The sequence below is a fragment of the Phacochoerus africanus genome, chromosome 8 (assembly GCF_016906955.1).
Source record: "Phacochoerus africanus isolate WHEZ1 chromosome 8, ROS_Pafr_v1, whole genome shotgun sequence".
Classification (NCBI taxonomy): Eukaryota; Metazoa; Chordata; class Mammalia; order Artiodactyla; family Suidae; genus Phacochoerus; species Phacochoerus africanus.
Window position 1 is genome coordinate 144,725,330 of NC_062551.1, and position 121,896 is coordinate 144,847,225.

At 42.0% G+C, this 121,896-nt stretch overlaps 2 protein-coding genes across 8 annotated transcripts; one reads left to right on the plus strand and one right to left on the minus strand.

Moving 5' to 3' along the window:
- Positions 1-14,625: 14,625 nt before the first annotated feature.
- SERBP1 (SERPINE1 mRNA binding protein 1) lies at positions 14,626-29,683 on the plus strand. 4 transcript variants are annotated; one of them, XM_047788713.1, is made up of 8 exons: positions 14,626-15,068; positions 18,562-18,712; positions 19,306-19,446; positions 19,577-19,648; positions 20,285-20,359; positions 23,173-23,350; positions 25,934-26,107; positions 27,471-29,683. In XM_047788713.1, the coding sequence occupies exons 1-8, from the start codon at positions 14,756-14,758 to the stop codon at positions 27,525-27,527; spliced, it is 1,161 nt and encodes a 386-aa protein (XP_047644669.1). In that variant the 5' UTR covers positions 14,626-14,755; the 3' UTR covers positions 27,528-29,683. The 4 variants fall into 4 exon arrangements, with proteins under 4 accessions (XP_047644669.1, XP_047644666.1, XP_047644668.1 ...); XM_047788710.1 differs by having other exon boundaries at positions 14,634-15,068; positions 19,559-19,648; positions 20,240-20,359; XM_047788712.1 differs by having other exon boundaries at positions 14,634-15,068; positions 19,559-19,648.
- Positions 29,684-41,094: 11,411 nt separating this feature from the next.
- Positions 41,095-119,462, minus strand: IL12RB2 (interleukin 12 receptor subunit beta 2). Of its 4 annotated transcripts, none has more exons than XM_047788715.1 (16): positions 119,001-119,462; positions 108,116-108,229; positions 106,016-106,303; positions 101,243-101,357; positions 99,963-100,147; positions 98,361-98,503; positions 96,573-96,723; positions 85,086-85,165; positions 73,009-73,228; positions 63,734-63,934; positions 57,104-57,202; positions 56,855-57,013; positions 51,746-51,883; positions 48,229-48,319; positions 46,621-46,720; positions 41,095-42,076 (listed from the first exon to the last, which is right to left on the minus strand). In XM_047788715.1, exons 2-16 carry the CDS (start codon positions 108,189-108,191, stop codon positions 41,537-41,539), a joined length of 2,586 nt encoding a protein of 861 aa, XP_047644671.1. In that variant the 5' UTR covers positions 108,192-108,229; positions 119,001-119,462; the 3' UTR covers positions 41,095-41,536. The 4 variants fall into 4 exon arrangements, with proteins under 4 accessions (XP_047644671.1, XP_047644672.1, XP_047644673.1 ...); XM_047788716.1 differs by lacking the exon at positions 119,001-119,462 and adding an exon at positions 109,929-111,915; XM_047788717.1 differs by lacking the exon at positions 108,116-108,229 and having other exon boundaries at positions 119,001-119,345.
- Positions 119,463-121,896: the final 2,434 nt, after the last annotated feature.

Here is a 121,896-nt window from a genome sequence, read left to right on the forward strand (position 1 = left end):
ATCCAAAGGTTTTGGAGGAGGAATTGAGGACCACCTTTCTTGGTATTAATAACTCACAACACTTTTACGTAAGGGAAGATGTTGAACATAATGATCTCTAAGATATTTTCCTTCATTAAGTACAACTTTTTCCCCATTTTAAAGGGTGAAAACTAGTGTCCATGGAGCAAGAGTCTCCAAACACACAAACAATAACTCATGAAGCACAGGCCAGCAGCACTAAGAATTATCTCTGATTCTGGAGAAATTCAGCCAGAGAGTGGCAGCTACGCTGTCCTGGCCTGAATTATCTACTTTTATTTTCATGATTTTGGCTTTTGTCTACCTTCTCTAGGAGGCTGAGAGAAGCCTAGGCCATGTATGGTTTTGGGGGGCTTTTTTAAAAATAAACTATTTTGGCTTTTCTCTTTATTTATTTATTTTTAGGGCCGCATCCACAGCATATGGAGGTTCCCAGGCTAGGGGTGGAACTGGATCTGTAGCTGCTGGCCTACACATAGTCACAGCAACATCAGATCCAAGCTGTGTCTGCGACCTTCACCACAGCTCACGGCAACACTGGATCCTTAACCCACTGAGTAAGGCCAGGGATCGAACCTGTATCCTCATGGATGCTAGTCAGATTCATTTCCGCTGAGCCACAACTGGAACTCCAGGCCATGTATGGTTTTTAAGAATCTAGGTATTTTTTTTTTTAATACTAAAACTGAGTTATAAAAATCGTCATATTTACATTAGGTGGTTTTTAGTGACAGTACTGTTTTTAGTGACAGCTCTTTTTAGTGACAGTTTTACATGATAAAAGCTATGCACGAAATAATTATAGGACTGTCATTAAATTTAACAATATTATTAAAAATATTAATTGATCACACATTATCAGTGGTGTGGTTGCAATGAAACACAAGCTTCAATTGCATAATGAACATGACCCTCTTTCAATTCTGTAAATATACCTCCAGCACAATAAAATATATATATATATATAAAATATATAACGTCAAAAGTCTACACTGCAGGGCTTTCAACATGAAGCCCAGGACCTGTGTCAGGCCTCCCAGTCTGTCCCTGGATGGTTTGCTCTTCTGTTTTAATGCTGGCCTGCCAAATGCAAGAACTCCCAGTCTCTGAAACTGCCAAAGTTGGGTTTTTCAAACATGGGATTTCCTTGCACTGTGTATTTCTGTTGCTGAATTTATACTATTCTTATATTTTATTTCTGTACCTAGTAGTTACAGAAGAGACCCACACATATTAGGAGCCAGGAATCGCCATAGAGTCAAAAACCCCTCTGAAGACTATAGAATGCCAGTAACTCTTCTCATACTTGTGGTGGAATGACAGGCTGTGTCTAAAGTCTGTTGAAAAGAAGGCTGTCATCTGAGCCAAGTATTGCCCGGAAGACCCTTCTTACTCAAAAACCTTTTCCTCTTGGGTTGTTTCCTGCCTCTCACTGTAATTGTCTCCCTGACAGAGGAACCACCTGCCCTGGTTCTCCAAGGGCCAAAGGACCTGGGGTTTTCTGTTTAACTACTTCATGCCCATCCCACGTAGGGTTTTATTCTCTCTCTACAGTCAAGGAGACTGAAGTAGAGGAAAGTTATGGAACTTGCCCAAGGTCTTCCAACTAGCAAATGGTAGAACAATGACGTCAAAATCCATGTTTTCTTCCGCTACGCTGGTTAGGCCAGGTGGTCTATTTCTTCTGACTTTTACAAAGCATATGTAACTGATCCTTGGATCAGTTACAAACCACCTGACTCCATTATCCTGTGGCCCCCATTTCTCTTGCCCTCAAGAAATTCATGAAATGCTTTGCTAAATGTCTTGAATTCCCTATGAAATGTGTGTTAACTCCATCAAAAAAAAAAGGGGGGGGAATAAAATCACTTCATAGAGGAAGTATTTTCTGATGACTGGCTGTGTGCCAAAGTCCTGTGTCTACCATGTTTTATTCCTAATGATTCAGTGTGGGATTCTAGTGATCTCTTTCACTAATTCACAAACTATTCCTTGAACACACTATTTCAGAATCTAGCCTAGGATAATCATTGAAGTAACTAATCTGTAGTTTGGAGAATCCAACCTTTTTACTTTCCTTAGAAAATCAAACTGTTTATGCATCTCCAAGAAAATTTTCATCTCCCTGAGATAACCAAAATGGTTTGGCATCCTCAATTTTAACATCTTTCCATTGCTGCAGTAAATCTAATTGCAGAGTACACTTTATTCATATTTTATTTGACTTTTATTTTTAATAGCAGTGCCATTAAATCCTTTTAGGTGTTTCTGAGGCAGCTCTACTGCCTGCCTTCTTCTCCCAGAGTCTGCCCCCAAAGAGAAAAATCTCTCTGACTCCAGGAAAGCCTTACTTCTGGATCTGGGATTTATGTGTTTTATTGTATAGAATCAACATTCTGAGTGTATTTGAGCAAAGGGTCCTTTCACAGACTTGCTGCCTTTTGCATTTTTTGGTCAGGGCTATTTGCAGTTGTTTTGTGGGAATGTTCTCAGGATCTAGTGCTGTTTGTTATAACAAACCACCCCAAGACTTAGTGAATTGAGATAACAATGTGTTTTTGTTCCTTGGGCTGACTGGACTCAGCTGGGAAGCTCTCACTTGGCTGTCTCTCAACTGGCTGCAGCCAGTGTCTACTAGGGCCGGGGTGGGCTTCATGGCTGTGACCTGTGCAGTCACACAGGGCACCATGTTTAGAAGGACCTCATTTTTGGTTCAATGTCCTGCTGTTGCTATCTTGATTCTCTTAATATTTTTTTGAACAGGGAACCCAGGATTTTCATTTTGCGCTGGGACTTATAAGTTATAGAGCTGGTCTTGGCTGATGCTACAGTCATCTGAAGATTTGACTGCACTGGAATTCCAAGATGCCTCACTCAGAAGGCTGCTAGCTGATGCTACCTGTTGACTGGGAGCTCCACTGAGGCTGTCACCTAAAATCCTCACTCATGACTTCTCTGTGTGACCTCAACTTCTCCGAGAGAGTATCTCAAGAGTGTGTGGTCCAAGAGGTCCAGAAAGAAGCTGAAATTCTGGTTACGCCTCAGCTTTGGAAAACCAGAACACTACTTGCAACACATTCTGTTGGTCAAGCAAGTCATGAAGACCAGCTCAGACTCAAGGGCAAGTGCATTGGACTCCACTTTTTGATGGAGTTGCACGATCACATTGCAGGAGTGTACGTGGGATGAGATGTTGTTTTGTTCATCTTTGGAAAATGCACTCTGCCACGGGGATATGTGGGGCACACAACTACTTTGCTTTGAGTGCTCTGCCTCTCTCACGCTTTCCTGCAAGCTCTACCCTGTTGGTAGGTATTCATGACCAAGTGTGGATAAACAAGACAACATCAGGGTATCAGCCCTGCCTTTTGGTGTCTGTCTAGTATGACTAAAATGATATTTGCTCAAAATCTCCTTAAGCCATGTATGCGCTTGGGGGATGAGAGGTGTACATAAGGGGGATTCTAATCTTGAGGTGAGTCGGGGCTGTTAGGAGGAACTACTTTTTGAGTTTTTGCCACAGCTCATGTTGAGTAAAAATGTTGAGCTTTTCTAGATTACTTTGCTAAATCTTGCAGCTTTCAAGTCCAAGACCTTATAGCAGTGATGAAAGAGGTTTAGTGTTTGATTATCCTGGGACAAATCCCAATCCTACTACTCACTAGGTAGGGAAAACTGAGAGTTTCAGTTTCTTCATTTATAAAGTAGGACTAATGATACTCTGTTAGGAGTTACCATGATGATTAGGTGAGATATTGGATATAGCTCTAATAGTTACTGTTATTAATAAGTATATTATTTGTCTTCGATTTAGGTTACTACTTTTTAGGTCCCCTTTGCCAAACTCATGGTTGAGTTATTAGACCTACCTAGATCCTCTGGGGTGACGTACTGGTGTAGACATAATAAGAATATTCTAAGAATAGCATGGTCCTGCAGCCTCTGTACTAGAAGCTGCTGGTTTCCACCTATCAGTGTTGAGGCCTGTCAAAACTAGTAGTATTGGTAACTAACATTTTCTGAGCAGGGTACTTAGATATGTTAGGGCTTTTGATTTAATTCTTACTACAACCCTCTGAGATGGGTACTGTTTTCTTTCTGATATTAAAATGGAATAAATCATAGTTTGTTGAGAATAAACCATTTGTGTAAAATCATCAAGGTGGTAAAATAGTGGGCCAAGATCCAGAGGTCTCTCTGGCCCCAGGGCCTGTGTTTCTCCATTGTGTTATTCTGGCCTTCCAGATAGATTAAAGCATTCACATAGTTGAATCCTTTGCATGTGATCTGAGATCCTAGGCTCTTGCCTAGGGACTTATTTGGGAGATTCAGGCCCTAATATGTTACTATCAAGTCCAGTTGTAAGATCTTGTTGGGGAAGAGTTCCTAAAACTATCCAACTTTTCGGCCATTGGTATACATTTCCCTGGAGGATTATCTTGCAGTGGGCCAATCCCTCGTGTTTGTGGTTGGGTAGCTTTCAGCACGGCCTCTGATCTGACATTTGGCATTTTTTCCTGGCAGGCAGCCAAGGGGATTGAGTATTTCTCCGTGTTTTTTTACTTTCATTCTTAACCATTTCCTCTCAAAAAAAAAAAAAAATCAGGATTTTACTAGTGGAAATGCATCTTCAAAAAGGAAGGGAAATTTTGTGGCTACAGGGGGAAGGGGGAACAAGGTGACTGAGGGAAAGGAGGAATAGAGCCCTTAAAATTATCAATAGAGTTCAGAATTCCTTGAGCTAGAAAGGTTCTAATTTTTAAAAGTTGTTTAAATTCAGAGTTCCCATTGTGACTCAGCAGAAAGGAATCCAACTAGAAACCGTGAGGTTGTGGGTTCCATCCCTGACCTAGCTCAGGGGGTTAAGGGTGTGGCATTGCTGTGAACTGTAGTGTAGGTCACAGGCGTGGCTTGGATCCTTGTTGCTGTGGCTGTGGTGCAGACTGGCAGCTGTAGCTCTGATTAGACCCCTAACCTGGGAACCTCCATATGCCGGGGGGTGCGTCCCTAAAAAGCAAAAAAAATTAAAAAATTTTAAAAATTGTTTAAGTTCTTCAAAGGAGAAGTATTCTGTAAGTATAAATATATGGTCAGGCACCTCTTCATGAGCTGTGGAGAATCCCTAAGGTGATTATTTGTACTATTTCCCTGTAGTAAATGTTTACAACTGCCTTCTCTTTCCTAACATTTAATTCCCAAACTTGATTTTAAAAGTAGCAGAGCTGGCTTAAGTTTTTATGCTTTCTCTTCCCTCTTCCACCCATTTAGAAAGGTGCTGGCAGCTATTCACAAACCACAGAAATGATTATTTGGCTTTAGTGACCTTCCGCAAGAAAAAACTTTCCCCCCCTACTTTTTCTTTCTTTCTTTTTCTATGTTTTGAGCACTTAACTATATGCCCTGCTTCAAATGTTTTAAATGTGTTAACTCACTGAACACTCACATTGAATCCTAAGAGATCTCCAACAATCATAACCCTATTTAACAGATAAGAAACCTGAGGGTTAAGAACCAGGCCCCAGGTCACATGGTTAATAAGTGGGGTTGATGGTTTGATGGGAGAGCCTTTTTCCCATAAAAACTAGTAGAGTCAAGTTCACAAAGTCCCAGGATCAAGACCAGGCTCTGCCACTTCCCACATAATTGGCCAACTCGTAATTGCTTATACTGCTTCTAATATGCCTGAAGTTCTCACAGTATTTCAACCAATTCCAATAAAGCTGGACATTATTCCCATGAAAAATTAAGTGCATTCCAGTTCCTAATGGACTTTCAACCCTCCCTCCTTAAATAAGCTCAGGGCTCTTGGGCTTTTGCTCCTATAGAGGTTGAAAGGAATTCTATTTATTCATTCCCTCACTTGACAGACACACACATGGGCAATATGCATAGTGACAGAGTGCAGACACTGGACCCAGACTACTTTTTTTGAATTGTGGCTTTGCCATTTACTTGCTCAAGGCCACATAGCTTCTTATTGAATCTGTGCCTCAGGTCCCTTACACAAATGAGTTAATGACAACACTGATGTCACATAATTATTATGAGTTTTAAATGAGTTAACCTATATTAAATACTTAGAACCATGCGTGAGACATAGCAAATGCTCAATAAGCATGAAGTATCATTGAACTGATATTAAGGAAATAGAAGTATACTGAGCACTGGAAATAAAAGGACTTCGAATCTAGTGGGAACTACAGGGCACATTCCTTCAATAGATCCATTCATGTGCTAAGCACCAGGCACTGGGGGTGTAACTTTGGCTGTGGTGTAAGCCTGCAGTTATACCTTCAATTCAACCCCTAGCCCGGGAACTTCCATATGCCCTGGGTGCCACACTAAAAAGACAAAAAAAAAACAAACCCAAAACTTCAATTAACCCATTTAAAATTTACAATTTAAAACTTTCTATTCACAGAGTTTTACAATCATTACCAAAATCTAATTTTAGAACACTTTAATCACCCCTAAAAGAAACTCCATTCCCATCAGCAGTCACTGCCTACTCTTCCCCACAGCCCCTCCACAGGTATAGGCAGCCACTAATCTACTTTCTGTTTCTGTAAATTTGCTCTTAAATTCTTCAGAAGATCTGATAAAAGTAACTTCAACCCTGGGAATATGCAAAATATTGCATGCAATTTCTAGTAAAGCAGAAGCCCCAGTTTAAATTTAACCTTTTAAAATTATTATTATTATTTGCTTTTTATAGCTGCATCTGCAGCAGCATATGGAAGTTCCCAGACTAGGGGTCAAATGGCAGCTGCAGCTGTAGGCCTACACCACAGCCACAGCAATGTTGGCTCTGAGCCACGTCTGAGACCTATGCCACAGCTCATAGTAATGCCAGATCCTTAACCCACTGAGCAGGGCCAGGGATCGAACCCACACCCTCATGGATACTAGTCAGATTCTTAACCCGTTAAGCCACAATGGGAACTCCCTCAGTTTAAATTTAAAAGGAATCCTCTTAATAAACCCAAAGTCAATCTCTACAAAGTTGGCACTAGAGATAGAAACTCCCAGTGGTGACGATGGGCAGCAAGACCTCGTTGCTCTCACTCCTGTGTCTCTGCCTGACCTGAGAGCTCTGCATACACACAATTTGCTCCAAAGTTTCTACACATAATCTTCACATATGAATGTCAGCCACGGGGCTCCATCTCCTTCACCCTCGCCATTTGTTTCTTCTGGGAGCAGCAGAAACCTAAAAGATACTAGTCAGCAGTCAAGAGTAGTGTTTCTGAAGATTGGTTCAAGCTACTGTGATAATGGCTCCCTTTTACTCAGGGCTTATTATGTCCGAGCCTTGTGCTTGTAATTATCTCTTCTGATTTTTCAGTTTTAGGGATACTACCTTGATAAGTACTATTGCAACTTTTTTTGGTAGTGCCTGTTAAATAATGTGATACCATCATAAAGAAAGCTTCTGCCAACAATCTTTGGTGCTGTTGCCTCTAATTCATTTCACAGAAGCCAAGAATAGCTGGAGTACAGAGGGGGAACTTTTAGATAGTAAAAAAGAGCAATGTTTGAGCTCCTATTAGATCACTAAGAGGAGTTCCTGTCGTGGTGCAGTGGTTAACGAATCCGACTAGGAACCATGAGGTTGCGGGTTCAGTCCCTGCCCTTGCTCAGTGGGTTAACGATCTGGCGTTGCCGTGAGCTGTGGTGTAGGTTGCAGACGCAGCTCGGATCCTGTGTTGCTGTGGCTCTGGCGTAGGCCAGTGGCTACAGCTCCGATTGGACCCCTAGCCTGGGAACCTCCATATGCCGCGGGAGCGGCCCAAAGAAATAGCAAAAAGACAAAACAAAACAAACAAAAAAAACAATAATAAAAAAAAATAGATCACTAAGAATGCCTTTGCCCTCTGCATACCTAAAGCGTCAGGTTAAAGCTTCAAGAATGTGTTGATCTCATCTCTTTTAGAATAACAAATTAGAACTTTGATTATGGAATATTTAAAATTTTAAGCTTTATTACCATGTTAGCTGGGGGGGGGGGCAGTTCTTCTTGGTAGAGAAAACAGGAAGCAACTTGAAAGCACATATGGACTTTACCTCTGTATTCAGTGTAGGATCTGTCTTGCAATTCACCACTCCAACATCATTTTCATTTGGCTACAGACACTCAGAGATTTCTGTTTTCGCTTTTGCTTTTTTCTGGGAATCTACAAGTTCCTTCCTACTTCATGTTCTCGCGACTGCTGTTTCTTCAGCCTTTAAATCTTTGCAAGCCTGGTTTCTTCTCATTTTAAGGCCTCAGCTCAGAAGGCTTTCTGACCATACAATCCCAGACAGTTGCCCCTCCTCACATTATCCTCTCATAGTACATGTCCCTCTCTGAAAATGATGTCGGTGACACATTTATTTACTTGTTTATTCTCTGCTTCTTTCCACCAGCGTGCAAACTCTGTGAAAACCAGAGCCTTGCTTGTTTTGTTCACCACAGAATTCTTAGGGCTCAGAACAGTGCTTGACACACTGTATGTTCAATAAATAGCTGTTGAATTAAATGCTTATATCAGAATGATTAGATAAATGGTATTACATGTAAATATATTTTCTCTTTTGAAAGGGGTTTACACTTATGCATTTGGAATCTAATGGATGTATTTAAATCTAAAAACTTGCTATTTATTGTAATGTCCAAAATTAAAATGTTTTTAAAAGAGTAAGATGAAAATAACAGTGTCTTTTTTTTTCTTCTGAAGTTTTTCTTTTGGTTTGACATATTCAAAATTAATACAAATTAAAAGGAAGGGAAATACAGCAAGCAAAAAATTAATTTTCAGTGATAGAGGATCAAATGTAAGAGCTAATAATAGAAAAAAATTATGAAACTTCTAGGAGAAAACATAGGAGTAAATCTGTGATTTGAGGTTAGGTTGATATGACAACAAAAGCACAAGTGACCAAAAAAAAGGATAAATTGGACTTCATCACAGAAGACCATATCAGATTAAAAGCTTTTATGCTACAAAGAATACCACCAAGAAAGTAAAAAAAGTCAGACCACAGAATTGGGATAAAATATTCAAATCATATAACTGATAAAGCACTTGAATCCAGAATATATGAAGAATCCTTAAAACTCAATAATAATAACTATATCAGTTAGAAAACAGCTAAGATCTAAACATTCGGCAAATAAGATATAAAAATGGCCTTTATGCATCTTAAAGATGCTCAACATCATTAGCTATTAGAATAATACAAATCAAAACTACAATAAGGTTCCACTTCATACCCACTAGAATGGCTATAATCAAAAGGCAGACACACAGGACATGGAGAATTTGGAATTCTGATCATTATTAGTGGGACTGTAAACTGGTGCAGCCTCTTCGGAAAACAAGTTTGGCTCCTCAAAATTACTAGGTCCTAGCTCCCATAGGACCTAGTAATTCCATTCCTAGATATAGACCCAAAAGAAATAAAAGCGCATGTCCATACAAATCCTGTAAACAAATATTCATAACAGCATTATTTATAATAGCCAAAAAGAAGAAATAACCCATGTGTCCATCAAATGGTGAATGCATAAATAAAATGTTGTCTATCCATATAATGGAATATTACTCATTTGTAAAAAGGAATTAAGTACTGATACATGCTACAACATGGATGAACCTAGAAAACATTATGCTAAGCGAAAGAAGTCAGGCATAAAAGACCATATGATGCCATTTATAAGAAATGTCCCGAATAGGCAAATCTATGAGACAGAAAGTAGATTAGTGGTTGCCCAGGGCTGGGGAGTGACGGTTAATGAGTATGGGTTTCTTTGGGGGGGTGATAAAAATGTTATAAAGTTAGATAATGTTAATAGTTTCACAACTCTGTGAATTTACTAAAAAAAAACTTCAAATAGTATCCTTTAGATAGGTGAATTATATGGCATGTGAATTATGTTTCAATAAAGCATTTTATTTATTTATTTTTTTTATTTTCCCACTGTACAGCAAGGGGGTCAGGTTATCCTTACATGTATACATTACAATTACATTTTCCCCCCAGCCTTTCTTCTGTTGCAACATGAGTCTCTAGACAAAGTTCTCAATGCTATTCAGCAGGATCTCCTTGTAAATCTATTCTAAGTTGTGTCTGATAAGCCCAAGCTCCCGATCCCTCCCACTCCCTCCCCCTCCCATCAGGCAGCCACAAGTCTCTTCTCCAAGTCCATGATTTTCTTTTCTAAGGAGATGTTCATTTGTGCTGGATATTAGATTCCAGTTATAAGTGATATCATATGGTATTTGTCTTTGTCTTTCTGGCTCATTTCACTCAGTATGAGATTCTCTAGCTCCATCCATGTTGCTGCAAATGGCATTATGTCATTCTTTTGTATGGCTGAGTAGTATTCCATTGTGTATATATACCACATCTTCTGAATCCAATCATCTGTCGATGGACATTTAGGTTGTTTCCATGTCCTGGCTATTGTGAATAGTGCTGCAATGAACATGCGGGTGCATGTGTCTCTTTTAAAGTAGAGTTTTGTCCGGATAGATGCCCAAGAGTGGGATTGCGGGGTCATATGGAAGTTCTATGTATAGATTTCTAAGGTATCTCCAAACTGTTCTCCATAGTGGCTGTACCAGTTTACATTCCCACCAACAGTGCAGGAGGGTTCCCTTTTCTCCACAGCCCCTCCAGCACTTATTATTTGTGGATTTATTAATGGTGGCCATTCTGACTGGTGTGAGGTGATATCTCATGGTAGTTTTGATTTGCATTTCTCTTATAACCAGTTATGTTGAGCATTTTTTCATGTGTTTGTTGGCCATAAGCATTTTTTTTTAAGAGTACAATTTAGGGGAAAAAATTTAAAATCAAGAGGGTCAACCTTCGAAGAAAGTTTGAGGTGGCAAAACAGAGAGTATAACACTTCTATTTTTAGCTTTGATATTCTAACTTTAGCAAGAGCCTAAATTTGCAATATTATATTTAGCATTTCATCCTCAGACAGAGGGGATTTGCCCTTTTCTTCATAAGAACTTTTATTACTTTTGTTTCAAAAATCCACTATACAGAGTACCCTAAAAATTAGATTCTGTTCTGATTCTTTGGCTGCAGGCGGCAATGTAAGGGTAAAAGACTCTTCTCTTTACCATGTCTGTCACAAGTGTAATAGGTGAATGCTTAGGCTGTGAGATCAGACTGTTTGGACTCTTCCAGGCAATGTGAATTTGAGAGAGGCACTTAACCAGTTTCCTCATGTGTAAAAGGGGAGTAGAGGTAGTAATACTATTTACTCTATAATGTTGTTCTGAGAATTAAAGGCAATGATTCATGTAAGGTATTTAGTACAGAATCAAGTGCATAGCAAATGCGTAAACTGTAGCAGTTGTTAATAATTATTATTAATAATAACATGGCAACAGTTAGTAACAGGATTGAGATTACTAAGAAATAGGTAAAAATTAAGTTGTAATGTGGTTTAGAATTGAGTGTTAGCATCCTAAAAACAATATTATACTTGGAAGGATGTGTAAGATTGTTTTCTCAGTTCCATTAATATTAGGCAACTATATTGGGTATTTAATCAAGATATTTGGATAGTTTTTGGCATTTACTGCTAGAAAACTGTCTAGAGAGCTTGCAAAAGATAAAGCTGTGAAGTTACATATGTATTTTTCAGAGACTAATATGTGATTCAAGCACTGTTACAGAGTGCTGATTATTTTAAGCTACATTTCTAATCAGCAGTATCTTATAACTTATCACTTTACAACCCCTGCCTCTCATTTGAATAACAGTCTCCCAAGAAGTCTCCTATTCTTTTCTCTTGAGGTTTATTCGGCCAATATTTTTTCTATTGAGAATAGCAGGAACTTTTATTTATTTATTTATTTATTTATTTATTTATTTATTTATTTATTTATTGTCTTTTTGCCTTTTCTGGGGCCACTCCCACGGTATATGGAGGTTCCCAGGCCAGCGATCTAATCAGAGCTGTAGCTGCCAGCCTACGCCAGAGCCACAGCAACGCGGGATCTGAGCCACGTCTGCGACCCACACCACGGCGCATGGCGACCCACACCACGGCGCATGGCAACCCACTGAGCAAGGCCAGGGATCGAACCTGCAACGTCATGGTTTCTAGTTGGATTCGTTAACCACTGAGCCACAACGGGAACTCCAGAAACTTAAATATATTTTTAAAGACTGTTCTAACTTATCAAGAGAAAGGAAAATGATTACATATGAAACAAAATTATGAGATGTAAAAGAATTATCATTTTGAGCTTTATTTGTATACTTTGAAAATGGGCTTTAAGGAGCTCCCTGGTGGCTCAGTGGGTTAAGGATCCAGCATTGTCACTGCTGTGGCTTGGGATGCTGCTGTGACTTGGGTTTCGTTCATGGCCTGGGAACTTCCACATGCCAAGGGCGTAGCCAAAAAAGGGGGGGGGAGCTTTAAAATGTTCTAGGCTTCACCAAAATTCCAGGAGAGATGAAAGGGAGAAAAGGAAGTTGGAAGTGCTTACAAGTTTTTCCTGTTTTCCCTAAATGGTTATTTACATTTTTATGTTATGTTAAAGATGAATTCCCTGAGGAGCACGAGCGAACCTTAAAAATTCACAGCCATACAATTTCCCTATGTGTTGTTTAAGTATTCTTGTAATAATGCTTGGTAATCATAAAAGTCTGTTTAAGGAAACCAGAGACCTGTACATAGGATAAAAACTAAGGATAGGCCTCCCCTCTCCCCAGACTGTGGGAGTGGGTAAGTTGCTTAGCCTCTTTGTGCTTCATTATCCTCACCTTAAAAAGGCAGTAATAATACCTTTCTCATAGTTGGTGTGAGGATTAAATGAGATCACACAGGTAAAGTGCACCAAGAGTATAGTAAAATATCAAGTTTTAGCTCTTAATATTGTTGTGGTAGTGGCCAAAAAGGGGTAAAAAGAGGAGCTGTAGCAGATGCCTCAAAGATGCAGATACTAACAACAGCCCCTGGTAAAGAGAAAGGGTTAAAGCACTACAATCTTCCAAATTGCACCTGAACTATTTTCAGAGGCATAATGAATATGGTCAAAAACTCCTTGTCCTTTTTCTTGGAAGGAGCCAGGGTCTCTGTGTGAGATGGAGGTGTGTGCCACAGGGAGGTGTGTGCGAGGCAAAAGAGAAATAGGTGACTTTGAGGAATGGGGGCTGGATTTGGAAATTAGAAAACCACTAGGCTTGCTGCCACAGGACTGTAATATGACTCTTTTATTTCCCATGTTAAGGAATTGACTTGAATTCCTCTCAGAAATCGATAAGATTGCATTTGGCCATGTTACATACCCTGCTTGACAAGCAACAATATTTAGATTTTATCAAATATTGGAAATGAACTGATAATTGACTGGCTTCTATCAAAAGGTAGCATTTGGATTAAAAAGGATGTCAAGCGTCTCAGAGTGGAATTAGAAGACTGGGTTAACTCCTGGCACTAGCATTTACAGAAGTGTAAACTTGATAAATCTTTTCACCTCTGAAATGGTTTTAATTTGTGAAAAGGGAAACCTACCTAACAAGTTGTTGACATTAAGGTCATTCATAGCCTCTGAACATAAGAGATGCATTTTTTTCCTATATTTTGCGTTACTGGAAAAAGGTTTAAAAATTATGACAACACATTTAAACTTAGTGTTACCAAATATGCTTGAATATGCATCGACACTCTATGACCTCAAAGGACTTTAATATTTTCAACTAATAATGACAGTCAATTCGCTGACTTATTTTCTTCCCCTCAATGCACTTTTCAGCACACCACACATTCATTCGGTTGCTCTAAAATGTTACTTCTTTGGCACATTTTACAAACACCCAATCTGTACCTTTCCGGACACTAACGGACAATCAGATTGACTCTAGAAAGTGTTTCTTCTATAAGCAATGCCTTTTCGAGGTTTGCCCAGGGTCTGGCTAGCGCCGCACTGTCGGGAGTTAACAGCAAATAAAGCACCGGTCGCAAGCGCGCAACACTCACATATAATACCTCAACTTGTCTTTTAGGTTAATTCTGCTGCTCGAGTTCAAGTCCCCGCGAGAGGAAGCGTATGCCGCTTCACATTAAGCAGAAGAGTCTCGATTCATTAATGGGGCTGCAGGAGGGAGACGCCAGCAACTGAGTAGCTGGGGCACTTGGAAGAGAGCGGGTCCTGCCTTCACGAGGCCAGAGCGCCACCTCTGCAACCCCTCGAAGTTTGTTTCCATTTATAAGACTGGTAGCCACCTTGACCCTCCTAGAGAGGTGGGGAAAGTTAGCCCTGGACCGGAGGCGGGAAGTAAAACCGAAGACTGAGAACTTTCGCGAGGAAAACACGCCTTCACGTTTTCCTGTTTTCAGCGCAGCTCAAGACCCAGAGAGTTTAAGGGTGGCGAGAGCAGGTGGCAGAACTCCGCCCACCACCGCGCTTCTCCTCCCTCAGCTTGCACGCTCCACTCCCTCGGTGAGGTCCCGCCTCTGAGGCGCGCGCGAAGAGTTGTCGCGCCGTGAACTCTGGGAATCGTAGTGCTGGCTCTGGGAGTCGCCACGGGAAAAGCGACTCTTGCCTACATACCCCGTCGTGCCTTGCGGCGCAGGCCGCTACCGGATGTGTGCCTGGCGCCGGAAGAGAAGACGGCCCCCCTCTCGCAGCCCGGCCATCTTGTGGGAAGAGCTGAAGCAGGCGCTCTTGGCTCGGCGCGGCCCGCTGCAATCCGTGGAGGAACGCGCCGCCGAGCCACCATCATGCCTGGGCACTTACAGGAAGGCTTCGGCTGCGTGGTCACCAACCGATTCGACCAGTTATTTGACGACGAATCGGACCCCTTCGAGGTGTTGAAGGCAGCAGAGAACAAGAAAAAAGAAGCCGGCGGGGGCGGCGTTGGGGGCCCTGGGGCCAAGAGCGCAGCTCAGGCCGCAGCGCAGACCAACTCCAACGCGGCGGGCAAACAGCTGCGTAAAGAATCCCAGAAAGACCGCAAGAACCCGCTGCCCCCCAGCGTTGGCGTGGTTGACAAGAAGGAGGAGACGCAGCCGCCTGTGGCGCTTAAGAAAGAAGGTAAAGCTGTGGTGGAAGCCACGGAGACCCGGGATGGAGGGAAGGACCGAGGGGACTTGTAGCTACCACTTGCTTCTGGGGTCCGAGGGTCCACGGGAGGCTTTGCCGCCGATTTTCTCGCGTTTCCCCCACACGACAAAGCCAGGTCCTCCGAAGGTGCTGGGAGCGTGGTAGCCCCAAGTTCAAACCGCCGCCTGCAAGGATCCTGGAGCCACCCCCTTCCCGCCTCAGCCTCTGAGCGGAGGAGCGTGGTCCGGAGACGAGCTGCTGCTCGAGCGTGCTCGGGATCCTGAGAGGCTCTTGTCTTCCCGCCGGATTCCTGGGCGGGCGGGCAGGCGCATGGACCGGGGCTCGGGGAAGGGAGCTGCTTCCACGGGCATTTGTAGTTAGCGGGGCAGCAGGGACTCGGCGGCTTCTTCCTGCTCGGAGCTCTCCTGCAGCCTGCTGCTTCGAGGTGCGATTGTCTCTCTTAGGCTCCTGTCCTGCCATCTTGTCCTAGGATGGCGCGAGGTACCCTGAGCAAAGCCGGGGGTCGGAGTTTCCACCAAAGCTACCCATCCTCTCGAGCCTATCGGATACCGTGGAGAAATCTGCCTTTCGTTGTAGGTGCCGCATGTGGCTTTATTTTTCCCTCTTCGTCCCTTCAATCTTTACAAACTTAATAATTGGCTGGAAGGAGTTAAGCTGTTGGGAGGGAGAGAAATTTGGCCACTCCGGGTTGAACAGGAGCGGGAATTCCCACTGACGACCGGTGATAGCACCTGAGGCTCGTCCTGGGATCGTGATCCTTTCCCCCCTGTAGGACCCCCTCCCGCAGGCGCTGTTTCATGTGGTGTGTGGCCTGGCCTGGGCCTCGTGGTGAAAGAAACGCGGAGACTGTCACAGCGTTGGCCGCCGCGGAGCCGTTTTGAGTCTGTAGCCTTTTCTCCCCATGTGCGTGAAGCGTGGTCAGGATTTCATTGGCGGCTAGCAGTTGCTTCCAGGTCACTGTAAATACTTCGCAGGATTGTTTTGAATTTGGTATATGCATTCTCGGTACTGGTTTGTCTTTTGCAGTGGATTAAACCCAGACATTTTGGGAAAAGCAAGTGTACGTACATGACCTATAGCAAATCGGTGTATAGGACCTAAGCGTAGAATCTTAAAGGTTTCCTTTGTGTGTTGAAAGTTGAAATTTTTCTTTACTGCCACGTGCTTCTGAAAGGAATTCTTACTATCTTAATTGAATTTGATAATACTCAACTAAAAAATCCAAACAATTGTGTTATGTTTTAGTTTGGAATTTTTAAAAAATATAGAGAGCTTTATGAGGTTTGGGACGAAGGACCTAGGTGGTAAATAAAAGAATTGATTGTATTAAAATTACTGGTTGGTGAGGGATGCACAAATTTGAGTATTAGAAAGCGTGTATACATTGCTCAGGCCAAATATCCATGCAGTCAACTAAGCCTTATAGCTACCTGTAGCACAATCTAATAAATCATTTAATTTCCATGTTAAGGAACATTGGCTTATGTAATTAAGCTATACTCGGTTTACCTCCTTCATCACACTAATCCAAAGAAGAGTACATGAAAAAATTGAATCTGAAGTGTGTTCACCCATTTTGACTGTTGAAAGCATGAAACATGGCTAAATATCTCATGTTTTGATTATAAAGTCCATCTTTGAAATAAGCTCTTACCTGGAAACTAGTGTTTTAAATTGCAGAGTTAGAAAGTTATTCTATACATTTATAACCAAGACTGAGTGTTCATTCAGTGGTCTTTCCTTGGGAAAACTTCCATTGTTAGCTATCAGCATTTTCCTTAGGTCAGCATTTCTAACCTTAACTTGCATAAAACACTGGCTTATAAATATAGTGAAAATGGTGAATGAAAAAAATTTTGTTTTGAGATCTTACTACTTGGCAGTCAATGTTCTGGGATTGGGAAAGGAAAGAGCTGTAAACAAAGTCTCCTTCTTGTACTGGGAAGGATTTTTATCCTGATCCTGTGTTCTCTGAGTAGAGGTCCTGGCACAATTCTAGACATGCCTTACATATGTGTTTAATGATCATATTTTATGAATTTCGTAGTTTGTTTTTTGCACACTTGAGGAACTTGAGAATTGACACCAAAGAATATCACTGAGTACACCAAGGTGTTTTTGTTTTTGGTTTAATATTAAAAGCCTGGAAGCTAGTAAAAAGAGAAGCTTGCATTTTAAAGTATCAGTCATTGGGTGAAAAGTTTTCAATTCTGTAAGCTAGCCTAATGTTGAATATTGGGGTGGGGAATCAAGCCATTGTTCATTTGGGCGTGTGTGTGTTTTGGATATTATTAGGATTGGTTCTGTAGCTCCACCCCAATACACTGCTTCTGATGAAATTTATTTAAAATGCCTTGGTGTAAGAGCTAACATTTGTGGTCTGTCCTGAGAGTTTATGTGGAATGGACCTTAAAATTTCATTGAAGAGTTTGACCTCTACCATTTTACTCTTTACAAGCAGCCGGACAATTGGGTGCATCCTGATGGTGTTACACTTTCTTAGCAAGAAGGGGAATGAGCCAGTTTAATTTCTTGTTGTGAAGCCAATTCCTGAGGTGCTTTTTGATTTTGTCAGAAATCCATGGTTTGGGAATTAGAGCATTCCTAAAATTTTACCGTCATCAATCTACTTCTTATCCTTGAGGCCACCAGTAGTGCATATTGGTTGCCTTCTTGGCCTCTGACACTAATGGGAAAAAAATAAGAGGAATTCATCATTTAGTGCCACAAGTTTCTGTTGTTTCTTAACTATTGCTTAAAACGGCTCCGCGTGTGTGGTTTTTAAAGATTCTTTAGATACAAAGATACTTGTAAAGGCAAACTAAAAAAAATCTCCCCATAATAATAAAATAACTGTTGTCATTTGTTTTCCTTTCAGTTTTATAATTTCATAGAATTATCAGTCTTTTTATTCAGCTCTCCGCCCCCCCCCTCCAGGTTATAGAAAATAATATGGCTTTCACTGTGGTGGGGGTGAGGGGGATGTCTTTATCTGGTGATGGCGTTAATTTGCTTGATTATTTATGAATGGCTACTGATGTTATTTTCTTTGATATCTTTAAAACCAAAATGTGTCACTCGCCTAAAACTTAAATAAGTTTAGAATTTTAAATTGAGACTAGTATCTTGAAAAGTGAGGGAAGTAATGGCTGTTCAGATAATTTCCAAGGCAGTTACAGAGAATAGTTTAGGAGAAAATGATTTGGCAAACTAAATGGAAGTTTAAAACAAGTATATTGTCTTTAGGAATTTTTCTAAAGTACTTTGTTACACCTCAGAGATGCCCACTTTCAGTCTTTTTCAACAGGAAGTTCTAGCTAGACTAGCACTGGACTTGGAGTAGCGGTTGGTAATTGGAGTAGCAATTTTTCTTTTAGCAGTCTAGGTCTAAATTTTTTGTGCTGCAAAAATAATTTGCTTATATGGATTTTTGTGTTTTTGTTTTTTTTTTTTTTTAATTTAGGAATAAGACGTGTTGGAAGAAGACCTGATCAACAACTTCAGGGTGAAGGGAAGATAATTGATAGGAGACCAGAAAGGCGACCACCTCGTGAAAGACGATTTGAAAAGCCACTTGAAGAAAAGGGTGAAGGAGGAGAATTTTCAGTTGATAGGCAAGATTGTTTTTTAATCTCTTTATGTTTTGTCAGTTTATAGAGTCACATCTTAACACAAAACTATAAATTGAGCATAGTTGCCAGGAAACAGTGTGACTGGTTAATTTTATCAGTAACGGTTTTTAGTATTCACACTTAGATTTCTTGTAATGAGGACACTTCAGTTGAATTGATGGACAATTTCTTTTCCTTGCTATCCCCAGATGTTAACAGGAAAGTCCTTTTGGGTAATTGTTTATGCCAGAATAGATTATTTGTTTTATACAGGTTAGAAGTGTTTAAGTATATGATGAATAGCAGTTTTACTAGAGTATAATGAGTAACAAAGAAAAATATATTCTTTAGTAGTAAAGTCTTAGAGGATGTCAAAATAATTTTTTTTTTTTTTTTTTTACTTTGGGGAGTTTCCTAGTTCTGATTGATTTCCTTTATGTATTTAGAATAGACTGTTTTGAACTTTCTAAAACATGTGTTTAACAGTTGGATATGAGCCAATAAATATATTCTTGCCTTTTTGAGCCTTTGAATTTTCCTTAATCTTTTTTCCAAAACCTGGAAAAGTATTATGTAATATTTTTTATTTGTTGTAGACCGATTATTGACCGGCCTATCCGAGGCCGTGGTGGTCTTGGAAGAGGTCGAGGAGGCCGTGGACGTGGAATGGGCCGGGGAGATGGTTTTGATTCTCGTGGCAAACGTGAATTTGATAGGCATAGTGGAAGTGATAGATCGTAAGTCTTTTATTGGTTTTTATTATATTTTTATATTTGAGTATACTTCTTTAATAAAACAAAATTTGAATTTCTAGAACTAAAGAGTATTATGTTAACTCAGTTTTGTTAGTTCTTTTTCACATTACAGTGGCCTGAAGCATGAGGACAAACGTGGAGGTAGCGGATCTCACAACTGGGGAACTGTCAAAGATGAATTAACGTTGGTATTTTTTTTTTAATAATTTAAATAAAATTGGTCTTATACCCTGTTAGAGATTTGCCCATAATTCTACTAAATTTTCACTTGTCCTTGGGAAGGAATGGATGTTCTTATCTCAGAGCTACTTCCTTACAAGATAATGAATACCTTGGTGGATATGTTTGGGTTATAACGTATTCAATGACCATTCTTCTGTGTTTCAAAAATATGTGATAATAATTTTTTGTGTGGATATATAGCTTTTATTTAAATCCTATATTGACGTTATTGGGTATTTTGATGTTGTGTGTTTCTTATTTAATAATTCTTATTCTAGCTGTTAATCTTCTTGGTCATTATGAAATTTGATAAGCCAGTGAGGCTTTATTTTAGAACTAATTGCTCTCTTGCACTAATTTTTGAGTAAAGTACTTGAACTATAAACTTGGATCAGTACACATTTTAGTATTTTTTCTTAGTGGTCTACTGGGGAGTAAATTTTTTAAGAAAAAGCTTTGGGAATGTGAGATTTTAAAAATATTTCTGTATAAAGAACCTTTCGGCTACATGTAAATGGACCTAGATGCCTTTTTCTTTTCTTTCTTTCCCTAGAGAGTCCCCAAAATACATTCAGAAACAAATATCTTATAATTGCAGTGACTTGGAGCAATCAAATGTGACTGAGGAAACACCTGAAGGTGAAGAACATCCCGTTGCGGACACAGAAAATAAGTAAGTGATATTTATGTGTAGTGGTAATGTTCCAGCATTGAAATATTGGGCTTTACTAAGAAAACAACCTTTAGGCTTAATCCTATTATTTATTGCGTCTTAACAGGAGAGACTTAATTGTACTCCATTCTCTCAAATAGTGGTTAGAGGAATGCTTTACCCATGAATGTGTTGGGCTCTAATCGTTTGACAAATAGAAGTGGTTATTTCTATTTGAAATTACCATTGCCATCTTAAACAGATAAGGAAAATAGGTATTTTAGTAAAATCTGTTAGCCCTAAGCACAGAAATTAGCTGTTTTAACCGGAGAATGGAAAATAGAAATACTATGTCATGCATTTTACATACTTGATAGAGAAGTTATAATGGATAATTTCTAGTGCCAGCTGTCCAGAGGCATTGAATAGGGGGAACTAGAAGCTGAAATGGGGGTTTCTAACAATTAGACCAAGTGGTTGAAATATATGAGAACTTAAAGTATTTGGAAGTACTTAGTTTAAAGTACTTTGGACTCTGTAACTATACAGATTTTATTCTGAGACAGTTTATAACTAGAAGATGTGATCATTGTAAAATTAGCTCCTCCATCTCTTTGAGGGTTTTTTTTCCCATCAACATAGATTTTGGAACATAATATTGGCTTGTTTTAACATGTTCGAGGAGAGCAGGGGCCAGAAGAATATGTTATCAGTTCACTAGCGTTCTTTATTATTCTTATTTTTTTTAATGGCCGCACCCACCACATATGGAAGTTCCCAGGCCAGTGGTTCAATCTGAGCCATAGCAGCTGCAGCAGTGCTGGATCCTTTAACCCTCTGCACTTGGCCAGGAATCTAACCTGAGCTGCTGCGTTCAGATTCTTAACCCACTGTGCCATAGCAGGTACTCCAGTTCGCTAGCTTTCTCAATCCTCTCTATTTTCTGAGTTTTTAAGTAGAAGGTGGTTTTGAAATTGTTTTTTCAAGGGTGGGAGAGTTTAGAGACTCAAATTATACTACTAGAAATAATTGAATGCCTTCCTCTAATTTCCATTGATATAAGCAGAAGTTATATGCCAGTCATTTCTTTCAGTATGTGATTTAAATTCTTGCATTACAGATTATTTAGGTCAGTAATTTCTTAACCAGGACATATTCAGATTAGTCAGGGAGGGGGTGTTTTTCTAAACTTTTCTTTTTCTCTAGAAAGAATTGTTCTTACAGTGAACCACTATTAATGATTAGAAAACCCTATTTAGTGGATTTGATGATTTACTACTATTGGAGAGAGTAGATAAAAGTACATGATGTTAACTGATGTATGGAACTTGGGGTGATACAAGTTCATTTGTATGAAACTGGAATCTTAATTTTGTTTAATAATGAAATAGTTAAATAAACCTTTTGTAACATTAAGTACTTCACAGCTGAACACATATGCTGTTCCTTTAATAAAGAGCTCACCTTTAAATCACTTTAAGAGTAACCTGCTAAGATTCTACCAGAAGTAAATGATGCATTGATAGGGTGTTGGAGGCAAATTCTTAGCTCAGTTCCCAGGACTGAAATTGGAGGTGATATGTGGTCTAAAGACCATGAAGATTAGGGCAGCCTCAAGTCTTATTCCAGAATAGGGGAGAATCTGAACATAGTACTGTCTTGCAGATGCAAGTGTAAATTTAGTAAGCACAACTTCTGCTGAATTTGATTAGTTTCCTTATGTGGAGTTCCTAGAGCTGCTTTGTTTTATTTGATTCTTACAACAACCTTTGAAAGTAGCTGTTAATGGTTCCATGGTATGATAAGGGTATGCTGAATTTTGTTGTTTGCTGTGTTATAACTTATGGGTACCTGGGATTTTTTTTTTTGATCTTTAGTTTTCTCATCTGTAAACTGACAGGGTTGGACTTGACAGCCAAGATCTCATCAATTCACTGTAAACTTGGTCTAAGAAGTTTTAAAATAGGATTTGTCAAACAGAAAAGAGTAGTGTGGATTGGAGATATTTGAGCTCTATGGCTGACTGAATCACCTGCTATCTTTGGAAAGAAGCGGGGCTCCCAAAATAGCAAACAACTTGTTTGGTGACAATTGGAAATTGAAATGAAATAGTGGATTCCTAGGCCCATGCTTTGTTTCTGTAAAAAGGGAAAGGGATAATAAATAATAGTTAGAGCCAGAGAATTAGAAGTAACTAATTTGGTGATAAGGATTGAAGCCAGTTTGTTTTGTAGAGAGTTCCATTACTAGTGAAACTTCAGTCTTCTTTCTATATACAGATTGGTTTGAAAGTTGGAGTATATAAATTTTAGGATTTGTAGAAATTAAAGATTTGCCTTAAGTATTAAATAAAGAATAGGGGAACAGTTCTTTTATGTTTTAGAGTACGAAACTTGGTTGCTCACAGCCCTCCTAGATGATTACTTTCACATATTCACTTTATGTGTTGTGGGAAATGAATGGAAATTAAAACTGATTTAGGAGAACCTAGGTTGAGGATTTTAAGCATGTGTATGTCTAGTTTTAAAAACAGAGCAGCGTGGTTTTGAGGAACATGTTTTGGTCAAGCCAGTAACTGATAGATGGTCACTTAAGGATTTATGAAGATGAATTGTATGTTCCGTAGTGATCCATACTTTCACTAATTTCAATAAACGTTGAATTCCTTGTCACCGTCAAGTCATATGTTAGCCATTGGGTTTCAAAGAAAACTGATTCTCCCGGTTTTTAATAATCTAGAAGATTATCAACCAGCCAAGATTAACTTCCTTACTTAGAAGTTACATGATTTTATCAGCTCCCACCAGATGTAAAACTTAAACGTCTTTTTATAGGGAGAACGAAGTTGAAGAAGTAAAGGAAGAGGGTCCAAAAGAAATGACTTTGGATGAGTGGAAGGCTATTCAAAATAAGGACCGGGCAAAAGTAGAATTTAATATCCGAAAACCAAATGAAGGTGCTGATGGGCAGTGGAAAAAGGGATTTGTTCTTCATAAGTCAAAGAGTGAAGAGGTAAAATGAAGTTTTGTGGTTGAAAATGTTCAGATGTGTCTTGGATTGTATTTACAGTTTTTGTTTTAAGAAAATCGTGAATAATCTGTTTATAAAAAAGAGAGACAAATTTTACATAGGATTATATGGGGCAGATAAGTTGCCTGAAAAGGAAAATAAACTGCAGTATCATATATTCTAAGAAATTAGTCCTTCAGAGTTACGACAGTATTTTTAAAAATTATATCTAACTGGGATTCATTAAAAGACTTCTTTTAGGTTGAAAAGTTGGTGTTTTCGTGTGATGTAAACTGAAACTGCGTATGCCATATATAATGTGTAAATGTTAGTATTCTCTTTTACTGAAGAGTGATGTCTTGTAAAGACCAGAGAATTAATTTATGGGTTTCCTTTACTTAACATGGAAGCTAGTAAGAATATTTGAGAAAGATATGCGACTTTTGATTTGGTGACTTAAGCGTTGGGACAAATTCTTAAAGGAATGTCCAACTGCTATATCCTTGTAGGGTTTTGTGTAAGTATAAGACTTAGTTGCAGAGTTAAATTGAAGTGTTATGAAGGTAACCTCTAATAAAAAGAATCAATAAAATCTTTGTACATTTTAGTTTTCTAAACCAAAAAAAATTAGCTGTGAAACAAACTTGAGAGTATTTTGAAATGAGGTTTAGAGATGATTTTTTTAAACATTGACTTCATGAAAGTATAAATGAGGACATTGGTCATTCCTATAGGAAAAGAAAAAGATTTGCTTCATTAGAAGGGTTTTGATTTTTTGTTGTTGTTCATGGAGTTAACTTGGTAAGAGTGCTTTGCAGTAACTAATGTTTATAATTAGACATAGCAGAATTTGGCACAACACTGTATATTAGCTATACTTTAATAAAAAAATAAGACTGTTTAATCTGCTAGTGATTTTGTGCATTTGCATTTATATTTTAGGCTCATTTAAAAGAGCCTTCTATTGCCTTGAAATTCAGTTTAAATTTATTTAATTTTTTCATTTTCTGACTAGAGGTCACATTTATTTATTTATTTATTTTTGTCTTTTTGCCATTTCTTGGGCTGTTCCCATAGCATATGGAGGTTCCCAGACTAGGGGTCCAATTGGAGCTGTAGCCACCGGCCTACGCCAGAGCCACAGCAACGCAGGATCCAAGCCACGTCTGCGACCTACACCACAGCTCACGGCAACGCTGGATCCTTAACCCACTGAGCAAGGCCAGGGATCGAACCCGCAACCTCATGGTTCCTAGTCGGGTTCGTTAACCACTGCACCACGATGGGAACTCCCTCGGTTTAAATTTAACCTAAAGGAAGGTACAACAGGATGACTTAATTCAAGTATTAGATGATTAAAGGGGTAAAAACATGTATGCAAATTAAAAATACAGGTGTTGCTGATGAGGTGTGTTCCTGATTGGCGGTGTCTTTGCAGTGCCAGGACACAGGTTCAATCCCCGGCCCAGTGCAGTGGGTTAAAGGATCTGGTGTTGCTGTGGTGTAGATGGAAACATTATTTTAAATTAAAATATACTTTAAATTAGTGTAAAAAGTTCTCAACTAGAAGGTTAAACCCCATTCGTCCAAAACATACAAAAGAAATCAAGCATTAGTGGTGTAAAATTCTTTGTCCTTTTTTTCAGACTCAGTCGTGTAGCTTAGGATCTAGATTTCACAAATACGATGACTTCATTTTTAAGAACATTCCTTTGGCGTATTTAAGGCACGATTTTATTTGTGCACAGCTTTTCAAAGTTCCTTTTTTATGTAATGTGTTTCACTAGATTCTGTAGTTGTCCAGTTTGTATGGAAGAACACAAGTTACATATGAACAGAAAAGCATCTTAAGCATATACACAATTTTTCTTTTCCCAGTTCATAATTGGAAGAATATAAAGCAAAAGTTCTCTTTTAAACTAAAAAGTCTTCAGCAGGGGTTCACATTGGAATCCTATACTGAAGGGCCTATTTTTAATGTACTTATTCATGCTTCACTGATAAAAGATGATTCAGTAGGTTTGAGATGGGGCCCAGCCACTTGAGTAATTGTGATTATACCTCTAATTAAGACTTGTTAATATCACCTATAATTTTTATTTTATTTATTTGTTTATTTTGCTTTTTAGTGCTGCACCTATGTCATGTGGAAGTTCCCAGGCTAGGAGTCGAGTTGAAGCTGCAGCTGCTGGCCTTCACTACAGCCACAGCAACTCGTCCAAGCTGCACCTGCAACCTACACCACAGCTCAGGGCAAAACCGGATCCATAGCCCACTGAGGAAGGCCTGGGATCGAACCTGCATTTTCATGGATACTAGTCAGGTGTATAACCCGTTGAGCCACAACGAGAACTCCACCTATAATTTTTAAAGTTAAAGGAATATGAAATAGAGAAAAGTGAAAGAGATTCTTCTGTAGGTTTCTGTAGTTGATCCCAAGGCTTATTTAATTGTAGGGGTCTTGATATATATTTTTTTCACATTAAGTACAGGTTGTATTTTGGTCATTTTAGGGGAAAGCTTATTTAGAAGTATCCATCATTACTTTTCTATTAATCACCCAGTGGTCTTTACTTAAATTTTTAGGCTCATGCTGAAGACTCAGTTATGGATCACCATTTCCGGAAGCCAGCAAATGATATAACGTCTCAGCTGGAGATCAATTTTGGAGACCTTGGCCGCCCAGGACGTGGTGGCAGGGGAGGACGAGGTGGCCGTGGGCGTGGTGGACGTCCAAACCGTGGCATCAGGACTGACAAGGTAATTTTAAGACCTCTTTTACCCTTTTAAGTAGTTTGAGGACCTCTTGATAAATCACTGCCTTAGGACCTTTTGGGGGCATAAGTAGAAGAAAAAGAGGTAGGCATGCCTCTTCTTTTAAGAAACTACATTTTAGGTTATATTTTTGTTTAAAGCTCTTAAATGACAGAATAGTAGTTTAGTTTACCACCCTTTATTGAGTACTTCTTTGGTGATGGTCATGGTACTGTGCTAGGTGTTTTATGTATTACATTAAATACCCATTTTACCAAAGATGAAATTCAGGTACAGGAAACCATATGATTCTTGGCCTTTGCTAAGGTCTCCTTAAAATGGCAGCTACTTCCTTTATCTTGACAAATCTTCACTGCTTTTATTATTATTATTTTGGTTTGTACGGCCGCACTCAAGGCATATGGAAGTTCCCAGGCTAGGGGTCAAATTGGGGTTGCTGGCCTACACCACAGCCACACAGCAACGTGGGATCTGAGCTGTAGCTGCAGCTCATGGAAGCACTGGGTCCCTGACCCACTGAGCAAGGCCAGGAATCGAACCTACATCCTCATGGATACTGGTTGGATTCATTTCCACTGCGCCACAACAGGAACTCCCTTCGCTGCTTTTTAAGTCTCAGCTTAACAACCTTTGTGTTTGTTAGGTAAGTGTAGCATTAACTAGATGATTGTTGACACCTTCTTATTGAGAGCTGGAGTTCATTTTCCTATTTTCTGTCATTTCCATTGTCTTGCACTGTGACACAAAACATCTCTTCTGAAATGTTTTGATAGAAGCCCTATTAATTGGTATTGAACTCTGATGTCTGATACCAAAGTGCATAGTTTTAATAACTAGATATTAAAGTATTAAGAGATAACTTGAGTTAGTTCATTATCTCTTATGGTCTAGCTAGGAAACGACTATAATGTTCTCCTGAATTCTTAACACCTAATATACAAATCAAGGGACCCGTCTGCTTGATTGAGTCTGTCAACATTTGATTTTAGTGGTAACTTAATATTCTAGGTTTTATGGTCATCTCATGACAATGCAGTGATGTTTTTGTTTCTTTGTAACATTGGTTCTGTTTAAAGGCCAGTGTTGTGTGTATGAATCTTTTGAATACTTTTGATATCTCTTGATATCAAACACTTGAATACTTTTGAATCTCTTGATAGAGATTCAAGACAAGGCTCATTGCAAATATTTGTAGTCCTATTCTGAGCCATAATGTTGCCTTTTAAGTAAAGGCTTCGATATATCTTATTTACTGTAATAAAGGTTGAAGATTTTTGAAATTCTGTTTCTAAACTGTCTAAATATGTTAAGATTTGGGAATCGTTAATTTTGGTTCTGTCTTTTCCAGTCAAGTGCTTCTGCTCCTGATGTGGATGATCCAGAGGCATTCCCAGCTCTGGCGTAACTGGATGCCATAAGACAACCCTGGTTCCTTTGTGGACCCTCCTCTTTGAGGCTTGCATGCTTAAGGATCCCAAACGACTAAGAAATTTAAAAAAAAAAAAAAAAAAGACTGTCATTCATACCATTCACACCTAAAGACTGAATTTTATCTGTTTTGAAAATGAACTTCTCCTGCTACACAGAAGTAACAATATGGTAGTCAGTTTTGTATTTAGAAATGTATTGGTAGCAGGGATGTTTTCATAATTTTCAGAGATTATGCATTCTTCATGAATACTTTTGTATTGCTGCTTGCAAATATGCATTTCCAAACTTGAAATATAGGTGTGAACAGTGTGTACCAGTTTAAAGCTTTCACTCATTTGTGTTTTTTAATTAAGGATTTAGATGTTCCCTCTATTATAAACTGGTTTTAAATATTGGACATAATATCAGTTTTAATACCTGCTTTGCATTTTCACACATGGTCAACTGGGACATGTAAACTTTGTCAAATTTTATGCTGTGTGGAATACTAACTACTTTATGTATTTTAACTTAGTTTTAATATTTTCATTTCTGGGGAAAAGGTCTTTTTTTCACTTCTCATGATAGCTGTTATATATGCTAAATCTTTATATACAGAAATATCAGTACTTGAACAAATTCAAAGCACATTGGTTTATTTACCCTTGCTCCTGCATGGTTTAATAGGTTCAAATTATAATTGATTCACAATTTTAATTATATTTACTTTTTTAAATGTGTCACTTTCCCATTTTAAAAATCAATCTAGACACCTTACTGGTGTAAGTTGTTTAAGCTCCATAGCTTAATCGTTGATAGACACATACTGTCAAGTGAAATAGTTTTATGGGTGTTGGGTTTTTCCTCCTCTAACAGGGTAGGTTGAACAAATTAATTTGGTTAATGCATAATATTTAAATTGCTCTGTAAGATAAGTGGCCACTCAGTATGATTTGTATGTGTGAAGGGTCCCCAATCAAAATTGTACATCCATAATCAACCCTTTAACCCTTCCTTGTTCTAAAGAAACCAAAGGGCGCTGAATAGTATGGTAAGCTGGGAAAGAATATATTAGTTTTTGGAATTTGGAAAGCAGACGGCTTTAGTTTATAAGGTTGGAACAGTAGCACCATCCATGAGATACAAACCAAAAATTGTACTGTTTCTGAATTTCCTATATTGCTATTAATTTTGGTCTTAAGTTAGATACCAAGAAAGTTTTAAGTCTCTCTTACCTCTTCCTCCGTTAGAAGATTAAGTTAATAATGGATTCCTCAATCAGGAGCATCACCGCTTACTAAAAGCATGGAGAGAATAATCAATAAACAAGTTTTCTAGGGTTTTTTTTTTTAAGTCTTTTGCCACAGTTATTGATAAAAAGGGGTTTTATTTACAGTTTTAAAAGATCTTTCTGTCACTCTGTTGTCTGTAATTTTCTATGTACGGTAATGTCCAGTTTTGAAAAACTTCATGATTTAAGATCTTAAATTATAAAATGTCAATTTAGCTGACTAGTTCTCCCCTATACTTCTAAAAGAGAAATTGACAGTACAAGAGTTACTCATTGGGATTAGATTTATTAATCTAGTTACTAAGTTTGATATCTTAGGAAGGAGGTAATGGGTTTTTTTTAATGATGGATAAACTTGTGCTGGTGTTTTGGATCTTATGATGCTGAGCATGTTCTGCACTGGTGCTAATGTTTAACATAACTTTATATTTACAAACATACCTGCTACCCAGAGGCAATCATTTAGTCCATATGGACTATTGACCCCTCTTGAGATTGCAACATACACACTCCTAAACACACATACACAGTGTGTTTAACTTGTGTCTTGTTTCTGGACATGAACATGTTTATAAACTTCTTGAGTTCTAGCAACATACAGAAAACACCTGCTATTAAAAACACTTCGCAAGTTCTTATCGTCAGCCATTGCTGGCATTCTGTCACTAGAGAAAACAGCAATATCTGATATGTTGCAAGCTTTCAAGATAGCCTGGATTTTAAAAGTTGGTCCATTAGTTGTATCTGATGGATGTAAATTTGCCTCCTAGTTCACTTTGTGTTAAGAGCTAAAACTGTGAACCTAACTTTCTCTTATTGGTGGGTAATAACTGAAAATAAAGATTTTATTTTCATGCTCACTTCTTAAAAAATCATAAAAACAAATAGGAGCCCATTTATCGTCATGTGTTTTCTGACCTACGTGTGCACCCCCAAGGTAATGCTCAATATTTCCTTATACTTAGGTTTTATTTATGCAGGGGTGTTCATTAAACCAGACTGTCAAATAATATTTGGGAGGGATACCTATTTAATAATAAATAACTAGAAAACTTAATTATTGTAAAGTGAATGGCAGGAACTGACTTGACAATTGGTATTTCTTTTAAAATCATGTTTTGAGGGTAAAGGTTAATCATACCGAATATCAGAGTTTTTTGGTAAAATCCTTTAATGGATACAGATACCTAAATGATGGCTGATAGGATGTTTTAAGTTTTTATGTTGATGCTTTTAAATGGAAATAATGTCAGAGTTTATATTTTTTATTAAGGTATTTTCAGGTTGCATTGACATGAATAGTTAAATATTTTGAGACTCTGTGGAGCCATAAAAGATTAAAATGTGGTCCTAGGCACTATACATCTAAGTAGTATACTCGGTTTTACTTTAAAAAGTGGAGGCAGGACGTATCTCTGGAGTTGTAAATATATTTGGGGCTCCTTGTCCTGAAATAGAAAAATGTTATGCTATTAGGGAGTAAATGCTATATGTTGGGTTTTTAAATATGTTTTTGAGCACTAGCATTATATGGGAAGAACCAACAAATATTAAAGGGTTGAAAAAACTTAGGGAGAAATGTGAAGCTACTAGAACCTAAGTGGTTTTGACTTTGAGATTCTACCAAATGTGCTAATGGACATCTGTCCCAAGGTTGAGGTGATTGCTAAAGCAAATTCTAGTGTTCTCAGGTCCCTGCAGTTCTGCTTCGTAAGGAAAGTAAAAAATCTTTAGAAAATAGACTCTAACATACACATTTTTGATTCTCCCAAGATGCACATTTGTAAATAAGTGTTACGGAGTTAGAACACTTAAAAGCCAGATTGCCAGGTAACTGGAGGAAGCCCAGAACGTGGTGATTAGTACAGTATACGTTGCAGTATAACTAGTAACAAGGCAGTAAAATCCCTAATCAAACTTTCAGACCTAATAGTTAACTGAAATAATTTATAAACAATGTTCATGAAGTTGTCAGGTTTTGTCATTAAGCTGTGTATCAGAAATCTGGGCTCTTATTTTTTCCTTAGCCTGTGTTTACCTTAGGACATGTTTTCTCAATTTGAGTCTTGATTTTAGAGAGAGAGAGTGTGTGTGTGTGTGTGTGTGTGTGTGTGTGTGTGTGTTTCCCAGCCACACCTGCAGCATATGGAAGTTCCTGGGTTAGAAATTGGATTGGCACTACAGCTACAGGCTTTCACCAAAACCATGGCAACACTGGATCCGAGCTCCATCTGCTACCTATGTCTCAGCTTGTGGCAGCACCACAGGCCAGGAATCAAACCTGAATCCTTAGAGACAACGTTGGGCTCTTAACCTGCTGAGCCATGGCAGGAGCTAAGACAAATACAGAGGTTATGTATGTGAGGTGATTTAAGTAAGTTGGGCTAAAAGGAATTCACTAAATCATTAATATAGGGGAAGGTGGTAATCTAAAGGATGAAAAGCTTAATTTCAGAAAGTGGTTAGGATATTACTGATTTAAGATTAAGATTTTGTCCACAGGATCTGTCATAGCTCAGCAGTAATGAACCTGACTAGTATCCATGAGGATGTGGGCTTGATCACTGGCCTTGCTCAGTGGATTAAGGATCTGGCATTGCTGTGAGCTGCAGTGTATAGGTTGCAGATGCAGCTCAGATCCCATGTTGCTGTGGCTGTAGTGTATGTAGGTCAACAGCTAGAGCTCCAGTTCGACCACTAGCGTGGGAACTTAAATATACCACAGGTAAGGCCTAAAAAGAAAAAAAGCTGCTGTCCAGAGGCAAGCACTAACATTCAAAGTGAGTATCATTTAAATTAGGTGTTAGATCTGAGTCTCAAATTTCAGCCTGTGGCCCATCTTAAAGGGTTGAAAACCCTTCTACAAAGACGTATGTAGCCCACACAGCTTAGATTCTAACTCATAGAATCTAAAGAGTCCTCTACAGAAAATGTTTGCTGACCTCTGATCTAGGCCATCATTTTCAGGTAAACATACAAATTTTTTCAAAATTTTAAAGTTATAGGTACACATGAAATAACCCTACCTCCTAGGAAGTTTTGAAATTAGAAGTATTTTAAAATAATTTTACCTCCAGTCAAGGTGAGGGCAAGATAATTTGCTAACTTCTTAGTAAAGATCTTTAAAAAAAAAAAAAAATTAGTTCCTGCAGTGGTGCACAGGGTTAAGGACCCAGCATTGTCTGTGGAGGCATGGGTTTGATCCCTGGCATGCAGAGTAGTTGAAAGGATGTGGCACCTCCACAGCTCTGGCATAGGTTGTAGCTGCAGCTCAGGTTCAATCCCTCACCTGGAAACTTTTGAAAACTGTTGTTGGAAGTTTAAATTTGATGTATCAGTACACTTAATGCCATGATTATAGTTTTTAACATTTAGTGGCACTTCTCATCAATGCTAAGATTTTTCCATAAGAATTAGGAACATTTTGTATAGGTAAGAAAACTTTTAATTAACTCCATAGGTTGAAGTGGGGCACAGTGGCTTCTGAGGACTGCACTTTGCAGGCATATAACCATTTGGACAAAACAGCTTTTGTGCCATTACTTTTGTTCACTTGTAAGTGGAAGGAAAGAAAAGGTGAGAAATGACCATTACAAATTAGAAAATAATTTATGATTTTATGTCTTGGGGGTTTTAATTATATAGGTAGTATTCAATCAGTAACATTCTTCCCCTTTTACTGCTGGTTGGGGAAGGTGTGAAAGTTGGTGCACTTGAATGTGTATTCTAAATCTTGTGCTTGAAAGACATTTGAGCTATCTGGGAATAACTCAGCTCACAATTCTGGTTTGTTACGTATTTTTAAGAACTAGACAGTACCAGGTGATGAGAATTGCTCTGAGCTGATCTTGCCATGGCTTTACTCCTTAAATAGCTGCATCAGTGTTATTGGTATGGAAATGTGAAAGGCAAAGGGGTAATACTTAGAATTTTGTTAATCAGAGAACTGAGCTGGGGAAAAAAGGGAAGTAGTTTATATTTGGACAGAATTGTTTTACACTGTATCACCTTAATTGTAATTGTAGCTGATTTCTCTTAGAGATTTTAGGACCTAAAAAGAGCTCCAGTTTGAAGAAATAGCGCTTTTTCATGTACCTAGAACAGAGATTTTATATAAAGTGATCCATCTGAACTTGGTTCTTGGTATTTCCCAGAATTTTGTCCGATTGGGACTAAAGTTTTTATTAGCTGGTGAATATTGTTAAAATTTTGTTATAGGTACTTTTATGTGCTGGATTCCTTGTTTCACACTTGGAAGGTAGTAATGCATAGTGAAATGTTACTTAGTTTGGCAAACATAATCTGACAAAAGTTAGATGAGCACATGTTTAGACATTGTGTCAAAGTGCTCAGGCTGCTGGGGGTGGTTTGGAAAGTAAACATGTCAGTCAAAGAGGACAGATTCCTCCCCAGCCCCCAGTTTCATAGCTGAGAATGTTTAGGCTTGCATGACTGATAAACACAGATACTGTTCTGTTTAGAGATGGTTGGTTTGTCTTTTCTCTGGAAATTTTGAATTTCCAGTGAAGGGTCTATATATATTTTTTCCTAGTAAAACAGGAAAAGCCACAGATAATTTGGTTTTAGCTTGATTTTGTGTACATGTTTGTCAAGGCTTTACTTGGGTGCTAAGATTGTAGTAGCTTCTTAAAAATGTGTGGGAAGACTGAATTGGATAATACTACTTTTGAAACCTGCTCACCAGTCACTGGTCATACCAAAAAAATAGGCATATTGTATGTGCTTCAGAGGAGTATATTTTGCTTCTAACAGTATCCCTTCAAGATTGAGTGGCACTTTTTTGTACCAACAAAACCCAGTAGATGAAGAGCTTTTAACGATTGGATTGGTCCACACCCACTCTCAGACCCTCATCTCGAGTCAAATGGGAGAGCTGGAAGTCACGCTGACTGAAGTAAGTGCTTTGGATACTACATAATACTAGGTGAAAATACTTAGGAATCATCTGAGAAAGAAATTCTCTACAGGAGAAAACAGTTTATTAAGAGAAAACTGCAATTATACTATTGGTTGAAGAACTTAACCAGTACCTCCTCCTAATTAGAGGAAAGCATCAATTTTTTGCTACTTGGTTATTGAACTTTAAAAATAACTGCAGGTTTTTAAAGGAAACAATGATCTGAAAAGTGCATCTGTAGCTGGAGAGATTACCTATTAATTATCCTTGCAAATTATTTTTATCTATTGTAAGCAGGTCAGAAGTGGGTGTTTTTTTTATGGCTGCACCCAAGGCATATGGAAGTTCCCGGGCCAGGGACTAAATCTAAGCAGCAGTTGTGACCTACACCGCAGGGGCAGCAACACTGGATCTTTAAAGGATCTGTAAAGGATCCTTAAAGCCACTGTACTGAGCTGAGGATTGAACCTGCACCTCTTCAGTGACCGCTGCTGCAGTAAGATTCTTAACCCACTGTGCTGCAGCAGGAACTCTAAAAATGTGTATTAAAAAATCCTCTGTGCAACTGCTCTAAAAGCTACCCTGCCATAGACCAGAGAGGACAAACTAAAGGGAGTATTTATAAGAAAAAAACCCAGTCATATAGAGTTGTGGGAGTATGAGATGAGAGAAAACTTAGGAAACAATTACTTCCTACAGATTTTGGAAAAGCAAACAGGCTTTTACTCCCTTTGTGATGGGATAAAGTAAGATTTCTTCTTTCAAGTGAAGTGACATCCACTTTTCACCTTGAGAGATTTTGTTGGCGGGGAATGAGGGTCTCCAGGCTCTGCTTTAGATAGCACAAGAAAAAACCCTCAGGTAACACAGGCCAAGTTCTCAGGTAATGTGCAGGGAGATAGATAATTGCCATTATAACAAATAAATGGAGATTTTGTTTCCTGAAGGAACAAGTGTTTTTGTTGTGTCAAAAATTTTCATCCAATTTCAGAAGAATGTTTTGCAGCTTTTTGAACTGGTGAAAATGTCTGGTTTGTGGGTGTTGCTACCTTGCTGGCAAAAAATTCAGGGACTTTGAAAACAGTTTAGTCTCCGAGGAATCTCATAATAGTTTTTGTATTATTTCATTGGGTTCAATTACTTAGGAGCAGTAAAATCCCTGAAATTGGAAATGGGAAGGTATTATGAACCACACCTAACATTCTCCTGCCTAGGTATCTTGTGGAAGCATTCCTTACAGCTGTAGATACTGAAAAGTGGCCTGAATTAAAAGGACCCCAGGGCAGCACATAAGATGTGATTGTATGTTTCTTAGAGATGTGATTGAAGTCTCAAGTAACTTAAGAATGGTTTTGCCACTTGTAAATAAAAGAAAGGACTCTTGGCAAAATATGGAGCCAATTATCATAGAATTAAGGAAAGGCCACGTTTGAGGAAAAAAATTAGGTAAGTTGGGTGTTGTTACAGATAATTTAAATGAGAGTACACTGCTTTGATTACTTTGAAAGGCATGATGTTTTTATTCATAGTTTTATATACGCATAATTTCATATACTCAACCAATTTCCTTAAGACAATTTGTCTGGAGTGTTCCCTTTTTTAAGATTTACCTGCTTTTTAGGTAGGTTTCTCAAGAACGAAGACAGATCTAGAACTCCAGAAGTATGGAAATGCTGGTTTTTTGATTACCTAATCACAATAGCTTCATGGACTTTTATGGAGTCACATGTATGATCACCTAAAATCAGAACCTCATTTGATGTAAATTTGTTTTGCATTCACTTGCATAGAAAAGAGAGTAGTTGAAATTTATGCTCTTTATAAAACCAGACTGTCTGGTATCAGGTACTAATTATGTGACTTTAAGTTACTTGTATCCCAGGTTCCTCATCTCTAATGTGGAGGTAATACCTACCTGAAGCCAGTCATGGTGAGAACTGAATCACATCCCTTTAAAACTGCATGTACTAAGTACTGTGTTAGAGGTTACTGATCATCATTAACAATTCCTATTAGAATAAGGTAAAAATTGGTTTGTTATATAAACTTTGTATTTCAAAGATCCATTGCTTCAGTTACTACCCTAACATTCCCAATCTCCACTCTCACCTAGTGTAACTTTTTTTTCCTCTTTTTTAGGGCCACACCTATTATTGCACATGGAAGTTCCCACGCTAGGGGTCAAATCAGAGCTGCAGCTGCCAGCCTACATCACAGCCACAAAAACTTGGGATCTGAGCTGCATCTGTGACCTATACCACAGCTCAACAGCAATGCTGAATCCTTAACCAACTGAGTGAGGCCAGGGCTCCGAAACTGTATTCTCATAGACACTATGTTGGGTTCTTAACCCACTGAGCCACCATGGAAACTCTTACTTTGTCTTTTCTACCATTTGACAGGAGTATTAAAGGTGGAAGTGCCAGACAGAGAAGGTAGAGAATGAAAGAGATGAGGCCATAAAGAAAGTAGCTGGTAGTGTGTCTTTAGGACACACTTTTATATTGCATTAATTTTATCTAATTATAAGAGTACTAAGTATCTGTGATGAAAAGAATACAAAAACGTCATTTAAAAACCTATGCCTGGGAGTTACTGTTGTGGATCATCGGTAAGGAACCCGACTAGAATCCACGAGGACTTGGGTTCGATCCCTAGCCCCACTTAGTGGGTTAAGGATCCAGCATTGCCATGAACAGTGGTGTAGGTCACAGATGCAATTCAGATCTGGCATTGTTGTGGCTGTGGTGTAGGCCATCAGCTGCAGCTCTGATTCAACCCCTAGCCTGGGAACTTCCATATGCCACTGATGTGGCATTAAAAAAGAAAAAAGAACAACCCATGGCTGGAGGTAGAGATTACATAACTGCATAGTATGCTTTTCGTCAACTTTAAGATCCATCCTTTTTTCAGGCATGTTAAAATGTGTATGTAAGGCCTGAGGGGGAGTCTGTGCACCATAGAAATCAATGGCATATTACTGCTTAATTAGCATTTCTTCCTACTAATAATATGGAGTATCCTAAAAAATTCACCGTTTCATTGTATATATGATTTAACCAGGTCCCTACTGAAGGCCATTTAGGCTGCTCTCTCCGTTATAATCAATGCTGTATCGTAAGTCCTTCATTCAGTTTATGATATTTATACAGTTCTCTAGTTTGCATTGCTAGGAGTGGAGTTGCTCATTCAAATTTTATTGAAATACTGCCCAGCTGCCTCCAGAAAGAAGCCAACTAGCATTCCTGGTTGCCAGTTGCAGTTTTCTGGTTAATATTAGCTAATTTTTTCATTAATGTTGTCAAGTTGTTAAGGGGAAAATGGTGATCAGTTTATTTTTACTTTTTATGTATTATTTTTTGCTTTTTAGGGCCACATTTGCAGCACATGGAGGTTCCCAGGCTACGGGTCAAATCTGAGCTGTAACTGCCGGCCTACACCACAGCCACAGCAATGCAGGATCCAAGCGGCGGCTTCAACCTACAACCATAGCTCCAGGCAACACCCACTGAGTGAGGCCAGGGATCGAACCTGCAACCTCATTGATACTAGAGGGATTTGTTTCTGGTGAGCCACAAGGGGAACTCCTGGTATTCAGTTTTTATGTCTTTGATTATAAATGGGTCTTTGTCATGCTTATTTGGCATTTACATTTTGTGAGTTGCTCACTCAATCCATTTTTCTTTGACATGTTGGCTTGCTTTCCATACTGATCTGTAAGAACACCTTATTAAGTATCTTGTATCTTGCAGATGTTTTTATCTAATTTGATGGTATCTTTTGCAAAATTTTAATTGGGCATGTATTCCAGTGTAGGCTGTGATGTAAAAATCTGAGTTGTTTTCCTGCCATCATCAGTAGACCAATAGATTAAATTGCCTTTTTTTTTTTTTTTTTGAGAAGAAGAGGCCTTTCTACAGGGTGGTTAATCTGGGGGTTCACCTATCAGCCTTTCGTAAAGGTGGATAATGTGAACATCCTTGAGTCCTGTAGGCTAGAAAGAGAAAAACAGGCCTCCTTTGGAGGGCTTGATGACAACTACATTAGGTGAAAGAAAAAGAGCTTATAGAGAAAACCAAGAATCAAACATGGAGGATTGACTAGAATAGAATGTGCCTCGCTAGGCATCTCTTTCACTAGCCTCTGGGCTTTGGTGACCTGCAGCTGTGGCTATTAATGGACACTGAGAAATTGGGACAGGCTTGGGGGAAAGGGACTAAAGGGAAAGAACTAGACAACACAAGTTTGGTTTTCCTATTGCCTATAGTATGGAAGACAGAGGCCCAGGGAGTAGAATTTCTAGCTCCTGGGAGGACACTTTTTTTTTCCTTGAGGGCCGCACCAGTGGCATATGGAAGTTCCCAGGCTAGGGGTTGAATCAGAGCTACAGCTGCTGGCCTATGCCACAGCCACAGCAATGCAGGATCCAAGTTATGTCTGCAACCTACACCACAGCTCACGGCACCGAGGCTGGGAATTGAACCTGCATCCTCATGGAGACTAGTCGGGTTTGTTTCTGCTGAGCCACAATGGGAACTCCTTTAATGAATAATTCAAGGTAATGATTGTATACAAGAACTGGTAGAGACGCCCATGAATTCTCTGAGAATGAACTTGGACTTTATTTGTAGTATTTAGGGCCCAGAGAATTAAGGAATTTGATGTTTTTCAGTAGAGCAGAGATTTCTGGGTTGGCTTTGGATATATATCAGGAGTGAGAATTTAAAGTATTGCTAATGTTCCTGAGGAATAAAAGCCTGGCTATATGAATATTGGCGAGCTCTACCTAGTCCTGGTAAACTAGCCTATCTGATTTGGAATTTTCACCATGTGAGTGAGAAGGGAGAATGTAAAAACTATTTGGGGCAAAGATAGAATGAGGTTACCCATCTTGTCATTCATGGAAAGAAGACATTTTATCCGGCAGAGTAAGCAGCCAAATATGTTTTTTTAATGCTCAAATATGTTTTTAAAACATGAAACTGCTACATATATTACAGCAGTGCTGTCAGTAAACAGGGTAGAATGGGGGTTGGGAAGGTAGAGGATTATAAGCAAATGCAGTTGTCTCAATAAAGGAAGCAGGCACAGCGGGAACAAAGGGGGTAAGATGGAAGTAGTGGCAGGAGACATCTTTTACCTTTTATTGATAGCCTACTATGGACCAGGTGCAGTGCTGGAGAAATAGATTGCCATGGTTCCTGCCTTCAAGCTGTTTACAGTCCAGGAAAGGAGGTAAGTGCCTCTTGCTAGGGAAGCATGCAGGAGGCCTCTGCATCCTTAGAAGGAGCCTCTAGGGGTCAAGGAAGTCTCCCTTTTAAATTTTTAAAAAACGTTTTTAGGAAGTTTTTTAAGGACTGCAGTACCATGTGGGGCTTTTAAGGGAAGGGAAAGCATATTGGGGGAGGGGGGTGGCCACAGGGAGGCAGATCTGTGTGTTAAGGCCAAAGAGGGAGGGGAAGAGTGACTAAGAAGGTGATCAGGTAATCGAAAGGAAAGCAAATAGAGGAAAAGCAGATATTGCAAGAAAGAAAAACTGGCTCTTATTGTCAAGAGGTGCTTGGTTGGCCTGTTTCTGAGGTGGCAGCTTGTCATAGCCTATTACAAACAGTCAAACAAGGGGCTCCACATCCTGGGTACAAACAAGCCAATGCTGATGCTGCCGAGATGCAAGGAACCATGGTATAGAGAGGCCACAAAGAAGCTAAAAAGAGTAGAATAGAGATGTAAGGAAGAACCTTAAGCTTTTCAAATGAAGCCTGGGAGAACTAAACAAGTCTGAAATGGTAAGAAGAGTCAGACATGAGCAAATGGAATAAATACTCATTTCAATTTCTAGAGCTCTGGGGAATATCTGGTAAACCAAAGTCCCCTTAGTTCCAGTGTTGGGTGGGATGGTGGTAGGGTATAGGACTCAGCCTTAACAGGGATTTAAGAAAAACGTTGCTGGATTTTTTGTCCTGTTCTTTTGGGAAAGGTACTATTAGCATTTAGATCAAGATTCCTCTCTATCAGCTTAGCAGAAGAGCCTGTCGTTAAAGGATGGAGGCAGTGAAGGATGAAGGAAGGGTGACAAGCCAGAGGTCACAGCTTCCAAGTTTTCCAAGTACATGCTGCAGAAGAGGATTCTCTTCCAGGCTCAACTTGAGCTGAGGACCAGCTCAGTCTTCCTGAGGAAGCAAAGCAGGATGCCTACAGAAGGAACGACTTAGAGTGCAATCTTGGCAGTTTGGTCTTAGACCCTGAGGTAGACCTGGTCTTAAAGGCAGCATCAGCTGCAACAGAAAGAGGTCAGAGGAGCTTTGGCTCACCCCTCCACAAGACATCAGATTTAAGAGAGAGGAGGCTGCTTGCCCAAGGTCCCATGTGGATATAGCAGTAATTTCCACCATCAAGCTGCTGCTGATTCACTGAGAAAGGGTTAAGGCAAAATAAACTAGCAAAACAAAAGAAAAGGTGTGTTTTTAGGCTTCTACAAATAATGACCATCTTGGAAGCCTCTTAAATTGGTATTCACCAGGGTCTTTTATGTTCTCATATGTAAAACCTGATCAATCTCTTTTGAAGGTGCCCAGTAATTCTCACTAATATATTCATCGTTTTTTGGGAAAGTATTAATTTTATTTTCATTTGGATATTTTAACATCTTTTAATTGCAATTAGACAAAAATGAAATTTTCTTCATATTGTCTTAATAGTTATTTAGAGTTGTGCTCTCCAGTATAGTAGCCAAGAGCCATGTGTGACTATTTTAATTACAATAAAAACCAGCTCCTCAGTCATACTAGAGGTATATTCCAAAGTGGTCAATGGCCTATGTGGCGGACAGTTCTCATCTAGACATAAGACCTGGTTTGTAGTAGCTGCTTTATACGATGACCCTTGAACAACATGGGGTTAGGAGCACCAGCTACCCCGTACAGTTGAAAATCAGCGTATAACTTTTAGTTGGCCTTCTGTATCTGTGCTTCTGTATCCATGGGTTCATCCAACAATGGATCATGTAGTACTGTAGAATTTATTATTTTTAAAAATCTGGGAGTTCCCTTGGCTTAGTGGAAGCAAATCCGACTAGTGTCCATGAGGATGTAAGTTCAATCCTTGGCCTCACTCAGTGGGTTAAGGATCTGGTGTTGCCATGAGCTGTGGTGTAGGTCGTACTTGCGGCTCAGATCTGGCATTGCTGTGGCTGTGGCATAGGCTGGCAGCTGTAGCTCCAATTTGACCCCTAGGCTGGAAACTTCCATATTGCCACAGGTGCAGCCCTAAAAAAAAAAAAAAATGTGGAGTTCCTGTTGTGGCTCAGTGGGTTAAGAACCTGACATAGTGTCTGTGAGGATGCAGGTTCAATTCCTGGCCTCACTCAGTGGGTTAAGGATCCGATGTTGCCGTGAGCTATGGTGTAGGTGGCACAGGTAGCTCGGATCCTGTGTTGCTGTGGCTGGTGTAGGCTGGTAGCTGCAGCTCTGATTCAACGAGTTTTGGTTTCTACTCTTGCCTTGTCCCTTTCTGGCCAACATAGCCAAGAGAGTTGCAGGTACCCAAATTGGAGTCTCCAGGTCCACAGAGTAGAGGACGTAGTCTCGAGGCTCAGGAGAAGGCGGTGTGAGGTATCTGGGTTACAGCCAACTCTCAGTTCCTGAGATTTGCCCTAAGCTGGTTTGCCTGCCCTCTAGTTGGAACAGACCTAATGGTAGCGCCCAGGGGCGATGATCCTGGAGCAGGAGGCTGGGTAGACAGGCCATGCTTTGCTGGCTGGGGCCACACTGACTTTCCAAACATCAAGCTTCACCACTCAGAGCATGAGAGAGCCACACCCCATCTTCAACTGATCCAGAGTCAACTTCTCACCACAGGAGAAGGTCAGCGGATGAAGGGAATTTGAGGGGAAAATGGAAAGAGAGATGTGCTGAGGCAGTTCTTCCAGAGAGTCTGTTATGGGAGCTTCATGTGAAGGGAGATAATCTATGTTGGAGGGTAAGTAACCCTCATGGGTAGGCAGGTAGTCCACGGGGAGGACCGTCAAGTGGCTGGCTGGGTTTCCCAGCTTTGAGTCAGGGCGTCGGCTCCCCAGCACCTTGTACAGATCCACTGCGGGTCCTGTCTCTGCTGTGAGAGCCCTTGGAGGTGGTGGGCTTGAGGCACTGGACCCTGTGTCTTCCTCAGAGGCATGGTGACCTTGGAGCCTTTGTCCCTTTCCTGGCCAGTTGGGATGATGGGGGCATCTGAGGACTGGAGTCACTTGAAGAAGGACTTCATTGATGACCAGGGGCTCAGGTTCTTCAGGAGTGGGCCAGTCTGCCAGGAGCCTATCCAGGGACAGCTGTTTCTTCTCCTGAGAAGAGGGATGAAGAGGCTCATGTGGATATGTGGAGGAAGCGCCTTAACAAGCGACCTTTGCAGGGTTCTAGAAGCCCTCACAGCCCACACTCCCGAGTCAGCTCGAGGCAGAACACTGCGGGCCCTTGACTGGCTGAAGTAGGAGAAGCAGTTAACATTGTGGGGGAGACAGGCGGGATCCATGGACTCCTCTCAACCCCCAGCCAGTGATTCATTCTCTCCTTCTACCTTAAGCTACACTGTTATCTGGAGAATCCGACTGCACCAGCTGCCTTCCCTCTAGCTTAGGGGGCATGGTGGGTGCAGAGCAAAGGCTGCGCTTGCATCTGTCTGGGAGGAGGCAGGGAAGACTTTAAAAGGGTGGCACTAGAGCTGAATCCTGAGAGCTGTGAAGTATTTTCCAGTTAGGAAGGTGTGGGCAAGGAGGACTGGCCTATTCTGGAACCTGCTAGTTCTTCCTTATGACAGGCACACTGAGGCTTCGGAAGTAGAAGGAAGTCACACTGATGAAGGGACTTTTAAGGGATGCTCAGGAGTTTGGGCTTTGACAAACTACTGAAAAGTTTTTGGCAGGGTACTAAAAGTTTTTGTCAGTTCTGCTCTTAAGAAAGACCCCTTTGGAATAACTTTTTGGAGGAAAATTTCCTCCTTTTTTCCCTAAAGCTAATTGTGTCTGTGACTTTTCTTGCTTTGTTTTTCTGAACATCTAATTGATTGCCAGCTCTTCAACGTTAGATCTTTTCTTCCCAAACTTTCTACTGACTCCTGAACCTGAGTTCAAGCACTTTATTAGTATCTCTTTTTATATAGGCTTTATTGGGCTCTCTTAATATCTTCAAAAATATCTTTTAGACTGCTTGATCTTTTTTTTTTTTTTTTTCCCATTTCTTGGGCTGCTCCCACGGCATATGGAGGTTCCCAGGCTAGGGGTCTAATCGGAGCTGTAGCTACCAGCCTACGCCAGAGCCACAGCAACGCCGGATCCGAGCCTCGTCTGCGACCTACACCACAGCTCACGGCAACACCAGATCGTTAACCCACTGAGCAAGGGCAGGGACCGAACCCACAACCTCATGGTTCCTAGTCGGATTCGTTAACCACTGCGCCATGACGGGAACTCCTGCTTGATCTTTCTGAAGCAGAGCTCCAAAGTCCAATCTACCTTTCTGGCCCTCGGTTCCCTCATCTGTCAAATGTCATGCTGTGCAAGAATGGTCTGGACTGGCCTCTGCTGCTCCCTCCCTTGCCCTGAGTGTGGCAACTGGCCTGAAGTGAATGATGGTACTATCTCAGGACAGACTTCCACAAAAGGCCCTGAGCAGCCGGAGGGTACGTGTGTACTCTTTCAGGAGCCTGCTCTTTTTCCATTGCTATGCAAACTGGCCCTGGCGCCTCGGTCTGGCTTGGAACAGGGCCGGCAGCTGCCAAAGTGCTGCTACCACTGATGCGGAAGAGATGACACAGGGTGAGGAGTTGGCTTACTGTTCTCATAAGGTGACTTGTTCACCCTGCCTTCTTGAAAGCTTTATCCATAGAGGCTGTTCCTGGGAGCTTTTACAAAGCAGACCCCCTGGCTGACAAGTCCTGGGGCAAGGCCTCCTGGGCCACTATTAGCTCAGGTACCTCATGGAAACTATTTTAAACTTTTACAAGCTCAACTGGATAACATCCCAGGGATCCCCTTAATGAGTGAGCCTTTTCCTCCAGAGTTATAAGATCTCTGCGGTTTTAGCCACATCTTAAGAAACAGTAGGGGGATATGAAGCCTGGGAACTCAAAGCACATTTTGTTGGAGGTTAAAGACCATTGTGTTTCTGAGGTTTGCCCCCCGCCTGTCACTAGGAAAGCAGGTTGGGTCTTTAAGAACAGTCTACCCCTTCAAGGGTCAAGTGATACGGGGTATGAGGCTGGCACAGGCCTTATTCGTAGATGACATGTTTAAGTTAAATTTTTTTAAACTTGTCTAATGTACTGGTTATTTTTGCAAAAAGAAAACAACATAATTTTGTAAAAAAAAATTTTTTGTAATACAAATTAAGTGGGCTTCATGCCTTCAACTCCCCAAAAGCAATTGCCATTACCAGTTTCATACTTCGGTCTCCAGAAATATTCTGTGCACATGTTTCAGACTGTATGTGTGTGTATAAAATCACCTTCCTTTTTATACCAATGAGAACCCACTTCCGACAATTACAAATTTTGCTTTTTTTCATTTTTAAATATTTTTAGACATGTATAGATCGCTCTCTCTTTTCTTTTTTTGCAGTTGCATAACATCCTGTAGTATAGATATACCCAAATGTTTAACCTGCACCCCCTGGTGGCAGGTTACCTTATGCAATGTTTGGCTTCTATTTATAATGCTACAAAGAACATATTCATACTGTTCAATTTGGGGCATGTATGTAGAAATTTCTGTTATTTTTTTCCCCTTTGTTATTTTCTTTAACTCTTTGTGTGTCACTCTCAGCATTTCTCCTAGGCTTTTTTCGGGGCTCTTCAGTGGCTCTGCCTGCTTTTGTGTCCCCTCATGCCCAGGTGGTGCCTAGCAGGGACCATGATGCCAAAGCTACCAGCTGGGGAGCCAGGTGTCTGTGACTGACCCAGAGCTGCTTCGCACTGGGCTATTTCAGGCTTTTAGGACATTGGACAGTGGAATCAGCATTGGAAGAGAGAGATCTTAGAGCTCAGCTCCTGGTGCCTGGATCCCCTGTAATACTAGCAGCGGCATCCTCACTGAATGCATTCCCATCAGTCACCACAACATTGCCCAGTGTGTGAACACCTTCTGAGTTAGTCTGTTCAGCTCAGAGGTGTTGACTGCTAGAAACAGCCCTTCAACCTGTGCTTAAGAGCTTCTAGAACATAGAGTGATAGACAGCACATCCTACTTATATATGAATCCAGGAGCCACCATTTACTAGCTGACTCACTCTGGGTAAGTTACCGAGTCCTCTGTGCTTCACTTTCCTCATGTGAAAAATATTACAATCCTCTAAAGCTGTTGTAGAGATTAGATGTTAATGCATGAAAAATGTTTTTTAAAGTGCCTGGCAATGGAGTTCCCATTGTGACGCAGAGGAAACAAATCCAATTAGGAACAATGAAGTTTCGGGTTGGATCCCTGGCCTCGCTTAGTGAGTTAAGGATCCAGCATTGCCATGAGTTGTAGCGTAGGTTGCAGATGCGGCTCGGATACCACATTGCTGTGTCTGTGACGTAGGCCAGCAGCTGTAGCTCCAACTGGACCCCTAGCCTGGGAACTTCCATATGCTGTGGGTGCAGTCCAAAAGAAAAAAAAAAAGTACCTGGCAGGTAGAAAGTGATATATATCTATGTATATAAACATAAATATATTATGTAATAGGTCATATGTATATGATACATAGATTTATGTAATTTTGTATATTATATACCATATACATCATACACACAAATATAAACAGTTATTATTCTAGTCTTGCTATTGTTACTTAATAGGTACAAAACCCCTCAACAGAGAGAGGAGACAGTATAAATCTTCCTGGGAAGAAAATGACTCATGTGCTTTACATGGTATGTAACTCAGTCCTCACCACGGGATATATGAGAGATATTGTCAATTCCTATTTGACAGAGCATGAAACTGGGGGCCACATCATTGGAGAAGTTGCTCAAGGGTCACTGACATAGTAACTGGCAGAGGTGGTGTTGGCATCCAACCCTTATATCAAAGGCACTGCAATGCAGTGACTTAAATTCCTATAGAGGCAGACATGGCTGGGACCACTGGCTTCTGGCCAGAGGAAAGTGTGGATGAGACAATGCACGGATAACTAATGAGAAGAATCTTGGAGGAGGAGGGCTATGAGGTGCGAGGGTGTGGGGCTGCGGAGGCCCTGGGCGGTGGGGAGAGCACGTGCACCCCTCCCTCCCTCTGCTCCCCTTCAGTGCACAGTCCTGTTCCACATTCAGATGCCTTCAGCTTCCAGGCCCTCTACCAGAGATAGAACCTTGTGCCTGCTGGGAGCTGCTCTCCCCTCATCTTTGTGTGGCAGCTCCCGGCTTTGTCTTTTACTCCCAGCACTCACACCTGCCAGCTGAGCAACGTCTCCTTCCCTAAAGCCTTTTCCTTGCACAGTGGAATGACTTATTGGCTTCCTGTCAAGACCAAAACAGGCTGGGCTCTATTTACTGTTCTGTGCTCAGACAGGACAGGGACCGTCCGGAGAAAGCATCAGTTCTCTTGATTTTGGATGAGCCAATGCTCAGACTGGTGCTCGGCAAGTATTCTTGCTTTTTAAATTTCTTTTGAAATAAGTTGAGATCAGGAGGGGAAAGTAAAGCACAGAGAGGTATGAAAAGCTATGGGTCTTTTGGTCTTTTGGTCATAAACTTCAGAAAATTCCTGCGCATGGGAGTGATGACCCAGATGGAACCTAGCACCAATGACTGCAGCATGTCCACAGGATCTAAACCCCCCGGGGTTCCCTGTAACCACAATGGGAGATTTAGATGTGTTGATCCCCATCAACTTACCACTAAGCTTTAACACCTTACCTCCACAATGGGATATTTCTTGGCCCAAGTGCTATTGGCTGGGTCTGGAATTTCTCTGCTACACCACTGAGGTCTGAGGGCCAAAAGGAGAACAAATACCCTGTAGGTGAAGAAAACAGTGACATCTGGTTAAGAGCGCACACAGTGGTGTGGAAGCACAGGGTCTTAGTGCCGCGGTTTCAGTGCAGGGCTATGCAAGTGAGTAAATGAAAACACTGCAGAAGGAAGATGACGCGTCATCCAAGGCTGGACTAGTTTTCCATGAAGTTTGGATAGATGATAAAGACTGGTGATGCAACCACTGAGGGTTTGCTAAATAAACTGTGGAACTTTTGCTCAATGTAATGTTTAGCTGTCACTAAGCAGTCAAGTACTCATTCAACAAACATTGACTGAATTCCTGATGTGTGACCAGCACAGTGCTACGTGCAAGAGATAAAACAGCAAACAGGAGGACATGGTCAGTGCCCTTGGGGACATTACTATTTATATTCATTTAGAATGTTTATAAAGAGCTTGTAATGACAGGTAAACTTTTACTAAAAGTAAAAAAAAAAAAAAAAGAAAAAGAAAAAGAAAAGAAACCAAAGAATAAAACAAAATACATGCGGTTTGAACAGCTTGGACAAATCCAAGTTAAGAAAAAAATGCCAAGAGAAAAAATTCCAAGAAAAAAATACCATATGGAAATATCCAAATAGTTAACAAAAGTTGTATTTGGTTATCAGAGGAAATATGGGTTTTCTTTCCTATCTCTGGGTTTTTGAAAATACTTCACAGGAGTTCCCGTCACAGTGCAGCGGAAACAGATCCAACTAGAAACCATGAGGTTGCAGGTTCGATCCCTGGCCTCGCTCAGTGGGTTAAGGATCTGGCGTTGCCGTGAGCTGTGTTGGTGTAGGTTGAAGACTCAGCTCAGATCCCGCATTGCTGTGGCTCTGGTAAAGACCAGCGGCTACAGCTCTGCTTGGACCCCTAGCCTGGGATCCTCCATATGCTGTGGGTGTGGCCCTAAAAAGACAAAATGACAAAAAAAAAAAAATGTTGTCTATATGCCTGTGACTTAACTATTTGACTTTTTTTTAAATTTAAGAACAATGTGAAATATTTTTTAAGATTTGGCTTTAATAAACTTTGTTTAATAAGAAAAGTAAGCTGCTGGGATGCATTTAGCCCCTTGAAACAAAAGATGAGGCCATGTGACCAGCTTTTTCCAGAGAAATGTGAGCAGAGGTACCTGCGGCCTAACACAGATCATGCAGCTGAGGAAAGTACCCGTGGGATGGTGGGCCAACAAAATGGAAGAAAACTGGAGTTCCCCTTGTGGTTCAGCAGGTTAGGAACCTGACTAGTATCCATGAGGATGTGGGTTCAATCCTTGGCCTTGCTCAGTGGATTAAGGATCCGGCTTTGCCGTGAGCTGCAGTGTAGGCCCATCCATAGGTCACAGATGCGGCTCAGATCCTGCGTTGCTGTGGCTGTGGCGTAGGGCAGTGGCTACAGCTCTGATTTGGCCCTTGGCCTGAGAACCTCCATATGCAGTGGGTGTGGCCCTAAAAAGACAGAACAAAATACATTTACCCAAATTGGCAGGTGTAATGAACTTACTTTTGCCGGAAGCAACGCATTGAGAAAACGCCCACTGTGATGACAGCAATGCAAATGCTTGGTGCTACAAATGTGCTCCAATTGGCTTTACCTAAAAAGAAAAATTAGCAAACCCTATGACTCAGTTATCTTCAATGAACATTTCAAAATATTGACTATTGTGTGAACCCACTGGGCTTTACCCACCGTTCCTGGGTAGCTGAGCTCAGGAACAGAGCCAACTCACTTTTGCCCCTTCAGTTAGGGAGAAGGGGCCCAAAGGGGCCAATATTATGGTTCTAAAGGAGGAGCTCCACCGCCTGCAAGGGCTCCTTCCCCTAACAGGGGCAGAAGGAAAGGGAGTGTGATATACTAAGCACTGGTTGTGAACTGGGAGCCTGGGACACTAGTCCTGGCTCTGCCCCTGACTGATGTGTGATTCTTGATCTACAAAAGGTAAATAATGACATCTACCTTGCAGGTTGTTGTGAAGATTAAGGATGATGTATTTAAAGCCCACAGCAAGGTATCTGAACATAGGAGGCCTCAAGAAATAGTAGCTATTGGGAGTTCCTGTCTTGGCTTAGTGGTTAACGAAACTGACTAGGATCCATGAGGACACGGGTTTGATCCCTGGCCTTGCTCAGTGGGTTGGGGATCCAGCATTGCTGTGAGCTGTGGTGTAGGTCACAGACATGGCTTGGATCCTGCGTTGCTGTGGCTGTGGTGTAGCAGGCAGCTGTAGCTCTGATTTGACCCCTAGCCTGGGAACTCCCATGTGCAGTGGGTATGGCCCTAAAAAGACAAATTAAAAAAATGGTAGCTATTAATTTTACCAAACTATTGGATAAGCTCTCTACCTAACTAAGGTCTTTGAAATTGTTCTGATTCCTTCCTATGAACACGTATTTCACTATGTGTTGGAATTTGTCTTTAATTCATTCCAACGTTTACTGAGTATAAACCATGTAACAGGCCGAGTTAGGTGCTGGGATACAAAGATGAATAGGACATGGGCTCTGCTGTCTTAAGAAGTTGTGCATACAGTCCAAGAGACAGGTGTGTAAACAGTGAGCCAAGATGCCCTGGGATACACGTAAAAACAGCACATACAAGACAGCGTTGCAGAGAACAGCATGGGAAATGGCCCGTGAGCAGCTCAGGAAGACTTCCCAAAAGGCAATATATGAAAAGTTGAGAGTTGGATGGAGCTGGCTAAGTGGACAAGTTAGGGAAGTGCAGATGAGACAATGCATGGAAGGAGGAAACGGCAAGCACTTCGGCAACCACAGGTAGTCTGGTCTTGCTTTCCAGGAAAAAACAATGAGTGTGCGACACAGGACGAAGCCAGATGGGTGAACAGGACCAGGTCACACAGGGCTTGGCAACGAAGCAGTTTGAATTCTAGTTTGAAGGCCCTTAGGGAACCACTGATAGGCTGCAGCAGGAGGCGGAATGTCAGCATCAGGGAGCTTGCAGATGGATTCTTCTGCTAGAATGAAGGACAGCCTAGGAGGGAGGGTGAGAGGGAGGACTGGTAGCCACCGACCTGTTAGTGCCTATAAGAAGTGCTTTTCCAGGGCTGAAAGGGGGCATTAATGCAGGCAGCCTTGTTATGACCTCATACAATTGACACAATCTGACGTTTTCATTAGTATCTGCCTTCCTTTCTGGGCAGATGGGACAAGGAGTAAAAAAAATGCTGAATCCTTAATACAATTAATTGCTCATAAGTTGACTTTCATGGGAGATGAGAGGAGGGCTTGTCGATTTTCCAGTGGAGAAGTAATGGGCATAGAACAACAGAGTCCTGAGTGATCAACGGTCTTTTTTTCTTTTTTTTTTTTTTTTGGCTTTTTAGGGCAGCAACTGCAGCATATGGAAGTTCCCAGGCTAGGGGTTAATAAATTGGAGCTGCAGCTGCTGGCCTATGCCACAGCTACAGCAATGCCAGATCTGAGCTGCTTCTGGGACCTACACCACAGCTCACGGCAACACTGGATCCTTAACCCACTGAGTGAGGCCAGGGATCAAACCAATGTCATCATGGATACTATTTGGGTTTGTAATCTGCTGAGCCACAATGGGAACTCCCAAGAACGGCTTGTTTTATGCTTGGAGTAGATGTAAGGGGTGCTGCCAGAGAGAACAATGTAGCTAGTTAATAGTGGAGAGAAACCCAAGTCAGATAGGCATTTCTTCACATATTGAAATTTAACTTAAGAAACTCAAATCTGAGAGTTCTCTTTGTGGCTCAGCAGTTAACGAACCCAACTAGGATCCATGAGGATGGGGGTTCGATCCCTGGCCTTGCTCAGTGGGTTAAGGATCTGGTGTTGCTGTGAGCTGTGGTGTAGGTTGCAGATGCAGTTTGGACCTAGCATTGCTGTGGCTCTGATGTAGGCCAGCAGCTGTAGCTCTGATTGGACGCCTAGCCTGGGAACCTCCATGTGCCGTGAGTGCGGCCCTAAAAAACAAACAAAAAAAAAGAACTCAAACCTGAGTCTGATTTGTAGTTCTGCCACATGCCACTTCTATGACCTGGGCAATCTTTTTGTGCTTTACACTTGTACAAAGGCATCCTAATCCCTCCTTCTTTTATTTATTTCATATTGAGTGGCTGGTAGTGTGGCCAGCTATAGGCATGAAAGCAGACACCTTACATGGTTGTGGTCAGGATTAAATGAGTACAAAAAGTACGTGTTACATGGGTTTAATTGTGTCCTCCCCCCCCCCCCAATTCATATGCTGAAGTTCTAATTTCCAGTACCTCAAAATGTGGCCTTATGTGGAAATATCATCATGGCAAGGCAATTAAGATAAGGTCAGACCGGAATCGAGTGGGCCCCAATCAGATGGGACTAGTATCCTTATGAAAAAGGGAAACAGAGACATGCACAAGGAAAACTTCAAGAGAGATGAAGGTCGAGGAAGGAAGAAGCCACCACCTTGGTCTCAGACCTCCAGCCTCCAGAACTGTGAGGAAATACATTCCTGTTGCTTAAGCCACTCGGTTTGTGGTACTTTGTTACAAGAGCCCCAGCAGACTAATACAGGATGCAAAGCACTTACCATAGCAGGGGGCACATAGTAACTGTGTGATATGCAAACAGTTGCGTTGTTGAGATTATTCTCATTCACCAAACAGATGTTTAGTGAACCAGTACTATGTGCTGGGTGCTGTTCTCCACCTTGACGATAGAGAAAAACAGATACCAGGCCCTGCCTCTTGGATTCAGAGTTTTGAATAGCGGTCAAGGGTAGCGCATCATGAAGGAATTATGGACGTGCATTTGGGAAGGCTTTCTGGAGGAGGCAACATTTTTGCTGAGTTTTGAAAACGAAGTAGACACCGTCTCCAAGCAAATAAGGAAGGGGTGGGGCGCTCTGGCTGGAGAAATAGCAAGTGCAAAGGTGTAAGAGCAAGAAAGTAATGAGTGAACTAAGAAAATCTGATCATCTCCATATCAAACAGGGGGCACATACTCCTGTGCAGGGATCCAGAGGGAACTCACCAATCTCTAAGGAGGGTTCTTACCTTGCAGACAAAATTCCCTCTCATTTCCTTGGGGGCTTTCGCCAGCAGCTGTCAGAGCTGTCATCCACAGGATGTATGTCACTCTGGGCTGCAGGCTATTGATGGGATGTGATTTGGAGGAGACTCTATAGGGAATTTCTGAAAGGAAGATAAATATGAAAGAGGAAAGGCACAGGTTAAAGGAGATATTTGAATATAGGCTTTTACTCATTTTTATGTACTAACGCTTCATTTAATTTGAAAGAGAAAAGCACACTGCTGTTTTAAAATAGTCCCAATTCATTAGTACTTAATACCTCTTATTTTTAAATTTTTTGGTTATGCCTGTGGCATGTGGAAGTTCCCAGGTCAGGGACTGAACCCACGCCACAGCAGCTGCAGTGACTCCAGATTCTTAACCCGTGGGGCAACAAGAGAATTTCAGGTACTTAATATTTTAAAAGGCCCTAGACACTGTCATTTATGAAGGCCTCACTTCACAATGCATCAAAAATTATTTTTTACTGAGGTAAAATGTTTTGAAAGAATTTTTATCATTTTGCTTTCAAAATTATTTAGCTGTTAGTAACTCCTTTTATTTCCTATGACTGTAATGTTTCTGGCATCTATCGAGTATATTTGAGGACTCTTGGGGAAGAAATTAAATGTACAAATTATTTTCACTGGAATTTTTAAGAAAGTTAAGTGTAGCAATTGATGAAATAGATGTTGAAGTAACATTTGTTAATTTCGATTTCCTGCCCCCCCCCCCCTTTTTTTGTAATTTCTGGGTACTGGTCTTTGTGGGTTTAATATGACAATCTGCTTCAATTTGACATAAAATCTGAAAAATGAGAGCAATGGTACTTATTTATTTTGGCAGTTTAAACCTAGATTGTCAGTTCCTTATGCTCTCAATACCCCTGCAGATTTTTAGCAGAACAGACTTTGCTTTTTGAGCAATGCATTGATGCTGTTTTTCTCCTCCCAGAAACGTGCATGTTAGTAGCTTTTAGTAAATAGGCAATCTCCTCCTCTAGGGATCTGCTAGGTGTGCATTTTGGAGTGACCTCTCAAAAGCTGGGGGGGGGAGCAGAGAGGGGGACTGTAAAACCAAGGCCCAGAACTTTGACAAGTATAGCCTCCTGGCTTGTGTGTGCACTGGTGATCAAAGTGGAAATTAAATTTCAGTGCTTTGTGTGTGAGAAAAATGTAAATATATATATATATATACACACGGCTGGGTCACTTTGCTGTGCAGCAGAAATTGACAGAACACTGGAAATCAACTATAATAGAAAAAAAAAAGTAAAAAAAATTCAGCCTTTGTAGTACCTTAATATCATTTACTGGCTCACCAACCCCAGGGCAAGTCAGTTTTTGCCCCTTTGCTTACTCTCTTTCCACAGTCACAAATATTTACTGAGCATCTGCCCTGGACAAGGCACCAAAGCACAAGATCTGCCTCAAAGAGTTTACCATCTAGTAGGAAGATCAGACCCCTCACACTCTCCCACTGCTGCTTACCATGGATGACCAGTCAGATGACCCTGTATTATTGTGCCTACTCCATCCACACAAAGGAGCTGGGGCCTGGGCAGATCACTTAACAGCTGCGACTCTCATAGCGATTTCTCTATTTCACTTCCTATGGAGGAAAAGTACTGTGTGGAAAATTCCCAAGCCTACTTGAACCTGATGGAACTGCTTGCACAGACCACAGCTATATGATTAAACTAAAATGTCACTCATTCCTAAGGCAGGGGACTAAAAAATAATGTGGGGGAGACCTGCTCCTCTTGCTGCAGCAAAGCACAGGCCAGCAAAGCACAGAGTCAGCTGTCTGCCTATGAGGGCATCCTTAACTCTGGGGAGAGAAGGAGACGTTGCAACAGAAAGGAAGGGATTTGAGTGATTTGCTGGGCTGGGCCAAAAAAGTGTCTACACAAATATAAATGCGTACACTTCTGTATATTCGAAGAACAAAAATAGAAACTGCGGGGTGGGGTGGGGGAGCAGTGACAAGGGTGCTGGTGTCAGCAGTTTGGTTGGCAAATAGGTTGAATTGAGTAATGGGAGAACAAAGTCATGCTGGAAATACTGGTTCGGCCGCCTTGTCTGGGCTGTGATCTCCGGCAGAGATAAAGGAGGCCATTCAGTCCTTGAGCTCTGAAACTTGGTGGTTAAATGAAAAAGGTGCAGTTTAGGAAGATGCGATGGTTGCCAATCACCTGAAAGATCGACATTGAGAAGGTCAAGTGGTCTCAGGCAAAAACTGCACGGGTTACCGGAAATTAGCTTTTACCTAATCATCTACATTAGTTTAAAAAAGTGCAGGGTGGTATTCACCCATGTGTTATTCAAAAAACACTGTTTTCATTAAGCACCCAGTGGGTGCCTGGCTGTATTGTAGGTGTGGGGGAAACAATGGTGAGCTAGTTGCCATGGCTTCTGTCCTCATCCTGGCAAAAACAGCCCAGTGACAACACACAGAGCAGTGGCACAGGGCATCCACAAACTTCCAGAGGAGTGGCTGGGCCCCGGGGTCACCTGGGAAATGCAGATGCCCCGCCCCAGTGCTGCCCCCCACTCCTGCCCAGGCATGGCCGAGGGCTCCTGCTGCACTTGTGCTTCTAGGGGCGGCTCCAGAAGACACCCAAGGCAGGACCCCTTCTCCGGGGAACACCATCTTCCTTGTGCTGCTGTGGGCCCTCTCTGGAGGCCTTTCCCCTCCTCCTCAACCTACTGAAACTGCACTGGTGGCCTCGCCAATGATTTCTGGTTGCTAAATGCAATAGGCAGTGGTCAGTCCTTGATTACAGCACTTAATATCACTTTTGGGCCCTTTTCCATCTTCCCCAGGGAGACTGTGAGCTCTCTGAAAACAGGGATCAGGTCTCGTTCCTCTATAAATGCTAAAAGGGAAACAATCCTAACTGGTACAAGACAGAGCTTTGAATATGCACTTTCTCTCTTTAAAGTATCCTTACACAGGAATCCCCAGGTGGCTCAGCAGTAACGAACCTGAATAATATTCATAAGGTTGCGGGTTCGATCCCTGGCCTCCATCCGTAGGCTAAGGATCCTGCGTTGCTGTGGCTGTGGCTGTGGCCAGCAGCTGCCGCTCTGATTCGACCTCTAGCCTGGGAACTTCCATATGTTGAGCGTGTGGCCCTAAAAAGACAAAAACAAAGCAAAAACAAACACACCCCTTACACAGACACTAGATTCATCATATTTGTTGTAGATGAGGTAGGCAATTTCTTTACCATCTGCAAGAGCAGATTTAAAAACCATCTAACCGTGTTGATTTTTTTTGTTTGTTTTAAATGGCCTCACCTACGGTATATGGAAGTTCCCAGGCTAGGGGTAGAATTGGAGCTGTAGCTGCCAGCAATGCTGGATCCTTAATCCATCAAGTGAGGCCAGGGATTGAGCCCGCATCCTCAGGGATGCTATGTCGGCTTCTTAACCTGCTGAGCCACAACAGGAACTCCTAATCATTTGATCTTGATGCAAATAGACATCTCGGTCTAAATTCTGTCAAAGTGAAAATTTTGGAGGGAGCAAATTTCACATGAAGCATTCCAAATGGCTTGTGATAAGATCAATTTATTCATCACCTTTTGGAGTGCATTTCAGAGCTGACTTATCCTGACAGTGGGGAGCAGTTCTGTTCAGTGATAAGTTGTGCTTAGTAATGATGAATTATTAAGGGAATTATTGCCAGGTCTTATAGTGGAATACTATAGAGTTATTTCAAAGAGTGACACAAGTCCACATGGACTAATATGAAAGGGTCTCAGTATGTATTATTGGAGTTCCTGCTGTTGCTCAGCAGTAATGAACCTGACTAGTATCCATGAGGACATGGGTTTGATCCCTGGCCTTGCTCAGTGGGTTGAGGATCTGGTGTTGCTGTGAGCTGTGGTGTAGGTTGCAGATGTGGCTCAGACCTGGCACTGCTGTAGCTGTGGCTGTGGCTGGCAGCTATAGCTCGGATTCGACCCCTAGCCTGGGAACCTCCATATGCCTCAGGTGCGGCTCGCCCCCCTGCAAAAAAAAATCAGTATGTATCAATGAGAGGAAAAAGTGAGGTGCAGATCAGAATACAGATGGTTACCCCAAATGTATGCGAGTATATGCATTAAGATTTTTTTTCTTTTTTTTTTTTTCTGGAAGAACACAGAGCTTCTCACAGCTTAAGTAGGGAGGAAGCAATAATTTGCCCTTCATATCTTTTTGAACTATTTGAATGCTTTTACCATGTACAAGTATCATTTATACAATAAGAAATAAATTAGCTTTAAAAGTTATAACTTTTAGAAAAGCAAAACTGCAGATTTAAGGTTGAGAGAGAAGGCCAACTCCTCAAGTTTCCCAGGTAAAGACCATTCTGCAGGCAGGTCTCTGGCACCTACATCTCAGGCTGGCTTTGTCACACTCCTTTTGGACTGAACAGTTCTCATGAAGGAATGAAATGTTGCTTCTTTATGATAAATGCTCCTGAAAGACAGCCAACTGCCTATGAAATACTAAAGAGAAGCTGAAGCCAGGAAACACGAAAGAAAACCCTGAGTAAATCAAAGATTGGAACATTAAATCTGGCAAGTGACTCGGAGCTGCTCGGTGAATGAGTGATGAAATCATTTGAGATAATGCTCCAGCCAAAATTGAACTGCTTTAGTCTTACAGCATAATTATGGGTCATAAGGAGTTACTTAAATTGTATTTTATCCATTTAAGGAGAAACTAATATGCTATGATGATATTTGCAAATGTAGGGATTCAAAGGTTCTCCTAACTGCAAACCTCAAGGGTTTATCCTAATAGTATCGAAGCGCCTTTATTGCTTTTTGAAATGGTATCTGCCCATATAAATAAGCTTCCTGGAGGGTCTCATCCATTAACTTTTCTTCAATTTGCTTAGCATGTAACACATATTCAGTAACTTTGTGTGTGTGAATGTATGAGTGCCTTTAGATGTCTATTTTTCTTCATTCAATGAATTTTACAAATATTTACCACATGCCTGCTAAGTGCCGGGTGTGGTGCTAGCACTTTCACACACTTGTGTTTTCCCCACAACTAACCTAGAAAGGCCCTGCTGCCTTGGTTTCTCGCACATACCACAGAGCTGAGGCTGGGAATCGGAGTCCCGTTCCTTCCAATATATCCTGTAATGGAGGATGCAGCCCATTTGCTCCTGGGCTGGAATTTCGTCCCATGAAATTAAAATGCTCCCCTTTTCCTCTGAGATGGCATTAATGTGGGGGCCACTCAGTGGTGCTGTGAAGGAGAACACAGGAGGCTTTTGTCACCCTCCAAATCCAAACCATGAAACTAAAGCAAATCTGGGCAAAATGTCCCAAGACTCACCTTTATGCTTCAAGTCACCCCGGATGGAGCTGCATCCTCCCTGGTCCCCTGAAAGTGCGTGCACTCGGATTTCATAACAGATGTAGGGTTTTATGTTGTCTGCAAGGAAGAAGGTGTCTTATTATAACAGGTGAGGCATCACATGTGAGTCACGAAAGGGAGCTATTTAATTATGTGATGTGGATGCAGTCAAGGCATTTCTTGCCCATTCTTAGGTTGAAGATATTTAGGCACAGTCTAGACTCAGGGTAAAGGGACGACTGAATTATAAAATCTCAGCAGCATATGTGCCGTGGCACCGGCTTCTGTAAGCCCCTGCTCCCGATGATGAACAAATGTCCTCCTGGTGAACAAACAGGCCAACCTGAGTTACTGCCAGGGTCATTATGATCGAGGAGACAAAAGCTATTCAGGTTCAAAAATTTAAAGACAATCACCCAGACAGCTTTTGAAACAAAAGTCACCTTCGATGAAAAAGTTTCACTTCTACATATAAATGATTTGCTGTTTTGAGAAAAGTAAGGCTGTGTTGTGTAGGCAGAGCATCTGAAAGGCTCTTCTAATTCTTTCGATACTTATCAGGATGTGACGGACAGCGTGGGATGACACATTCGGGTGTGACTAATCAGGGCACACTCAGCGTGCCTTGCTCCTCCCCCCTTTTCCCCACCCTCAACTTTCCCCCACCATGTTCCACTCAGATTTCAGTTGCTTCACAGCTTGGAAGATTTGGAAGGTACCCGGGGATGTTAGCATTCCTTCCTAGCTTTCAAAATCCCACACTCTGCAATGTTTTGTCAGGCATGAGGTTTACTGGCAAAGCACACTTCCCCACCAAAACTCCTTATTTCCATGCATCTCAGATTTCTACTTCCTATAAAGAAAAAGGCCCCTCTCATAGATACTGCCCATGACATATCTTTAAACTCCCAATAAAAATTTAAAGAAAAAAGATGATTTCTGTTACATAACTAAGTGTAATATCCTGTGATCGGAATAAGGACTCCCCCATATGAGTCACTGCCCTGCCATAGGTAGATCTGGTCCCCTACAATAACAACTGATTAGGGTTCAATATTTTCTTCTGAGGAAGAGGAATTTTGCATCACAGAATGATTTGCCAAATAGTGCGTTTTTTATATAAAAATCTACTGTCCCTGGAGTTCCCGTCATGGCTCAGTGGTTAACAAATCTGACTAGGAACCATGAGGTTGCGGGTTCCATCCCTGGCCTCACTCAGTGGGTTAAGGATCCAGCATTGCTGTGAGCTGTGGTGGTAGGTCCTAGACGCAGCTTGGATCTGGCATTGCTGTGGCTGCAGTGTAGGCGGGCAGCTACAGCTCTGATACGACCCCTAGCATGGGAACCTCCATACGCTGCGAGTGCAGCCCTAAAAAGACAAAAGAAAAAAAAAAAAAATCTACCGTCCCTTAAATAGTCCAGCTAGTAGGTAGTATATGAAACTCAGACATGCAACTGATATTGTCAGAAGGGACCGTAAGGAAATCCAAACTCATGCCATGGGTGAGTTCCAATTTGTATTCATGAACGAAATGAAATGGAGCAAGGCTGCAGTCGCCTTAGTCCTGTAATCCAAAGGTGCCCTGTGGGTGGCATCCAGACCCAGGAGCCCAAAGGGCAACATAGAATATGAAATCATATTTCATTTGGTAGGGGCTGCTGCCTGGCTGCTTGGTCTGCAATTCTGGAAGGGGCTGACCAACCACCGTGCCATGGGGAAGTTCCATATGAGCATTAGGCAAATGGCGTCAGTGCCCTTTGCCCAGCAAAGTGTTGAGTTTGGGCAGAGGCCTTGGGAACTGCTGCACCAGAGGCTGTGGGCTTCTTCTGATGAAGAGCCAGCGCTTCGTGGAGGAGGGAGGAAAAGGAGCTCCATAACTCAGCTGACATTTCCCTTCCTATGAGGAGTGGAGCCTGAGCAAGCTTGTTCCCCCGTCCTGACCTTAAGAACTCTTATTTTACTAGTTAATTCTTCCATGAACACCCCAATCACGCCTGCTCCCCACATCAAAAATGCCTTAGCTTTTGCTGCTCGGCTGACAAAGCCTACACTCAACATTTTAATTTCTTTCTACAGTCTAGCCCCAACTTCCAGGCTCATTTCTTGAGGCCCTTATGCACACATATACACCTGGCAGGCTTGGGCAAAGGCTCTGTCTCTACATTCAGAAACCATCTCTTAGGTGGTTTTTCTGCAGAAAGCTAATTTTACCTACTAAGTGTGGGAGAAGGCAAACATTAAATGATCAGCAGTGAGGCTTAATCATAGAGAAAGTATGATGGGAGCATGCAGAAGAGGGACCCAAGTAGCTAGGCATCAGGGGAGGTTTTCTAGACACCTCGATGTTCACCTATTTGTAAAAGGAATGGCTCTAGGAGTTCCCACTGGGTTAAGAATCTGACTATAGTGGCTCAATTCCTGGGTTAAAGGATCTGGTGTTGCTGCAGCTCTAGTATAGGTTTCATCTGAGGCTCAGCTTCCATCCCTGGCCGGGCAACGTCCATATGCCATGGGTATGGCCATTAAAAAGAGCCAGGGGTAGGGGGGTGGGGTGGGGTGGTGTGGGGGAGTGGCTCTATAAGGTAAGAACCTTTCCACCCAAACAAGAGAGGGCTGACAGCTTCTAGCCTAGGCCCCACCAACCTATAATCCAGGAGTTGGACTATACTGTAGCCTGCTCCAAAGCAGCCATCTGTGCCCCAGCCAGATGCTGGAAAAAGGCTGGAGAAAATCTGATGGCAATGAGTCATCTGTCATCCTGACTGGAGAGGGTTACTTTGAATTCACGATAAATATTAGTTAAATTTTAAGTGTCTATTTCCAGAATGTAACATCAACACAAACCAATAGTTAAGTGCCTCCAAGTAGAAGAATTTGAATTAATAGTTATCCAGTATTGGAGTTCCCATCGTGGCGCAGTGGTTAACGAATCCAACTAGGAACCATGAGGTTGTGGGTTCAATTCCTGGCCCTGCTCAGTGGGTTAAGGATCTGGCGTTGCCGTGAGCTGTGGTGTCGGTTGCAGACTCGGCTCGGATCCCACATTGCTGTGGCTGTGGCGTAGGCCAGTGGCTGCAGCTCTGATTAGACCCCTAGCCCGGGAACCTCCATATGCTGCGGGAAGCGGCCCTAGAAAAGGCAAAAAGACAAAAAAAAAAAGTTATCCAGTATTAATGATTTTATTCAAATGAATATGTCTAAAGAGTTTAAAAACACTGTGGTTTCCTAAATAAGGGGAAAAATTCTCTCTTGTTGCCTATTTTATGTAGAATTGCAGAATTTCTTTCTTTCCTTTTTTTTTTTTTTTTGTCTTTTCTAGGGCCACACCTGTGGCACATGGCGGTTCCCAGGCTAGGGGTCTAATCGGAGCTGTAACCTCTGGCCTATGCCACAGCCACAGCAACGGGGGATCTGATCCGCATCTGTGACCTACATCATAGCTCAGGGCAATGCCAGACCCTTAACCCACTGAGCAGGGCCAGGGATCGAACCCGCAACCTCATGGTTCCTAGTCGATTTGTTAACCACTGAGCCATGATGGGAACTCCAGCCACGATGGGAACTCCCAGAATTCCTAGAAGGAAAGCACTATAGGGACTATATAGTTCAAACTATCCCAGAGTAAATCCTAGTATAGTTTATAATAAGTGTTTATAACTATAGAGCAGTTTAGATTCCGTTAAGGCCTTTTCTATCCACTGCTACATCTGACTTGATGGGTAAAACAACCTTAGAGGAAACTGGATTCTACCGCAACAACTCTAGGGACAGAGAACACATGGCCTTGAGGGGCAGTCCATTGTCCTATTAAAGACCACCACATGTAAGGAAAGTTCCTTCTCAAAACTGAGCTGACATCTCTCTTCCTTTCATTTTTATGCAGTGAGCCTGAGGTTTGCTCTGCAGAACAACAAAGGACACATACTCTTTCTTATGTGCAGGTCAACAACAGTCATCCAACCACCCCACCCCCATCCAGAATTCTCCTCTACAGGCTAAACAGTTTCCACGTGAAAAGTTCCAGACCCCTAGGGGCTTGCTCACCATCCTCTGGTGCTCACTGCGTTAGCCAGGCAGGATTCCCTTTAAGTACAGTGATGAAAACTGAGCACAATCCACTAGAAGTCTGAAGAGCTAGACGCTAAGAGAGGCGTATGGCTAAGGATCGGCTCACATATTACCATGTGGTGTACTCTGTTTATTTCATTTGTGAAAGTCTTGTCTCCTTAAGCAGGGTGTGTGTATCCTCCTGGACAGGTGCAATGGTTGTCATGGTATAACGAAATTATTATGGGATTTAGAGCTTGAAAACCTATTAAAAATCTTACCTCCATCACAAATAGTAGTAGTAGTAGTAATAATAATAATAATAATAACTAAATTATCCAGCACTTCAAATGTGTTAGGCTCCATTCAAAATGTTTTCCCTCACAATAGCCCAGGGAGGGCGGTAATATTATTATCCTTAATTTACAGATAAGGAAACTGAGGCACAGAGAATTTAAGTAATTTGCCCTAGATCTTACAATCTAGTAAGCGACAGAGCCATGATTCAAACTCAGATAATTTGGCTGCAGAACTTTTAAACATTTTGCTGAACTTACTCTTTCAAAGTCACGTGGACATTTTTGACACATTAAATTAACACACTCATTGCCATACAGAAGATACATGTGCCTGCATTTTAATTTGGGGTGATACTGCTGACCTCGATTAATGTTAATTATCTTGATGATTCTGAATTATTGCAGAACAACAATTAGTAGGAGAAAAATATAAGGAGCAAAATTCTGTACTTTTGGCTTTTCTGAATGTATCAGCACACACACATGGGCATGTGTGCCTTGTTGGTCGAAATTCATCCTGGAACAAGCTTTTAGAGCAAGTGACCATCTAATTAACCTTTTTCTTTTCTTTTTTTTTTTGTCTTTTTTTGTCTTTTCTAGGGCTGCTCCCGCGGCATATGGAGGTTCCCAGGCTAGGGGTCTAATTGGAGCTGTAGCTGCCTGCCTACACCAGAGCCACAGCAACTCGGGATCCGAGCCGTGTCTGTGACCTACACCACAGTTCACGGCAATGCCGGATCCATAACCCAGCAAGACCAGGGATCAAACCCACAATCTCATAGTTCCTAGTTGGATTCGTTAACCACTGAGCCACGACGGGAACTCCACTAACTTAATTTTGATATACAAATAATACTATTTCTCTTCTGGAAGACTCAAACAAGGAATTTCTACTAATATGGTTTTTGGATGTTTGAGAGATTCAAACACATTCACTGGTGAGTAAGGGAGGCCTTCCACATGCGAAACAATATTGGAACTTTACTGGGAACAGAGTAAGACTTCAGAGTTTGAGAGTTTGTGAATTGAGAACTTGAAAAAAATGAAAAGAACTTGGGACCTTGCCCTCTAATGTTTATTTTGGCAAATGTCAACCACCTGCAGAGGGACTCCAACTAGATCTCTCCTCCGAGAAAAGAGGTTAAGGATTCTTTTGACGGGTCAGGAACAGCAAGCCCCGTGGAGAGTTGCTACAAAGACAGCTAAAGGGCAAGCGTCAGACTCTGATGAGAGGAAGACACGCACCACAGCCATCATTTATGAAAATGATTAAACGAGCCTTTGCCTATCTTGTTTTCCAATGGTCCAATGTTGCTTAAGCTCAGGATTGAACGGTTGACTTTTGGGGGGATTTCTTTTTAGTTTAAATTCATATTGTATGATACAGAAATTCTGGACTTGCTCCAAAGGTAAGATAAAATTGTTATAAAAAAAAAAAAAAGACTAAGTTCTGTTCAATCATTTGAATATATTTTCAGACGCTCTTTTTTTTGGGTTTTTTTTTTGGCTTTTTAGGGCCACACCCACTGCATATGGAGGTTACCAGGCTAGGGGTCAAATCGGAGCTACAGCTGCTGGCCTACGCTGCAGCCATAGCAATGCAGGATCCAAGCCATGTCTGCGACCTACACCACAGCTCACGGCAACTCTGGATCCTTAACCCACTGAGAAAGGCCAGGGATTGAGCCCATCACCTCATGATTGCCAGTTGGATTCATTTCCACTGTGCCACAACGGACACTCCCTTCAGATGCTTTCTATCACTTGATTATAACCACAGATTTGGAATTTGAGAACCAGAGACACCAATCATCACGGAGATAATTCTGGACTTAGTCCCACACAAATTGTAAGCAGCAGAATTTGGGAATGAAAGATCTCCTGGTTTCCTCGTTTGTATAACAGGTGTAGTAACTCTTGCAACACACGATCGTGCTCAGAATGAAGTGAACTCCCAAAGGTAAGGTGTCCATCACACTGGCAGGTTACTACTTAGCTCTCTGCCATGCCTGCTGGGTTCATTACTCCATCTTAACAGCACCGTACCAGGCACAGGAGTTTTCCATACATAGTGAAGTTTTTAGTCGATCAGTGGGTGTTCTACAGCTGTAGTGGTGCCTCCCCATGGGTTCTAGGTCCTAACTGTCCCTCTTCTCATGCAGCCGCCTGGAACTGAAGGCATGGCTCTGGGTTCCCGCCTGCAATTTCCTCGGAAAATGTGTACTTTGTAACTCATTAGAAAGATGGTGAATAATGAAGTACCTGAGATGAGGGTGGACGTGTTGTAGGGGGGACTCCGCAGCCAGCTTAGAGGGGGCTGCATGCCACCCCTCAGATGGAGCTCCCTCCACTCCACCACATACTCCTGCACAGCAGTGGCACCTTCCCCCGGAGACGTCCACTTCACCAGGAGGTTGTCCGAGCCCTTTGGGTTTGCAGAAACCTGCTGAGGAGCCAGCAACCCTTTATGGGGAACAGCGACAAAAACAAAACCATGGGGACAAAGATATAAAAAACAACGCATCCTGGCAAAGGTGTAGCAAGAACCACTTTGAAAGGACTTCAGTCAGGTCCACAGAGTTGTTAGTTCCTACTTCTCAGTTCTCGGAGAGCTGGCGTCAGTGCCAGGCCCGAGTAATGTTATTGGTGGAATTATTTTCCCCTTCATCTTCTATTTCATGTCCCATTTCTGTGTCCGCAAAGGTACCTGCTCCAGTGAACATAATATGCATCTTTCTGGTCTAGCTCCCATATGTTTATTTGTTTAGATATAGCCTTGAAAATATGTGGCTTTGTGCTTACGTGTTGTATGTTCATGAAACGTGTTAGAAGTAAATCTAATGCTTTTTCTGACTTGTTTTTTTACTCAACATGAAGTTGTAGGCTCTATCCATCCTGCTGCTACATGTAAATCAAGCTCATTCCTTCAGACCCTTTGTCCAGTCTCCAAGTGACAAGCAGTAGGTTCCTTCTAACTCTTTGCTGACACAGACAAGGATGCAATGAACATTCTTTTGCATTTCCTTGTGAGTGCTTCTGCCAGACTGTCTCTCTATATAAATACACAGAATTGCTCGGAGTAAATTCGCATATTTCGCTGAACACGACCAGACTGATCTCTAAAATAGTCAACCAGTTGACACTCCAACGAGGAAAGTGTGAGGGTTCTCACCGGCACTTGGTATTTTCTGACTTTCTAACTTTGCCAATCTGGCATGGGTAAAGTGGTACTTAATTGTGGTTTTATTTTGATTTTCTCACTTCTTATGAGGCTAAGCTTCTTTGCACATATTACTAGCTGTCTGACTTTCCCCATCTTATACTTTGCTGATTTTTTTTGAGTTTCCTGTCTTCTTCCTGATTTGCAGAAATAGCTTTCATATTCTAGATATTAATCACCTGTCAGTTTTCAACACTACAAGTATCTTACTCCAGTCTTTCAACTCTCTGGTAACCTCTCTGATGTATTTGTCGCACATAAATACTTACTTTGATGCAAGTAAATTCATCCTTGGTTTGTGTATTTTGAGTCATTTATGAACTCCTTCCATTCCAGAGTATATACTCAAATACATTCTCAACTATATTTTTCCCCCACTGACTCTTGGTTTTACCTTTCACATTTAGGTTTTTAAGCCAAATCTAACTGAAGGTTTTTTTTGTTTTTTGGTTTTTTGGTTTTTGTTTTTAAGGGAACAAACTTTACTATTTTTTCCACTCAGTGAGTCGATCTTTCCAAGTGTGAAACCCTCCCTGTCGTACACATTCAGGGTCTGGGTCTGGGTCAGCTTCTTCACCAGAGTACACTGGTCACATTACGAGGCTCAGGGACACTTGACTATTTTTTTTTCTTTTTTGTCTTTTTGCCATTTTCTAGGGCCGCTCCCGTGGCATATGGAGGTTCCCAGGCTAGGGGTCGAATCGGAGCTGTAGCCAATGGCCTACACCAGAGCCACAGCAACTCGGGATCCGAGCCGCGTCTGCGACCTACACCACAGCTCATGGCAACGCCGGATCCTTAACCCACTGAGCGAGGCCAGGGACCGAACCTGCAACCTCATGGTTCCTAGTCGGATTCCTTAACCACTGCGACAGGACGGGAGCTCCGACACTTGACTATTTGATGGGTAAAGTCCCTCCTCATTTTACTCTTCTTTTTGCAAAATGGTCTGGGGTATTCATGAAATTTGATTGTTTCACTCAGCTTTTAGAATCAGTTAATCAAACTAACTCCTAAAAAATTTCAACTGCTATTTTTACTGGAAAGACATTAAATTTACAGCTTAATTCAGGGAAAATGGATACTGTTACAATGTTAAATGGTCCCATTTATAAATATGCTATTTCATCGAAATTATTTGCGTCTCCTTTTCTATCTTTAAATGGAGTTTCAAAAAACTGAAATTAAAATTCCTCATGCGCTCTTTGTTAGGTTAATTCCGACACACTTGATACATATTAGTTTGCTATTTAAATGGCACCTTATTTTCTACTATTAATTTGTGTGTATATTATTCTTATTCTGGCAAACCTGCTAAGCTCTCTAATTAGTTCTGATAATTTGTCTATTGCCCTTGTTAAATTTGCCATGTAATAATCTTATTAGCTGCATACTTAAAATATCTCCTCCTTCTGATCTTTGAATTAAATCTCTTATTTCCTTTTTTTGTTTGTATCTTGTTGCTAGTTTTTAAAAAGAATGTTCCCAGGCATCTCTATACATCTTTATAAAGATGATGTTTGCTTCATGTTTTTGGTAGAAAGTCTTTAAAAAGCTAAAAAGTTTTCTTTTATTCATAGCTTTGAAATATTTTAATTTTTATAAAATGTTATTTATTTACTAAAAATTTTGTTTTACTAAATACATTTTTTTTTTTTTAAGAGCTGCACTCACGGCATATGGAGATTCCCAGGCTAGGGTTGAGTTGGAGCTGCTGCCGGCCTACACCACAGCCACAGCAATGCCAGATCCAAGCCACATCTGCGACCTACACCACAGCTCACAGCAATGCCGGATCCTTGGACCCACTGAGGGAGGTCAGGGATTGAACCTATATCCTCATGGATACTCACTGGGTTCGTTTCTGCTGCACCGCAACAGGAAAATCCCTAAATACATCTCTCTATCTGTTAAGAACATATCGCTTTTTTTTTCTCTTTCAGTCTTAATGTAATGATTTACATTGACATATATTTCTGATATAGATTCATCTTTGTATTTTCGGGAGCAACCCTGCTTGATCATTCTGTACTCACTTTCTTTTCTTCTTTCTTTTTAAACAGGCTTTATTTTTTTAAGCAGTTCTCAGTTGACAGCAAAATCGAGTGGAATGTACAGCGATCTTTCCATATACCCCTAACCGCATACATGCATCACCTCCCCCTCTGTCGACATTCTGTAAAATTCTTGGTAAACATTTTCAAATATTTTTTCATTTGCTTTTTTTTCTCTTTCTGGGACGCCTTTTAGGTGGTTGTCACTACTTCTCTTTCTGTTCTTTCAGTGACTTAAGTCTTCTTGTTTTTCAAATCCTTTCCCTCTTTTGATGACATTTCTCACCCAATCTTCCACTCACTCATTCAATTTACAGATGAGTTCTTTCTGCTTATTCAACCTGCTGGCTGAGTTCTTTATTTTAGCAATTGAGCTTTCCATATGAAATCTATTTATCTGGAGCTTTTCCACAACCACCTATTTCTGATTCATGTTGCTAGCCTTCTCTCTTATCTTTCTAAGGATACTTGCTATGCTTATTCTAAACTCTTGCTCTATTTGTTGTGTTGGTTATATTTTTTTTATGACACAAGTTGTCCCATTTGCTGCCTTTCTTTCCCAGAACTTGAGCCCCTCAGCTTTTTCCTAATTTTCTCCTCTGGGATCCTGTTTTATCTTCTCAGACTGATCAGCAGCCTTGGCCTTTATTTTTCTGTGTGGGGGGTGGGGGGTGGGGGGGAGCTTAGACATAGCTCCTGATCCTCCAAGCAAGTTTAGATGGGGAGAGGGAGCTTTTCGGGTGGGAAGCCAGAGAGCCTGTAGTGATGCAGCCTGAGCTGTGCCTGTCCCTTGGTTCCTTGTAAGCATACTCAGGGGCTCCAGAACCTACCCATGCCTCTGTGGCTGGCACTGCTCTCCATGAAGGATGGGGCTGCTCTTCTTTTCTATAATTTCCAGGCCAGGGGGTGGGTGGCAGGAGAAAAATCTCAGGCCCTCTTTGTTAAGTTCCAGGGCTTCCCTGAAGTTACTCTGCCCTGCCCTCCAGATTTTCCGGCCTCCTCATAAAATGCTTGGGTGGATGGACATTCTTAGGGCCACAAGGGGAAGAGAGAGAAGTGCAACCAGCAAGTGCTACCTCAGCCCTCTCCCTTCATGGCTATTCCCCATTCACAGGCATTCAGCCATCCAGATCTCTCTTGTGGCATCTTTTGGGCAAGTTGGGTGGAGAGAGCCTGGAACCTGTGTATTAGCTACCTTACTAGGAACTGGATGTCCCAGCCATGATTTTTGATCTTCATCTGCTTTGGTACCTTATCTTCTGGCTATGCCACAATTTTGTTTTTGCTTTTTTTTTTTTGTTTTGTGTTTTTTTGAAAACAAAGTACATTCATTCAGTAAATACGTATTGAGCATTAAGACCCTTTGCCAGGTGATGGGCTAAAATAGCCCAGGAGCCTTTCTAACCACTGCTCTCTCTGGAATTAGCTAAGTAAATCAACCTGGCATTGCCCAGCCTCTGAGTCATCACAGTTGCCAGGAGCCCTCCTGGATTTCTTCCTCTGGATGTTGGCCAGGTCATGCTCTTTCCTTTAGAACTCTGCAAACAACTCACCTCTCTGACACCTTTCAGAATTCTTCCTTTAGCCCCCATCATTCAACTTTCCATCTCCAAGTTCATTGAGAGCTTCTAAATAGAGTTATGGAGTTCATAAGGTATTTGGAAAAAGTGCCCACCTAAGAGACAGGTGGCCTGGCTTTTCAATCCAGCCCTACCACTAATTGGATGTATGATCTTAGCTACGTTGCTTCACCTCCTGGGGCCTCAATCTGACATATGCGGGGGCCTCTGTTAATGGCTATACTGGCTTCTGATTCATGCCATAGTTTCCAGAATTCTTGAGCACAGGGAATGGTCTGAAATATCAAACATGTTTTACTTGTTGACTGATGGGTTAGCACACATTCAATTTTTATCATAAATCAACAGAATAATTCTTGAGCTTCTTGATGGGCCACGCTGTGGCCTATGCCTTTTACAGCTAAGTTGTCCCCATTTTCTCAAAATCAAGGTAATTCTGCCTCTTGGGGTGTTATTTTTTATTTTCCTAGAAGAAAAGCTATTTAGGTGAGTAGTGTGAACATACATGAAAAGAGAGGGAGACAAAACTTATGGTATGCTATTCCTAGAGATCATGCAGAATTTGTATGGGGGCGGTGGGCTCCAGGATGGGACCGTGTGATTTGAACACCTGTCCTCCAGGTCTCCCTGGGATGCACAACTACTCGTATTGGACAGTTCAGGTGGGGCCTTTGGAGAAGCAATAGGATCTTGAGATTTCCAGGACCTTAGCTAGAGCTCAGTTCTAAGGAACCATTTCAATCTCCTACCTGACCACCGCTCCACATTCATCTTATTAAGCCCCACCCTCATTTAACACCTCTCCATTCTGAGAGGAGTAAGCGTTCCTCTTACATCTTTGCTGCTACTAGATCCCATCATCTTTGAGCTCCCCAGGAACTTCATTCCTTTAATGATCCCTTCGCCTCCCCTTATCTTCAACTCTTTCCCACCCTGGTTCCTCTTTTCAACCGAGACGCCTGCTCAGATCTCAGCTGAAAACAAACCCTCACGCCCACTCACCTACAATCCTTCACCTGTCTAACACCAATTTGCCTTGGCATTCTCCATTCACTCCTTGCCTCCTCTCCGGGCCCATGCTTCGCCTTTGCTCTGTTCCTAGAGCATCCGGTGTGGACCTCTCATCGCACATGTATTCTGTGCTGCAGTTTACTTGTTTATATGTTTGCCCCTCCCCCGGGTCAAAATATAACTGTAGGACCTTGTCTGTATTTTTTACCTATTGTTGGACTTATGACCTTAGAGAGTAATCTCAATAAATTATAACTGAATAAAGAAGAGGCCAACTCTAATATAACAAATATGTCACTTTGAGAAGTTGTTTCCAAATCTAAATAAAGAACCTGGAATGGGTCCAAAAAATTCAAGAGGCTTATATGTTCAAGACCCATCTGCAGCGTGGCTTAAAGAAGTAAGGCATTTCGACACACTACATTTTAGCAAGAACAAGATATTAAACAATCAGTGGTAAGATTTCAATTTCCCCTCCCAGAATTTCCTTTAAAAATTACATATGTGGTGCTTATCCATTGAAGACAAAATTTTAAATACAAAAAAAAAATCACCTGTAAAACCATACCGTAAATATGACTTCTGTTACTATTTCCACATAGATTTTTTGTACTATGCTAAAATGTGTAAACATATATATATATATATATATATATTTTTTTTTTTTTTTTGTCTTTTGTTGTTGTTGTTGTTGTTGTTGCTATTCTTGGGCCGCTCCCGCGGCATATGGAAGTTCCCAGGCTAGGGGTTGAATCGGAGCTGTAGCCACCGGCCTACGCCAGAGCCACAGCAACGCGGGATCCGAGCCACGTCTGCAACCTACACCACAGCTCACGGCAACGCCGGATCGTTAACCCACTGAGCAAGGGCAGGGACCGAACCCGCAACCTCATGGTTCCTAGTCGGATTCGTTAACCACTGCGCCACGACGGGAACTCCATAAACATATATTTAAATGACATCATCCCATGTATACTTTTGAAAGCCTACTTTTCACTTATTATGTGCATCTTTCCATGTCAGTAAAGACACAGCTGCACCATCATTTTAATGCTGGCATGGAGTTAAGGTGGGGGAGGGCCATCAACCAATCCATCCTCTCTTATCATATATTTAGGTTGTTGGTGCTATTTCATTGTTTTGAAAACATTTCAACAAATATCTTTGTGCTCACATGTTTAAGCTCACGCCTTATTACTGACTGAAGATGCATTCCTAATGGCAGAATTTCTTGGTCAAAAGATATGTTCACATTTAAAGTCTGCTAGTGTTCCAAGCTGCCAAACATCTCTTCAGAAAGTTGTACCAATTTACACACCCACCCGCAGTATTCAAGAAGATCTTTATCCCACACACTCACCAATATGGGTTATGCTACTTCTATTTACTCTTTCTGGGTCTTATTTGATTTTTCATGGGTTTTTTTTCAAAATGTGCATCACATTGATTGCTAGTTAGGTTGAACATATATTTACATCAGTGTGGCTCCTTTCATATTTGAGTTGCCTGCTTATATCCCATGATTTTTTATTTATTTGAATAAGTCAGATATTGATAGATAATCATCTTTTTGCTAAAAATGTGACATACACTTTTGTTAAATCGCTTCTTGCGTTTTAAAGTCTTCTTTATGAGGTCTTAAAATATTTTTACTGGAGTTCCCGTCATGGCGCAGTGGTTAACGAATCCGACTAGGAACCATGAGGTAGCAGGTTCGATCCCTGCCCTTGCTCAGTGGGTCAAGGTTCCGGCGTTGCCGTGAGCTGTGGTGTAGGTCGCAGACGCGGCTCGGATCCTGCGTTGCTGTGGCTCTGGAGTAGGCCGGTGGCTACAGCTCCGATTCGACCCCTAGCCTGGGAACCTCCATATGCCACAGGAGTGGCCCAAGAAATGGCAAAAAGACAAAAAAAAAAAAAATTTTTTTACTTTAGTAGATGTAAAATTTAAGTTCTTCCTCTGCCCCACAGTTAATCTGTCTAGTCTTTCAGGTTTCTGCCTTAGGTACCTTCACTACATGAGGGAGAGAGTACCAGTCACCTACCCTCTCCTCATCTTCTTTAGCAAAGGGAACAATGTATTTCTGAGCCTCCTTTGCAAGGGGGGGGGGGTGACCAGGTGACCAGTTAGAGTCAATATGTTATTTTGTGACCCAGGACAAAGTTCCTTAGGAGTGAGGGCTGAGACTTCTCCTTTCTTTTCTGCTGCCTAGAGGGAAGCAGCTGGAGTTCTAGCAGCCATCCTGAGTCACACCCATCTTGCGGATGGGAACCAACTTGGAGTGGGTACGGAAGGAAGGAGGTGGGAGTCCTCATGATGTTATGAAGCTCTCACACCAGCCCTGGGCTGTCTACTTCCAAACCTTTTTTATGCAAGGGAATGAATAAGCCACCGAACTCAAGCCTCTGGTAAAAGCAACCCTTACTCCTAAGAGCAATTCCTAACTCACATGCCAACCCAAGGTTACTTCAATATTTACTTGCTTTACCAGTACTTACTTATCTACTATTTTAACTAAACACTTACGGATACACGACTGAAAAGATCGATAACCAAAATTCAACAGCATGTATAAGGTACCCATTTTTGGTAGATGCTTCTTCAAAATGATCATTGCTAGACCCATATGTAGATAAAACTGTTATACTGAATTTTAAGGAAGAATCTGATTACAGAGTTTCATTCTATCAGGCATTTTTGGAAAAAGGCCAGTGATCCTGACATGAAATATTTTTATAATAAAACAGATCTTGAGAAATAGTTTCCATATCTATTTCCTTGACTAATTACTGGCTTTTTTCCTGACAAGTTCATTTTCAGGGGATGCAGCTATAAAATGTATACAGATAGTTATAGGTTTTCAGTGCAGGTAATTGGATACATATCTAAATTTGTGTAATAAAGATATATAGTATAGCAAAATTGTACTATAGTTACAGTTACAGCCAGAACTTCATTTACACTATTGGACTTAGTTTTTTTGGTTTTTTGTCTTTTTAGGGCCACACCAGCGGCATATGGAAGTTCCCAGGCTAGGGGTCAAATCGGAGCTGCAGCCACTGTCTACACTACAGCCACTGCCTACACTACAGCCACAGGAACACGGGATCCAAGCTGAGTCTGTGACCCACACTGCAGTTCAAGGCAACGCTGGATCCTTAACCCACTGAGTAAGGCCAGGGATCGAACCTGCGTCCTCATGGCTACTAGTCAGGCTCTTAACCTGCAGAGCCACAACGGGAACTCTACTATTGGTTTTAAAATATGTTTTGACTAGGGGAATATTTTTCTAGAACTTGACAACATATATTATTCTTGCCTCTGGAAAATTTAGCCAGATATTAGTATTCAATTTAATATAATTAATATTTCCTTAACTAATGTTTATTAAGTATGTGCTATGTATTAGTCTCTGCATTTAACCTCACAATGACCTGCAATTCAGGTAATACAAACCCTACTTTAGAGAGGGGAAAACTGAAGCTCAGAGATGTTAATTCACTTGTCCAAGGACACTCACTGAGTGGAAATTTCGGACAGCCTCTGAAGGCTGTTAACTCCAAAGTATAAACTCTTGTGCTACTCATTTCAGACCCTGGGCTAGGTCTGAGAGAAATAAGAGATTAATAAGATACAGTTTCCCACAGGCAGTATTAAAGGTAAGATGGTACTTACCTGCTCCGCACAGGTCTGCTATGTTAATACGAGTGGGCAGGGAACTGCCTTTGGAGTTAGCTGCAGACACAGCCACAGCCCAGATGCCAGTTCTGGGTATGGTCCAGGTCCAGGAGTTGCGTTCAGTGATATTCTGTAGTGTGGCATTCCCCTCTGCGACCTCCTGCAAGGTCACTTGATAGTGGAGGATTTTTCCTCTTGCCTCTGATAGACTCAGATTCTGCAATGAAATACATCTACTTACTATGATACTTGGTGCCAGGACCTCATGACCATCTGCAACAGGCGGCTACATCATCTGAATGACCTTTTCACTTCCATCCTCTCATCTCCCTCCACCATACACTTTTATGCCCCCGCCCACCCCCTGCTATTCAAAAAAAAAAAAAATCACTTAACATTTTTAAAAACTAATTATCATTATTTTTATTTATTGTAATTTTTTTTTTTTTTTTTGCCATTTCTAGGGCCGCTCCTGTGGCATGTGGAGGTTCCCAGGCTAGGGGTCTAATCGGAGCTGTAGCCACCGGCCTACGCCAGAGCCACAGCAATACGGGATCTGAGCCGCTCTTCAACCTACACCACAGTTCACAGCAACACCTGATCCTTAACCCACTGATCGAGGCCAGGGATCAAACCCCCAACCTCATGGTTCCTAATCAGATTCGTTAACCACTGAGCCACAACGGGAACTCCTATTTTATTTCTTTACATATGTTTTTTTTCCTACTGCACAGTATGGTGACCCAGTTACACATACATGTATACATTCTTTTTTCTCACATTACTTGTTCCATCATAATTGACTAGACAGCTTTCCCAGGGCTACACTGCAGGATAAAATTAATTATTAAAAACACACTGCTTTTCCTTTCCTGCTTCAGAATGAAACTTCCTAATAGGATGGTACAGTCAATGGAAATGGCGAGGGATCTGAACTCAAAAGATCTGGGTTTGAGTTCCAACTCTACCAGTCACCAGCTGTGTGACCCTGGGCAAGGCACTCAGCCCCTCTGCATCTCCATTTCTAAATCTGTGAAACACACATGTGTATGGGTTTTTATACAGAAAATACAATGCTGCTCCAGAAATCAAAAAACAAGATTTTCAGGGGCTAAACTAGTAAAAGGCACTCTTGAGTGAATTGAATTAGCCATCTGTGCTAGGAAACCAAGACACTGTTTATAAATGTGTGACTAACAAGTTTTGGTAGTGAAAGAATTCCAGTGGAGACAGTTTGGGAACAATCCCAGAAAGTAAGCAGAAAGCTAATTATTTGCATTGTGACCTTGTTGGACAAGGACCACGGGAGGCAGAAGCACTGGCAATGGAGAGCAGCCAAGGCCTGCACTTAGCAGTGCCTGTCCATCCTAGTGCAGGGAGACGAGGGCGTGGCTCACCAGGCTTAAGCATCACAGTTTTCTTGGCAAGGCTCTTCCTTCCAAGGGGTGCAGGGTGGCCTCCAGCTGCTGAAGGACCCACTTTAGGACTGGCAGGTGCCCCTTTCTCCGGTTCCCTGCTCCCTAAGCAATGTTTTGATAATTCACTTTCCTATGTTGTTTATCGGTCAGGAAAGGCCGGGCTCGCATGAACATCTGGTTCACTTAAAATGTGTATCTTACACTTTAAGTGAAAAAATTGGCCTTCTGATTACAATTTGGCTTCTGAAATAATTATGCTGGGAAAGGATGTGCCTATCTGCTGACTCAAGCCTTCTGGTTGGCCCAACAGCTGCAATTCTCACTGTGAATTAATGCAGGAACATGCAGCTTTTTATACGTTCAGGCTCTGGGAGCTTGAGTAATGCAGGTCCTGTTCTAGGTGCCCTTCTGGGTCCACAGAGCCCAAGACGGGATCATAAGCCATGGTCAATGCACTGGGTGAATGCCATGCTGCTGGAGGCACTTTGGGGTGCCTGTTCAGCCTTTCTCTAGAAGACAGCCTGTGTCCTGATGAGAACCAGAAAAGTTAGCACTGCAAACGTCCATCATGGCTGATCTCATAGGCCTGTCGAGTGGATGAAAACAAGTGAGTGCTTTTTGACACTGTGATATTCTGAACTGTTATTAATAAATAGGCTCTTTGGCATAGGAGAAAAAGCAGGATAAATTAAAGCAAAACCTGGCTAGGAAGACCATTCCCTCTGCTCTTTCTCACTCCATCCTTCTCTACCTGTCTCCTCTGCAGTTCCAGAGGGAGGAGTCCTACCCCTACCCCATGTACCCTGACCCCAAGGCACTCCCCATGAGTTAACTGAGCCCACAAAGCTCCCCATTCTTGTCAGGGACCCAAGGGGCAACTATGGAAACTGCAGCCTGTATTACCACCCTCTCACTGCCCTTTATAGACACCTCAGCAAGCTCATGCAATCCAATGGCAGAGTGCTGAGAGAAGGCGGGGAAATGTCAGGCCCTCTTGCATGCAACGCACCTACCTAATGATTGCTGTGGCAATCGAGCTGATCCCAGGGATCCAGTAAACACAGGTGGATCAGAAAGATGAGTGAAGGTTCCCAGAGGGCACCCAAGAGCCTGGACCCAGGCCTTGCATTTTCTCTTTATAGCCCCATATTTTTCAGTTGCAAATATCACTGAGAAGTTAAACAAAGTGATAGGGTGTCCCTTGAGTTATGCTTGTACAAAATGTCAATTTGGGGATAAAGGTTAACGTCTCTCAGGTAATTGGTCTCCTTCCAAACTGGAACATGGGCCTAACTTGTCCAATGGGGTCCACAGAACAAAAGAGTCAATGAGTTCAATGAGCCAATGGGAAAACAGGTATCTGGCCAGAGGGGCATTCAGTCTCCTGAATCAATTGAAAACAGTGTGATTAGGTTGGTTGGGGGAAAAAAAAGAGTAACATCAAATTTGCAAATAATGCATATAACCCATCACCCCTGGATCATACCTGGACCTGATGGAATGGAATATCATCGCAGAACAACAGAACTGGAAGCGAGTCTATAGATTAACAATTAATTCAGGAGTTTCCATTGTGGCTCAGCAGTAACGAACCCAACTAGTATCCATAAAATGCAGGTTCAAGCCCTGGTCTCACTCAGTGGGTTAAGGATTCAACACTGCTGTGGCTGTGGCGTAGGTGGGCAGCTGCAGCTGATTCAACCCCTGGCCTGGGAACTTCCATATGCTGCACCTGTGACCGTAAAAAGACAAAAGCAAAAAAATAAATTTTAAAAATTTAAAAATTCAGTGTTTGACGTATCAAGGGGGAAACTAAGCCCCAAAAACACTAGAAGATTTGCTTAAGGACCCCCAAGGGACAGATGGAGGAGCTGAGAAGAATCCTGGGCTCCTGATATCTAGAGGTGTGACCCCTCCGCTCTGGCCCACTTATCCTTCTACTTGAAAGCCTGAGACTGTGAACTTGGTGAGTTTAGGCTCCATGTTGCATAGCTGGATCCCCAGTCAACCTTCTGGCCCAGAGCTGAAAGCAGCCTCTGTAACCGTGAGGCTGTGGTACATGCTGACATGGAGCCTTAACAAGGGGCACAAGGTCAGCAATCTGGGGAGGGGAGAGATCCAGAATTCTTTTTTTTACAGAGCCAACAGGCCCTGAGCCTCAAGGAGACAAACCATCAACTCAAAAGACCCATGGCCTGAGGAGCCAGCTGCCTCTTCTCAGATAAACTTTTTTTTTTTTTTAAACTGGGTGAGTAAGAAGGGGGAAACTATCCTTTAATTGAGCCATATCATGAGTTAAGAGCTTCACATCTACTGTCACGTTTATTCCTTGTAAGTTCCCATTTTGATGAGTGTGCTAAAGCTTAGAGAGGTTAAGAAACTCACTCAGGAAGTCCACACAGGAAAAGTAATGTGAAATTTTAGTACGCCCCCTGGTGGATGTGAGCGAGAAAGGCTATATCCAGGCTGAGTCCAGGCCCCCTGGGAGCATCTCAAAAACAGGGTACTTCCAGTCTCTTCTTGGGCAGTGCTGAAAGCCGGTTGCAAGCCAGTGGTCTTACTGACACTGTCACCCTCTCCTACGGATAAGAATACACTAAAAAGGAAAACCTGTCCCACTGCCTCTCTCCATTTTTGTTTTGGCTCCATCCTGTGGAAAATGACCTAAACTTAGTGACATGAGCCTTTCTGACTTAGGTTTGCCTGAAAAGCAGAGTGAATAGCTCCCTCATAAACCTGTTACAAGAAATCTGCTGCCTGAAAAAACTGCCAGCATCAAAAATAACTTGGTGAATGTAATCCACGATAGGACAAAATTTGGCACATTTCAGAATGCAGTGCCCCTGTTTTTGTTTTGAAGTATATTATAGGAAGGATATTTCTGTGAGTTAATACATCATTTTTTCTTAGGATGTTAAAAAAACTGTACTTTTGATAAAGTAACATTTTCACTTTTTTTTTTTTGGTCTTTTTGCCTTTTCTGGGGCCACTTCCCGCGGCATATGGAGATTCCCAGGCTAGGGGTCTAATTGGAGTTATAGCTGCGTCCTCATGGGTCCTAGTCAGGTTTGTTACCACTGAGCTATGAAATGAACTCCCAGTACCTATAATTCGTGGGTGTAAGCCTGGGTACCTTGACTTCAGAACCCATGACTACCTTCAGCAACCCCAGTCCAAAGTGAAGGAGTGTCTCAAAAGACAACCCTCACCTGCAAGTTTTAAAAATCACTGTACTGGTAGAGTTCCCATCATGGCTCAGTGGAAATGAATCTGATTAGTATCCATAAGACACAGGTTTGATCCCTGGGCTTGCTCAGTGGAAATAAATCTGATTAGTATCCATAAGACACAGGTTTGATCCCTGGGCTTGCTCAGTGGCTTAAGGATCTGGTGTTGCCATGAGCTGTGGTGTATGTAGGTTGCGGACATGCACTGGGACCTGGCATTGCTGGGGCTGTGGTGTAGGCCAGCAGCTGCAGCTCCAATTCGACTCCTAGCCTGGGAACCTCTGTATGAGGGCTTAAAAAACAAAAAACAAACAAAAAAACCACAGTACTGAAAATCTCTGGATCTATTTTCCCACTAGCCTGTCAGTTCATCTTTGCTTCCTTGATGTCATGCACAATGTTTGCCTCCTAACAATGACTTAGCAAACACTTTTCACAATTCTTTTTTTTTTTTTTTTTTGGCTTTTGAGGGCCACACCCACGGCATATGGAGGTTCCCAGGCTAGGGGTTGAATCAGAGCTGAGGCCGCCATCCTATACCAGAGCCACAGCAATGCCAGATCTGAGCTGCGTCTGCGACCTACATCACAGCTCAGGACAATGCCGGATCCTCAACACACTTGAGTGAGCGAGGCCAACGATCGAACCTGCAATCTCATGGTTCCTAGTTGGATTTGTTTCTGCTGAGCCACGACGGGAACTCCCACAACTTTCTCACTAATTTTCACATCAACCTCATGTAGTATATACTATTATTATCTGCACTGTAGTCATGAGGAAAGTAAGGCACAGAAAGGTTAAGCACCTTGCACAAAAACACACAACCAGGAGTTCCTGTCGTGGCTCAGCGTAAACGAATCTGACTACATCCATGAGGATGCAGGTTCGATCCCTGGCCTTGCTCAGTGCGTTAAGGATTTTGCATTGCTGTGAGCTGTGGTGTAGATTGCAGATGTGGCTCAGATCCTGCGTTGCTCTGGCTGTGGTGTAGGCCAGCAGCTATAGCTCCAGTTCAAGCCCTAGCCTGGGAACCTCCATATGCTTTGGGTATGGCCCTAAAAAGACCAAAAACCAAACCAAACAACCAAACAAAAAAACACAACCAGTAAGTGATAAAGATGGAACTTGAACCCAGGTAGCACAGCTCTATTTGGAAGATCAACGCTTAACTGCTGTCATGCTGACATTTAGTAGACATTCCCCAGATGTTTTGCTCCTCTGGGCTGATTTAATTGATAGTCGTACCTTCTGGTAGTTATCCTGGTGTAATGATTTCTATCATGTTTGCAGCTAGAAAAACAGCAAAACTTTTTAACAGCAAAGCTTTAACTCTCCCTCCATCTTTGTTTTCTGTCTTCTGTTAATTCTCTATTTACTCCTATCTTTGTCACTGACCATATTCTACTATCCAACCCCAGTTCCCTGCATCGCAGATGATATATAGTATGTGTGACTAGTAGGCATGGAAGAGCAGCCTGTTCTGTCTGAAAATATCTCCAGTCTATGCCAGACTGTGATGGGACAGAGTTGGGAAAGGGAAGGAGAGAGACTTGAAAACTCATCTTCCCATCTGCTGCTTTTGTATTTAAATACTGATTCTGAGGCTGGATGCCTCCTAGGATTATATAATCGTGGCAGCCAATCTTCCCTGAGGATTTACAGCAGACCTTTGTCCTCTAACAAGAGAAAACAGGGTACAGATCGTACTTTCTACTTTTACTGAATCTCTTTTGTAGGAAGAGGCCAAACAATTCATCCCGTCAGTGCCATGTGATATAGGTTGGACTGTTCTTTTTTTTTTTTTTTTTTGCCTTTTCTAGGGCCGCTCCTACAGCATATGGAGGTTCCCAGGCTAGGGGTCTAATCGGAGCTGTAGCCACCGGCCTACGCCAGAGCCACAGCCACACAGGATCTGAGCTGCGTCTGCGACCTACACCACAGCTCACCGCCATGCTGGATCCTTAACCCATTGAGCAAGGCCAGGGATCGAACCCTTGTCCTCATGGATCCTAGTCGGGATCGTTAACCACTGAGCCACGAAGGAAACTCCTGGCTATGAGAAAGTTTTAAATTACACATGTGGCTTGCTTGTCTCTGTGGCTTGCTTTATCTTTCTATGGGATAGCACGTCACTCATGTGATCCTTTACCTCCAAAGTCATGTCCCCAGGGGATCTTTCTGCCAACTGCTCTCCCACCCTTGTCCTGATTAACTTGTTCCTCTGGGGTGGGCTCCAGTACTCCCTTGAGAAAGGTCCTCTGGCTCCTCACCCCTTCCGTGCTCCACTGGCCATTGTCCCCCGGACCACCACCCACAGATGAACCTGAACTCCTCCTTAACAGCTGAGTGCTCCCACTGTCTGCACAGCTACCTCTGTCCTTTGGCTGGACTGTGAGCTCAAGGGCACAGAAGATGGTTCTGGCTTGTCACTTCCATATTCCCATCATGCAACATGGACTCTAGGCCTACGGCGGGGCTTTAATATATTCGTTCGTTTGAATGAATAAATGAAGGAGTGAGTGAATGAGTGAAGGAGAGAATTCAGCTCCATGTGCACATAGGTATTTCCCCTTTAGACCCATGGCCTGAACCACAATGTCAAAAAGTTTGTGATTCGCTATGATCAAGACAGTGAGAAATGAAGACGTGTATAGAGGAAACTGGCAAGGTTCATGTGGCTTTAACCCGCTGTCATATCTTTTCATACACTACATTTATTTTTTCAAGGTGATTTTCGTCCTAAAGGATACAAGGTGTATTAATGAAAGGAAAAGTGTATTGGAATCATAGATTGAATTGCTTGATCAAAGCTAAGAAAACAACATGCACCTCTGCACGGAAGGAGATGAGAGAGGGAATCTGAGGGAAAGAACTGGCGACCCCCCATGAAGGGCTCTGACCCACAAGGGCTCTGACACACACTGGGGCTGTTCACAAACATTTTCTACCTGTTACCGCATTTTCTGTTTTAACAATACCCAGATGCTTTTGCTGTCATCATAGATTAGGCTTTGCTTTTTGGCTTCAACATAGAAAGTATTTTTTTTTTTCTCTTTAAAAGCAGCTAGGGCAAAAAAATAGTACAGGATATTTTTGAAGAAACGGAGCTTTTAGGAGAAACTAAGGTGTGGGAAAATGAGTAACTCGTGGAAACCAGAACAAAGGTCCTTCACCCTCGACACACTCACATTCGTAAATACACACACATATAGATACATTCACACCCACACCCCCTCACACACACCCCCTCCCACATCTTCCACCCACTCACACCCACATCTTCACAGCCCTCCCACACATACAAAACCCACACGCGTTCACACACGTGCGCTCACACACATACAACACACATCCCCACCTTCCCCCACACAGAGCTGGACCCATTCAGCACCAACGCATTCTCCTCTAGTCGAAATATCCTGAAAAACGAAAGGTTACCTCCCATTTCCCCAGCTGCAAGAGAACGTGCTCTCTCTGTGTTCACAGGCTGACAGGGTTTTACTTGGGGGCTTCCTTTAGTGCCAAAGCCTGAAATTCCCCTCTGCAGGGGCGGGGTGTCCCTCTCATCAGGTTTCCCAGTATTGAGCAAAGTAAAAAGAAAGAAAAATTACCCACCACACGCATGACTTTGCTTCCTTTCCCCGGTGAGGTCTGATGGGGCCCCACCACAGAGCACTTGATCTGGCTGCAGCCTGAGGTTTAGACGAGTTCCTTGTGCCACGGGGCTGCCCCAGCAGCTCCCGCACCTGCCTGAGGGTGGCAAGAGGAGTCCCCAGTCGGACGAGTGGGAGAGGGGTGGCTCCAAGCAGAAGGGCAGTATTTCTGCCCAGGAAAGGCTCCCAGAGCAAGCACCACGTTACAGAAATCCTCCCATGGGCACTGGTGCCCCCTCCCCAGAACTCAGCTTCCACGCTTGTGAAACAAGGGTTGGAACTGCACACTGCTTAAACCCCCATTGCTTGAGAGGTCTGGGGTTCCTGTCTGGGGTCCAGAGAAGGACTGCTCATCTCAGTAACTCCAGACAGGGTGGCCTCTTTAGGGCCATTGAAGAAGCTCAGGATTCAACAGAAAAGGACTAAGTCCTATAACAAACTTGTAAAACTGAGGACTGGACCCAACTTTTCCTTCTCAGGCTAGACAAGCACTGAAGGTTTTGAAGGTGCCCTGTCAGGACCACCATCTGACACAAGGTTGTAGAAGTTTCTAGTATTTACAGGGGATTGGGGGGGATTTTGTTTGTTTGTTTGCTTTTTAGGACCACACGCACGGCATATGGAGGTTCCCAGGCTAGGGGTCAAATCGGAACTACAGCTGCCAGCCTATGCCATAGCCACAGCGATGTAGGACCTGAGCTGCGTCTGTGACCTACACCACAGCTCACAGCAATGCCAGATCCCTGACCCACTGAATGAGGCCAGGGATTGAACCCTCATCCTAATGGATGATAGTCAGATTCATTAACCACTGAGCCATGAAGGGAACTCCAGTATTTACGTTTTTGATTTCTTATTCAAGTCAGTTCCAGTCTAAACCATCCTCCTTGGGCCCACAATTTTGTCTCCACCAAAGGAAAGCTTTTTTAATGATAAGAGATGCCATCAAGGCATAGGCTGCCTACAAAGTGGAAGTGTCCCTGTTCCAGAAGGTCCCAGCAGAGACATCTGTCTGTCCTCCCTGGAGTGGGAGTGATGCTTGTGAGAGAAAGGGTGGACTACAAGAGCTTTAAAGCTCCTTTGGATTCCAAGACTTCATTTTAGAACCCAAGGTTTGTGAAGATGAGGGACAAGCTCAAATGAACAGCAGAGAGAAATGTGCACATGCCAGCTTGCTCAGCATCACCTGTGGCTAACAAAGAGTTATTTGGACTTTGCTCTGATGCCAGTTTCAGAGTACCATGCTCATGCCAGTTCTAAGTTCCCTTTGGGACAGTGAGAAACACTGGTACAGCACCAGGTGTGTTGCTTTCACTGCTAGGATAAACGTCATGACATAGCATTCTTTAGTTTTTCCTTGGTGGTCCCAGTGATTTTCTGGGCTTGTGTCTTCTCATTTACTGGGCCCCACGATGGTCCTGACAGTTCTGCAGGTACCAGAATCATGACCCTCATTCTATCTAGAGAAAGCCTAGAGTAGAAGAGAGTGAGATGGGACCAGAACAGCATCTTTCCAGAGAACTGTAAAGGACATTTTGAGAGAAGAGATCTTTACAAGGGGAGGGAATTTTTTTTTTTTTTTTTTTGTCTTTTGTCCTTTTAGGGCCGCACCTGCAGCATATGGAGGTTCCCAGGCTAAGAGTCCAATTGGAGCTGTAGCTGCCGGCCTACGCCAGAGCCACAGCAACAGCAGATCCGAGCCACATCTGCGACCTACACCACAGTTTATGGCAACACTGGATCCTTAACCCACTGAGTGAGGCCAGGGATCGAACCCACAACCTCAGCGTTCCTAGTCAGATTCATTAACCAGTAAGCCACGACAGGAACTCCAGAATTTTGGTTTTAATGTTGCTTACTTGTGAAAACCAAACCCAGTAGCCAGGAACTGAGCTGGGTTCTTCTACAGTATTCACAAGTTATGGCAGCTCTAAATGTCTTGCTTTAAGAATAGTCTTGCCATTAAAAATGCTTTATTTTAAAATAAATTTTAAGCTGCAGTTTTCATTTCAACGTGAGGAACTTGATTATGACTCACCAAGCTATTTATAGTAATCTCCTCTTCTACCAGACCTTCGTGTGTGAGAGAGAGAAAGGGAAAGAGGGAGAAAGAGCTCATTTCTTAAAAGTGAAGAAGATCGCAATTATGAAAATCCAGCATGCTAAGCCCTTCAGAGAACTTTATCACTCTCCCTCTTCCGGTTTCATGCCCATCAGCTTCATAATCCCAAAACCGTTTATCCACCGTTAACCGCAAGAGGTATCATAAAAGGCATGCAGGTTTTGGGACATAAAGAAAACCTCTTCTTATAAACATGCCCATCAGTAGCTCAATTCAAAGAGTATTTGCTTTGGACAAAAAAAAAAAAAAAAAAGAGTACTGGAGTTCCCATCGTGGCGCAGTGGTTAACGAATCAGACTAGGAACCATGAGGTTGCGGGTTCGATCCCTGCCCTTGCTCAGTGGGTTAGGGATCCGGCGTTGCCGTGAGCTGTGATGTAGGTTGCAAACACGGCTAGGATCCCAAGTTGCTGTGGCTCTGGCATAGGCCGGCGGCTGTAGCTCCGATGAGACCCTTAGCCTGGGAACCCTCACATGCTGTGGGAGCGGTCCTAGAAAAGGTAAAAAGGAAAAAAAAAAAAAGAGTAGTGATGGCGCAGAAAGCACTCTGGATGGGGTCAGTCCTGGCTCTGCACATCATAGGTGGGTGACTCTGGGAAGAACTTCCTCTTTCTGACACTCAGTTTTTTCCCACATTAAGTGGGGACACTAGCATGTACTTCTCAGGGATTTTGTAAGGATGAAGCGAAATGACAATGCCAGCTTCCAGCACTTTCTAATCCTTCTACATGCTGCAATAACAGGAGGCCTCATTGTTTTCCAGAAGGTTGATGGGTCACCATGGTTTGACTACTGTTCCCAAGGAAAGCTGCTTTCTAGTCTTACTCCTATTAGTTTTTACTATTATTAGTATTCCTGAGGTAGAGCCGCTATCTTTCTACCTCATCCATTTTCAAGGACCATAGAAAACATATTTCTAAATATCCACATGCACAACTTTCTTTTCCCCTAAAGTGAACAAGTGAGGTGGCATGGTTGCTGCTGGGCATATGGTATGTAGGAGAGGTGGTGGGCAGAGGGGAGACGAGTCAGAAGAGACAGTGTAGTGATGGGCTCAGAGGGTGGGCCTGCTTGGGGATGGAGGGGACCTGGATCCGACAGGAAGCGGATGAGGGAAAGATGCAGTGGTGCGGAGGCAGGCACACGGCCAGAGCTCTTGCCCCTGTCTGGCAAGAGTAAATGACACAGAGTCAAGTATCATGAGGATCTGGCAGAAAAAATGAGCCCCAGCAGAGTCTCTGAAGCCTCACATCAAAGCCACTAAGGAGACAGAAGGTCTTTTTCTGGCCCTGAAACATCGTTCAAATATGTAATTCTCTTCTTGTGTCCATTTGAACTCCATAAAAATGAAACAAGGAGTTCCCATCATGGCTCAGTGGTTAATGAATCTTACTGGGATCCATGAGGATGCAGGTTTGATCCCTGGCCTTGCTCAGTGGGTTAAGGATCCAGCATTGCCGTGAGCTGTGGTATAAGTCACAGATGGGGCTCGGATCCGGCACTGCTGTGGCTGTGGTGTAGGCTGGTGGCTACAGCTCCAGTTAGACCCCTAGCCTGAGAACCTCCATATGCTGTGGGTGCGGCCCTAAAACGAAAAAAAACAGAAACCTAAACACATAGTTCTCCCGAATTTCAAGTGGACACTGAAAACTTACCTTCCAGAAAAGAGAAATCTGTTGTCTTTTGTAGTCAATGTGCTGTTTCATGTACCAGACGTCTAACATCCCTGTAGGCTCTGTTTTGAAGAGGAAAAACATCGTTTCTTATGTGCATATATATTTATACAATATAAAAACTTTAAGTCAGTTGGTTATTCAATAAATGATCCTGGAAAAGTAGGATTTTAGGATGATTTCAATTTTCTTTGTGTCCCAATATTTCCCTTTCTCTTTTGTTAAACAATGAACATGAATATCTTTGACCACAGAAGTCAGAAAAGACAAGGTTACCTTAAAAACAAATTTTAAGAAATGATGAAGAGGAAATTAGGTTCTTTTTTTTTCTTTTCTTTTTTCTTTTCTGGCTGCCCTGTGGAGTTCCCAGGCCAGGGATAAGATCCAAGCTGCAGCTGCCACCTAAACTGCAGCTGCAACAACACCAGATCCTTAACCTGCTGTGCTGGGCCCAGGATTGAACCTGTGTCCTAGGGCTCCCAAGATACCGCTGATCCTGCTGCACCACAGCAGGAACACCAGAAATTAGATTCTTAACTTACTTTTTTTAAAAAATAAAAAAGTATTTTTTTTTTTTTTTTGGCAGTGCCTGTGGCCTGCAGAAATTCCAACGGCAGGGATCGAACCTGAGCCACATCAGTGACACCAGATCCTTAACCCCCTGAGCCACCAGGGAACTCCAAGATTCTGAACTTACCCTTAAGATATGTATTAATAAAATAACCTAAAGAGGAGCTCTCCTGTGGTGCAGTGGGTTAAGGATCTGGTATTGTCACTGAAGTGGCTTGGGTCCCTGCTGTGGTGTGGGTTTGAGCCCTGGCCCAGGAATTTCCCCGTGCTGCAGGCATGGCAAAACAACAACAACAACAACAAAAAACAACCAAAAAAAAAAAAACCCCAAAAAAGCAAAATACAGAAAATATTCTCAACCAAAAAAATAGATATAAATCATAAGGGATTTATATGAAAATATGATCCTATGAAAACACAAAATACAAATTATAAACTTTGTGTTCATCTCCATTCCTAAACTTATATTGGAATATAATTATTTGGTTTTATGATCATTAGACAATATAAGGCAGTCTATCTCATTTATTTTAATACTTCTTATATCTACCCAAGTGCTTAAATGTAATAGGCTCCCAATAACTCTTTGTTAAATGAAGAATGAACAAATAAGACAATGATATTTATATGATGCTGAAACACAGGCTGAACCAGTGGAAGAAATAACCGCAATCCATAAGACAATGATCAAATATGACTTAATTTAATTTGAGAAAGTCAATCAAATATATTTGAAAAGGAAACTGAATAATCAACTCCTATGTGTAAGTGTTGTGTGTGTGTGTGTGTGTGTACGAGTATGTGAAGTAGTTTTATTTCTCCTACTATCAGATTTGTTTTGAGTTACAGCCAGGGGTGGGATCAATAGAAGCAGTCCTTGAAAACAGGCTTCAATTGCACCAACCTAACTTGTGCAACAGTAACACTCAGAGTATATTAGGGTGAGGCTATATTGGGGTTTCTTTGGGAGTAGCAAGTTGCATTTAACCAGATGGAAATTTCCAGAAAACTATGTCCCACCTGGATTGCAGAAGACAAGCATCCAGGGAAGGGAGAAGAGAAAGCAGGAAAGGGAAGGAACACATGTACCAGCACATGCTATGGGCAGGTCCTGGGTGAACCCATTCACAGTAACCTCTCCCCTCCTCTTCAGCCCCGTGATGCACTAGGCTTCAGTGCAGTGGTTAAAGTGTGAGCTCTAAGCCATGCCATCTACGGGGTACTCCTGGCTCTGTGGTCTTGGACAGATGCTAACCATGTCAAGCCAGTTTCCTTATCTGTCAAATGAGGATCATAAATCCGTACATCAGATGGTGTGAAAATTTAAATGAATGGAAGAGTGTGCTGACACATGGTAAGCACTCAGTAAATTTAGTTGCTGTTTTCTTCAATTGAAAACCAAAGTGCTGAGAAGTCAAGGAACTTGTTCAAGGTTCCAGCACCAATCATTGGAGAAGCCAGGCTTTGAACACGGCTCTGTTTTATCACGTAGCCCATTGTTCTTGCTCTGCGTCAGGCAGTTGCCTGGCTCTGCGAAGGCTTATGATTTCTCCGTAAAACTTATACCTTCCATTAGGTGAGCCTCTTCCGTGTTCTATTCCCTTTGTCATTTCCTTTTCCTGACCCTCTTACCCTCATCTTTTTTTCTCCTATTTACAAATATTCACTTCTTTTCTTCCCTTTCTCTGCCCAGCGGTGGTAATAGTCACGCTTGCAATGAGGACGTGGAGGTAAGAAATGTGTACAAAAGACATTCTGGAAGTGCTCTCAATCCTTCAGGACTGCAGCGACCCAGGGGTCAAGCTCTTAACTTTTCTTCTGCTAGTCCAGATGCAAAGAGGAAAAAAAGCACAGGCAACAGAAGGTAAGGGAGACCTGACACTCATTAACCACCTACCAGGTGCCAGGTAATACTTGGACACATTACATGCATGATCTCCCTTAATCCCCACACAATGCAGAGGGTGCATACGGTTACACCTGTTTTGCAGCAGAGGACAAGGAGGCTGACAAAGATTCAATGATCCACAAAAATCGTGGAGCTGAGAGAGGAGCCCAGGTCTCACTGTCTGCAAAGACCCTGCTTGTCCATGACAGTTCGCCATGTTGAGCAAAGATCTGAACACTCCCCAAACAAGATAATCCAGACACAACCACATGATCAGGATTTGGAAACTCGGGTGTGGTCAGTGCCAAGCCAGCTGATGGGTTCCATGGTGCTCAATGTCTTCAGTCAATTACATATGGGTAAGAAATTCAAAGGGAACACTCACTGACTCATTGCCACTCGCTGGCCCTACAACCTACCAAATTAAGAGCTAAGAATCAAATTCTACAATCATATTCTCTTTAAAGGATGAATGGCAAATGTGCTGAAATGTTAATGGTGCCCACCTGCAGTGTAAGCCTCTCTGGGAGAGAGATCATTAGCTGAATCTGTATGAATTTCAAAGCGTAAAATTTCAGGACCAGGAATGTCAAACCACTGCTGTTTAAAGCAACGTGAGGGCTGATATTAGAGAGAATCTTTGACCTTCAGCTGTCAGAAAATCTTTTAAAGTCCTAACCTCAGTATTGTCTAACAAAAGACAGATAAAGCTATTACAGGCAGGCAAGAAAAGGAAAGCCAGAGGTCCACGTAGCCAAGTGATAAATAAAAAACAGATGGGTAGAGACAGTTAAAAATATGAATATTGAGAAATGGAACTTAGGTCTCCTGAGATGTATGTATGTCCAGTGTAAAGGGAAAAACTGTAGGGTTAAAGAGGAGGAAGTCAGGAGTTCATGCTGTGGTGCAATGGGATCAGTGACGTCTTGAGAGCACTGGGATGCAGGTTTGAGCCCGGCCTGGCACGATGGGTTAGGGCTCTGGCGTTGCTGCAGCTGTGGCTTAGGTCGCAACTATGGCTCAGATCTGATCACTGGCCCAGGAACTCCATATGCCCACAGGGCAGCCAAAAAGGAGAAAATAAAGAGGAGGGAGTCATCAACATGAAAAAAAGAGGACATCCTAAATTAGGCAAATCAGCCTATCTGACCTTGAGGGTTCTTTCAATTCTAAATCCCAAGATTCCAGGATTCTAAGAGATAGCACATGTGGTAAACTAACCAGGGCCGAGCCCTGTGCTGCTTCTGAGATTAGCATCCACATCTGAGGCAAGAACATGGACGAGAGCAATTGAATTGCACATGGAAAGCAATCCTCCACAGAAGCTTTAACAGGCAGTGGAGCGGAGTAGAAAAATCTCCAAGAACAGTGAAAATGGAGAATTTGACACAAAGTAAATATGGAAGAGGCCTATCTTGAGAGATTTCAGGTAGTGGACTAAACTGAACACATGAGAATATTTTGGTCCAAACCATGCTCCAAGCAGGGCAAGATAGAGATAAGTCATTTACCAGCGAGATTCCTGGATGTCCACTCTTCGGGCTCCGATGCATTTATCTAAAATCTAGCTTTGAATGACTCAAACAGATTGACAAACATCTATCAAACACGTTTTTTAGTGGTGGGCTCGCAACTTCAGACATTACCACCTGCTGTGTCTCCATGGGAAATCCTACACGGACTCCCCCAGCCCTCCTCCTGATGACTTTCAACACTTGGTTGGCTTTCTTTCCACTTCTTTCTGTCACTATTTTGGGGGGCTCATCATCCACATGGATGTTCCTTTCCAATGTCTGGAACTGTCAGTCCCTCCACCTGCTCACTTCCAATGATCCGATTCTCTCTACTGATGCCTTTGCCTCACACTTCACTGAGCAGAGAGAAGCAATCAGACGGGGATTCCTTAATCTCTCCGCTGCAAAAACTTTCAAACTTCCCCATCGATTCCATTAGACAGCACCCCAACTGATTTTACTGAGGATGAAGGACCCAAGACCAACCTCATGGGTTCTGGATCCCATTCTTTTGCTTTATCAAGGCTCTCTCCCCCACCATTATCCCTATTCCCTGTATCATTAATTTCTCCCTCTCTGCTGGGACCTATCATCACCTTACAAATATACTGTATTATTTCTAACCCAAAAAGCAAACACAAAAAAGGAATTCCTAAATATCACATCCTGCTCCAGCTACTGCCCAGCATTTCTGCTTCCCCTCATAGAACTTCTTGAAGAGCTGTGAACTGTCACTATCTTTCTTCCCTCACCTCGCTTGCATTCACTCTCAACCAATGCCAGCTGAGATGCTGTCCCCACCACTTTACTGCTCCTGGTTGGCAATGAATGCTATTTTGCATTCATCTCTCTATTCTCATTTCATTGGATTTATTGGCAGCATTCGACACAGTTGACTAGTCCACCATCTTTTTTTTTTTTTTTTAAGAGATATAACCTGTTAATATCCAGATCACAGCGAAGAGCCAGTTTCCTAATAAAAGCAGGGATGTTTCATCCATACTAAAATCAACGCAGGAACTGTGTTAGAGTGTTGACGGGGAAAAAGTGAATTGCAAAAGATGACATACAGCATATCATTTTGATTAAGCTCAAAACCAAATAAAACTAATCACTGCTTTGAAATATATTTCTGAAAGCTATGATAAAAGTATGAGGATGATATAAACACATAATCCAGGAGAGTGGTACCTCTGGGGAAGAGTGACAGGGTAAGAATATATTGGTAATTTTATAGCATTTAAGTTGAATGGGGGTGGCTTTGTAAGTGTTCATTTTGTTGTTATGAAAGTAGCTTAAATTAGAATAGCTATAGTGGCAATGGAAGGAATGAATAGATTTTGAGTATGTTTAGGAGAGTCAATTGCTGGTATGAGGGGATGGGAGAAAAGGAGAATTTCAGGAGAATTTCTTGATTTTTGACTTGATTAATTAGGAAAGATGGTGGTGTCACTCACTATAATAGGAAAGATTGACATAGATGGATTTTGGAAGCATTCTGCTTTGGAGAAAAAAGTCAAGTATCTGTTTAGGCTTTGTGAGGTTTTAGATGTCTGTTGACATCTAAGTGAAGATATGATTAGGTGATTGGAACACAAACCTGAAGTTCTGGAGGGAGTCTAGGACAGAAACTATATTCTTTCTAACTCTCTTCCTACCTATCTGGTTTTAGAGCCGTGAGACTGAATGAGATCAGCTGCAAAAAGAAGGGGGCCAGTATGAAGGCCTACAGATTGAGATTAAGAAGAGAGAGATACCCAGCAAAAGAGACCAAGACGAACGGGCCAACGGGGCAGAGTAAAAATCCGGAGCATGCGATTTCACAGAATTCAAGAGAATCGAGTACTTCCAGGAGGAAATAGCTCTTTTCTCCTACTATAGTAACTTTGGAGGCCACTTGTTCCAGATGGAGGAAGATCCCAAGATGCCCTCTGGACTTTGTAGTTTTTCCTTGGTGATCCCCTTAAGAAAGCGTTCCCTGATGTTTCAAGATAAACTTGAGTCTGAGCACCTGGCATAGTTCCTACTATTCCCACACTCACAGATCCTCCAGAGAAGCATTCTTTTCCATTGACTTCTTTGGGAGGCCTTCATGGAAAGCATTTCTTCCTATGGGGGTGATCAGCATCTTGTCCAATAATTAAACTTAGGTATTTACTTCTTCCAGGGGAAGTGTTAGACTTAGAGGAGGCCATAAGAAGAAGAAAAGAGGGTAGAGACACTCATTGGGTCTCAAACACAACACTTTCCCTCTGATGAAAATGTTCGCAGGTAAATCCCTGTTAGAAGGTAAAGAACCATTCACTCGCATTTCCTCAGGCCTTAGGCAAAAAGACGCAAGTGTGATACTTTCATGTTTAGCTGGTTTAGGAGTCAGCAAACCGTGGCCTGTGGACCAAATCTACCCAGTTCCCTGTTTTTGCACAGCCAGAGGACTAATAATAAATGGCTTTCACATTTTCAAAGGGTTGAAAACAAACCAAAAGATGAATCATTTTTAGTGACATGAAAATTTTGTAAAATTTAAATGTCAGTGTGCAAAATAAAGTTTTGGACATAGCTTTGTCTATGTATTTATACGCTGGCAATGGCTGTTTGCATGTGGTAACAGCAAATTTTAGTAATTGCAACAAAGACCACCTGGTCTGCCAAGCTGAAAATGTTGACTTATATGAACTTTTAATGAAAACATTTGATGACTCCTAAGCTAGACTTACTATCTTGCTTGCTAACCAAGATGGTAAAATAACCTCTAGTATTTAATTGTTCACACCTCACCTCTTTTAGCAATAGTTAAAAATCACAAATGAATGAGTAATTGTCTAACTTCTCATTGTGAAAAGGGGTGGCTGCAGCTGGTCACCCTGCATCTTCTCCCTCCTGGGGATCTCTCCCCAGTCACCCATGCCGTCATCATGACGGGGAAGAACTCCTCCTTCTCTGCTCTGGCACTAGTGTGAGTATTTAACACTGTCTTTATTAATTGTCCACAGTTGAGTTTAGCAAGACCAAACATGTAAATAAGACTTTGAAAAATGGTGAATGAACAGACAGAAACACTCAATTGATAATACAGCTCTAAGAAATAGCTCAACTCTCTTTATTGTGGCGTCTCCTCGTGGGTGTCCAAAGAGGTTAGGGGTTGCCTTTCCCCAACACCTGGACATACTCTTGGGCATGTCTGGACACCATGCAGCCCAAACTCAGGAGTATCTCCCACTAGAAGCAAAATACAATTGCTTACTTCCCAGTAGGAGGCCTGAATTTGATGGATATGGATTGTGGCCATCCTCCCAAACACAGAAGAATGATCTCTGTCCTCCTACCCCTTACTTAGTGGTCAGTTTAAAAGTGTGTCTCATGGAGGAACATAACAAGAGTTGAATATGATGACATGGAAAAGGACCACGTGGGACAAATAATGCCCTCGTTCTCTGCTGGCATGCTATAAATAACGGAGCCCAATTCACCAGGAGATAACAGATTGCTGTTTTGAGTAGCAAAGGCTACAAAGAAACAGCTCTATCCTAAGTTCATTCAGTTTTAGACAGTAATTTTATTTTTCATTTATTTATTTTTTAGACAGTAACTTAAAAAAAAAAAGCTTACTAGTATTTTTTTTTAATACCACATTATACATGAGTACCCATCTCAAGGGTTAAAAGGAAGAAATGGTTTTTTTTTTTTTTAAATTCACACCTTTTAGGTTTACATCAGTTGGTGTTTCATACAGAAACTGATGACAGAAACAGTGGTAAGAGGTGAAAACCGTGCAGCTTAGAGTAAGAGAACAGAGATCCTACAACAACCCACAGAAAGATCAAACACAAAAAAGGGAGATTCAGACATTGAAAGGAAGCCAGCAGGGTTTGGTCAGCGTGGTCTATCTCAGAGTCTGGGTTTCTCTCTTTATGAATGCCTGCAATTACTCTGAATAAGCCAGTTTCCTTGGTTCAATTCATAACCATCTGCAAGTTCATAGCCATAACAAGTTGCTGCACTCATTGTTATGATAGTGGTTAATTTTATGATATGAGAAAGTCACCACCCTGTCTTGAAGGGTTTTTAATTCAACAGGTAAACACTTAAAGAAAAAAAAACTTACACATCTCTAAATGGGACATTATCAAGTGTGAGTAGAAATAACAAGAATTTACAAGCCTAGAGTTTCTCTATAGTTTAGCCTAATGTGATATCACTTAAGAATTTCTCAGCCTATTTACTACCGTGGACTTGGCCATAAAATATGGCCCATTTTCAAGAGTTTTATCTGTACTGTGTATAAATAAATTCTAACCCATGAGGTATTTAAAAAATGCATTACTTCGACATGTGTAATAAAAGGATAATAAGTAAAATCTGGATTATTAAAGTAATACACATTTAAACAGAGAGTAAGTGGCTCAACGTTAATTTGAGATGTTTATCATGAAATGACAGAAATAAATTATCATTTGTCAAATTCATTTTCAAAAAATTTTAAAAATAGAAGAGTGCAATTAGCATAAGAAGAAAGGAAAAAATACTATTATCCTACAATTTACACATTTATTTTATTAATAGTACATCCTTGAAAGTCATTGGGGTATCACTGATACATAACATCAGTTATCAAAAATCACTAGTAGAAAACAAACAAGCCTATCAAAAAATGGGCAGAAGATCTAAACAGACAGTTCTCCAAAGAAGACATACAGATGGCTGAGAAACACATGAAAAGATGTTCAACATCGCTCATTATTAGAGAGATGCAAATCAAAACCACTCTGAGGTACCACCTTACACCAGCCAGAATGGCCATCATCCAAAAGTCTACAAACAGTAAGTGCTGGAGAGGGTGTGCAGAAAAAGGAACCCTAGTACACTGTTGGTGGGATTGTAAATTGGTGCAACCACTGTGGAAAGCAGTAATGGAGATGCCTCAGAAAACTAAACATAGAACTAACATTTGATCCAGCAATCCCACTCCTGGGCATCTACCCAGAGAAAGCCATGACTCACAAAGACACATGTACTCCAATGTTCATTGCAGCACTATTTTCAATAGCCAAAACATGGAAACAACCTAAATATCCATTGACAGAGGAGTGGATCAAGAAGAGGTGGTACATATACACAATGGGATACTACTCAGCCATCAAAAAGAACGAAATACCAGCATTTTTTGCAACATGGATGGACCTAGAAACTATCATGCTAAGTGAAGTCAGCCATACAATGAGACACCAACATCCAATGCTTTCACTGACATGTCGAATCTGAAAAAAGGACAGACTGAACTTTGCAGAACAGATGCTGACTCACGGACATTGAAAACTTATTGTCTCCGGAGGAGACAGTTTAGGGGGTGGGGGGATGTGCCTGGGCTGGGAGATGGAAATCCTGTGAAATCAGATTGTTATGATCATCATATAACTACAAATGTGATAAATTCATTTGAGTAATAAAAAAGAAAAAAAATCACTAGTAGCTCACAGAAAACAATGTAACTTAATCATGGTTAGTTTACATGCACATTTGTAAGTTTCTTAAATATTTAAATTTTCTAACATTAATGCTTCAAAATCTCCAGATAATAAAACAATGTACTATACGCTGATTATTTTTCCTCTGAGACCAACTAACACAAATTAAGACATTGTATACCGTAGCACTGAGTGTTTTTGGAAACTAATATTCACATGACTTTTTAATTTCTCCAAAGATTTAGTACTGACATAAAGTTGTTACAGGGATTTTTGCTTTAATAAAATATTTAATTATACTTCAATAAAAATGTCTTTCCAATAACTACCGAAAAGTCCGGTAGACTGAAAAATATATTTGTTCTCCTTTTCATAGCTATGGGCAGTCTAGTGCTGCTCATGTGAGCAGTGAGTATCAAAGGTTTAAAGAATTGCAGTGCTATAATATGTGGAGGAGCAAAGATTGCTGGGGGTTAAGTTTTATTTTTTTGTATTTTGTGTTTTGGTTTTGCTGTTGTTGGTTTTTATTTATTTTTTTCTTTTTAGGGCCATACTCGTAGCATATGGACGTTCCCAGGCTAGGGGTCAAACCAGAGATACAGCTACCAGCCTACACCACAGTCACGGCAACACGGGATCTGAGCTGCGTCTGTGGCCTACACCACAGCTCACAGGAATGCCTGATCCTTAACCTACTGAGTGAGGCCAGGGATCAAACCCGTATTCTCATGGATACTACTTGGATTTGTTTCTGTTTGCGCCACAATGGGAACTCCTATTTTTTTTGTCTTTTGATGCACTTTTTAAAATTATAGTTGATTTACAGAGGAGTTCCCATCGTGGCTCAGTGGTTAACAAATCTGACTAGGAACCATGAGGTTGTGGGTTCGATCCCTGGCCTCACTCAGTGGGTTAAGGATCTGGTGTTCCCCTGAGCTGTGGTGTAGGTTGCACATGTGGCTCAGATCTAGTGTTGCTGTGGCTCAGGCACAGGCCAGTGGCTACAGCTCTAATTAGACCCCTAGCCTGGAAACCTCCATATGCCACAGGTGCAGCCCTGGAAAGACAACAACAACAAAAAATTATAGTTGATTTACAATGTTGTGTCAATTTCTGCTGTATAGCAAAGTGACCCAGTCATACACACACATACATATATATACACTTTATTTTTAAATGTTATATCTCCAGAGCCTACCTTTTTTTTCAAGATTTTAGCATGGCTTATAAAGCCATATTACTTTTCATAGAATAAAAAACATACGATGTATCAAGACTGAATGATAAAGGGATGAAATTAATTACTGGTTATAGCTTTGTAGAATAACAATGAGTTACTGAGATAGTAAGTGAAACAAATGAAATATAATCAAACATTACTGAGGCATAAGTTTGTAACCAACATGACAACATGTGGCAAACATGAGTAGGACTTACCTAATGTCAAAAATTTCCTAGCAGGAGTTCCTGCTGTGGCATAACTGGATTGGTGGTGTATTGGCAGCACTGGGACACAGGTTCGATCCCCGGCCCAGCACAGTGGGTTAAGAATCTGGCATTGCTGAAACTGCAGCTTAGGTCACAACTGCGGCTCGAATCTGAACCCTAGTCCAGGAACTCCATGTGCCTTGGGGTGGCCAAAAAAAGAGAAAAAAACCCTGGCAATATATACATATCTCCCTGGACAGCTTCAAGAATTAAGCCAACGTCAAAATGAGCTTTTTAAAAAAAAATAATGATTTTTATTTTTTCCATCGTAGCTGGTTTACAGTGTTCTGTCAATTTTCTACTGTGCAGCAAAGTGATCCAGTTATACATACATGTATGCATTCTTTTTTCTCACATTATCATGCTCCATCATAAGTGACTAGACATAGTTCCCAGTGCTACACAGCAGAAAATGAGCTTGTTAATTAATGCACTCGTATGTGAGATTCAGTATCAGTGCTCAACAGATTCTATTACAAGAAAATCATTACATCCTCCTCTCTCTCTCTCTATCCACCTCCCTTCCCTTTTTTTGGACACATACCTTTCTCTGGAGTTTGAGTTCTCAATGATTCACTCCAATCACTCCATCTACCCTTCTGAAGATGTGGCTTAGAGGAAATCTGAAATTCATATTCTGTAAAGGGTTTCAGATCCACCAAATCATGTCTTCCTTTGGCATTTGTAGCATTAACCTTGAATCCAACAAGATTTACAAAGGTGACTGTTAATACAAAATTAAAGGTAAGAAAACCAGATCAGATAACCCTACTTACTTTGCAAATCTGTCAACAAGAAGAAATACCAGTGACTACACATGATGTTAACCTGAAACAGTAGCTTCTCATTAAAAAAAAAAAAGCTAAAAACTCCTAGATTTAAGAACCCATCTAGGGAGTTCCCATCATGGCTCAGCAGGTTAAGTATCCATGAGGATGTGGGTCTGATCCCTGGCCTTGCTCAGTGGATTAAAGGATCCAGCATTGCTGCAAGGTGTTGTGTAGGCTGCAGATGTGGCTTGGATCTGGCGTTGTTGTGGCTGTGTCATATGCTGGCAGCTGCAGCTCTGATTTGACCCTTAGCAGGGGAACTTCCAGATGCCATGGATGTGACCCTAAAAAGAAAAAAAAAAAGAAGAATCCATCTATATGGATGCCAGGGACGATCCTGAAACCAGTTGAAAAACAAAGAAAGATTTTCAAAAGGGCTTTGAAGAAATTTGTTTCTACACTAGATATTACATTTGGTCACAACGAGCATGTGATGAATATTTTAACACAGACATAGAACTGGTTCTAAGCAGAAAACTTTAATTATATAAGAAAAATTATATACGGAAAATTTAATTATTACACTTCTCTCTATGTGAAACTGACCCTTTGTTACTATTGTAAGCCATTATATTTTACAAATATACTAGAAGGAATCATAATCCTATATTTTTCTTGTAAAAAAATGTAATGCTTGACATTATATCAAAGTGTGAAGCTTTACCTTTGGAATATTTAATTCACATAAGCCTGTTTGAACATTCCCTAATATTTCTCTTTCCGATACGTAAAAAAAATTCCTGAAAAAGTAATAGTGGAAATAATAGCGGGATAGGGAATAGAATAACAAGGAGATATGACTCACTTACTAGAAATAAATTCTAGGAAAATGAATGTGGATTTACAGAAGCCTGTGGCTTGAAACATTTCAGAATCAGTGATCAAATTTTAAGACCTTTCTTTCTTTCTTTGTTTTTTTCTAAGGGCCACACATGCAGCACATGGTAATTCCTGGGCCATGAACTGGGTCCAAGTTTTGGCTGTACAACATCAGATCCTCTAAACCACTGCACTGAGCCAGGGTTTGAACCTGTGCCTTCAAGTGACCAAAGCTGCTGCAGTCAGATTCTTAACCCACTGTGCCATGGCGGGAACTCCTAAATTTTAAGATATTTCTTAATAAATAGAAGTATAAATGACTTTCTTGTAAGTCTCAAATGTATATGTGTACTTCAAGGTTAAAGATTCTTTTTTTTTTTTTTTGCTTTAATTTTAGGGCTGCATCTGTGGCATATGGAAGTTCTCAGGCTAGGGGCTGAGTTGCAGCTGCAGCTGTCAGCCTGTGTCACAGCCACAGCAACTCAGGATCTGAGCCATGTCTGAGAACTACACCGCAGCTCACAGATCCTTAACCCACTAGTTATGAACCCGACTAGCATCCAGGAGGATGTGGGTTCAAAACCCGCTGAGCCACAATGGGAAGTCCAAGGCTAAATATTCTTAAACTTTAGATTTTGCCTTTATACCACCCTGGTTTTCCCCTTCACTCTCAAGATCATTACCATATTCCAGGATCTGCTGTAGACAGGCCGGTATCTGAGTCGATTAAGCAGCACTAGCCCCTCATCTCTCCATTGCAGGGTACATGTGCTCACGGAGGCATTTACACATTTGATTCTGATGTCCCACGGAGGAAGAGGCCTCACTAGTAACCAGGACAAACAAAAGAATGTGATTCAGTCTCCGTAACTGGAAATTGTCTTATGTATTGACATGAGCTATAAAGAGTGGAACAAATCTCATTTCTAAGATGCATGGCTGCCAAACTTGGTGAAAGAAGTCCCTGGCTTTAAGAAAGAAGGAGAGGAGTTCCCGTCATGGCGCGGTGAAAATGAATCCGACTAGGAACCATGAGGTTTCAAGTTCGATCCCTCGCCTTGCTCAGTGGATTAACGATCTGGCGTTGCCGTGAGCTGTGGTGCAGGTTGCAGACACAGCTCGGATCTGGCGTTGCTGTGGCTGTGGCATAGGCCAGCAGCAACAGCTCCAATTAGACCCCTAGCCTGGAAACCTCCATATGCCGCAGGTGCGGCCCTAAAAAGGACAAAAATAAAAAAGAAAGAAGTTTGATTCACTTCTAAATCGTTACGATAATTCTCTTTAATCTATCCTCATGCTTGCCAAATAAACTACCACCACCACTAGTGATAGTGTCGATTCCATTGAATTCAATGGAATCCAATTGAATGAAAACCAATGTTTTCTGAGAAGGCAGAGGCAACTAGGGGGGATCACCTCGGAAAGAGAAGAAACGCTGGTAGGAAAGAGAGCAACAAAGGAAGAGAAGAAAATCAGAGGGAAGGAAGATGGCTAGAAATGAACGGTCAATGTAAAGAGACAGAAGGGAGGATGGGGAGAAGCGTGATAAGAAAATGCAAACACCTATGTTCAGACTGATAGCAGTGTGTGTGCAAAGAGGCGCTGTGGGATAAGAGAAGAGAGACACACAGTGTGAGGCTGGCACCCCAAGCAGGCCAGAAGCCCAGGCCTACCTGGCATGATGAGCCCTTGGGAATGCCTGGGCTGGCCTCGCATTCAACTGAGCCAATTATATTTTCTCAGAAATGTGCTGGGACTGGCTCACTCTAACTCCACACTGATGAGAGGGGTGGAGGTGGGCAGTCTCAGAGCAAGATGCATGGGTACCTTGATACACTTTATTTATAGATTGCACCTGGCTGCTCTAGCCCAGCAGGCCCACATGCAGCCAATCTCAGAACAACGGAGTATCCATGGGGGGGAAAAGACCCCTCTACCACAAAAGGCTTACACTGAGCTTCCTGAATAATGTCACAGGACCCTCTCCTCAGTCTGATGGTATCATTGGTGGTTGGTACCTTCATGGGATCTGAAGCCAGAGGCCCTTATTCCTCCAATAGAATGATGCTGAATATTCCATTTTCTACAATCTCTCTATAGCTCTAGAGTCATATACCATTTTACTTACATCCAGAAAACACCTATCCTTTGCCTGTGCCTATTTGGCCACTTTCCATGAACTACTGTCCCTTCTGAAACAATCACACATAGACCATTCAAGTGATTTAAAAAATAATGTTCACCTGCCAATGACTGACACCTACAGAACAGGAAATAATACGTACCTATATCCAACAATGTGAATGTGCACGGAAATGAAGACGCAGTCCCTAGACTATTGATGGCAGTAACCTGGGCTGTGTAACTAGATTCAGGTGATTCAGGGGGTAGGTTGATTCCAAGGTCCAAAGAGTCACAATAATAATCACTACATTGCTTCTGCCAAGTTAAATTTTTTGGTCCATTTAATCTGTAAGTAGGAGATGACTGTGTTAAGAAAGATATTTTATGTGCCAGTGCCTCCCTTTAACACAAAAAGACAAAAGGTTCAGATATTTAAAATTATAGACTTTTTTAAAGGTCAATCTTTTTAGATAGGGGGATATACTATGGAATATTTGTATTCTGTGGTCATAAATAAGATTTTACTTCATCCCTCTCTCTCTCTCTCTCTCTTTTGGTTAGGACTGAGCTTTTTATTTTTTGGGGGGGAGGTGGGGCACACCCACATTATGCAGAAGTTCCCAGGCCATGGATCAAACCCAGGCCACAACAGCAACCCAAGCCATTGCAGTGACAATGCCGGGTTCTTAACCCACTGCACCACAGGAGAACTCCAGACTGAGAGGTTTTGGCATTCATATGGAGAGTAACTATCTGTACACTATCTGAATTCCCAAAACCCTGGCTAACATCTTGGCTCCTTAGGGCAGACCTAACCACTGTCCAAAAGATCCGTGCCTCCCTTGGCTTTTACTGCACAGAAGTGTCAGATCCTAGTACAGAATGGAACCTTGAGCCCCATTTCCTTCCCCCATCTGCTGCTCACTTAGGCATAATGCTAACCATTTAATTGGATCTTTGAACGGGATGACAGAATCAACCCTAAGGAAAAGGTTTTCCCAGAGTCTCTTTTTGTGGACTCTCAGGTCTGGCAAAGGTGCTTTAAAAAGAACCTCCTCCAAGGCTAACAGAAAGCTACCACAGAAAGAGAGTCTATTTATACATCAGGACCCCAAGAGTCTGCAACTGCAAAAGAGGAAAGGGATATAATGTTTAAGGGATATAAGGTTTAACCCTACAGGGCAGGGAAGAACACCCATAACATGGCCTTGGATGCCCTGAAGGGAACCCTTGAGTTAGTCCTCAGACCCAAAACATAAGTTCTCACACTTCAGATGAATGAAGCAGTTTTAACTGATGAACGCTAGAATTTTTTACAGTATCTAATTACCTAGAGATGTCTCTACTGCTTATTCCACCTGGTAGAACTAGAACTATTAGATATTTCTAAATGTTATCGAAGACCTATAAAAACAGCTGCAAAAAATATAGCCCCACTCACTGTAAAGTATATGCAGTATATAGATGGGTATCTCGTCCTCTGTCCCAGCTGCAGGCCACTGTCCCACGTTCTCCCTTCTGCATACAAGATACATTTTGAGGCTGTTCTGGAACAACTTTAAAACAAAAGAGCAAAAGCTCCTATTTTAAATAGCACACAGGTGAGATTTCAATTACATTATTATCATCCACCAACAAGACAGAAACACTTTCTCTATGTTTCCCGTGCCCAGATGAGCTGGGAGCTATTTCAAACTCCGTCAAGTTCAAATTTGCCTCCTAGACATGAATTTCCTCCAGTAACGACAGTAATAACAGTGAACATGGACCAACCGTGTACTATATGCCAAGCCCTATGCTAAGTGTTTTATGTGTGGTTATTCTCAAGTAGACATCACAGCAGCAATATCAAGGACGTACTATTATCACCTTCATTTTATTGAAGAGGAAACTAACATTTAGAGGTGGAGTATCTTGCCCAAGATTACAAAACTATGAAGTGGCTGAATCAGGACCCAGCCTCGGTGTGGCTGACTTGAGTCCAAGCCTTTCAACCACCATAGCTCTACCATTCTCCCTAACAGGGGAACATCCAGTGCTGTCTCCATTATCGCAGGTGATGGTAAGTTTACTTTTTTAGAATGAAGTCCATTCAAATATTAGAAACCTTTACAAATGAGGGGCTTGCTGTCTCCATTCACCTGAAATTTGCTGCCAAGGCATTTCTACCCACTGGCCCTAGTCATGTCTTCTTAGGCCATATCACCTAAATCTAATTTCTGCAGTATCACTTGGAGCACTTTATGAACATTTATAAATTAATTCCTTTTGTACATAAGACACTGAGAACCTTCCATGGGTGAGGCAGTGGTAGCTGTAGAAATGCAAAGGTGCATAAGGCAGGCATGCACCTTTCTATCACAAAGTGTGTATTTTGATTTTTATTTAATTTGATTTGATTGGCTGCCCCGCCGCCCCCCCCCCCCAGCATATGGAGTTCCCTGACCAAGGATCAGATCTGAGTCACAGTTCTGACCTACACCTCAGCTGCAGCAATGCCAGATCCTTAACTCAATGTGCCAGGCTAGGGATTGAAACTGCGTCCCAGAGCTCCCAAGACATTGCCAATCTTGTCGCGCCACAGTGGAAATTCCAAGGTGTATATTTTTAAATGAAGCCACTTCATAGTCAAAGACAGAACTCAAAGCTAGGAGTTTCTTAGATTTAATGGACACAAGAGAAAATACTGTTACTCAGTCATTTCATTCCACCCTATTACTGAGATACCCCCTACCCCCATAGGCAGCGGCTTCCTTTGGTGAGATAAAACAAGAATACCACTGAAGCTCTAGATAGTGTCTGCTCAGAAAAAAGCTGCAATTGATGGAATAAAAGGTTATTTTGTCCTTAGCACACACCACAGACCTGGGGACTGTAACTGCCCATCATGTGACCTTGGCTAAATGAAACTCTCAGAGCTTCGGTTTCTTCATCTATCAAATGCTATAACAAGATATAGCACATACAATCTAATGGAATAATAAACTCTTTTCCTAGAATAATAGACTCCTTCTTGTGTGTGTATACAGAAATACATACACATATACACATTTATACATATGCTCTATATACCTCTATATACAACTACTTGTGACTACGCCACATAAAATATATTTAACTTTTCATTTTATGTACCACTTCTTGTTTACCTTAGAGGTAGAAACTGTCTTGCTTCTCTATTTGTTTAGTGTCCTTATTAATATAATTCCAAACTCTCAAGTCAACCATCTGAATCACTGTTTAACATATTCAGACACACTGAGAATTTCATCAGCTTCAGCTGCTTGCAAACCAGTTTCTTGGAGCTTTGTGGACTTTTTTGAGATGGGTTTGCCTCTATGCCTATACACAGCTATCTTTCTGAAACTGTCAGCCCTCAGTGTCCTGGAAATTCCTTCTCTCTCTCTCTCTCTCTCTTTTTCCCCTGTGGCTCAACCCTCTTAGGTTACACAGACCACTGGTTGTTTAGTTACTACACAATTTGGATGAGCTCTGGGCGGCAGAGCTACACAAGCCCAGGAAGGGGCGGGGAAGAAAAGGTTTAAAGGCCAGTTCTGAAGAACCAGCCAACTTTATGACAAGCCCACTTGAGATGGCACTATGTATGGACTACCGCTTACCACAGGGAAAACATGGGCTGCTCACTCTCTCACTAGATAGGATTAAACTCACTACATGGGGTGAAACCAACATTCATTGTGTGTTTTCTTGGAATGACTAGCCTTACTCAGAAAAAAGGGGCCGCTTTTCCAGTCAGTCCTTCACCTCAAAGGTGCTAAACTTGCTCCTTTGATGCCATTTGATGGTGCGGTTGCCACCTGAGCACGCTGCACCAGCAACACTCCTGCAGCACTGCACAGGTGAGCTGCACCAGGACAGAGACTCCTCTCCATCTCCCTTGATCTCCTGATGCTGCCAGCTGTCACAGATGGCATCCACATCCTCCACATGGCAAAGGAAATGAACGAAAAGGGGCGGCAGCACTCTCAGGCCTCTGAGCAACGATCGGAGATGAATGGAATGGCTGTGGACATCTGCAAGGATACTGACTTCCAAGGTCACTGTTAGCCCTCTTCTTTTTAGAAGAAGCACCTGTAGCACTGGGAGCACCTGGAACTGACATCACAGGGCTGAGGATGGCTGATATGGTATGTCGGTCTAGTAAGATGGTGAATTACCTGGATGAAACAGTCAACTGTTCCAAGGACAAGGGAGGTGAGGACCAGGGGGGTTTTCAGAAAAAAAAATCATTTTGTCTATAACCAATGCTTATACTTTCTTTCAAGGGAAATGTGCTCAGCTATTCAGCATGCTGCACAAGTGCAGAAAAGACTAAAACCCATGAAACTGCAACCTTACCGCTCATCCCTTAAGGGCCTCTTTTGCACCTGGTATAGGATTAAGCACTTTGCATCCAAGGAGTCATCTAATCACTACAACAATCTCACGAGGTAGGTGTTAGTATCTTCATGACAAAGATGGAGAAACTGAAGCTGAGAAAATAGAAATGATCTCAGAGTCCACTGCTGGCTGCAGAGTTGGAATTCAAAGCCCATGCTCCTTTTGCTACAGCACAGGATGTCAGAGCTGGGAGTACGTGATCCATAAAAGGTGTGAACAGGAGCCCCTGCACTGGGAGAGGAGCATGAGACCGAGTTCATGCCTCCATACCCAAAATGATGTGCTTGGCCATTTGCTTGCTGTTGTGCTCAATACTTGCAGCGGTCCTCCAGGAAGACTGCCTGGCAGCAACCATATCCTTGTGGGTCACAGAGAAGAGGCTTCCGTCTTGTCTGAAAAGAGTCTCACTGAGCTCTATAGCACTCTCTCGATAACAGGGACCCTGTCCTTGCATCTTGGTCAACCAGCCTACTGCAGCAATTCTTCTGACTATCCTCATGCTTCTCACCTGCCACTTGGGGCTTCCCTGGAACCACAGAGGCACAAGGTGCTATGGGATTGCTCAGGGCCTATGTTTGTTTGTTTGTGTTTTTCTTTGTCTTTTTAAGGGCTGCACTTGCAGCATATGGAAGATGCCAGGCTTGGGGTCAAATCAGAGCTGTAGCTGCCGACATATGCCGCAGCCACAACAATGCCAGATCTAGGCCATGTCTGCAACCTACTCCACAGCTCACAGCAATGCTGGATCCTTAACCCACTGAACGACACCAGGGATCAAACCCTCAACCTCATGAATACGAACCTCAGTTGGGTTCGTTACCGCTGAGCCACAAAAGGAACTCCCACTCAGGGCCTACACATGCTCACTGGCTCGTCAGGCTGGCCCTTCAAAGATGCAGGCTGCAGGCTGCAAGCTTCAGGAAGGTGTGCTGCTGGCTCACCCTGTGCACAGTGGCTTATGCTGCAGGCAGCAGCTCTGACATCTTAGTTCTTACCCTAGGCAGCTGCCTGGAGGGACCAGCATGGCAAGCCAGCAGTACGAGGGGAGCTGACGCTCTACAGCTGAACACTGACTAATGGCAGACACTTAACTCTGTCACTGTATTTCCATATGTTCTTTCTGGGGATGTCCCTAGGGCCCAAGTAACCAGCAGTATCTTCTGTGGATGCCGTGGCCAGCTCAGTAATTTAACCACCTTGTGTCGGCTCTGGTCCCTTCCCAGTTCACTCGCCCATGAAGTCTTAGCATATCCGTTTTCCTCTGGGCAGTTTTCTAGGAAATCCAGGAAAAGGTAAGTATGAGGATAGCTCTCTCTTAACTCCTGCTAGGCATGATAGCCAGCCATCAGGAGTGAGGGTGGATGGAAGAAGAACTATTTTCTGTGCGTTAAGTTAGAGATGGGAGAAGGGCTCAGCCTTGGGTATCAGCCTGGGCTGCATAAGTCAAAAGAGACAGCTTTTCCTTTCTTTGAGGAGGCTGTGGCTCTGAGCAAACTCTCAAAAGGCAAGAAGACCTGAGGACTCAGCTGTGGAGACCCTTTTCCTGCCACCAGCGTCCAAGGGCAGTGGGTAAAGGGCCTTAATGGCCTAAAGAGGAGAAAGAGAGAGGGGATGAGAGAGAAGACGAAGCTTACGACATGAGATGCCGGTTCCACGGATTTCTGGACTTCTCACATTGAGGTGCTCACGTTACACTAAACACAGCCATGTGGTGGGAGAAGAAAGACCACTGTCCCCTATTTGGATTTCTGCTTCATACATGCCAAATACCCGAAAGCCACCAATTTATAGGAACTCAGAATGGAATGCTCACCACCAACCGAGATCTCGGCCCCACATATTCGAATCTCATCCTTACTGCTACAGGCCAGTTTGCAGACGAACAGGGTGGTGCCCAGGGGAAGACCTGTGACTTGAGAACTGAGGGAGTGGCCACGCTGAAAGTGGATTCTCCTGTGGAACCTGTAGAGGATTAGCTTGTTTAAACTGGAGACTTGTAAGCAGCCTTGCTTGGGCTTCAAAGAGCATGAAATGTTGACAGCTGATCCAAGTGAAATTACATGGGAAGGCTGCACCGTCACATCCCCTCTCTTGCACACATCTGCAACAGGACACAAACGCAAAAGACGTAAGTCGACACATAAAACACCCGTTTCCAAATGGAGGAGGATGTGTGTAATTCCCAAAAGCTGGATAGAACTAACCCTGTCAAATCATGCGAGTATACATAAGCGACATATGCTCTGGCTGTACTGGTGAAGCGAGTGAGAAAAGAAGGCAACCATATTAAAGTCTCACTGCATTTGAATTAAAATTTACATCCCTCTCAAAACAGCGATACTACAACCAGAACTATAAATAGGAAAGTAGTGAGAAAACAGGGTTGGAAGAACATTCAGGAACATAGTTCTAGGAAAAACCAACCTCTCTTATATGCAAATTATTCACCAGACTACTAGAAAGTACTTCCCAGAATAAATCACATTTCCATCCCCATTTACGACTTATAATACTTACTTCAATCCTCCTACCAAAAAGATTTTAAAACCCATTACAAATGTTTTAAAGGCTATTACAGATGTTAAGGGGCATATTTGGGAATAATTGCCTGTCTTTATATTAGGCATATAAAGTATGTTTAATCTACCATATTATCTTATAACAAGGAGAAAATATATAGGCGTTCTGGCATGTTTGTATTTGGCATCTTACCTTGCTATTCCTTAAGACCCTGGGCTGGATGAATCATTACCCAATACAGCTGATGTGAAATTACATGAATGCTTTCCTCTTTTAATGACTTCTCTATTTTACTTACTACATGTCAGGTCCCACATTCAACTCTTAAAGGAGAGATCATTCTTAAAAGGAGAGGTCATTCTTACTCTTCAGAAGTTTTTGTATATGTAAATATGACAACTAATTGGAAATTAATTGTTTCTGGTAGTACTCAGTAACTGATCAGAATTAAATATTTCACCATGAATTTTTAGATGTGACATAAAGCTTCCACTGGAAGTTTTTTGTTTTTTGTTTTTTGTTTTTGGTAATTATAAGATTGCTTGGCTCAGCTACCAAAGACAGAAATTGGTAAAGAATTTATTTAAATTAAAAAAAAGAATTAATTTAGGAAGGAAATACTGAATAATTATTTTATCTTATTTCAATTTTTTTGTCTTTTTTCTTTTTAGGGCCGCACCCTCGGCATGTGGAGGTTCCCAGGCTAAGGGTCCAATCAGAGCTACAGCTGCCGGCCTACGCCACAGCCACAGCAACACCAGATCCGAGCCACATCTGCAACCTACACCACAGGTCACAGCAATGCCGGATCCTTAACCCACTGAGTGAGGCCAGGGATCGAACCCGCAACCTCATGGTTCCTAGTCGGATTCGTTTCCACTGTGCCACAATGGGAACTCCCTGAATAACCATTTTAAATGTAAAGGTCTTATTTTTATTTTCAGAACTAAGTCTTGCTCACTTTTGTTTTACTTCTATATTTGTTTTCTGCTTCTTTGATCTTCTTTGATCCCAATGGGCCACAAAGTAAAAAATAAGATGCCAATAAGAAAGCAAAGAAAATGCCAGCCACTATTTTTTTTTAGCGTAGCTGACTCCATCTCTGAATACCCTCTGTTAAAATGCATAGCAATGTAAAACATTCATTCATGTGTAGCTTGGCCACCTACTCCCTTTCTTAAGAGGAAATGATATGATTGGACTCTTAATCACTAGTATGAATTAAATAAAATACATATTAATAACAGACATAAACCAGACTTATTCACTTAAACATGACAGCAGACTGACTATAAAAGATCAATTATCAGAACATTTACCACAAATGCATATTTCATCTCTGAGAATTTAAACCAAAAATCCTTGCATAGATTAGATTACAGAAATATCTTACCTATTTTTGCCTTAACCAAGAGTGACATGATGATAAAAATAAGGGCCCATGAGCACCCGCAAACTGTTCGTGCCATGAACAGTCAACTCTGGGATACACCTCTCTGTATTTTCCCTTGTAAAAGAAGACACATTCATTCATGTTAAATACATTCAGAAAAATACCAGAACCAACACCACTCAGAGGGCTTAAAATGCCGCTTTAATATTCTCCATATTGCTAAGATTTTGTTTATTTTTTTAAATGAAGTGTACCTTTAAAACCAGTAAATTGAAAATCATTGACACCTCTAACTCCCATGTTACTTAAGCTTCTGGCGGTCAGCAAAAGGTGAGAAAAGAGACCTGGCCTTTGAAGTCCTTTGGAACTGGGTTTAAATACGTGGAGATTGGGCAAGTTACTTAACCTCTGAGCCTCAGACTCACACAAGACTTTTTTTCCTTCCAAACAGGGCAGAAACCCCATAGTCAAATGCAGTAGTGTTAAATTCCAAGAGTAGTGAGAATTTCCGATCGAGCCCTGTGATTCTGGAAGTAACAGGAGATTAAAAAGTGGCTCATACTGCACCCCCAACCCCCGGAACTTAGTAAAATACTGATCTCTTTGGCCGTAAAAAAAAAAAAAAAATCCAAGGGGGACTGTTTGGGTTTTCTATAGAAGTTCAATTTTACTTCTTTGTTTATTTATTCATTACTTATTTACTACTTTTATCTTGAATGATTTGGAAAATACAAGCTGGTGATTTCTGTTTGTTTCCAAATTTCAACTAGAGGAATGGCTTTAGCAAATTCTCTAAATTCTATTCAAGGTGGGGTTAAAATTCATAAAGCAGGCTGGGAAGTTCTGGGAGGTCTGGCCACTTGGAACGAGTCAACGCAAATGTTCACCTCTCTTATTCCCATGCCTAGAAATGTGCCAGAACGTATGGGAGGGTCTCAGAAATATTCACTTATTCATTTCGTATTCCACAATGACAGCAACCTTTCACGTGCCAGGCACAGAGTCAAGTGCTAGAGCTACAACTGTCCTGCCCTCGTGGGCTCGGAGGAAGGTGTCCACTTGCTTTTTTTGGCTCCTCTCCTTCTAACCTAGTCACCACTTGGGGAAGACGCCAAGTAAAATTACCATCTTTTCCATAGTCTTTTCTGGTGGCTCTACCTCCTTCTCCTGACTTTTAAATCTTGGAGGACCTCAGTGCACTCAAGACATTATTTTTTTCTCTATTTCTACCCTTTCCTGAGGGATTTCATCTGGGCACCTGGCTCTAGATAGCATCCATATGCCAAAGACTTTCCTATGCTTATCTTCAACTTGAACACTGCTCTGAGCTCCAGTCTCATAGGTCTGTCTCCTTGGCATCACTTCTTGGACAGGGAACTCAATATTACGATGTTCAATTTGAATGTTTGGTCTCCTTTCTCCAAGCTGGTTCTTCCTCCAGCCTTTTCTCCCTCGGTGAACATTTTTATCCCTGAAGTTGCTAGAAGCCATCCTTGATTCCACCCTCTCTCATGCCCCATCGCCAAGCCATCACGAAGGCCTGTCAATTTTACCTCCAGAATACATCAAAGATCATTTCTCTCCATCACTACCGACCTCACCCTAGTCCAAACCACTGTCGAGTCTCTCCTAGATGACTGCAGTGGCTCCTCAATGTGTCTGTCCAGTCCATCCTTGCCTCTTCCTAAGTCATTTTCACATTGCTGGCTACCTTTTAAAAACATAAATCCCATGATGTTACTGCTTCATACCAGCCCTTTAAAACCTGTCAATGGGTCACCATTACTGTTAGAAGAAAATCCCAAGTCCTTACCACATCGGACTCTCGGCCACTACCTGGCTTCACATCTCCTGTCTTGCCACCATCACTGGCTCTAATCTTTTGCCTTCCCAGCTCTGCGTCATTCACATCGGCCTTCAGACGGTTCCCTGAATAAGACATGCCCTTTGCTGCTCCGGGGACCGTGCACTTTTCATTTCCTCTGCGAGAATCCTCTTCCCCTGGCTCTTAGTGGCTGACTGACTTACATCCTTCAGATCTCAGATCATGTGTCACTTCCTCTGAGAACCCTCCCTGACCACCCTGCCAAAATGGTCTTGCCCAGCTCCTTCCTATGCATCTCATCATTTGTTTATTGCGTTTATGGTACAGTCGGTGACTATCTCGTTTATTTACTTGATTCCTTGCTTATCATCTATCTTCTTGCTAGAATTTAAGCCACCATGGGAGCAGAAACACTGACTGTCTTGCTCACTGCTGTATTCCAGCACTTGGCATTGAGGAAGAGTACTCCATACTTATTTATTGGAAGAAAGAAGGGAAGGATGGCATGAATGAGGGTAGGTGTTGGAAGATGAGCTATACAAAATTCAATAGAAACATCCTTGCAGTGGGCAGCACAGTGACCCACTCAAGACGTCCTCGCCCAAATCCCCAGGACCTGTGAATATATTATGCTGAATGACAAAGGGACTCTAGAGACGTGGTTAAAGTTAGGGACCTTCAGGTGCAGAGATTATCCTGGATATCCAAGCAGACCCAATCAAATCATGCAAATGCTTCAGTGGATGAGGGAGGCAGAAGCTGCGATGTGTGGACTGTGTCTGCTGACTTTGAAGATGGAGGAAGAGGGCTGTGAGCCAAGCAATGTGGTGGCCTCTAAATTCTGGGGATGAGTCTCAGTTTACAGATTATATGAATGTATTCTCTGGGTCTTGGTTAGACATGGTTGAGAACCACTGATCTAAACTGAAATCTGACAGTCTCCCTCTCTCTAAATCATAAATCCTAAAGCCCAAGGTCATGGCAGACAATGGGCTCGGTGAGCTAACTCCTTTATCAGCAGCCACACCTGCCACTCACTACTGACCCTACTTTCTAGTAACACTGAGCTGCTGCTTCTAGTTCCCCACATATATCATGCCACAAGGACGCCAATTCCTGCTTCTGTGTCTTTGTTCACATGAGTCTCTTATCTTTCTACTGTTCTTAGACTAGCTAAGTCTTACTCATCCACCCCACCTCAGCTCAGACACCTTTTATTCAGTCATTTATTCAGCAAATATGGATTGAGCAGTTGCTTGGTGCCAAGGGCTTGGGAGAAAGGAGAGAACAAAGACGGGGTTTCAGCTCTCATGGGACCAACATTCCATAGCAGATAGTCAGAACGCAAATAAATAAATAACAAATACATTCAAATAATGATAAAAGAACATAAGAGAGGCTAGGGAGAGAGAGGACCTGGGGAGGGGAGAAGCAGATCAACAAAGGCATTTCTAGGAGGCGAGGTTTGAGCTGAGACTGGCATAGGTCAGGTGAAGATTCAGAAAGAATCTTCCTGCCAGAGAAAAGGGTGAGTGCAAAGCCTGGAGGCAGAGAAACATGCCTGCTGTGGGTGAGGCACAGAAATAAGATCAGGGAACCTGGGGAAAGTGATTGTGGAGAGGATGGTATGAAATGAAATTGGAGACGAAGGTGGGAACCAGAGCTGCCTTGGGCTTGTTTGCCATGGAAGGGAGCCTAGACTTTACTCTCAAATCTAGGGAAACCACTGGTGAATAATGAGAGGTTTTATTTATTCATTTAACTGGGTTTTAATTGGGGTGTTATGAGATATTAATTACCTTAAACACACACAGATACAAAAGCAAACGAACAGAAAAAAGTAGTCTTGGCTCTGTGTGTGAAGGCCAGAGTAGAAGCAGGCAGACCAGAGAGGAAGCAATTGCAGAGACCCAGGTGGGAAATGATGGTGAAGCTATAACATTCTTTAAACAGTAAGATGTTCGATTGGCTTTTACAGGAATTTAAAAATGTTTATATGTAAGACATATATATATATATATAGGATATATATATACACACACACCCCTACATATGAAAATAGAGGATAAATTTGAGTTCACATAGTATATTGATCTAAACACAAACTTGCTCATTTTCTCTGAATGACCAGGTAAAACAGCTTCTTCATTTATAAGAAACTCAGAACCCCAAAGACCTTCAAGTAAATGAGGTATCTTCCAATAAAATGAAACCTCCTATCAACTGTAAACATCCTTCATTCAGTCTGCGTGGAGGGTCGATATTAAAATGACAACTCTGTCTTGAATCAGAAAATCAAAGAGTTTGCTATGTCATTGACTCATCACTCAAGTGGTGATGGTTTCCAGACAGTGAAAACAATATTTCAATGAGGGAGGAGGGGACCAGCTAGAAACAGAGCAACTGGCAGGAGGGCAGTGACACCAGCTACCCCTTAGTGAGGCTCTCTTTCCCCGTTGCTCCAGGAAGAAGCACAAAACACGCAGCTACTTCAAAAATCACATTTTACTAAGCCAGGAAAAACCCTCACCACAGGTGGTAATTTCATGTAGGCAGGAACTCTTCCTACTTCCACCTTACTTGGCTTCTGTAGCACCATGGCACGTTCAAGGGGGCAGCGTGGTGTTGCGAAAAAGAAAAAGGGTAGTGAATCTCGGTTCCTGCGTCCTGTTAACTGTGAGGGTGCCGCTTCCTCATTCACGCAGTACATACAGTAGTACCTACCCAGGCAAAGTCATTGGGAAGCTGAACATGCCAGCGTCGCGGACCCACGAGAATACGTAGCCCAGTGTGTGCTCCCCTGAGGCTAGCTCCCATCTTCCCTCTGGTCCAGCTTTTGCATCTCTTTTCTAAATCACTTACGACTTCCAAGGTATTGGAATTGCATGTTTTATGAAACCAGGTAAAATGTCATGTTAGGCAATCTTAACCCTGGCTATCAAAGACTCTAATAACTCAGAGGAGGAAGGAACCACGAAGGTTAGCTGGTAACTACCCTGCCCTGAGGCACCGTTCCCTCCCAACAGCTGATCTCTGAGTGTGGGTCACCGCAGGTCAACCAAGTGGTTGTTTTGAGCATGCTTCAGGCAGTCTGCCTTAAAAACCCATGGCGGTGATTACCCAGTTCCCTCAATGAGACAGGGTGCAAAACTCCTCCCTTCTGCTGGCAAAGCTACTGACAGTCAAGTCTTACTGGCAGACTAGTATAAAAACAATTCTTTGGAGGCCATCTACTCTCCTCATTTTACAGATAAACGAAGCCCTAAAGAAAAGAAGGGACTTGCCAAAGGTCACATGAAGAGCAGAATCCAGATCAGAAGTCTCCCAATTTCTAATCCAACATTACTTCTAGCATCTGAGACTGCTTCTGATCAGGAGAAATAGCAGCAAGCCTAACACTGAAAATAATGCCAATATTAATGCCAACGCTATAGTTTGTTGATCTCTTATTATGTTCAATACACATTACCTACAATATTTATGATACCCATCTAGTAAAGCACTTAGAATGCCAAATGCCTTAATCTTCAGAAGCTTGAATCAATTCTTTCGTTCTTTCTTTCTTTCTTCATTCTCTATTTCTTTTTTTTTTTGTCTTTTTAGGTCCTCACGAGTGGCATATGGAGGTTCCCAGGCTAGGGGGTCCAATCAGAGCTGTAGCCACCAGCCTACGCCACAGCCAGAGCAATGCTGGGTCCAAGCTTCATCTGAGACCTACACCACAGCTCATGGCAACATTGGATCCTTATCCCAATGATCGAGGCCAAGGATCGAACCTGCGTCCTCATGGATGCTAGTCAGGTTTGTTAACTGCTGAGCCACAACGGGAACTCCTTGAATCATCATCGTCACTATTATTATTTTTCATCTTTTGTCTTTACAGGGCCGCAGCCACCCATGACATGTGGCATTTCCCAGGCTAGGGGTCTAATCAGAGCTGTTGCTGCCAGCCTACGCCAGAGCCACAGCAATGAGAGATCCAAGCCACGTCTGCGACCTACACCATAACTCACGGCAACACCGGATCCTTAACCCACTGAGCGAGGCCAGGGATCAAACCTGCAACCTCATGGTTCCTAGTCGGATTCATTTCCCCTGCGCCTGACAGGGACTCCTGAATCATTATTTTTGATACCCACTTCACTCAAAAGAAGATCAAAAAACAAAGTTCAGTGTATATACAATATGTAACCATCTCTAATGATCTATTCCACTACAAGGATGGAAAAGAAAATCAAATCCATCAAGCAGCTAACTTACAACTAATGGAACCTACCTTCTCTTCCCCATGCCTTTCCACAAGCTATGTCATAAAAAAGAAGAGTCTCCTGACAAAAGCGTCATCTCCTTTTTCCTTCTGAGTCAACCATCTGGTGAAAAATCTAACAAGCTGTAACACGGACAGCTCTTGGCTTGCCAGCCCCCAATCATCAAATCAGCCCCTTCAGGATGGCATGTTAGATGGTTTGAAGGGGAAGGAAAGCAACCACATCAACCCCCTCTGCTTTTTCTTCTTTCTAACCTACAGTTCCAACTCCCAGTACAGGAGCTGAATCGGATGCACACCTGCTTTCCTTTCTTATGCAGCGGCTGAGGCTCTCGAATTTTCTCTCATCTCGCTGGTAAGCATTTGCAGTTGTAATTTTCCCCATGTACAGGAACTTTCTTCTCTTGCTTGAATTCAGGAGCTCTTGAAGCTTGGGTGCCTCTTTCCGTCTCTCTTTTCTAAAAAATTTCAGAGTGTTTTCTCTCCTTTCCCTCTTTATGACCTCATTATCATTTTTCTTAAAAAGTCTCCTTATGCTTTTCTCCCTTCTGGTCTGTTTTCCTGGAACATTCTGTCCATCATTTCTATTTGTTTTTATTTCCATTTCAGACACATCACACTGGACCTAAATGTTGTGTGTAAACAAATTACATTTAAAATGCATTAGGGCATCTTATCAGGCCCCAACTCCAGAATCGCATATACTGTGAACTGTCTTATAAATCGAACAAGCATTCCTACATTAGAACAATAAAAGGGAAATAAAGAAAGAGGAAATAAGACATGGATGGAATCTTGAAGAAACAAGGTACTTTCACATCACCTGGTGTTATCTGCTGTTTTTTCTTTCTTCGATTAGCTCCACAAGGCTACAATTTTCAGGGCACTTGTTCAATTAAGTTTCAACAATCCAGTCTTCTCTATATTCACTCTCTGCAGCCTTCAAGAGCTATACATAAAATAAGCCATCTCTCACCGGAAAGGATGATGTACTGGAAAGACCATAGTATTTGGGGCCAGGGACCATTCTGGGGCCAAGTGCCAGCCTGGTTTCTCCACTTCTACCTGTGTCACCATCACAAGTAACTGCACACTTGAAAGCCCTTTTTCCTTGTTTGAAAAATGGCAACCCTCAGAGTTCCCATCGTGGTGCAGCGGAAACGAAGCTTACTAGGAACCATGAGGTTGCGGGTTCAATCTCTGGCCTCAGTCAGTGGGTTAAGGATTCGGCGTTGCTGTGAGCTGTGGTGTAGGCCGGTGACTACAGCTCTGATACAACCCCTAGTCTGGGAACCTCCCTCCATAAGCCGGGTGCAGCCGTAAAAAGACAAAAAAAAAAAAAGAAAGGAAGGAAGAAAGAAAGAATTAAACCCACATTTATTAAGAAGATTAAATCCCTTTCACTAACTTCTTCCTTAGTTTAGTGGAAAGGTCTGTCCTTGAACACATTCAATCCCGAAGTCTCTGTTTGTGGACAAGGAGGGGTGGAGGGTCTATTCTTGGGACTTGAATATTGTGAGATCCTGGTAAGTTTTATAACACCAACCCCTGAGTCTTTCCAGATGCATTAAAACTAATGAAGCACACTACAATTACCTTGTTTTAAGAGTTTTCTAGGAATTTCACAATTATCTTCAGATAATTGAAGGCACCTTGGATGGGGGGGTACCTGAGACTAGTGATCACCATCCCACAATAGTCCTCAGGGTTTCTTCTATAAACTAAAAATCAACTGAAATCTCTGCATTAACAACCCCATGTCTCATCACCTCTGCCTAATGTTTTACTCAGTATTTTCCTTTTCCCCTGCATAATACTGTGAAAGAGATGTAAATTAAAATCCTAATCTTAATAATATTTTATAGGTATTTATTGAGCAGTTTATCACAATGCAGAGCATATGACTGAGTTGTTAATATTTGTTTTCTACAAAAGAACTCTTGATATCTTTATTCTACGGGTGGAGAAATCTGCAAGTTAGTCATGACAGTACAGAAAACCCAGAAGTAAATTCAGAATTAGATAAATTAGAACTACCTTCCATGCTTGTGTTTCCTCAATAGTAAAATGAAAATACAAATAGCACCTACTTCACAGGATTATTGTGGGAGTTAAATGAGAAGCTCTTAGCACAGTGCCTGGTATACAGCAAGAGCTCTATTGAGGAATATTATCACCTACTATTATTATTACTATAAGTAAAAGGATATCACTTACTTACCAAGGACATTATTAAAATTAATTTAGACAGCCTTGGCTCTCTCTTGGCTCATTCATCGAACTCACCCTTGATCGATTAATTTGATTAAAACTAAATCTCAAGGTAGATACCAGAGAATAACACATGGAACAGCTTGGCATTGTGATTCATTGTTCTTTACCTAATTTTTTTTTTTTTTTTGGTCTTTTTAGGGCTGCACGCTAGGCATATGGAGGTTCCCAGGCTAGGGGTCAAATCAGAGCCATAGCTGCCAACCTACATCATAGCCACAGCTGCCAACCTATATCAGAGCCACAGCAATGCCAGACCCGAGCCACATCTTCGACTTACACTGCAGCTTGCAGAAACACTGCATCCTCATCTCACTGAGCAAGGTCAGAGATTGAACTCGAATCCTCATGGATACCAGTCAGGTTCCTAACCTGCTGAGCCACAGCAGCAACTTCTACCTATTCATTTGAAACCAAGCTAAACAAAGTAATAGAGTTATAGTTGCCATCTTGTTGTAAATTATATGTTTTATATTAATCAAATACGTACAGTAAACAAAGGCAAATAGTTCTGCAAGTCTTATAATAATATATTTGTTCTGAAAAGAACAAAAAAACCCTAGATCTCATGCCTCCTTTATGACATAAAAAGTGTTCTCATAAACAGTTTTACCTTCTTAAGGACAGGAACTGGGGTTTACAATCTTTGTATTTAGTACAGTGACCAGCACAATGTCTTGCACACAATAGCTGTTCCATACAAATTTGCACTTTAAAAATCATTGCTAGCATTAGCAAAAAGCACCACGACAGTCCAAGAACAAAGGAATTATGGACAAGGATTCTTTGGCATTTGGCTTTCTTTTCAGGTTAGCCCCACAAATGTGCATGAAGTTGATAGCAGTGCTGTGAGTGTAACTGCAAAGATGACAAATAATGGGCCAGAGAACAAAGCAAGAGCAATAGTAAAAAATACGGCCCTAAGTGAGAAATGATGTTCAGCATCTACTGGACTTAAAGGATTCTTCTCCTATAAAAATGTCAGATGTGCTTTAGAATATTTCCACACTAGGACCCATTCTAACACAGGAAAGATTCAGAGCTTGCCAAAATTTGGGAATTTATGTAAATCTCAGGACATTCAAGACAGATGATGCATAATGAAAGAAGGCTGCCAACTCTTTTAGAGCCTTTTTGTGCCCAAGAAAGTGATAGTAATGAATTGAGGATTTCACATTAAAATGGAGAAGAGGAGTTCCCGTCGTGGCGCAGTGGTTAACGAATCCCACTAGGAACCATGAGGTTGCGGGTTTGATCCCTGCCCTTGCTCAGTGGGTTAACGATCCGGCGTTGCCGTGAGCTGTGGTGTAGGTTGCAGACGCGGCTCGGATCCCGCGTTGCTGTGGCTCTGGCGTAGGCCTGTGGCTACAGCTCCGATTCAACCCCTAGCCTGGGAACCTCCATATGCCGCAGGAGCGGCCCAAAGAAATAGCAAAAAGACAACAACAAAGAAAAAAGACCAAAAAAAAAAAAAAATGGAGAAGAGTGGTAGCCACTATCAGTGGTAGCCACTAAGGTCCTTTCAGTTATATGCTGGACAAGAAAAACAGTACTATTCCTTGTTAATGGGAACCAGAATCTAATGTTTGCCCAAGTGGAGGTGGATATAATGGTATGAGTTACCATAAAAAGGCAAGAAGCACAGAGTCTGGAGCCAGAAATCTGGAACTCACTATCTCTGTAAAAGTGTGAAAGTTTCCACATCTGTAAAATGGGAATACTAATAACCACTTCACTGGGTTTTTCAAGAAGTATAGAGGATAACAACACCACCCAAGGGCCAGGTCCATAGCACATGCTCAACAAAGATTTTTATCCAAACAGGATATTGTAACAAACATCCGGAGTTTTGAAAACGGCTAAAGGCTAATTTTGCCCCGTTCTTTTTAGATATACCAGGGAAAAAATGTTTTGTATGCTCTTGGGCTGCTATTCTCGATCTAAGCATCTCTCCCAATGCTTCCATTTAGTGCTCCTCAACCAGGTGAAAGGGCCTCTCTAAAGACACTTCTCACAGGTGAGAAAAGAGAGGAGCCAGGCAGCCCGCCCCAGAACATTCTGCGAGTGACTGGCCAGGCGGGGACTGTGGGTCTACACAGGCCCCAGGAAAGTGCTGCGGAGAAAAGGACGATTCTCCCTCATACGAGCCAGACTCCTCAATATCTTACAGAGGGTCCACTTTCAAGCCCCGAGTCACTCCCGTGGGCCTGGACCAAGGCTGGCCCCTGAGGGGTGCCTCCTGCCCTTTCCAGACGCCACCTCTCCCTTCCTCCCCCGCCACCCCCGTTCTGCCTCCCGCCCCGCAACGGCCTTACAGACTCCCTCTGAGGGTCCCCTCCCCTCCGTCTGGCCCCCTCCAACCCCGCCCCTGCAAGCGAACATCCCGCCTAGCGCGAGGACCCCAAGGAGAGGCCGCCCCCCAATCCCGCCTCCCCCTCCATCCCCGACCCAGGCAGGAGGAGCGAGGCACTGACGCCCGGGGCTCCTGGCGTCCCCACCCCACCGAACCCCTGGTCACTCACCGCGCGTCGCCTGCCTTCCGGCCCGAGGAAGGCAGGGTGCGGAGGGCACAAGGGCCGCGCCGGCCGTGTGCGCTGCGGCCGTCCAGGCGCCCGTGCAGCCCCGCAGGTGGCCGGGGGTGTGTGCTCGGGCGCCGCAGAGGCGCGCGGACGAGCGGCGGGCGAGGCCCGGCCAGTGGCGGTGGCCGTGGGGCTTCGGCGGAGGGAAGGTGGCTGCGCGGTCAGCGGACGGAGCGGGCGGCCGGGGTCCGGTTCTGCTCGTGGCTGGCTGTGCCTTGGTCGCCCGGAGCGAGGTAATTATGGCCCCACACCTCTGTTCCCCTTGTATACAGTGCGGGCAGGAAAGCCTCGCTTCCGAGCCCTAGCGAGGGTTGACCCTGTGGGTGAGGTGAGTTAGACGCCAGGGCATGAAAAGCATGACGGAGTCGTATTCTCGCCTTTCACAGCCACAGGAAAGTGGCACTGGGTTGACAAACTCCTCTGAGAGCTCTCCTCAGAGATGGGTTCTTCCTTTGTGCTTGCCCCGCTCTTACCGCACCCTGGTGCTGTGGTCTCCAAAGTGGGAACAAAATGCTAGAACTTTCATTTGTGTTTCTTACTGAAAAGTAAGAAAGAATTCACGTTTAATAGATGGCGTGACCCTGATCCTGAAGGTTCTATGTATTATCAGTGGGGTTCGGAGGAAAGAGAAAAACTATCTGAAACGCAAGAGGGGATGATGGTGGTGTCTTAAGACAATATCTCACGGAATCTAGGAATTTAGCTGTAAGACACACCATTTTGTATATGCTAGTGAGAAATAAAAAGAGCTGTTGCATAAACTTAGGACTTAAGGCTTTCTTGTCCCTTAGAATACTTTTAATTAAAATTTTATTTAAAAAAATCCCTTTTAAATATATTTAGACATAAATATCCTGTCACTCTTGTTCATTCAAGAAGAAAAAGGAAAATATAATCAAAACATTTGATTAACATATTCTTTAGATACATTCACATTCAGAGTTCAACACTCCTGATCCCTTTTTTCGTTTCACTCACTATCATCTTCGGTGACACCGGCATTAATTAGGCTTCATTTCTTAAAAGAATATCCAATGGTTACTTCTGGGATGGTCTTCCTGTCCACTAGAGCAAACTCAGGTTTTCGGAACATGTTTGGAGCCAACTTCACCACCAAACTGTTTGGGCAGGAGGAATAAGACACCTCCCAATTTTGGAGATGGTAAATATTAAAAATGTGCATCTTACAATCAGCAATGTACAGTGGATTGACATCCTTCAGCAGTTTATCTGTGTGAGTAATTTGATAAAAACAAATCCTTTGAATTGGAGAATCAAAACATCCCTGTAGAGTGAGAGGGTGACCGTAAAGCTTATTTGCAACAAAGTTAAAAGAGTTATTGTAGTTAAAAATGAGATTTTTTTTTTACCAAAAAAAAGCAAACATTCTAAATTTGCTGATCTTTTCTATAGTGATATGTCTCATAGTAGTATGTAACCTAATAAATTTTTCTGAAAAACAAACACCAAGTCGTCTTTGTCCCTTCAAGTAAAGATCACATTTCACAAGAATGAGTGAAAAAGTGCTACGAAAAGAACATTTGAAAATATTTCAAAATATTACCATTATTGTGCGCTTTTTTTTTTTTTTTTGCTAAAAATTATGTAACTCTGTCACTTACAAAAAGCAGCTTTAAAAAACTCGGAAATGATTTACTGTCTTGTTTTAGTCTTAGTTGATTAAGTGAATTTTGAACCCATTTGTTAAAAAATATTAACCAAATATTAATAATAAGTTTGTGTAAATCATGGATTAGCTTATTTTCTATAATTTTTATTGAGAAAGTCTTATTCTGTTAATAAATTATTCCAAAAATGTATTTTACTCTTTATCACATCTTAATATTCATATTTTTGTGTATGTTTTATTATATATGTGTTGTAAATATATAAATAAAATTGTATAAGTAAATATAAAATAAAATTTATAAGTAAATGCATGTAAATAAAATACATATATAAATATATAAAATCTAAGTAAATGAGAAAAAAACTACTGAACATATATTGGGGGTGTATTCTCAAATCTCTTTTTTCTTAAAGCACGTGTAATCTAAAATGTTTAGAGACCCCTCGTCTATTAACTTCTAATTGCAGCATTTTAACGGAATTGCCAAGTCAGACACAAGATGGTGTTCCAGTGCATCTGAGCCATTTTCTAAAGGGGAACAGATGAGAGAGATTAGAGGAAGGACTAGAATCTGTTATGTGAAGCAAGCAAAACAAATTATGAGAAAACTGTACGATTGATGCAGCAATGATGGCCTTCGTTTTTCTAGATGCAAGTAAATCAGAAGATGACTAATCTTACCTAAATATTACGTGTATTCTCAGAAAAGAAAATCATGGACTTGGAGAATAGACTTGTGGTTGCTGGGGGGAGGGGGAGGGAGTGGGAGGGATTGGGAGCTTGACGGTAAGGGATGCAAACTATTGCTCTTGGAATGGATTAACAGTGAGATCCTGCTGTGTAGCACTGAGGACTATGTCTAGATACAACGCAGCACGACAATGGGAGAAAAAATTATGGATACATGCATGTGTAACTGGTGCTGTACTATAGGGGGAAAAAAGTGTGTTGGGGAAAATAACAATAAAAAATAAATTAAAAAAAATATTACGTGTATTCTAAATCCATCAGTATGTCATCCAATTTAGGGTTAAATACTGAGGGAAGGCTGGTGCTAATAGTTATTGATAACAGGGGTTCTTACATCCTCCCTGCATCCTCCCTGTTACTGTAAAAGCTCCAAGAGTGCAAGGACCATGTCTGTCTTGTTTGCTCCCTTATCTCCAGCACCTGGTATAGAACCAGGGCTCAACAAATATTGTTGAGTTG

Excerpts from the sequence above, each read along its gene's own strand:
- SERBP1 (XM_047788710.1), top strand. The coding sequence starts at position 14,756 with ATGCCTGGGCACTTACAGGAAGGCTTCGGCTGCGTGGTCACCAACCGA. Across the intron at positions 15,069-18,561 it reads TGTGGCGCTTAAGAAAGAAG|GAATAAGACGTGTTGGAAGA; the intron begins GTAAAGCTGTGG and ends TTTTTAATTTAG. Across the intron at positions 19,649-20,239 it reads ACTGTCAAAGATGAATTAAC|AGAGTCCCCAAAATACATTC; the intron begins GTTGGTATTTTT and ends TTCTTTCCCTAG.
- IL12RB2 (XM_047788715.1), bottom strand. The coding sequence starts at position 108,191 with ATGGCACGAACAGTTTGCGGGTGCTCATGGGCCCTTATTTTTATCATC. Across the intron at positions 63,935-73,008 it reads AGCAGACCTGTGCGGAGCAG|GGTTGCTGGCTCCTCAGCAG; the intron begins GTAAGTACCATC and ends TTCCCCATAAAG. Across the intron at positions 42,077-46,620 it reads AGAAATATCCCATTGTGGAG|GAGAAGAAACAGCTGTCCCT; the intron begins GTAAGGTGTTAA and ends CCCTCTTCTCAG.